General features: G+C 37.5%; 1 protein-coding gene across 5 annotated transcripts; it reads left to right on the forward strand.

Moving 5' to 3' along the window:
* The first annotated feature begins 28,246 nt into the window (after window positions 1-28,246).
* On the forward strand, window positions 28,247-92,071 carry ngf (nerve growth factor). Of its 5 annotated transcripts, none has more exons than XM_031895714.1 (4): window positions 28,247-28,410; window positions 28,659-30,103; window positions 82,267-82,385; window positions 91,222-92,065. In XM_031895714.1, exon 4 carries the CDS (start codon window positions 91,234-91,236, stop codon window positions 91,927-91,929), a length of 696 nt encoding a protein of 231 aa, XP_031751574.1. In that variant the 5' UTR covers window positions 28,247-28,410; window positions 28,659-30,103; window positions 82,267-82,385; window positions 91,222-91,233; the 3' UTR covers window positions 91,930-92,065. The 5 variants fall into 5 exon arrangements, with proteins under 5 accessions (XP_031751574.1, XP_031751575.1, XP_012812367.1 ...); XM_031895715.1 differs by having other exon boundaries at window positions 28,662-30,103; XM_012956913.3 differs by lacking the exon at window positions 28,247-28,410 and having other exon boundaries at window positions 28,619-30,103.
* Window positions 92,072-144,179: the final 52,108 nt, after the last annotated feature.

The following is a 144,179-nucleotide window of genomic DNA, read 5'->3' on the forward strand; positions in this document are numbered from 1 at the left end:
ATGTGCGTAATAGTGTGCGCTAATATCACCTGCTACGAAATAATGCATAAATATATTCCATGCTTTAAAATATTGCTTAAAAATATGTCATCGCTAGATAAATAATGACAATAACATCACCTCTTAATTCAGACAAGTGTCCTTTTAGTGAATTGATCATTAATTCCCAAAATATAAGAAGTGATAATATTTTTAACACGTGCTATAGATATCACTCGTTTTTTCGGCCTTTAGTGAATCGACCCCTCTGTGTCAGAATCCCACACAGATTGACATTGTGCCTGTCAGTCCACTAAAAGGAGGAGGTGGGTGGGAGCAGATCCACTTTCTACTCAGAAGAGAATCAGCCTTGTGTTCCATTAGCCTAAGGGCTGCCATTTTGCACTCCAATATTGCCCTTGATAAAGAAGCCTGATAAATGTTAATAATCACTGGTTATCTTCATATCTCTTCTTGTGCTATTTAAGTATCTTCTGAACAAAGCAGTTTCCCAATACCCACATCATAAGCCTCAAACAAAAGATTCTCTGAGGCCCCATTATGCCTTGAAGAAGAAAAGAAGTCTCATCTTCAGTTGCGGAAAGGCTTTTATTAAATTTTGAATGGTAAAGTTGTGGAATGTACACTCTGGAGATTGTACTAAAAGTACATGTTTACTTGTATTATATTGGTATGTTTGATCTTGGGATCAGACTGACTGCCCTTTAGAGTCAGGAAGGAATGTATTACCCATATGAGGCAAATTAAAAACTGCCTCAGATTTTTTACCTACCAGTTGTCTCTTAAGTAATAATGTCTGGAAGGTAACCCAGCACTTGATAGAATTAACATATATGCACAAAAATACATATAAAGAGTTGAAATAAGAATTCTTAACCCAACATAAATAGAGATCAAAACACATACAAATCATACTACATCATAACACTAATGCACATAAATATTTTCTAGCACATCTGTGCTTACTGACTTTTGTTGTATACATTTCACCTCCATTTTTTTAAAAAAAATAATCAATTGGAGTATCTTTTAATATTGATTTAAAGTACCTGCTGCATTACAACACAGATTTTTAAAGAACAGAAAGTTAACCATTAGACATAGTGGATGTTCCAAGCAGTGGTTTTCTGAGATTTATCAGTTCAAGTCCCCTCTTGGAGGTCCAACCTCGGTTCAGGTTCCCCTATTAAGGTTAGAGAACAAGGAAAATATGAATGTATGAGTAATTCAGTCATGGTTTCAATCATATATAGGATAAATAATAGTGCCCATTTACGGCTTTGAATGCAGCAAAACATCCCATTCGTTACTCCATGCACTCGGCAATGTTGCTTTCTTTCTGCCTCCTGTTACAAACCTGACACAGTCAGGGGGTAGGGTAGAGTAGGGGTAGGCAGAAGACGTACCTGCCTAGGGCACAACAGTGAAGGTGCACGCTGTCTACAAGTTATATTAACTGCACTCCCCCCCCCCCAATGACGCGCAGGGGGAAGCAGTGGTGGGGGCGCAGTGGGTCCTAGGGTGCCCCAGCCGGCTTGGCTCACCTCTGCACACAGTCACACCTATTGATGCAGGGAAAGCCTGGACCAAATGTCACTTTGTAATTAGGTGGTAGTTCCAGGGATTTTACAGTGGCCTGTATCAACAGCCACAGTACACTTGCTCCTAAATAATTGGGCAACACTTCACTCTAATGCCAAATACCTGGAAATTATACCAAGCAGCCTTATAGATTTTTTAGAACATTAAGAATTTAATTTGAATCACATTTTAATTTGATTTTTGTAAAAATGCAAGCACAACTGCATCAATCTTGCTGCACTGGCTATATTTGCATCAGGGGCATTTGCCCCTCTGGGAGGAATTCTACATTGTGTTGGTAGTGGATTTGGCACACTTCCCTTGCGGCGAGTAATTGACCCCTAATAACTTTTCCAGTAAGATATGAAGTTCCATAAGCTGGTACTAATTCAAACTACAAAAAGAGAAATCAACTAGTATTTTCTCTTTAAAACTTGCAAACAAAGCTATGGCTGCAATATGCACCACTATCGCAAACTGGCATTTCTGTTTTAAATGTTAATCTGCAGAGAAACTGGAAAATTGCTGAAAACGTATCATTTTTAAGGAACTTCATTTGGTAACACTCCGTACTGAATTTCCAGTGGAAATTTAACGTGTTTTGTTCCAAGTTAGAGATATCCATTTCTTGTTGCCCAACATTTGCAAACATCTGCACTTCAGCAGTGAGAATGAATTGATGAGTACTGTTTCAGAGACCTACTGCTCCCCAGCAAGCAGCCAAAGAATCTTTCGGAATGAGAGCTAGTTCATTGCACTTGGCTCTGTTATGCTGCTTTTCAGATTTGTGGGATTTTCTTTCATTTATATTCCTTCCTGCTTACATGTAATGATAAACAGAGGCGTGAAGCAACAGAATCACTTCACCTGAATACTCAAACTGTATGCAAAAGGATTTAATTCAGTATGACATATTTAGTTCAACACCCAATGAGCCTTAAAAGTAATATTTGTTTATGACGAGAACATTTACTGTATATGGGATACAAACCCTTTGTAAAAGTGTCTCCCTGTTCCCCCCTAGCTAGTGAGTGTTGTCCATCTTGCTGTAATAACAAAACTATGCAAATGTTCACATTCCAATATAACATTCTAATCATACTTCAACATCAGGAGGGAGGGCATAAACAACCCTGATGGTGCTGAACTGCAGCTCTTTTAAAAACCTTGACAAAATGTTATACTAAAATTTGTAGCCTCCCCACCAAAATGTAAGTAATTTATATCTTATCTACGCTGTTTAGATTATCTTTGAAAACCACACCATTGGGTGGGCACAGTAGAGTGAAAAGCTGAAAGTTAAGCAAAAAGCCGGCTTTTTACTCAGCACATATGCTGGCTTGGGGGCCCCTAAGAAATTAAGAAGGAAGTAGAAGCTTTATGGTGTGGTGCTTGTAAAATATACCCCCAGCGAGTACAAACAGGAGTACCAGCCCAGGGTATCAGGTAAGCTTGTAGAAGCACCAAGTGGAGAACCGAACATTTGGCACCCCCAGTGATTTTAACTTTCTTTGTTTTTTTAAAAAAATACTTACCACCCTCTCTAAAAAAAGATAGGTAGCTGAACTTTTCTACTAGGTCCAGGGAGTGCGAGTGTGACTAAAAGGCACATGATTTCTTAACCACAAACAATTTTGACATCCCCTTTCTCAGAAATGGGTTTGGGTTGCTATCTTAGTTGCCAAATAATTTTGATTGCATTGATGGGGGTGGGATCATGAGGGGTTGGATGATTGAGGTGGTATTGTTGTAAAACAGGTGAAACAGTGAAGTAGAGATGGCAGAACAGGGCCACTTATTGAGGAATTGTGTGAGTTGGGTAGGTTGATAGAGGGGCATGGAGAGATGAGGCCAAAATTATCAGCAAATATGTTATTGATATATTCACACTACCAGCCCCAGCCTTGGCTGATATTTTAAAGGTCAGGTGGCAACCCTAGAAATGGGAAACACCTAAATCACTGATCATCTAAATCACTGATAACTTTAACCTAATAACTTCACAACATGCGTTTCATAAGTACCAATAATTTCTTTTTAAATAACACCATGACAAAATGTCAGTGTAAAGGTCCATTACCATATCAAACCACCCTCACCAGCTGAAACAACTCTTTGGTTTGAAAAGGCTGCAGCAATGCCGTGTCATGGCCCTGTCACTCCACCTCTCCTGCTCAGTGCCTGGCAATGTTCTCTCTAACCTGTGTGCTCATATACACATGTTGATGCCAGTATACACAACAGATTGTGCAGCGCACAAACCAACATTTTGTTTTTATTGTGACATGAGCACACAGTTTTTAGAAATGTGCACACAAAATAATTATTTGGCAAACATGGCTGAGAAGGAATTAGAGGGAACACTGGTGCCTGGGGCCTACGTTCTCCTCCTTGCTAATTCTGCTTGACATACGACTGACATAGCTGTGTTTCTAGAAATTCTTTTCTGATAGTAAATATTTATAAATGGAGTTACCTTGGCAACAGTACTTACAAAGTTACTACTGCTGAAAAAAAAAGTATATTAGTCCAAAACAATTCAGCATTTTATAAAAAAACAAACAAAGAAAAACATTTCTGGGACTTTTCAACCATAGCATAAGCACAGCAAGATATATAAATAAAAAAAGACACAACCGTGTTGTTTCAGGCTTGGAATCTATTCCTTCTCCTAAACCACAATTAGCTTTTTTACTGGATCCATATTCTTTTTGTACTCATATCTATTACTTTAACTCAGTGATCCTCAACCAGTGGCTCAGGGGCAACATGTTGCTCCCCAACCCCTTGGATGTTGCTCTCAGTGCCCCCAAACCAGGTAGTTACTTTTGAATTCCTGACTTGGGGGCAAGAATTGGTTGAATAAAAACAAGATTTACTACCAAATAAAGCCTCCTGTAGCTACCTAATAGCCAATCTTAGCCCTTATTTGGCTCCTCCATGAACTTTTATGATGCTTGTGGTGCTCTCCAAGTCTTTTTACATTTGACTGTGGCTCACGAGTAAGAAAGGTTGGGTCCCTTGCTTTTTTGCAAATTTGGGTTGTGCAAAGCTGTGCATTGCGCACAAATATTCACCAATGACTCATAAATGAGATGGGTGTTTGTGAGTGTGGCTACTGTGTGTGATTGTTGTTCACGAATATAGTGTTGCGAGTAATTTTGCAGTTATAAATTTGAGTAAACTGTTTAGCATATATTTTTATCTGTCATCAAGGTTGTGGCGTAACTCAAACACAGAGTCTGCTATAAATATTTACACTTTGCAATTATGCTACATTTCAAAACCTTTTAACCCTTTTAGTGCCATAGGACGTAGATTCTACGTCCTGGGTAGCAAAGGACCAAAGTGCCACAGGACGTAGAATCTACGTCCTACAGCACTATCAGGTTTACAAGCGCTGCTCTGGCTTTTAAAGCAGCGCAGCGCTTGTAAACCCTTCACAACCCCCTAGGCAACGAGCAGAGAAAGTCATACTCACCGATCCGGTCCCCCGATCGCGTCGCCAGCCAATGACAGCAGTGGACACGCGATGATGACGTGTCCACTGCTGTCCCTTTAAATAGCGCCGCCTACTGTCGGCTCCTCATTCCTGCTGCGCACTTCGGACCTGATGGAGCTCCCCTGCTGCCTTCCTGCCAGATTGGTCGCCCCTGATCGCCTGCCTGCCTTGGGTAAGCTGAACTACAACTCTCTACCACTGTTTATTTTGCTTATTTCTATCTCAACAGTCTAAAATTATTTTTTTTTTTTTTTCAATTTTTTCTTCTATCTTTGTCATTATTACACTTTTGCACACATACACACTTATTTACAACTTTCCCAAGCACACACAGACACTTACACACACACTTACACTTTTTTTTTTTTTTTCTATCTTTCTTTTCTCTTCTTTCTTTCTTTGCTTTCTTTGGCAGTCTTTTTTTTTTACTAAAACTTTATTTCTGATCTTGCTCTATAATTATCTGATTTATTTGGTTGCATTTTAGTGTTTTTTTGGCATTTTCATAATTGATTTCTGTTTTTTTATTATTGTATTGTATTGTAACTTTTTTTATTGCTATTGGGTGCTGAATTTGCAGTGACGTTGGTGGATCCAGGGCTCTGACCACCAATTTCATTGCAATTATTGTTCTTCTGTTGGTTTAGGTGGTTTTATTGGATTTTACTGATTTTATGGTGTTTTATCTTTGCATTGTTCTTTATTGTGTATTTAGTGCCCCAAAAAGGTTGCTTTTGCAGTGACATTGGTGGATCCAGGGCTCTGACCACCGATTTCATTGCAATTATTGTTCTTTGATTGCTTTTAGTGGTTTTATTCCATTTTAACTTCATTTGATTTCAGTTGTTCTAGAAAGGTCCAGAGGTGCTAAGATTGTTCTGGTAGTTTCTATTGCCAAGGGTTAGGCTGATGCCACACATGGCGTAGGGCTGATTTTTTCAGCAAGTGGAAAAACGCTTGCCGAAAATTCAGCCCTACGCCTGCTACTTGTGCCTGCACCCGAATGAATGGAATACGCTCGGGTGCAGGCACATGTAGCCGATATACGCATGAAAACGCGAGACGTTGCATTCTCACGCGTTTTCATGCGTATATCGGCTACATGTGCCTGCACCCGAGCGTATTCCATTCATTCGGGTGCAGGCAAAAAAAAAGGGGTGCATAGAGTGCAGCCCCAATATTATGCATTTTCAGGTTTGGCGGCCATGTACTTATGTGCAACCAGACATAGGTATCGTTTTATTCAGGGGAACTTGCAGATTGATGTTTAGTAAGTTTTTGGTAGTTGCCATGGAAATTTTGGAGAGAAATCTAGGTTTGTATCTGGTTTTTCCTTGATTTCTGACCAAAGCGCTGACTTCTGCAAGGGACTGCGGCCACAATTTTCCATGTAGAAAGAGAACAGTGGTGTCTCTGAATAGCTGAAGGTGTGCACTTTTCGTAAATATATAGATTGTGGGGGTTATTCCACAGGTATGGGGGTGTTTAGACTAAATAACTGCAGGTAGAGCACATAGAGCACAGCCCACCCTTATGCATTGCCCCTGTTTGGGGGCATTTGGTGGCCACGTCTTTATGTGCACCCATACATATGGGGTATCATTTTATTCAGGGGAACTTGCAAATTGAGGTTTAGTAAGTTTTTGGTAGTTGCCATGGAGATTTTGGGGAGAAATCTAGGTTTTTTATCTGGTTCTTCCTTGATTTCTGACCAAAATCTAGGTTTGTATCTGGTTTTTCCTTGATTTCTGACCAAAGCGCTGACTTCTGCAAGGGACTGCAGCCACAATTTTCCATGTAGAAAGAGAAGAGTGGCGTCTCTGAATAGCTGAAGGTGTGCACTTTTCGTAAATATATAGATTGTGGGGGTTATTCCACAGGTAGGGGGGGGTTAACACTGAAAAACTGCAGGTAGTGCACATAGAGCGCAGCCCCCAAAATTTAAACTGAAATTGCCCTTATGCATTTCCCCTGTTTTGGGGCATTTGGTGGCCACGTCTTTATGTGCACCCATACATATGGGGTATCGTTTTATTCAGGGGAACTTGCAGATTGATGGTTAGTAAGTTTTTGGTAGTTGCCATGGAGATTTTGGGGAGAAATCTAGGTTTTTTATCTGGTTTTTCCTTGATTTCTGACCAAAATCTAGGTTTGTATCTGTTTTTTCCTTGATTTCTGACCAAAGCGCTGACTTCTGCAAGGGACTGCAGCCACAATTTTCCATGTAGAAAGAGAAGAGTGGCGTCTCTGAATAGCTGAAGGTGTGCACTTTTCGTAAATATATAGATTTTGGGGGTTATTTCACAGGTAGGGGGGGTTAACACTGAAAAACTGCAGGTAGTGCACAGAGCGCAGCCCCCAAAATTTCAACTGAAATTGCCCTTATGCATTGCCCCTGTTTTGGGGCATTTGGTGGCCACGTCTTTATGTGCACCCATACATATGGGGTATCGTTTTATTCAGGGGAACTTGCAGATTGATGGTTAGTAAGTTTTTGGTAGTTGCCATGGAGATTTTGGGGAGAAATCTAGGTTTGTATCTGGTTTTTCCTTGATTTCTGACCAAAGCGCTGACTTCTGCAAGGGACTGTGGCCACAATTTTCCATGTAGAAAGAGAAGAGTGGTGTCTCTGAATAGCTGAAGGTGTGCACTTTTTGTAAATATATAGTTTGCGGGGGTTATTTCACAGGTATGGGGGTGTTTAGACTAAATAACTGCAGGTAGAGCACATAGAGCACAGCCCACCCTTATGCATTGCCCCTGTTTGGGGGCATTTGGTGGCCACGTCTTTATGTGCACCCATACATATGGGGTATCGTTTTATTCAGGGGAACTTGCAAATTGAGGTTTAGTAAGTTTTTGGTAGTTGCCATGGAGATTTTGGGGAGAAATCTAGGTTTTTTTATCTGGTTTTTCCTTGATTTCTGACCAAAATCTAGGTTTGTATCTGGTTTTTCCTTGATTTCTGACCAAAGCGCTGACTTCTGCAAGGGACTGCGGCCACAATTTTCCATGTAAAAAGAGAAGAGTGGTGTCTCTGAATAGCTGAAGGTGTGCACTTTTTGGAAATATATAGTTTGCGGGGGTTATTTCACAGGTATGGGGGTGTTTAGACTATATAACTGCAGGTAGAGCACATAGAGCACAGCCCCCCCTTATGCATTGCCCCTGTTTTGGGGCATTTGGTGGCCACGTCTTTATGTGCACCCATACATATGGGGTATCGTTTTATTCAGGGGAACTTGCAGATTGATGTTTAGTAAGTTTTTGGTAGTTGCCATGGAGATTTTGGGGAGAAATCTAGGTTTGTATCTGGTTTTTCCTTGATTTCTGACCAAAGCGCTGACTTCTGCAAGGGACTGCAGCCACAATTTTCCATGTAGAAAGAGAAGAGTGGCGTCTCTGAATAGCTGAAGGTGTGCACTTTTCGTAAATATATAGATTGTGGGGGTTATTCCACAGGTAGGGGGGGTTAACACTGAAAAACTGCAGGTAGTGCACATAGAGCGCAGCCCCCAAAATTTCAACTGAAATTGCCCTTATGCATTGCCCCTGTTTTGGGGCATTTGGTGGCCACGTCTTTATGTGCACCCATACATATTGGGTATCGTTTTATTCAGGGGAACTTGCAGATTGATGGTTAGTAAGATTTTGGTAGTTGCCATGGGGATTTTGGGGAGAAATCTAGGTTTGTATCTGGTTTTTCCTTGATTTCTGACCAAAGCGCTGACTTCTGCAAGGGACTGCGGCCACAATTTTCCATGTAGAAAGAGAAGAGTGGTGTCTCTGAATAGCTGAAGGTGTGCACTTTTCGTAAATATATAGATTGTGGGGGTTATCTCACAGGTAGGGGGGGTTAACACTGAAAAACTGCAGGTAGTGCACATAGAGCGCAGCCCCCAAAATTTCAACTGAAATTGCCCTTATGCATTGCCCCTGTTTTGGGGCATTTGGTGGTCACGTCTTTATGTGCACCCATACATATGGGGTATCGTTTTATTCAGGGGAACTTGCAGATTGATGTTTAGTAAGTTTTTGGTAGTTGCCATGGAGATTTTGGGGAGAAATCTAGGTTTGTATCTGGTTTTTCCTTGATTTCTGACCAAAGCGCTGACTTCTGCAAGGGACTGCAGCCACAATTTTCCATGTAGAAAGAGAAGAATGGTGTCTCTGAATAGCTGAAGGTGTGCACTTTTCAGAAATATATAGTTTGTGGGGGTTATTTCACAGGTAGGGGGGGGTAACACTGAAAAACTGCAGGTAGTGCACATAGAGCGCAGCCCCCACATTTTTAGCTGTAATTGCCTTTATGCATTGCCCCTGCTTTGGAGTGTTTGGTGCCCATGTCTTTATGTGCACCCATACATATGGGGCATCATTTTATTCAGGAGAAGTTTGTCTTTCAAATTTGCCTTTGTTAGAAAATTTTTATGAGATTTTTTTTTGTCAAATCCACATTTGATCATGCGTCCAAGTTTACGTTTTAGAAAAAAAAAAAAATGTCAAAAAAAGCTCCAAATTGCACAATGCACTGACGAAAAGTATTTGGCTTTTGAGAGAAAACTACATTGCACCTAGAAACCTGAAGGTCTGTAGTTTCTAAAGATACCAAACATGAGGGGATATTTTAGATTTACATGTAAGTTATGCTGCATCAACTGTTACAAGCGCTTTTCCGCTTTGTTCTGGTGTGATATTGTACTAAGTATTGCTGTAGTTTGGGGGTTACTTCTGGACAGGAACTGTGGGGTACCACCACATATTTGGTATCGTTGGACTTGGGAGTATCAGGGCTTTTACAAACGACAAAAAAAATTGTGTAAAATTAACTTTTCTATGGAAAAAAACCTCAAAATATACAGAAATTTTTCATATTTTTTTTTTTTTTACATATTTCACCCAAAATACACATCATATCTCCAGAAAAGTTATAAAATTTGGTATGTATGTCGAAGCCCAATTAGTGACGAAAAAAACGATATATAATTTCCCTAGTTTCATGGAGGTTTTCCTACCAAAAAACATTGTTAAAGTGAATGAGTACAAAATGCTTAAAAAACGTCTGGCACTGGGGGGAACCGAAATGACGAATTCGGCTGGCACTTAAAGGGTTAAGGACAATCACAGTGCAAATACAAATTTAGTAGTAATGTTAGCACATTAAATACACCAATCTTGTTCAACCTTCTAAGTAAAAACATGCGCAGGGCAAATATGTTCACTGTGCCAGCAACCTAAGGGGTAAAGTACAGAAGGGCCTATTGCTGATATCCAATGTGTGCCAGGCCTCTTTGTGTTGCATGTAATGAGCACTTAGTAAGTGGTGAGGCGTCTAGTAAATATTGAGCTGAACTTCCAGCACTGAAACAGTGTGGAAGCACTTCAGTAAAAGTATGTCTTATTCTGTCTGAACTTACTGTATACAGTTTGCTTGAGTGTTTAGAAGTAATTAGGCAGTCATGGAAGAGAAATTAACATTCTACTGTTTTTGTCTCCATAGAATTTCCAAATATGCTTTAGTACATTTACCAAATATACCGATAACTTTTTACTAAGGCATCACCCAGAATACATGAATTGGTAGAACAAATGTTTCTATAGGATCTTACTAATAAAATGCTGGTATTTTCTGTGTTGGACTGGCCCAGCTGTATACAGTGTCATTTTCAGGGGGGCAAGTAGGTTAGAGTATCATAAGTACTTCTACAAATATTTTGGTGGCAATGACACAAATGTTTAGTGCCAGTTCCATTAATATTGTCCCCAGAACTCATTGCTGGATAGATTCAGTGCCAATTCTAATTATCATGCCTCAGAACACAGGGGGGAATATATAAGGTTCAGGCCCTGGCTACATGCACGGCTGTACTCAATCAGGGACACATACTCAGTCAGGTACACAAACAGACTTACTGAGGCAGACACATATAGGCTTATGAAGGCAATCCCACAAACCAAATTTACTTAGCACTAATACACAAATCCACACACACATACATCAGGCATTATAAGAATGCTAATCAGAAGCCTTCACTGATAATGAACTAAACCACTAATACCTTATTCCAAGTCTGCTGCCTGCTGCCTACTTGCTTGATTCCCCACAATTCAACTCTTGATACAGCTGCACAGGGATTGGATAGTCTGCAGGGTGAATCCCTAACCTATCCAATCCCTGTTCAACTGTTCCAGGAATTGAAACAACAGTTTCTACAGACAGCAGACTTTAAACAGATAATCAGTTCCGGTCAGAAATTCCAGGAGGAATTTGTGGGTCCCTCATGATTATAGTCTATATTATTCAGGTAGATTTGAACACTAAGGGCAGTGATACACAGGAGATTAGTCGCATTGTGACAAATCTTCGTTGTCTCCCCGAAATGCCACCCCACCTGCTAGAATGTAAATTGCCAGTGGGATGGCATATGCGGCGCTGCGATTTGCCGAAGTCGCCAAAGTTGCCTTGAGAGTGCTGTGTGTCATTGCCCTAAATCTTTCATATATGGGAATAAACAAACAGAACACACAGGAGATTACAGCTGCCCGCACAAAACTAGTCGTAAATGTGTTTTTTTAGAAACTGCCATATTGGTTGCTGTGATATCTCTATATTTTAAATGTTTGCTCCAATTGTTTATTTCAAATTGTTTTGAGAAATAGTCAGATATTGAAGAAATACTTCCAAATCCTTTTTCATTGGGTTAGTCAAGTAAAATAAACATTATATTAAGCATTATATTAATCTTGTTTCCTTTAGTGTTAGTAGAAAACAACTACTGTAGGGATAACAGGGAAGACATTGAATTTGCTTTGGTACAGGAACATGCTGCTGCTATCTGCCCACAAATTATCTTCCTTGCTTCACCTGTCAGGTTAGGCCACACAAGATGAGAAACAGTCCCACTGTGTGTCTGCACCCAAGCCAACACAGTGCCTGTCAGTGCAGAGACATGCATAAGTGGACACCACTTGTTTCTTGGCCTGTGCTTATATGCACTTGCCTTAAGACAGGAGAGCAAATTAATGGGGTAGTTCAGTTAGAAATAACCTTTAGCATGTTATGGAACAGTCTTTTCATAATAATATTTCATTTTAAGGTCATTTAACAGCTTTCTTCCTTCCTTTACCTTCCAAGGCAGGACCCACCACACTGCAAATCTCTTAGCTGGAAACCCAATGTTCCGCAGCTCTCTTTGCCAGGCCCTGTTTAGAAGAAATTTTTTAAAAAAAGCAAGTTAAATGAAAAGTTCACATTACCTTTAGTATGTTATAGAATAGCCTGTTCTTAACAACTTTTGTTCATTAAATGTCTCTCTACCAAGCCTGGCCTGGAATTCAAAATAGGCCCTGGCATTCCAAGTGCACAGAGGCCCACACATCCTTTCACCAGCCCACGAAATAGTTTATGGCAGGAGCCTCTCTAGCATCTGCCAGAATCCACAGATTGCCAGTCCGGCCCTGCTCTCTACCTTTGCTTGAAAGTTTTTTTGTCCTTTAGCAGGTCTCTTCCTTTCTTCACCTCTCAAGGCAGGGTCCAACACATTGAAAATCTCCTTCAATCTATATGGTAGGCAATCACAGATCCCACGAGCAGGCAACAGTAGATAAATTCAAAGAAGTTTTATTATAGACAATTAAACCACATAATAGCCTTGAAAATCTCCCAAAAATGTGTCTATTTACAATAAATCAGAAAGATAAGTTTAAGTGGTAAATTCAAAAGTTACATTTTATTTAATATTCTTAAAGAACAAGGAAACCACAAATCACTTTGGGGGGGTTGCCAATATGTTAAGCACCCCAAGTAAATTTGACCACTGAATTTTTTTCTGAACTAGTTTTTTTCAGTTCTTTTAAGAAAAGAAAGAAAATGTTATTTGTCCTTTAGTAGTCCTCTTTCTTTCTTCATCCTAGAACACTGCAAATCTTTTTGCTGGAAACTTGGACGCTCTGCAGCTCTATTTGTCAGCTCCTGTTTAGACTGAATGAAAAAATAGCAAACTAAAAGGCTTTTATACAAGTTACATGTAGTATGTTTCTGAACTAGTGATGAGCATGGATTCACTGCAAATCTCCGCATTTCGCCATTGGCGAATTGTTTTGCAAAACTTCAGTGAAAATTTGTTGCGAAAAAATTTGTTGCATGTCAAAAAAGTTACCATCGTGTCAAATTGGACTCAGCCCCATAAAAATTGGCATGTTCCTGTAAAAATGATCGCGGACACAGAAAAAAAAAATATGCGTGAAAAAAAGTTGCGCATTTAGTGAATTTTCTGCCTTTCCCGAATTTTTCAGCAAAGCAAAATGGGACAGATTCGCTCATCACTATTCAGGACAGTCTATTCGTAACAATTTTGACCATATGAAATTTTTAACATTATTATTATTAACATTTATTTATAAAGCGCCAACATATTCCGCAGCACTGTACAATAAGTTCTGCTGTGCTTTAACTAATAAAAAGATGTAACTTGTTATAATACTGCTGAAGGCTGGGACTTGGAAGCCATGGACCTTTTGTTTAATAATAAATGAAGTTAAACATTATGTCAAGTGGTGGAAGGCTGATATATAACACAGTACAGATATGAAGAGTCAACATTTGGATTGAAAATTCATTTCTCTAGATAAGCCAGCTATAGCTTACATGTGCTGAAGACGGCACCTGCCAAACATATTTTCCATTTTTTAAATAAGATACAATTAAATCATATTTTAAATGTTCCAAGTGTCTGTGTGGGGTGCAACATACAAAAGATGGTCATCCATCAGTAGCCAATCTTATCTCTTAGTTAATGGCCAGGCATTAAGTTACAGCTATACCGAACAGCAGGGGGCTGTTTCCAAGTGCTTCCTAGCATGAACAATGGAAATTGCCATGAGTATGGCACACCCCCTTCTAGATTTCATGAAATCATAAAAGTCTGCTATACTGAAAGAACACTGCAACAACAAAACACCATGTTTGGCATTAGGCTAATGAAAAGAACCATCTAGGGAAACAATTTCATTGTGTGCTTAACATTTCACATAGTAGTAAACTGAAAACTGATCCTGACCACCTAGATATAATACACACATCAGTAAAAGATTTTCTTTTTACCCACCATCTTCAGATGCACAAGGGTGTACAGAATTATAAGCAGTTACAGCCTCTTTAAACTGTTCCTTCATTCAATAGAAATACACATAGCATGTTGCACTGTACATTTCTACTCTACCTAGAGAAAACTTTTAGAAACACATATATAAAAGTACAAATTGGTTCTAATCTCTTAGAAAATATCACCTCTGGTAACATTAGAAATGAACCTTTGAACTGGAAACTCTGCAGTGATTGACAACAGCAATTCTCAACTGTTCTGGCATGGCTTTTTTCATTGAAATAAAAATCGGATGAAACCAAGATATAAGAAATTAGCCTGTCATCTGGTGTTAACACCTGGCAGCACTTGGCCTGTAAAAGTATCAGTGCAAATTCAACAGGAAGTAATTTCTTTTTCATATGAATGTTGATTGATAAATTGCTTTATATTTAAAAGCTCTGATAGAATTACTGTTAAAGTTACAGGTTCTAAACTGCAATGTTGAAGATGTTTAAATATATTAATGGTCCTAATAGTAATTATATTGTTGCAACTAATTTGGACTAATTTAGCTATGTGATAAATATTAATCATCCCAGAATGTGAAGCAAAAAACTAGTTCAGGAAAGAAAGCTGAATAACCTGAACATCATACATAGTAAAATGTAATTGAGAGAAGTAGGTGGTTAAATAAAAGAAACCTCTCACAATATATAAGCACATAAACTTTACTAAATAACAGAATTTATATCACAAAGCAACCCAGTACATGTCTACACACATTAATATACATTAGGGTTGCCACCTCTGCTGGCATTTGCCACCGTGCAGGGATGTCATGGGGGCAGGGAAGAGGTGGAGCCGTGACATCACAGGGTGGAGAAGAGGTGGGGCTGTGACATCACAGGGTGGGGAAAAGGTGGGGCCATGACATCCCTGGGCAGGGCTATGACAATACGCGATGACCGCGTCAATCTCAGTGAGTCCTTCCAAAAACCGGGCTGTTAGGGTCAAAACCCTCATATACATACAGATGAGTAACTACTTAGGTTTTTAAAATGGATAAATTACTTGGATTTGGATTTGTTTAGAAAATGAGGGCTCATTTACTAATAACCAACTGTTTGTAAAAAAATCTATATCTAATCATTATTATTTATGTTCTCTCAGTACCGCATTGTCTTCATAGCTTTTAAAAGATGAAGGTATTAGCAACACTTCAGGCACTAAAGGCAAATACCTGTGTTTACAAAACACAAGTTTACTAAAGTGTAGCTGGGGTTGCATCATTTGTACAAACATGTGTGAGCTTGTACATTTTGTGAAACTATTGTGCTTTGTGTCAGTCATAGACTAGGCGAAGAAAGTGTCCTTAGGTGATAAACAATTCTGTGGAGGAACATGGATAATGTGTATGTGTGTTTGTACATACACACACACTGATATAAATCAGTCCAACAGATGCACACTAGAAAATAGAAGTGGCGAGAAGCCACAAAACACGTTAAGCGTATGGTGTTTTTTAAAGTCTCTGTTTGAGATATGCTTTTAATACTTTCAATAAAAGTGATGTTTTAAACTTATAAAGCATTGGCTCCAGTGCTCCGTAAATTGGATTTTTGGCTGAAGACCTTTGTTCCGGGGCATGATACACATAGCATGGAGTGAGATTTACCAGGCCAATAATGAGTGCTCCCCTCTCTTTTTTGATTTTTATTTACACTAGAAAATAGGTCTGCATCATATCTGAACTTAGCCAAACCCTCCACGAAAGATTCAACAAAACCATTCAATAAAAAACGAAACCTTAAAATTTGAGTTTAAGATTGTTGAATTAAGTTTTCCTGAGCTACATAGAGCCCTGACCCCAACACAAATGAACACCTGTGGGATGAATTGGAATGATGACTACAAGCCAGGCCTGATCACCCAATCAACAACAGAAATCAACCTCACTAATGCTCTTGTTGCTGAATAAAAGGAAATACAATCATCAATGTCCCAAAATATGTTAGAAAGCCTTCCCAGAAGGTTATTATAGCAGCAAGGAAGAACCAACATTATAGTAATCCCATTGATTTGAGAATGAGATTAACAGGAATTAATCACACAGCAGGACTTTTGAAATACTCAAAATGTATTCAACATTTAGGCTTTGTTACCAAGTATTTATTCTTAATACCCACCACCTCCACCATTTTAATTCATAAACAAATACTTCCGCCTCAGAGATATCCTAATTTTGAGCAATGCAGAAACACTTATTACTGTCAGGATGGGAAAAAATGAATTATGAAAAATGAAATATGGTAAATCATATTACTATCAAAATATATCATATATTCTTCCTATAAATGAATAACCACACTCACATTCAAACTGTGAGCTCACCACAAAAAATTCACTCACTTTCTATTAATTCCTACGGGATTTTTTAAAGTGTGTGTATCAAATGGTGAACCCTAACTTTTGCCCATTGTTCAAAAGATCCCACAGGAATGGAGAGTGTGTGAATTTTTCAGTGGTGAGCTCTAATCTTACAGTTTGCTAAATCTACCCCTTAGTGATAGATTTAGATTACTCTTTTTCTACAAGGGCTTTTAATAGTTAACACACATAATAAAAAGAATGAGCAGCACAGGTTTACATAATATATTCAGCATTATTTATTTGGGGTGAATTGGTATATTTAAAAAAAGCCAGAAGACTTTCAAACATATGTGATAAAATTCCAAGAGGAAAAACCCATGAAGATTCCCTAGTTTAAAAAAGTTGGCTAAGAAACATTTCCTTTTGTGTAACTGTTCTTTCTATATTGTTTGCTAATAGAAAGAAACCTAGGATTCCCTTGCCCCTGATCTGTTTAGTATAAAACTATACTTAGTTAAAACTAGGCAGAGGTGATTTAGGCTCCTTGATGGCCTATTGCTCAATTCTTTAAAAAATCTCAAAACATCATTATCATTTCCCCCACATGAACGCACAAATGCACAGTGACAATACAAATAGGTATAAATAAAAAAGGCTGGGTTGATCCATTTTAATAAAGGTTAACTAAACAAATACAATGGTAGCTGCTGTGCAATATATTTCTTTTTCCAAAGTGAACCCGAAGTTGCATAATGGAAGCTTTATAGAAAAATCTGAAATGTTTGTAGGGATTGATACAGTGGCATTTTTTTTAGTGGTCATGTCATTTTATTTATTTTTATTCAAAAAGAGGCATCTGCCTATAATATTTATTATGATTTGGTCAAAAATAAAATGTTTTGTTGGTCATTATCTGTTCATTATATACTTTGATTTAAGCTGCTAAACAGTGATGCGTATGTAAGTAGCGTTGAATTTAATTTAATCAACTCTTACATGGATTCCAAAAGGTACCTACACACAGAGTGCTTTTAATGTGACTTGTGTATCTTAAAATATGATGGCAAAACACCCAAATCTGCCCCACACCCAAATCTGCATAAGAATAGAGTGAAAGCAATTGTGCCAGAACTTTTTAGATGATCGTTACCTGCAAGTATCTCACATGCTGCAGAGTGTATGGGTTTATCATTTCTTTTTATAAGGAGCCAGCCTTTGGGTCATGGGGAGGTTTCAGGAGGTCATTTAAAACTGTCACCTTTATTTTTTTATGTTTGGGCCTTAGAGTGATGTCCCATAGGGAGATTAGTTGCCTTCAGTTAATCTTGGCTACCTCCCCAAACTGCAGAAAACTTTGTGTGACAGAAAAAACAAAGCAACGCATATGCCTTTCCATCGGCAATTCACTTCAACCAGTGGAAACACCTTTTTGGGAGATTAGTCGCCCACAGTTAATCTCGGCTACCGCAGGCGACTAATCTCCCTGAAATGCGTTTCCCCTGGCAATAAAGTGAATCACTGGTGGAAAGGCATACGCGTTGCTTTGCTAATACCTCTGTAAGATATCACCCTTAAACTGTTTATGTTGAGTCCTATGCTTTGGGGACTTTAATTGGTACAGCTCTAACTAAATACAGTAGTTCAAGAATTTTAGCGGTTTCTATTAGGATATGCATCCTCTTTGTTATATCTGTCCCTTTTCTATACTTCACAACCCAAGCTGTGTAAGTGGATAACTGATGGCAACCTCCCCATTAAGATGGACATATTAATATTATTATACAAAACAAAGCTTTATAAGATTATTTGTTTAGCAGATGTTCCATTCATTTAACTAATATTAGGGCGAAGACACACAGGGCCATTAGTCGCCGCCATTTAAACTCACATACGGAGCAGTGGGGAGAGGTCCACGTTGCCCTGTATGTGAGCAACAGTTCTTTGCGGCTTGGGCGGCATGCCACCCCCAAATCTGTGCCGCCCTAGGCCCAGGCCTTTGTAGCCTTGCCACAAATCCGGGCCTGGTTGCAGCATGTGATTAGTTGCTGCTACTTTTTAAAACGTTGTGCCGACTAATCGCCCAGTGTATCTTGACCTTTAAGGTGTGAGTAGCAGGGCCAATACTCCACACACATTGCCAACCTCGTCAAGCAAGCAGATCTTCTCCTGACATGCCCACCTAAGGTGCCAGATATCAGGTTAATTTGATCTTTGGCCCTAGGGCCAAAAGATCAAATTAACCATGGTGGGCACACACACTGCTGGAGTAAGGACCACATCAATGAGCGGTTCCCATTCTAACAGAAAATCAAACCTAACTGATAGAAATTTTATGCCAGATGTCGGTCAGGTTGGCCCGCTAAATCAGTCTGAAGGACCCAAATCTCCCTGGGTTTGGTCACCTTCAGAGAACATACAGAGAAATCACAAATTGGTGCTCATTTACATTTACTAACATAAACATACTATAATGCAGTGATCCCCAACCAGTGGCTCACAAGCAACATGTTGCTCACCAACCCCTTGGATGTTGCTCACCAACCCCTTGGATGTTGCAAAGCAGGTGCTTATTTTTGTATTGCTGGCTTGGAGGCAAATTTTGGTTGCATAAAAAACAGGTGTACTGACAAACTGAACTTTGTGTAGGCTGCCAGTCCACACAGAGGCTACCAAATAGCCAATCATAGTCCTTATTTGGAACCCCCAGTAAAATTTTTCATGTTTTTGTTGCTCCCCAACTCTCTTTATATTTGAATGTGGCTCACAGGTCAAAAAGGTTGGGGATCCCTGCTATAATGAATCCCACACAGAGTATTGGCCCTGCTACTTTTTTCTGCAGACTGAGAGAAGCAGATCCACTCCCTTCCGCAACTCCATTTATCTGCACTGAGAAAACGTGGAAGCAGGTGTTTTGGGGCCAACCTTCACTATGCTCCATGTACCTGCACTCAGGTGGAAGCTTTACTTTTCAGTGCAGATAAAGAGTTGTGGAAGGGAGTGGATCTGGTTCTCTCAGCCTGCATAAAAAAGTTGCAGGGCCAATACTCCGTGTGAGAGCAGTGGAGCCAACACCCCTTGTGCCCGTGACCTTAAGGGCCGGGGGAAAAGGGTATTAAATGTTGCAATCAAACTTGCTTTGCATACTTCTGAAGTGAATGTATATGCCAAACTTTCAGTAGGTTTAGGGGCTTTCTTAATGTAACAACCGTAGTAAATGTATATGTTAAACATTTCACTGGTTCTGGGACTTTATAACAACCAAACTGAATGTATATGCCAAATATATTAGCAATTGTGTTTAAATGGATGCATAATACACTTCACTGATCAGGAGGCCCTGTGTCATGTTTGTTTTAAGCAATATTAAAATTGAAAGCATGTATTACACATGGGACATGCTCTTTTGTTTATTTACAGTCAGCAACAAGTGAATTTATGGATTTCACACTGCAATGATTTCAGGGCTCAAATGCAACAGCTAAGCTGTATGTATGTATTTTACACTTGCTGAAACTTAGCAGCCAAGTTTTGTCTAAATGCAACTGCCAAGTTATATATATATGTTTTATACATTTCCTTAAATATACCACACAACTACCAGGAGGAGAGAACTGCTGTAGCTGATAGACCCATTCTGACCCAAGACTGAATTGGGCTTCATTTAGGTTAAATATGTTTAATTTGTCTTTGTCAATATGGCAATAAGAAGTGATTTGACGTACACATATATATGTATTAAGAATGGTTACTGTGTGCATGATTCCAAGCAATATTTTTGACATAATTGTGACGTGGAACTGAAAATAAAGTGCGGGATATCAAAGACCAAGCTACCATTTAAAATGTATTGCACATTGTTTAAGCTCTGCCTGTTTTACTGAAACAGTAAATAGTACATTTAAATTGGTTGTTCTGCAAATTCCAAAAATACATTTCACCTGTTTATTGACATTTATCTTAGCCTCAAGCAGTACTGAGCTCCTGAGAAATCTGCTTCTCCCATCACTAAATACCTTCAGCTCAGTAAAAAAAAAAAAAGCAGTAGAACATTAGCTTTGTTCATTTCTTGAGGGCGGTATGTAGACGATCATGTTGATGATCTTTTTACTGGCAAAGATTCCATCAATAGGGACAGATGATGTTTTCAAGAGGCAGGGTTTTTTTTTTTTCAATCCCTGTCACTTAAACCAATATGTTACGAATGTTGCAGAATTTAGAACTAAGATAATTGCCACTTACTAAAGGCATTCCACTAAAACCCCTTTTTTTGGCTTGCCTGTATGTGTGCCTTTTTTTGTCTTATGGGATTTTCTAATTTAGAAAGAACGCTGAATATTCTGCAATTTACAAGCCAAAACGTAATCTGCAATGGAATATGCCTCCTTTGTTGAATTATAATTTGATTATTTCTATGTTGGTGTTGCTGCTTCCCCAGCCAGTTTAGCTTAGCAATTTAACTACCCCGTGTGACACATTCAGATGAAATGCCATAATATAAGCTGGCACTGCCTGGTTTAAAACAAAACTTTAGAAGACCACATTTATATTTTTAGTTAAATAGACCTACACTGTACTTACTTAATTCTATTTAGAGAATAATTTTATCCACACAAATGTGAATCTGTTATAACAGTACTTTATAGATACCTCCCATATAGATTGTAAGCTCCACGGGGCAGGGACCTCCATCCTCTTGTGTCTCTGACTCTTAACTTTTTGCAACTGTATCTTGTATTTATTTGTGCTTATTGTAATACTTTGTATTTATCTATTTTAATACCCCTGTTTATATTAATGTATTCTACTGTACAGCGCTGCGTACATAAGTAGCACTTTATAAATAAAGTTATACATACATACATACATATATATATATATATATATATATATATATATACTGTATATATATATATATATAGCTAAACAGCTAAAAACACATAATATTTTTTATGTTTCTGCACTTTGCAATACATTGATTAACACCAAGTTAATCTTAAAATTCTAAAACATTTTCATTTTAGAAACGCTGTACGATGAGGAACAGATTAGGATGTTTCAGTAATGAGAGAATCTGTACAAGTGCATTTTAAAGAATATAACAGCAGATGTTGGGAACAGAAGGCTATCTGATAAACCAATTCAAAGCGAAGGAATATTGTGAGAGGCTTGACGGATGAATGATTCCTTAGAAAAGTGGAAGGGTTCTGTAAAAAGATACAAAAGTCTAGAAACGTACAATATTTGCAGATGTTTCCCCAGAATCAGAAAGAAGGGCAAAAATAATATCTACATTCATATCACTAGCCCTATGGGAAGCATTAATATATAAATGATTACAAAGACTCTGTGTTCTGAAAATGTAGTTTATGTTTTGTGAAACATGGATTCTTCCATGGTGTGTGTTACATAGCTCTAACACAAGCTACTACAAGAAAAGACAAGGAAAAAAAAAAGCTTTCAAAAACTCTTAGCCGGTTTTCCATTGTAGCTCTGTGCTTCCTTCTGACCCTGGTTGTCTGTACAAATATACCAAGAAAAACACAAAAAATACCTTACAAAAGGTACAAACGGAATCAGTAGTCAGACATATAATCCAAATAGAGACTAGTTTTAAGCTTTTCCTTTTATAGCAATGTATTTTATGTAAGTTGGCAAAAGTATTGGTTGAAAGGAGGTGGAATTTTTGGAGATTACGAGTTAAACAAAAGTCTTTTCTTTGCATCTTTACCATTGTTATTGTTGGTCCAAAGCAAGATACAGTTGCACGAGCTGGTTTCAATTATATTATTATTTGTACAAAAGCTACTTCTCTTGGAATTTTCTTGAGACCAGATTGTAGCTCTCAGAGGCCACTTAGAGGATTCCTACAGTTATGCCAATTAGATTCAGTAGATTAATCATGACAAATGAGCAGTATACCAAAGTAGAATATGTGCATATGCATGCAGAAATCAACACTTGTGTGGCTTTATGTGATTTATTTGTGAAATGTCTTACTCTGTAGGTATAATCATAGACATACATGAGACTATTTAGATGGTGGTATTGTCCAACCATAATTTACATAGGCAAACATAGGCAAGCAAACTCTCCCATACAGGCTTTGGATATCTATTTATTCATCTCATGTTTACATATAAAGGTACCCACATTACCCAAAATCTAAATTTCCTACCTGCAGACTACAATTAAATCTTCCAGAATAATGCTACCTTTGGATTAAACCAGCACAATGCCACATAAGGTGCTACAAGTAGCAGCAGACAAAATACCCATATAAGTGTAAAGAGCCATAGGTCACCCCCTATCTTTGTTTAATTATCCTAGTGTATTTTTGGAGCCTAAAATGCTTTTGGTAGTTGATCAGCAATGCTTCTTATTAATGCTAATCAATAGTGGTGATCAAAACCTCACCACGAGAAATTTTTCCAAATGACATAGTGACATAGTAACATAGTAAGTTGGGTTGAAAAAAGATGTTAAACCATAATGCCTATATATAACCTGCCTAACTTCTAGCTGATCCAGAGGAAGGCAAAAAACCCCATCTGAAGCCTCTCTAATTTGCCGCAGAGGGGAAAAAATTCCTTCCTGACTCCAAGATGGCAATCGGACCAGTCCCTGGATCAACTTGTACTAAGAGCTATCTCCCATAACCCTGTATTCCCTCACTTGTACTGAGAACTATCTCCCATAACCCTGTATTCCCTCACTTGCTAAGAATTCATCCAGCCCCTTCTTAAAGTTATATAATATATCAGCCTGCACGACTGATGCTTGCTACAGCAATGATCACTCATAATGACTGACCACTCATAATTCAAAATTCATATTACTTTGTTATTTTAATTTTTTCTACATAAAAAAATGTATATATAGTTGGTAGAGGTTATTGGAACCCCATATTTATTGCGAATGTGTGTATTTCAGAAACAGTCAAATTAGGTCTTGGTTCCTTAAATAGGGTTATAATTAAGATTAGTGTTCAAGGACTGCAGTGGCTAAGGCATTACATTACAGATTAGCATTCCTAGTGTTAGCATTGTGTATCCCTTCTTAAGGCTGACTTGTTCTCCTGAAAGACACCTACTGGGGGGTGAAGAGAGTGCTCAGTGACATTAAGATTGAGATAAGATAGCATTCCTCCAACTTTAGCAACATAGCCTAAAAAAGAGTTTAGTGAAAGTGGTATGCAGGTTGTGGTTGCGACTAGCCTCTAGCAAAATTAGTGAGTATCACTAAAGACAATCAATAGTGAATGCTTCAGGAAACATTCCTTTAGTGATGCTGATTAGTCATAGTGATATGCTTTAGCACCATCTCCATTGCTGCCCATAGGTTGCTGCTGAAAGTTTAGTAAGACAAATAACATAAATAATACAGCAGTGCCTTGAGCAACTTTCCAAAATGTTAGCAGTGATACAATGGGGGTTCCCATTTTGACTTTCTCCTGGCCCAATCCCAACATCCAACCTTGTTAAATTGGTTATGTGATATATTGATCCCAATCATTTCACTACTTGTGTAGATAAGAAACTATTATAGGCATTTTGCTAGTGTTTACGTCTTAAAAGTAAAACGCCTGGTGTTGCTCCGCCCCTTTCTTAAAGGGGTGGTTCACCTCAAGTTAACTTTTCGTATGTTATATATGGCTGCCTATTCCTAGAAACTTTGCAATTTGGTTTTCATTATTTATTTTTCATAGTTCTTGAATTATTTACCATCTTCTTCTTCTTTTCAGATTTCAATTAGGGGTGGGTTTAAGAGGCTATAATTTTATTGGTATTGTTTCTATTTATTTTTTATCTTTCTATTCAGGGCCTCTCATATTCATATTCCCATCTCTCCTTCAAACCACTGCCTGGTTGCTAGGGTAAATAAGACCCTAGCAATAAGATTGCTGTAGAAATACCAAACTAGAAGGCTGCTGGACAAAAAGCTAGATAACTGAAAAACCATACAAAATAAAAAATGAATACCAATTGCAAATGATCTTAGAACATCAATGTATACTACTAAAGGTAAACAACCCCTTGAGTGGATGAAGCCAGGTTGCACTATTGCGCTGTTGATACCAAATAGATAATATATGATGACTTGTAGCTGGCTCAGAAGAGGTTATTATTTCCAATAAAAGAAAGATCGGTCACAATGAAAATGATAAGGCTGGCGCCACACAATGCAAAGCTGAAAAACACTGGTGAAGAACATGTCCTATGTGTCATCAGCTAAAATTCTATTTTAAGAAAGCTATATATTGAAGCTACAAGCTCCCACATTCCACATTAACTTTGTAGGAAATGGAAGATGAATCAAATGATAGAGCAATAGGAGAGAGAAGGATCTATTTTATTATTTCTATTGTATTTATAGTGCTACTATGTCAGTTAGTACTTATGACACGGTTCTGTGACAAAATATTTACACTGAATGCAAGCACAGGGAATGAAGTAGCCTTGGCGATAACAAAAGCATACCAGTCTGTGTGTAGAGATCACTAAAATAATAGGTGTTGAAACTCCATTCCTATCTAGTAAAGTAAAAACACCAGACAGCAGTTCACCCTTGCATGAAGTAATAAACAGAACAGATGTAGTCACAGTCAACATCCCTAGAGCTACAGAAAAACATATCCTAATTCCTGTGTCTCCAGAGAAGAAGCAGCTGTTGGCAAAAGGGGAAAAACTCCAGGCCAAACCCCAAACTTTGGACAAGTGAGTCAGTGTACAAATATCTGAGATGATCTGAAAATGATCATAATGCAATACTTATAAAGTCACTGTAATACATTCATCATTTTTGGTTTCACTAGCGTTCTTTCTTTTTAAAATATGCATCTAATATTACCAATAATATATCCTCGATTTAACTCAGATGCACATTAATATTATGCACAATGGTAGTCTTACATGTTCACTTTTATTCCTTGTTGCTTCAAAAGGCAAGCAAGTAGTTAAATTTGCTCTATACTTTACACACTCCTTATCTTGAGTATGTCAGAATAAGGTCTTCAGTGCTGGGTGGCGTGCATGAAACCAGACAATGATACTATAAATACACAGCGAGAATGAAATCTGCAATAGGTTTTGGCACAAAACACATTGTGGTAATTTTGCATTGAATATACTCCAGAAGGACCAAGGGAGAAAAAGACGCAGGGAAGAGGATAAATTACAGGCTACTGTGAAAATAACGGCTTCTGTTCTAATTGTTTTTTGTCCTTGAACTGTGGGAGCTGATCTGTCTCACTGCTGGCAACAGGTAGGTTTTGTTCATTACTCTGCTCTTTTTAATGTCTTATTGTCCACAAGGGGGCACAAGCATACCAGACTGGAACGCCTAGCTTGCTCTAAGGAGTTGTTTTATCATAGAGAAAACCATTCAGTTTGATCAAAGACACAATGCTATAAATTTATTTTAAACTGTATATCTGTGCTTAAACATAACATTAGATCAGTTTCCAAAGGTCCAATATTCATTTTAAGATGAATATAATATTTACCCCTTAAAAGCATCACATGAACAATTAAGTAACAAAATGTTAGTTGTAAATATTCACATGTGTGACCTTATAGTTTTAGAAAAGTTCACATCTGTAACAAAACATTTTCTAATTTTAGAATTTTAGAATTTAATTTCATTAATAAATATCCAAAAGAGTATATCCGATTATTGACCTGAAAGGGTAAGGCTCAGTTTGATACAGAGTGTTCTTTTCCATTTTTTCTTTTTTCTTGTAGTTTGTACCACCTGTAAATAATGTTCACATTACCCATTATGCTGGCTGATTCAGAGAGTAACTAGCTTTTGGTTGTAATTTTGCTCTGTTTTTCCTATTTATAGCAATGTGTCTTTAATACCATAACAATAAAAAGAAAACTGCCATTTTCCCCCTCATTCTTTGTAAATAGATGGCTTATTAAAAGCTTACTCTAGCTCCGTCTGAGTTTCATTCTGTAAGAGTGAAATTGCACAGAACACTTTGTAAGTTTATACTACTCAATACAGAACAGAAATGCTAAGTTTCCATGAAGGGGCAGAGGGCAGGAAGTACAATTCCTATATAATGCAAATAAAAAGTTCAGAGAATGAAGGAATGTGTATATCTTCCTGACACATTGAAAAGCTCAGAAACACATCTAATGCCAGTAGTAATACTTTCATGTCATTTGTGAAGGCGGCAGGGGAAAATCGTGTCATAGCTTTCAATCATGGCTAATAAATGCTAAACCTATCTACAGGAAGGGCACATTACAAGTCACTGCAGCCTGTATTTATGTAGATATTTAGAAATACATTCAATATTTCCAAAGTAAACATTCACGAGAGGCACATTTTGCATTAATGATGTGTAATTATGTCAAGCTTAAGTACTGTTACCAGTGTTATATCTCATATTTATACTGTTATCATTATTATAAATCACATACATATTATTTGTGACAGGAAGCCGCAGGTCTTGTACATGTTGGTTATTATTCTGAAGGAATGTATGATTCGGTACCCTTGGGTATTTGTCAGGTCAGGGTGATATGCATTTATACAATCTATCCCAAATGTAAACACACACGCAGAAATAAATTACATATGGGTCTATAGAAATTCATGTCTATCTTTATAAGTACTTGCATTGCGCTTAGTGGCATAACTAGAATTTATTGGGCCGTGAAATTATTTTAGGCCCAAGTTACAACATAAGGATTAACTTTCTTACAACTGTATATTAATTACTCGACACTCAGGACTACACTGAGCACTCTACTGTTTTAGATACCACCCCCCCCCCCCCCCAGCAGTTGCAGCGTCTGCTTCCACTATTCTTATGTCCCCTGAAGTGATGTGGTTCAGGGGACGAGATTTAATTTAAACATTTCCTGCTGTATTGTGCACATGAACACTCTTCTTCTATAGCTTTTTTCAATATATAACTTTGCTGCTCACACAATAACATTCATCCACTAGGTCCTATATCTTAACATTAAAACTCTACAGGGGGCTATGAGAGAAGATAGAAGACAAAGAGAAGACATAAGACAGAGACAAAGGTATTGTATGTAAGGCTAAAATGCAACTAGGGAAACCTCCATTTAAGGTAAGAAAAACAAAGTAAGGATGACTTAATTATATGTTTACTGCTTAAAAGTTAATTTAAACAAATACAAAAAAGTCCTGTATGATACCACTGTCTGGCAATGCCTAAGATAGGTGCAGTTGGATTCTTGCGCCTGATGCTACTCCATTGTAGGTGCAATAAATGATGTTGGATGCCACGTGCACAGTGCTATATCAGTACAGGCATGGGACCCGTTATCCAGAATGCTCGGAACCTGGGTTTCTGGATGAGGGGTCTTTCCGTAATTCAGATCTCCTACCTTAAGTCTACTTAAAAAATTATTTAAACAGTAATTAAATCCAATAGGATTGGCTCCAATAAGGATTCATTATATCTTAGTTGGGATCAAGAACAAGCTACTGTTTTATTATTACAGAGAAAAAGGAAATAAGGGATAAGGGGTCCCATACCTGTAATTTCATTTAATCAGGTGTGCCTAATATTGGGAAACGTACTTAATTTTATGACCAAATTGCATTTGACTTCTCCTACCTTTCTCTCCCTTTGCCACTTTATCTCATCCCTTCTATGTTTCTAACTCACATACTCCCCTTAAGATCTGTTGTATTTATGTGGATAACACAACTTTAGGAACAATATATCACTGAGAAAGAAAGCCTTACAGAAGATACCAATACAGTATACTATAATGTTTTCTCTTTCCAAATAGACCTAGCAGCAACTATGGATATAAGATTGATGGGAAGCACTTATGGCTCCGCTTTTCTGAACCTGGTCTTGAGAAGTTTTTGTAAAGGGTGCGTCTTGATGCTTTGGAATATAAACAAACAAGAAATGATACTTCTTATACTCCTTTATATACTATGTGTAAATGGCCACTGCAATTACATTATCTACAGTTTCTCATATGAAACAACATTCACCATGTACTTTATACCATATTGGTGCTCATGGAGGTCTTTGGTGCCACTACAGTGTTTTAAGAAACACATATGAAAATGTTACATTCCTTTCCGGTATACAGTGTTTCCTATATTATCTTTAGCAGGATGGGTGAAGCAGTTTCCCCTTCATCGTGCTTTATCATGAAGTGAGGATTGCAAAGGAAACATGTACTTCTGTTTGGGAAATGTGTTGCCATCTATGAAAAGATCTTCTATGAAAAGATTTACAGATACATTTCTCAATGCAAAGAATCTACAGAGACAGAATAACAAGTTAAGTATAGATACATCCAGGCACAGGTTATTCTGCATGGGGAACCTTATTTAACTACATATTCCCATACTGGATAATCTGAAAAAAAATATGACGTCATCTATATACTGTAATGAAACAGTGCTCCCCAGTGGCCAGATGGTAGCAGTTATATATATCCTGCTTATAGCCACACACCCCAGAGCCCTGGAGTATAAATTCTGCCATGTCTGATTGCTATAATGTTTAGTCGTAAAAAAGACTGCCATCTAACCCTATCAAAAAAGGGCAGCAATTATTTCTGCCAACTCTTCTGTATATTTCTACAAAGGAGCTGGTTTGCTCATGGTGATAATGGGCAATTCTACAGGGGTTTTGCACTCCCATCCTGCCCTACTGCAGCTTCAGATACTGAGGACATTGCACACTGACTATCACTACCACCTCCATTATAAAATGTCATACCTCAAGATAGTATTGAGGATGATTATCTATTACTTTTTATTTAATTCTATTAATCATGTAAAATGATTTTTTTCTGGTGATAATTTTTAACTAAATGTTAATGTTTTAATATAAAACCTTTACTCAATATGTAAATTATTATATGATGAGGATTTTAATTCAGTAGGTAATGCCTCACACAGGAAATATTTAATTCTTCTCTTAAAGGAATACCTAAATGTGATATATATTTTTTTTACAACTGAAAAGAGTCACATAACAAAGAGATGATATTGAAAAAATATCTACTTCAGGGGGGCACATTGCCCCCTTTTAAAGTAGAAAAATCCCTTCAAAGGGTTTCAATCAGTCGGTGTGTTGAGCACTTAAAAACACCAGCACAGGCTTGATGGTGATAGGCTGAGGCATAATCCTAGTTTAAACTTTGCCATCGCTCTAGGGGTTATTATCAGCTTTTCCCATGTAGATTAAGAGAGAATCCATTAGAGATTTACATTATGACGGACTAAAGTGATGAGTTTCCATTCTGTAACTAATTCCCTAAACTCTTCTTAAACTGAAATTGAAATTTCACTAGAAGTGCAGCAGAGAGAAGAATGTGAAACACACCTGGTTTCTTTCAGAAAGGCACTAGGACCTAGAGGAAATGTGCTGCCTTATGAGTCAGCCCTAGTACTGGAGCTCCTGAAACCAGTGAATGAGAACAGACATGTGAATGGCTCAGCTGGGTTTCAAAGCATTTTGTGGACTAGGATACAAGAGGCTACAAAATAACTGGTTTAGCCAGGATTTTACCTTCTTGTGATCGACAGACACTCTGCAGCACAGGTAAGCATCTACCTAAACTCTCCTCTATGTAAATACTGACTCTGTTTATTAAACGTAAACTTTGGATTTTGATTACTACAGACGTACTGAAGCGTATAATAAAAGGATGTTTTTTCATGTAGTTTAAGCACCATCTAAACAAAGTGTGTGCTTTAGGGTAACCCCCTTGCAGGTAATTATGGGGCACTCCTAACCCTGCCACGTCTGTCGCAATAACTTCTGTAATAATGGAATTAGACTTACCATTTGAAGACATAAAGTGCCTGTCTTTTGAAAGTAGTGTGCATATTACTGCTGTGGATTTTTACTCTCTCATTTGGAGACAGACTGGGTTTAGGGAAGCAATAAATTAAGAAAGCAGCAGGTGAACCATTGTTATGAAATGAGTTTGATGAAATTGTAAGCTTTGCAAGACACAAGCTTATACCTTTACTGTATGTATTGGGCTCTTTAAGACATTCAGATTAGATCAAATAATATGCGTGGTCCATGACCTACTAGAATGCAAATTGTCTTGAATCAGTTTTTTTTTTTATAATACAACAGGTGGTTGTTTGCTATATCAGATTTTTACATATTTGCTGATTTTTCAATATATGAACTTGTAGAGTAAGTTTCTGGCTCTTGCATATGTTTCCCATGTATAAGGTGCGGAGTGCTAAAATGTGTTCCTGTTACAAGACATGCCTCTCTAGTTAACATAGCATTGAAGACTTTGTCTGATGCTATTACTTGCACTTGGATAGGAGTGTGTGTAGAAGATCATATGGGACAAAAAAAATTAACCATATACAAGCTCACCTTCATGATCTACATTCTACAAATCTTACTTAATGAGCTATAACAGAAAAAAATATTTTGCAGGCATTCCAAGCATGCCATATTAGTATTAAGCGTACAGTAAATCCTCAGTTCTGTTTAACCCCTTGGCTGTTATTAAGCATTTAAGGTCGGTGCGGAACAGACGAGGACTTGCTTGTTGTGACTTGGTTCCTATGCTCCTTAATCTTTGTTGATTGCTAATGTGAAGCCTGCAAAGCTGCCGGATAGTAATGTAACTTCTTATGGGATAAACCTTGGGTGTTTTCACGCATTAAACTGCATTACGTTAAGGCTTGTAGAGTATTAGCCAAAGCCAAGGCTGCCAGATTTCAGCTACATGAAGAGCTCTGTAATTCTTTTATACAGTGTACATTGCAATACCTGACAAAAAAGTGCACACTTTACAACTACCCATTCTCCTTTTAGATTGTAAGCTCTATTGATTAGGGCCCACTTTACCATTTGCATCAGTTACTGGTTGTAAATTTTGCCCTTCTATTGTACAATGCTGCAGAATATGTTGGTGCTTTATAAATACTTGTTAAGAATAAAAACAATAATAATATCTTAGAGTGCAATTCTTAACACCAACATTCTGTTTCTCTTCCACCACCACAAACACAGAATTGTCTGCACATATTTTGATGTGTTGTCTGCATTACTAGAGCCATGCAAGGCAATCATGTTAAACAGATGGTGTATACGAAGCAGATGTGATATTATATTTGTCTTATACTTATTTGTTAGGCATTGAGTAAACAACATGTCCTTTTACCAAGCTTCCACCAGAAATGCTGTAGATATAGTGAATGTTATCTTTGTTGATATTTTACTATCATTTATAATCACTGAATATTGTCTGTTACATTTGTTGATAACAATAATTGCATAGAAACAATTTGGAAAATATCTGTCAAACTGCCAATCATGCCTTCATTGATGTTAGACTTTTCAGATTGCTGTAGGTGCCAAATAAGAGGTGAATTAAGGCAACACGGCAGAGTATTAGGTAGGATTAGATAGAGTTTATCACATCTGTTAACCTTCTCTTTGTACAGATGTGTCTTACATTACCTGCCAGAATATGTATATTTGTAGAATATGTATATTTGTAAAGAATGTTAACTGGAGGGGTGGTGGCTCAGGACAGCTTTATTGGGGTAAGACATGTGACTTTTTTTTTAAAAAAAAGCAGGCAATGATATTGGAAGGACCTGATAGTTTTGCCTACTGTACACTGGGGGCTCAGCTGTTCAGTAACTGGGGACAGTGTTATATCCATAGCTTCCATAGCAATTGTTCTATTGTACACAGCACAAGCCTGGAAACATCAATGTTGTTGATGCCAAAGGCACATATTACTTTTTTTTTATAAATAAAAGTCTGTTGCAGACGAAAGTAACAGAGACAGCTTGAAGGATTGGATTGTTCCCATACTAACCTGGATTCCTTGCCAACTATTATTAACCTCTGTGCAACCATACTACATATATGGCAGTATGAGGTTTATGCTACCTACAATAGAGGTATCTAAAGCACTGTTATATAATGTATAAAATGTACTGTACTTTGTGAAGTCGCTGAAAATGTATACCATAAATTATAGTCATATGGTGAAGATGCCTAGCTATATTTATGCTGTTGACTCCCTTCATAAGTGGTCCTCTCTGCAGCTCCCATCTAGACACCTAAAGCAGCCAAGTCTATCTTTTGACTCTCAGCGCACCACTGCCTGATGGAAAGCAGAGGGAGAAAGGTTGTGCAGTAGGCATAATGGGAGAGCCTAGACGCTGTTTCTTTTCTTAGAGGCTACCTTTAGGAGCAGTAAGAGTAGTCAGGAGTGACCAATGTATTTTAAATCATGCTTGAGGTAAGAGACAAAAATAAACAGTGGATCCAACCCTACAGCATATATTGACATATACTGACACAAACATATATATTTAAATATGAACTATAAGTGTTATAAATAGAACTTATGGTCATATTTTTCCCATACAAATTACAATATCAGTGGTATTACACCTTTGGTAAGAATATTTAGATTTTGGCAGCCTCATTTCTATAACAGTGATTGACGTAAAACGAATAGTTTAGTCTGCCATCAAATGAGGGACAGATTCATTGCATTTAGCTAGTGGCAAACCCCAGCTAAGTAATCTTCCCATATATGGAGGAAGCCCAAAACTCTAGAGTGTAATTTGTCAGTTCCTGTATATTTTAAAGAGGTGGGAGAGGGGGAATGTAATTCTTTGACTTCACTTTACAGTAATTAGTTATGTTCCTTTCCCAGGTCAGGAGGATTTGCATTTATTTAAAACGTGTCCTATGTCAGTGGTTTTACTAAAGCGAACTTCAGAATAATAAATGGCACTGATTTTAAAAGTCAGTGTATTCTTTTATTGGAGATTCTGCTGTAACACATGCTGGCATTATGTTAGTTACACAATGATCTTCAACCTGTGGCTGAACTACAAATCCCAGAAACCCCTAAAAGTTACCTTTCGTTGAGGGATGTTGAGAGCTTTAAAATAACAACAACTGGAGAGCCGTATGCTAAAGTGACCTAAAATACAGTTCTTTTTTTATTGATTTAGACAGCTTAACTGAATGGAATAAATATTTATCTCAATATCTAATCGGAATGAAGGGGTCCATTTTCTGTTAGGCAAAACTATTAATTAATTGCCATCAGTTTCAATGTATTGTGTGTTCTATTTTAAATGCAAGCTTATTATGGCTACTATGGCACATGTAGCTGCAAACACAAGATTACATGCAATTTAAGTCATTTTGCTATTTGCAGAGGTGCCTAGATACACTTATCACATCTGATACCTAGGGGCTGATTTACTAACCCACGAATCCGACCCGAATTGGAAAAGTTCCGACTTGAAAACGAACATTTTGCGACTTTTTCGTATGTTTTGCGATTTTTTCGGCGTCTTTACGAATTTTTCGTTACCAATACGATTTTTGCGTAAAAACGCGAGTTTTTCGTAGCCTTTACGAAAGTTGCGTAAAATCTTGCGATTTTTCCGTAGCGTTAAAACTTACGCGAAAAGTTGCGCCTTTTTCGTAGCGTTAAAACTTAAAAGGTGCGAAGTTTCGCGTAAGTTTTAACGCTACGAAAAAAGCGCAACTTTTTGCGCAAGTTTTAACGCTACGAAAAATCGCAAGATTTTACGCAACTTTCATAATGGCTACGAAAAACTCGCGTTTTTACGCAAAAATCGTATTGGTAACGAAAAATTTGTAAAGACGCCGAAAAAATCGCAAAAAATACGAAAAAATCGCAAAATACCGATCTTTACGAAAAAAACGCAATCGGACTCATTCCGACCCGTTTGTGGGTTAGTAAATCAGCCCCCTAGTGTCGATGCACCAGTTCAGCCTGCTCTGAAGTTTAGCACAGTTGAGTGCAAGGTAGAAAATATAGGCCCTATATTGAGGATGTTACATCCAGGGTTGCCCCTACACATGCGACTGACTTGCCAGCAACATTAATTAAACCCATGCAATGTGTTTATTTTTTATTATACACCGGAGTAGCTTTGAATACTGGCCCCTGGCAATGAGTCTAGCAGAGCATCAATCCACACATGGATTTTGATTGCAGTAGTGGTTTATTTACTTTAAATGATAAATGGTTACTATAAATGGAATAAGCATAATTGGTTTTCCATGTGTACAACCTACAGCAAGTGTACCTTTAGCATTTCTTTGCTTATCTTGTTTGCTCTCTGCCCTTCAATATTCATCATATATCTGAGCTCTTTTTAATTATTATTGCACTGGCAGAGCTTTATTGGCAGGCATGTCATAATAAAGAGACATGGTCCAATTTACCCTAGCCACTGGGTTATTGGTCCACTGTATTTCTACAAGATCATTGCAGGTTTGTGAGTAAGTGTACGGCAGCGGGTAAGGAGCTGAGTAAAATTATGGAAAACTATATGTGCACAGTATTATAAGTTCATATTCCTTGCAGCTGTTGTAAATTGCTCCCTTAACAACCTTTTTGGGGCCTTTTATTTATGTGTTGAGTGTTCCAAAAGTAGGAAAATGTGAATTATTGTGGCAACATATCTGATGATACAAAAGCTTTTAATCTATTATGTGTACTAGTGGTTAGCTCTCTCACAGCCTGAGGGAGAAAGCTAAGGATCGTTGCCATCCAGGGTCGGACTGGGGGGTGCAGGGTCCACCAGGGCTTCCGCCCCAGGGGCCCTGCAGGTGCCCCTCACCACAGGGTCCCCCTTAACCCCCCCCACAGGGTCCCCCATCCAACGTCCTCTCCGAGCGCGCATAAATTTAACGCGTCAGGGGAGGACAGGGGGATCGCCGGTCTGGGCTGCTGGGGCCCACCGGGCGGCCCAGTCCAACCCTGTTGCCATCTCACAGGCCATGATACCAATTACCCATGCTCTCCCACTTTACCATTTTGGAGGTGGAGGGAAAGGTGGGCCCATGGGTGAGGGTGACAGTGCTACTGAACACAGGCCGTGAAACAGGGTAGGAAAACACTTCTCTGAGCAAAGGCAGTGTCACTAATACTAAAAGATGGTGAGTTCATATGGACAACTTTGAAGGCCAGGATAGCTGAACCTTTCTACTGGTATAAAAAGTTTAGTATATAAAGCACAGCTTTTTTAGCCATACTATTTAGGCTCTAGTTCTTCTCTAAACATGATGGCACCACTGCCTCTAAACAGCCCCTAAAATAACATACATTTCTCCCTGCATGCAGGTTTATTTTGTTTCTCTATTACAAGCAGCTGAGCTGCAGCTCTTTTACTAACTTCCTTGTCTAGCATGAAGCTCCACCCCCTTTTGATTTCTGAGCATTTCCTCTCCCTCCAACTATGAAGACTTCAAAGAGGTACCTACTGGGCAAGCTCACTGCCTGTGTTCCAATTAAAATCAATCAGGCATGTACAGTAGGCATCTCATTGAGATCATCATAGTCGGAGAGAGAAGGAGTGCTCAAAAAGCAAAAGGGGACAGAGCTTCACACTTGACAAGCAAGTCAGTAAAAGAGCTGTAGTTGAATTGGCTGTAATAGAGAAATTAAATAAATATAAATTATGAAGATGACACTGAATTTACACTGACAATTGTTTGGGGCCCTTACACCTGATATATGTACTGGTTAGATAAGTATTGCAGTGTTGCAATAATGGCACCTTGCCAATGGTTATTAAGCTAGTAAATACAGTCTAAACTGAAGAGCTGAAGAATTCCACCTCAGCTACCTGTCCTAAAAATGTATAATTGGACAACCAAGTTCAGTAATTCAGATAGACACAGTTGTAATTTTGTTGATATATTGTGGTGACATCAAACAAGGCAGAACATTCAACCTATAGGTCTTATTAACATCCACAAAGACTGCAAGTCCAAGAGTGTCCAAAGTGCCAAGTTTGCATATCAAGACCTTGCTTCCTTAGAGATGAACAATCTGGATTGTAGCCTTTATAAACCCTTACTGAACCTATTGGTTTGATGTCATCGTATTTAGGTTTTGAAATGCCTGAATATATTCAGGTTTATTTTCTTCTCCCAGGCATATACCTTAATGAATAACGTTAGCATATTGAGGTTTTATTTTGTTTGGTTTTTTTTGTGGGGACTCAGGGCTTTGGAGTTTTCATATTACACTGGAAATTATACCAGACAGACTTTAAAAATATTCAGTGCGATTGCACATGATTTGCAAAGAAGCCTGCACACAGTGGCACTAATTTTAGTGAATTGGGCGCAATAGTGGTAGGTGCAGCAGAACTACGTCAAGTGCATTGCCCCATGTAACCTCAATATCGCCTGAATCCTAAAGAAAAAAACTCTGGTGATTGTGTTCAAAATTGCATTTTACTCGCTGTAACCATAGATATGCTCTTATGAGAAGCATTATCTGCTCCTATCAGTATTATTACCCCAGGCATACATTCTAACAGAAAAAAACTTTGGCTTTAGATCTGATAAATTTTTATACACCGTAAAGTCTAGAATTACAGTGTCCTCACACTTAGGGAGCTTACCTTCTGATATTCAGGCAAACATGGAAATCCCTTACAGTTGTGTGAGGAGAGTCTGGGACCTGACATACTACTGGACAGTGCTCCACTTTCTCTAGAATATAGAATGCACCATATGCATAATCAAAACATTGTGTATATTACTAGGACTAGGAGTGTTGTTTTACACTGAGTGAGACAAAGTTACAGGCACAGATTAGGCAAAATTAAGGATTACAAAAGTAGTTGTGGTTGTTACAAATAGTTAACATTCAACGGGTACATCTTGGTCGTTCCATGCCCACTAAAGCTATAGAGTAGAGAAGAATATATTTTCTCAATCCTGTCTTAAACATCCAATAAACAAACTTACTTATAAGGAATAAGAAAAATAATAATATTCAAAAAACAATTAAGAGACAATTGGGGCTGGAAAACCAAAGATGTAGTCATCTGAGAGAAAGAAAAGTATACAATAGATAATATAAGGACTCAGTCTTCAAAGGCCAGTAGATCCCTAGGTGACCATACATCTAGAAAATACTGAGTATTGTTATGTATCCTATCAATCGTTGGTTAAAAAATCTTATTAGAGTGCACCCATAGTCTGATTTCAGTTAAAGTGGGAGGAGTAGGAGTTTTCCACTTGGCTACAATTGATAGAAGGTTGGCTGTAAGAATATGATTGACCAGTGCCAGAGTGCCAGAGTTAGTTTAGTTTGAGTTAGTGCCTGATAGTTTAGGAAAATTGGCCTCTGGAAAAAATTTGATAAGTTGGGGTGTTTTGCCAGGGGCGATGGTATGCAAATTATACAGTTTGAAATAATAATTATAGAAGGTGTCACCAATCAGATCTTGATTATATGTTAATTGTCCTGAAAGGGTTTTTTAATGAGGTTATTCTAGATTGAGTCTCATGTTCCTTAAGTTTCCTTGCAAGAAGTGTGTGTTGTTTGTTCATAGTATTTCTGTCTAGTCCATATGATCGCCATTTCTGTATCTTCATGCTTAAGTACAGAGAGATGCTTCATAACCTCTAGTATTTAAACAAAGAGGCATCCTGAGTGAGTTTTAGAATTTGGGATTCAAGAGTTAGAAGTTGGGTTTGGAGGGTGGTGTATCTGGAGCATGCAGTTCGATAGTAGTTAAGGCTATTATATGTCCCCTAATAGTTGTCTCCTATAATGTTGAAAGGAATTCAACTGAACCTTAAGTCTAAAGTATTCTTTCAAAGCTGTTTCAATCTGCTGAAAAGTATCAGAATCATGTAGGATTGTTTCTTTGAGGAGGGAGTGGGGTTCCCTTGGGGTATCCTAACAAGATCTAAATCAGAGTTATGAGGGGTGGTCAGTGCATGTTATTGGGTGTATTTCACTAGTGATTGTAAGCATGATTGCAATGAAGTAATCTATCTGTGAGTGTGGGCATATTGGGGAAAGGATTTACTCATTTGGTAACCTCAAATCATCTTAATTCCCTCATGCTTAAGATAAGCAGAACTGTTAAGGTAATTATTAAAAATAACCAGATCCTATCGTAATGATGGTCCATGCAGGTAGGGGTCTGTAGGAGACTCCAGACTTTCATAACAGGGGATCCCATGACCAGACATAGGAACTGTCATTCCAGTAAGAAAAAGCCTTAGCAAAAAATTGAAGAGGTGTGTGTCAAGGCCTTCAGCCCAAGTGGGTTTGCATAAGGCTCTGTCTAAGTGTTCACTTATACATCAAAATAAAAAGCTTGTATTCTGATTCATGGCGTGGTTCCTTACATAATGGAGAGGGAGATAGGGTTAACCCTGGTAGGCGAGGGGAGCCTGAGATTTTGGACCACTGTGGGCTTAAAGCGGATTATGAAACTCCACTGAGGTTGCACCCTTACTTTGATAGTAATGGAAGTGGACTATGATGTCACGTGGATGTTTTGTTGGAGGAGGTTTTGGTACAAAGGTGTATGAACAGGTCAGTCACATAATTAGTTCTACCTCTACATTACCTCTAAATTGCAAGTTCTGTCTGCGAGACCTAATCTCCTAAATCTATGCTATCTCCGACTAAGATCCATATTCTCTTGCTCTAAATTGGCCAGCCTTTGCACTATATCATCTGTGAATGTTTCCAGCTTATCAGTGCATTCTCCCAGGTCTGTAAGGTCTTTCTGTATGTGTCTGATTGCGGCAGATATCTGCAGGGAAGGGAAGAGTGCTGAGAGGGCGAGCTAGCATTGCAAAAATTCTCTCCAAGAACTATTAACTAGGGGCAGCCGGGCAGAAGAGGTACATTCCTGGCACCCATTCACCTTTGTGCCCTATACATGACTCTTCTGCTCCCCATAGCTTCAGCCCTAGCCCTCTATACTGTGGTATACTATGCTGTCTGTCTCATTTTAAGAAGTAATTTTTGAAATATAGGACCCATGTAGAGCCCCATCTTCCTGCCTACTGTAACATTCAAACTTTCAAAGATGACCCTGTTCCCATGTACTTGATGAAAATAAGCAGAGCAACCCAGCTAGGTTGACATCTATCATGTCTGACAGGAGCATGTGCAAGGGAATTCTAACTGCCCCTGACTTACAGCATCCAGATTGGTCTGAAATCAGCACCGGGCACTAGAAAGTACTCTCTTTCTGACACAGAAATATTCACTCTGCACAACCTTCCAGATTCTCTAGGCCTGAACTCTGAGCAATGTCCATAGCACTGCAGGTCTCTGTACTGGAACACACTTAGCAGCCCTTTCCTACACTCTGTATTGTTTCCTGCTACTCTGTGGCATGACCCGGTGGGCTAACTTGTATCACTGCTAGCTGGGGACTCAACAACTTATTATTATCACTTGCACCATATATACATTTCATGCACTCATGGAAAAAATGATTATAATATTTTAAAAAATGTAAATTACAAAAATCTGAACATATATGGTTTCTTCTACCCCTTCAAGGCACACCTAACTGCATAGGATTAAAGGATATCCTTGCTTAAGCAAAAGCGAGTTAGTCAGAATAACTTAGCTCTGATAAGTCATGTAATTGTTTCCCATGTGTTTAAGCAAAGATATGCTTAAATCCTAGCTTGTTATTGTAGGTGTGCCTTCAGGGAATGGTTAAAAACCACAATATTCGAAATGGAATTACCATGGAATTTGATACAACTGTCACAGCAATGTTCCAAACTCACCCTAATTTTTTCCCTTGATTCTGAACTTCATATTAGTTTCTAATAAATCAAACACAGATTTGTACACACAGATTCCACAGGGCATTATACAATCCGGCCATAGTATGTATGTATATATATACAGCATCTTTCCTACTATGCTTTAAAACCCAATAAGTGAGATTATTCATTTTCATGCTCAGATCCGCTCCGTGTGTCTGCAATGCATACAGGTCGATGCAGTGCCTGTTAATGGGGCGACACTAGAGCAAGAAGAACTGCAACCAATAAGAAAGGAGCAAGCAAGTTTTTTCTTAATTTTGTTTTCATGGATCGATTTTCTGACCTATCTGACATGATGTAATTACTCTCTTAGCCCAATGCATGTGTACACATCACTTCAACTAAGCCCCCTTATGTCTTTTCATTTAGAAGAACACCACTAGTGATGGGCGAAATGTTTCGCCAGGCATGGATTTGTGGCGAATTTCCGCGTTTCACCATTGGCGGATTGTTTCATGAAATGGATGAAAAAATTTTTGCCGTTTCGCTAATTTTTCGGTGAAGCGAAATGGGACAGATTCGCTCATCACTAACCACCACCATTCACAGGTGCCGTGTGCCATGTTTTTTTTTTACCAACAATGCAGTTATTTCTTACAATGCTCTCCAGTGGGGACGTGTATGATGTGGGCAATGTAAATCTTCTGACACATGCCATGAAAATCATGTCTGCACCCGAATCTGAAGTGAAGTTCTCTGTCAGTTGAGGGTGGCAGTAGCCTTCTCCTGTATCAACTCTGTAGTGCTTAGTGCTTTAATGAGTGGCATATATTTGTATGATGACTTTGTGCAACCAAAACTGCACTGAGTATTTGTAAATAATACCTGATATAGTTGCTTCTGTAGCAATACTACACGTCATATAAATAAGATGTTGCAAAGCCATGCCAACAGTCATTCCAGCTGAAGATGGGCAACGGGAACCACATTGACATAGGAGATAATATATTAGATGTAGAAAGAAGATAAACATGAGTCAAATGCCATTCATAGCTTTCTATAGAACTGTGGAATAAAAAGTGGGGCATTGGCTCTAAACTTGAGTGTATATGTAAAATTCCCACCATAAAGCAAGACTTTTGTTGAGAAAAGATTCCCCCATGCTAATGCAGAAAGTGCCAATAAGTTTTAAAGCTGTAAAGTAAAACATTTGGTTTGAAAACTACACTGCTTTCCTGTAAATGACATTGTTTTCGGTAACAGTAAATATACTTTATATTCTGACAATGGTATTCCTTTCAAGCACCATTCCATAAAAGAAACAGTATTTGAACATTTAGGATGTATAAATCTTGTTCTTCCCCTAAAGCAATGAAATTAGACCATAACTTGCTATCCTGAATGAGATCACAGATAACTGATCTAGATAATTCTCATTTTAAGTTTCCGAAACATGTTTTACGTTTTTGAAGCCAACAGCATTTACCGTACACCAGATGTTATTTTTGCCATCAGCTTTATTAAGTAACAATGTCTTTTGTCCCTATACCAGTTGGGTCTATACCAGATTTCTAGCAGCCAAGGCTAAAATAAGCAAGTTAAAGGTTTAGCCAGCATTCCTGTATGTGGCCTGGTGCAGCACATGTTATGGATTATGACTGTCACACTATTTCAGACGAGGACTTTAAAGCTGGATATTGACTAGGCAAGCATTTAATTTAGGCATAATTGATTTTTACGCTGCAAGTTGCTTTAAAGATGTAATTGTTAGGGGATCTCTTTGGAAATATGCTACCTGTTTAAAAACGATAAATCTTAATATTAACCAAACAAGGCTTGTAACACAGAATATTGCAAGTATGGGAATTTCATTACCAGAAGAAAACATCTGGCATTGATGTTTAAATTCCATAACAATCTATTTACTGATCTTATATGAGTTTAACATACAGTTAACCCTTTTGTTGCGAGGGCCCTTTTTATCTTTCTAAACTGTGTTGATAAAGAACGCAGGGAACATCAGAGATCAAAAGGGAACATGTAGAACCCACAGTGTTGGCACAATAATAGGTTTGTTAAACACGGCAATGGCGCTAGCAATGCGCCCCCTCCGGTTCCACTTAACATTGATGAGGTGAGCACAGAGTGGATGAGGTGGCATAGGGGAAGCTGGATACAATTATTAGTATAAATGCACAGTGTAGATGCTTACCTGATGTGAAAACTACATTTCCTACAAGTCTTTGCTAAACAAAGTGAATAGAGATGGAGAGTAGCAGCCTACCCAGATAATTGGGGGTGGGATGGGAAGAACCAGCCAAGAAGGAAGATTAAAAGGTCTGCTGCTAGTGTAGATTTTGCTAATAACTAGAACCCTGCCAACCTCAGAGGTGGTATCCATCCTAGAAGCCAGCATAGCCACACTAGACTTGAGGTCCCTGCTTTGGAACTATGTAGGCAGCAAGGTAACAAAGCCCAGGATTGAGCAAGTTGATTTATCAGATACATGGTACACCGTCACCTTATAGAGACATTAGGCATCATTTGCAAAGCTGAACAAATTGGGCATTTTTTGTCACTTTTTTGCATTCAGGTGTCTGCAAATTCCTATGGGTCTCTGCACTCAGTTTCAGAGTACAGAAACCTGATGCGTAGTCTTTGGATCAAGTGCTAACTTGATGCATCCCCCTCTGCCCTCTGCTGCTCTGAACTTGCGTGTCATTGTGATGCTGCTCTTTGTACTGAGCACTGGATAATTGATCTCCGAAACAGAGCACAAAGCACAGTGACCAGGTGGACACCAGTGCAGAATAAGCACTAAGGGGTGTACTTTTGCCAGAAGGTAGGGTGTAGAATGTGTACCCTTTGGTTTTTGCCACTAGTTATCAGTGTCTATTCACTGGGATTTCACGGATGTCACCAGGGTGTGTTGTTGGAGCAAACCTATTATTACAAATCCCAGGGCACACCTCAGGTTGGGCTACATCTGTGTATGCATATATAGTAATTCATGTGGGCACATATTGATCATAGAGAATGAAAATTACTTTGATTGATGTTTCTCAAGACATAAAATATGTAAGTCTAGTATATTGCTTTAAAGGTAAGGTACTAATGAAGATAAGGCACAGTACATTGGGCAAAACACTTAATCAGCAATAAAAATAACACATTTACCAATGTGAGTTGGGGGTGTTGGAGTTTAGCAGAAGCAGAGAAATTTACAGTGTTTTTCTAACTGAAGTGATTAATTTCCTTGGGGAAAACAAATTATTAATTTTGGAATGCTCTACATTTTTCTTTAAATTTCAGGCAATACTATATTGGGCCCTATTTTTCAAACAAAATGTTCAGGTTTGACATAGGCAGGATGGAAAGTGACTGCAAGAAGGAAAGGGCATTTTAAGATCTGCAACTCTCCCTACAGAACTGTAGCGGTAGAAATGACCAGTGTGTTTTTTGCACACACATTGTGTGAATGTTTTTCCCTTAGCAAAATGCTGCATCAAAACATCCTTTATACAGATATACCATGTCACATTATTGGCAGTAAGAATCACATGAAAGTGGCAGCACTGGTATTTTCACATGATTCCTACTGACAGAAATGATGGGAGCTCCCTTATCATCCACGTCAGTAAGTTGGGAGAGAGTCAAGTTATTCCCTAACCCTGTCTGTGTTTGTCATTTTTTTCCCTTTTACTGTAAATATGGAACAGCAGACTGCATTAGCAATAGATATCAATAGCAATAAGCACACAAGCATGTATACACTGGTTTAATTGTGCCTAATAAAAAGGATAGGAAGAAAAACTGCACATACACCTTTAAAACTCCCATCAGTACTGTCTCAACAAATGGCCTTTTAACATATATAGAAAGTGTTATGTGTTTAAGTACAAATGTGCATTGTTCTGTTCAGAGATTCCTATGTGAAATGTTTATGTCTGAGACAAAAGGCATCCCATTGGAGTAGGAAGGAATTCAGAAAGTTCTGAATAAGCAAACTGAAATACAGTATCTCCTTTTTTCCAACTCATTACTGATGAAGTACAACATATGTCACCTACAACATAAAATATATCACAAATTAGCATCTAAGCATATAGGCTTTACAAAAAATCTGTCAGCTGGCAAAACTATTACATTTCATCAAGAGGTAGGACTAGCCCCTCAAAGCAATCAATGAGAACAGGGGGTATTTCAGTTTGCTTTACAAAGTGATACAACCTGCATGCCACTTGATTTCATCTTTCCTTCCATTGATGATTAATATAATAATGTGTATGAATAGCAACTAGATCTAATCACTTGTATTTGGCTAATCAGTCAATAAAAATAAACTGCCTGTAATTCTGCCTGAATTCAGATTACATGTCAATGTGAAATGTTTGTCAACCCCAACCCTGACTGTTTCTGAAAGGAACAAAATGTATGTTTTGCCAAGTCATGTTTCCCCAAGTCTTTGGGGAAAGCAGTATTAAATGGTAGAGTCTAAAACCATAAAGCCAGCTCTGCCTATACCTGTGTAAAATGTTTAAACTTGTGTATCTGATTTACAGTTACAGTTTAAAGGAGAACTAAAGCCTAACTAAAGAAGTAGGGCCTGTAATTAGAATTAGTCCTGTAGCATCAGCTTATATGACAGACAAACCTAATTTTCTGCTTGCTAATTTGCAACAACACCTAAATTTAGCTGCTCAGAACCCACTGAGTATGTGCACTGTCCTGGATAGTTTCAACAGAATCCAAGATGGGGAGCTCCTGGGAGAACTGTTAAGACCTATATCATTGCTACTATAAAGATGCTGAAACTTTAAGATAGGAAATGAAAGAAAAACATGTCAGATTTGCTCCTCTCTCTGTAATTATATAAACACAAAATACAAGCATATATACAGTGTACAGAAACACATAGATGCACGCAAACATACACATGTATATAAACATTGACTTGCCTACATACTACATGTAGCAATTGAGATTACTACAGTTCATGATATTTTCCCTTTCCAAGAAGACATTTAAGCCCCTACATTAGGAGACATACCTGTATATTATCCCTTAATCTTGTAGGCAAACAATGAATAATACAGTATATAGTGCAGTTAAACATGAACCTTTTTTGGAGCTCCCTATAAATCCTCTCTAGTCCCTTTCCATGTTTCAAATGAGGGGTGGGTGTGTCCTAATATCCCTGCCAGAGGCATGTTAGGAGGGGAAAACCAATCACAGGCATCAGTTCCCTATCAGGTCCACATAGCTGCTGATTGGTTCTTATCCTAGAGTGCAGCAGGCTGAGTGCTTCTGGCACCCCTGCACAGCTTTGGAAAGGAAGCAGCAGGTAGTGGAACAGATGAGTGGGAGGAGTAGGGTTTTTGCAGAAATTTTTAATAAATTAGTTTGAAACACAACTTTTTAAAGCTTGTTCCTTCTATATTTAAAGGAGTCTAATGCTCTGGCACATTCTTGTTTTTCACACAATGGGGCTAATTCACTATTGGCCGTTAACACTTAAGGCATAGTTTTATGCATTAAAAAAATCGTTAATTAAATACCGATTCATCAGAGTAATTTCGCATGCGTTACTACTCATATCGCATGCGCAATAACCCCAATTATCGCAAAGCATTATTACCATCATTTTGTGGTAATCATCTAATAGAAATAATTCTAACGCATAATTCACAGAAATATTTGAAGCGATAAAAGCATAAAATGTGGCGATAATTACTGTGAAACTTAACCCTCCCAGGAGTAGGCGTTACTAAACAAAATTGCAGCTGGTGATTGTCTGTGGTGACAAGATGGAGTTTGCAGTCTGATTTTTTCTGGAATCTGAAGAAGAGAATCAAGTATGTGATCGCCCTAGAGTCATGCATCCTCCAGTTTTCAAAGTAATAGTAATTTTCAGAACGGTAGTTTTCAGAAAGTAACGGTTACGTGCATAATAATGTGTGCATGGTTTAAAATATCGCTTAAAAATATGTCATTGCAACATAAATAACGTCAATAAAATCGCTTCTTAATTCAGACAAGTGTCTTTTTTGTGAATCGATTGTTAATTCTCAAAATATAAGAAGTGATAATATTTTTAATGCAAAACTCGTTTTTTCGGCATTTAGTGAATTGGCTCCAATATATCTACTATGCAGTCACTGTTTGCATTGCACTAAGCAGAAATTCTGTTCTTAAGGTCTAAAATGGTGGCCTTCTAGTCTTCATTTCAGTATGGAAAGATATCCCCCACTATCTCTCTGAAGTCAGTGTCTTCTAATATATAGCGATTTGCATGAATATACATGCAGAATGTAAGCATTAAACAATGATGATAGTAATACTTTTGTAAAATATTGTATAGCGATGATTGTTGACTTCATAAATGCTATAGCCAAATGTAATAAGCTTAAGGCAATTTCAGTGGTTTTGTATGTCTTTTTAATAATGCATAATTGCGATAAGCCAGCTTAATTGTCTTATTGCGGTAAATACAAAAAACTGCGCTGGGAGTCTCACTTCTGTTTATTTATTTTTTAATTACCTACAGTTATGTTTGTTTTTGTATAATTCACTACTAAATAAAGACTGGTATATTCAGAGGTGACCCAAAGCCTCATTAATTATTTTATACCCAGTGTATTTCTACATCTAAGGCGCAGCGAAAGCATAGGATGGAAAAAATTGCTCCAGACTGTTGAAACCTTGGATATTACAATTTACCCTACAAAATGATACAATCTACATGGCTACATGTGACTTAATTTCAGCTTTTACTCCACGATGATTTATTGATTAATAAAACAAGATCTTTTGTTGCTTTTGCTATTGTGATACTAAAATCTACTATTAGTAGAGATGTTGGTATATATGGTTTGTATAGATAGGTTGGTATACGTCTATATATGTGCATTGGGGAGTTGAACTTGATGGATTCTGATGGTCTTTTTTTTAACCCAACTTAAATGTGTAACTATCTTATGGCAGACTTTTCTGTGCATGTATAAATAGCAAGTAGATCTAAACATCTGTGTGTTGCTCAGAAATTAGAAGGGCAATTTATTCCTTCCTATAAAACTAAGATTTAACTAAGAAATCTCATCAGTTCATTACACACAACAGTGCAGTGCCTATGAAGATTAGCACTTTATAAAACTATTTTAGAAGGCAGAACCTGTGAACATTCAAACATGATAAATCAAATATATGTATTGGACCTGTTATCCAAAATGATCAGGACCTTGGTTTCTCCGGACAAGGGATTTTTCCATAATTTGGATCTTCATACCTTAGGTCTACTTAAAAATCATTTAAACAATAAACCCAATATATCTTAGTTGGGATCAAGTACAAAGTACTGTTTATTATTATAGAGAAAAATGGAATCACTTTTAATAATTTGGATTCCTTGATTAAAATGAAGTTTATGGGAAATGACCTTTCCGTAATTCGGAACTTTCTGAATAACTGGTTTCCAGATAACGGATCCTATACCTGTATTTCTGTTATGCAAAATTTCCAATACTTTTTATGTATCTGTATGTATGGCTTTTTGTAGAAAATACATACTCATTTACTCATAGTTATTTCTAGCGTAATAAAATTAAACCTAAAATTATTCACTACTTTTCTATATCTCTTTTTATCTTTCACACTGTTTTTAAGCAGTATACATAGACTTGTCAGGATACTCATTGCTTCCATATATAATTAAAGGCACAATGTTTACCCAGGTACAGTACCCATAGCAACTAATTAGATATTTGCTTTTAAACAGGTGCCCAGCAAATGCTACCTGCTGATTAGTTGCTATAGTTGACCTCTAGCAACCATGACATCTTTAATTACAGAGCATTGCTCTTTAAATTTCTGCTATTAAATTGTTTGGTGTGATCTACTCCTGTACATAAAATAAGGGGGGAAAACAGCGGCTAAAATCTATTTCACATGCATTCTTAATTACTGTGTGTTCAGAGCTGCAGTATAGGTTCCCATGAACAGCAGCCATAGGCAATGAAATATCTTTCCACCCACATTAAAACCTTCCCTACAAGCCAAGAATTGTCTGTCTACAAGCATTCTCAATTACATAAATGCATGTAAATCTACATTTATATACTGTTACTTGTATATGCAACACTGTATTTTTAGAATATAGTAACAGTAAAGAGGGAAAACACTCTTGCAGTGAATAAATATTAACAGTTAAACAAAATCAAGTGCCAAATCTTAAAGGGCACTTATCACCCCTATAGTGTTTCCCCCACCAAAGGTGCAGCCTAATAGAGCCTGTTTGGGGAAAACATTTGTTTTGTTTTGTTTTTAAAAAAAAACCTCCCTCTGCCAGTGCTGGACTTCCCGGTGCAGGTAGCCATGTTGGTTGGCGTGCATGCTCATACTATGTGTATGAGCCTGACGTAGGAGCGGTGAATGTAAATCACCCTCCTACATCACACACATGACTCGCTCATTATACACATGCGTGTGCCCCAAAATGGCCACACCTGGGGCTCCCTCTTGGGGAGCGGGTAGCGGGTAGCCCAGCACTGGTAGCAGCAGTTTAAAAAAAACCCAAAAAACTATTGTTTCCCTATCTGGAGTGTGGGCTCTATTAGCCCGCACCTCTGGTGGGGGAAACAATATAGGGGTGATAGGTTCCCTTTAAGTGACACAGAGGGAAGGGTGTCCCTCAGCTGTAGAGCTTGCAATTTAAGTGGAATTTCCATTGCACACTATTGTGTGAATACTGGAAATATTGACTGCTATAGGCCCCTCTGCTCATACAGATGCCAAAATGGGCCATTGATCAGCCTGACTATGGAAAGACAGCCTGATCCATGATGGGGAGCTCCTGTGACAACTTTTAAGGTTTAATTCATTGCTGCTATAGAGATGCTGAAACTTTAGACTGATGCATTAAGTTTAGTATATAAAATTTGGCATTTCTAGCCATATTCATTTTTAGGGTTTAGTTACCCTTTCAATGAGTCTGCAACATGTATAACATGGAAAAACCATTTAAGCTTCTTGTCATTATCTAAATTGCCTATATAGGTTTAATAGTTTTCTCATGCAGATTTTTTGCTTCCCCATAGAAATAGAACAGGAAATCTATCATTCTTCATCTACAAATAGCAGGCAATAATCTCCCTGTGTGACATAAACTTAGATAGATACATGATCATGTGCATTTTCTTAATCAATTTTAGTATGCGTGGCTTCTCTGGCTTTTCCTTTAAAGCTTTAATAGCAAAAGGTAGTAAAACCAGCTTATTTATAATAAAACAATATTGTAATCTAGGATCTTATGGGCTATGATGAGTTGTTGAAGCCTATAGCAATGAATTGTGCCTGGTCACAAAAAAGACCCATCATTTTCAAAGAATACATCTTATTGCAAATGCAAATGTATTTCCTTTATTCCGGCTAATTTCAAAAGCATATTCAGTCCCTCTTTAATAACCTAAACTCTTGGTAATAATGCTACTGTACAAACAATTCACAAAAAGGGGCTATGTAGTAACACTGGCAATCCAACATATAGGCCAATAAATAATACCTGTTGATTGGTTGCAATGGTTTACTAGAACTAGGGATGCACCGAATGTGCTATTTTTAGATTCTGACGAATCCCAAATCCTTCATAAAAGATTTAATTGATACCGAACCAATCTGAATCCTAATTTGCATGTCTAAATTAGGACACGGAAGGGTTAAAGATAACCACGCAAACACCAACCCAAATACAAAAAACAGTAAGTGAGTCAATAAGATGGCCCAGTAATACAATGGGAGATAAATAAATAAAGTTTAATTAAACCCAAAAGTACTGCCCGTTGACCCGGGTGTGCATACCCCAGGTCCTTCACCATAATCAGCCACGGCCAACTTGCAATAATCTATCAAAATGTTGAAAAAAGACAACTCACCAACGCCGGAATTTGGTCCGGGTGCCCAAAGCCCCGAACCCGTAGCCCAAGGGAGCAAACTCGAATTTTCTTGTAGAACAGCTTCAAAGCACCACAGACAGCCAAACGTATCGTAAAAGCACAAACTTTATTCACATCTTCTTAAAACCCAAGATGCCTGATGCGTTTCGGAAAGATAACCACGGGCATAGTGTTTAGAGAAAATTTTTCAACTTCCGTGTATATGTGACAAAAAGTCACGTGATTTTAAAGATTTGGATTCGGTTCGGCTAGGAGTGTGGATTCGGCCAAATCCTGCTATAAAAGGCTGAATCTTGGCCGAACCCAAACTGAATTCTGGATTTGGTGCATTCCTAAATAGAACAAAGAAACATTTTGGTTTGGATTGTTTATTGGAACGTGACCTCTTAATTTCTGCATTTCCCTTAAATGCAGAATATTAACTAGACAGTCAACAATTTGAAATGTAAAATTAGATTCTTGGATTCTTTTGCCCCCTTATGTCTCTGTTATTCTAATACTTCAGGTGTGGGTCAGATACAAATAATTTTGTTTTGGATTTTTTTTTTATGGCCAATGGAAATTGCAGCTCTCAGCTAGTGGGTACAGGGTACAGGGTAAACTCCTCCTGCCTCACCCTTAACCCATCTTTAATTTTTCAGAAATATTTAGACTGACGACAGCAATTATAATAAATACGATCATCTATTTTGAACAAACTAGGATTTGTTGTTTGTTTAGACTGGTCTGTAGGAGACTAAAATACTTATGTCTTTGAACATTTCAAAGTAGAAAATACAATGATTTAGCATGTCTGCATGCTTTCCCCTAGTTTGGAGTGGTTTTCTTCCCAGTGCTCAAGTTTTTTCACATTCCAAAATCATAAAGGCATGCTGAATTAGTTTCTGTGGCCCTAATATGTTTGTGTGATTGCAATACACAGATCAAGTTGTACATTGTCTGTAAGTCTCTCTTTAATAATAAATATCAATTATATGAGAAATAAAGAATAGTAGGTGAGATATTACATGATATGGAACTCTTTGGTTACCTATTTCAAAAGAAATAAATGCATATATGCAATAATTCCTCATGTAGCACTTCTACATTATAGTTTTTCCCTGGGTGACACTGTGTACAGACACATCACTCTGCTTCTTTTAGTTTAATGAATAGAGCTTGTTCCTTTGTTTTAATTAAGAACTATTTATGGTTTTTATTATTTCTGGCACTAAAGAAGAAAATTAAACCAGTCTCACTTCCTGGTTCTAAAGAGCAGAGAAGTAGCTGATAAAACTAATAGCCAGTCCACTGGGGAGCCTCTTTGTAATAAGCTTCTCAGAGGCTATAGTTTAGTTTAGTTGTTTGTTCAAAAGCAGATAGTTTGCACTGAACAAAATCCTATTTATTTATTGCTTTTTCAACAAAGGTGTTTTTAGGTATACAGTGTCATTACACCTGGTTTTACAAAAAGTTCCTTCTCCACCTGCAGTTACTTCCCAATTATTTGAATGGCAGGCAGTTGTGCTGCTAGGCAGGGTCCTTTAGGAATGCTTACTCCTTGTTCCCAAGTTATCCCTGCCAGACAGCACCAGTGTCTTTTATTCAAATGAAAGAAAAGTAGCTACAGGCTCCAAGGGTATTTTGACCTTTGCAATTTCCCCTGAGAAGAATAAGTTGATCCAAATGCTGTATGTGAAATGAGTCTTATACCTGTCAGTTCCAATAAAGTAATACAGGAGATGCGGTGCCTAGGACTCATTAGAAACAGAGGTATGATAGTGATCTTCATATTCTTCAACATGCATTTTCATTTTAACTAAAGAACCACTGAAATGAAGAATGCACCAATATGTGCAGATTTGTAAACTACCATTTTAGATAAATTGAGATTTAGATGTTTAATATTATATAGTGAATAATGTACTGTAATTGTACAGTAAATTATTCACTATACACATGTTTTACTGAGTCATCTGACAGAAATGACATAACAAGCACCAAATAAAACTGATGACATTACTAAGCACTCTTTATAAGGATAATTTGCATGATATTAATGGCTCTTGTGTATTATAATAAAATACCTGACGTGACCTAGTTCCATTTGGTTTCTCACATTAATGTTGGACCATTATAAGGTACCATTGCCCCATTCTGACATAATCATGGGAAACATAGCAGATGACTGATATTTTTTATTTTTGAATATCACGCATCTTGGCGCACACATTTTTGTCAGTTAGGCCCATTAGTTTGTTTTGCTGAAATAGTGGCTTAGGCAAATTGGTATCATTGCTTGGTATTAATTAGCAGCAATATTTATATCGAGTGCTCAGTATCATTAGTGCTCAGTAAATTTGTCAGAAAACTTGTGACAAACAGAAAAAAAGTTTCATTAACAACCCTGGTAAAAAATGTGGTCATACACATACTGGTATGGGATCTACAATATGGAATGCTTGGGACCTGGGTTTTTTCCTGCAATTGGGAACTCCATAACTTAAGTGTTAAGGATATTATCATTATGGATTCATGCAGCGTTGTTATTAAGTACTGTACAAGGTACTATTTTATTACTACAGAGAAAACGCAATAAATAATAATGAAAAAAAAAATAGATTAAAATGCTGAAAATGGAGTTAATAAGAGACGACCTTGCCATAATTTGGAGCTATCTTGATAATGGGTTTCCACATAAGAGATCTGATACCTGTATAAATAAACTGTATGAAATTGTTTTAGATGACTTACACATGTATTCTGGCCCAGTCAACATCTTTGCTTTATGGATATCAGTCAGTGGATCATTAAAGGAGAAGTTATATTGGTACAGGTTTAGGACCTGTTATCTAAAATGCTCAGGACCTGGGGTTTTCCCATATAAGGGATCTTTTTTAATTTGGATCCCCATACCTTAAGTCTACTAAAAAAATCATGTAAACATTAAATTAACTCAACAGGATTGTTTTGCCTCTAATAAGTTTTCATTATATCTTAGTTGAAGTCAAGAACAAGGTTTTATTATTATTATTATTATTATTATTATTATTTTTGAGAAAACAGATTTCATACCTGTACTTTTATTTTGAAAGTGACAATAACATGCTTCAATGTGTTACTGTCAAATCTGCTATTTTGATCTTAACATTGCTCTTTGTGTACTGTACAGACTTTCCCACCACCAAGAATATGTACAGCCGCTGGGGGGTTCCAAGTGTTTGCATCCCTTGTAGTCTCTTACATCAGACCCCAACCCAGCACCTGTCGTCTTCAAAAAATGCACCACCCTCAAGTACTTTTCTTCTCAGTGCCACACCACCATACTTTTCCAGTGCCCAAACATCCACTGAACTTGCACATATGGAGCACAGTGCAGTATGGCATTGTGGCGCTAAGAAGAAAAGTGTAGGAATATATTCCAAAGATTATTGCCCTTGCAGGCTTTATGCTTTTGAAAATAAAGAGCATTTATCTTGGTGCTGCTCAGACTGGCTAGATGTACAGTTTTGTTGTTTTCTATTCTGTATGTGAGTATTAGAACAAAAGGGAGGACGTGAACAAGAGTGAAATATAGGGAGTGGAAAAAGAAACAATTTTAAATGAAAAGTAAATACTAATTAACTGTAATAATCAATGTTCTGACACAAAATACATAGCAAACAGCAACTGACCAACCTTTTTTCTTATTGCACGCCATGGAATTCACACATGTCTGAATCCCAAAATAGCATTTTAGCACCCATCAACAAATGTATTATCCATAATGGTATGTTTTATGCCTTCCTTGCGTGACTTGGCCTTATTAATTCCAGATAATGCGCCTGGATATAAAGCCTATGCTTGTAGGAAGATGAGCATCCTTGCAATGAATAGAACTCTTTGTGAAACAGAAATTTTCAAATTATAATGTATAGCTTTTTTAATGTAGGAAAATAAGCCTTATTTGGTGGGGATTTTTATGTTTTAAGTTAATTGCTTTCTTGATGTTTCTAAAATATCCAATGAATATAAAGCATGGTTTTGACATAAGGGCAGACATAAAGAGCAAAGAGAGAAGGAAATTATTACTTATATCTCTCGCAAGCAAGCTAGCTACTGTATCTGTGCATCTTCTGCTACAAATACATGTGCTGAATTCAGTACATTTGTTTTTTAAACTGGGATTTGGATTTTGGGCTGATGGCACATAGAGTGTTTTGCTAAGGGGGTCCTGTTAAGCAGAACCAAAGCAATTCAGACACCCTTCTGCACAGGCAGTCATTAACATTTAATCGAATAGGAAGTGCTGTGTGGTGCACATATAAATGCGTAGTCCGGAACAATGAATTGTTCATTCCCTATAGCTAGTTATATGCATTGGTGCCATAGTGAATGGTGTTTGTATGGAAGAGCATTCAGATGGCTTTGGTTCTCTCCACGAGTACCATGGCACTTGGTTTGCAATGCACCATGTGAAGGTTCTCTAGCAGTTGTTTAACAAAAGCCATGTTTTATTACTGCAGAAAAATTACAAGTCAGATGCAATAGTTCCTGGTGATGGGTAGCAGGTGCTCAGCCCAGAGTTTAGGGCAGTGATTCCCAACCAGCGGCTCTCAGTGGCCTCAAAGCAGGTGTTTATTTTTGAATTCCTGGCTTGGAGGCAAATTTTGGTTGCATAAAAAACAGGTGTACTGCCAATCAGAATCCCCTGTAGGCTGCCAGTCCTTATAGGGGCTACCAAATAACCAATCACAGACCTTATTTTGCACCCCCAGGTACAATTTTCATGCTTGTGTTGTCCCCAACTCTTTTTACATTTGAATGTGGCTCACAGGTAAAAAAGGTTGGGGACTGCTGGTTTAGAGAATTACATGGCAGTATCCAAAAGTTAAATTTCCCCCCAAAAAATATACTTGCTGCTAAGCAGTAGGCTTGCCTGGAGATGGTACCATTTGAGTTAGAACCCTTCTTCCTCAATAATAAGAAAATGATTCCAAATAAATTAATTATTTCATTATATAAAATCTATTGTCAAAAATGCAGCTCCATATTGTGAATGCCATTGAAATGAAGCATATTCTTTCAAAATCTTTTCACACAACTATCAAATATTCTATTGCCCAAACATGTTGACATTTAAAACTTTAATACATTAAGTTAATAGTGTCAGTTCAATTTTAAAGTTAGATTAAAGGACATGTCAACCCCAAAAATAATGTTTTGCCTAATAAAAGAAAACGTAATTCTAAGAAACTTTGCAATATACAATAATTACAAATTTGTAAATGATTTTTGAGTTATTTGTATATATAATTGCTATTAAAAGCAGTGTCTGCCTGTCCTTTTCTATTCTCTGCCCTGGTGGCTCTGGTGTATAAAACCATGTAACGCCATCTGATAGACAGACCTGCCTTACTGGAGAAGCCTGGCACTTGCAACATTGCTTAAAAGGTAACAACCAGGAGTTCAGCAAATGCTGCTTTCTATAGCAATTACATTTACAAATAGCTTTTAAAGCACTAATCATTACTGGACAGGGTGCACAATGATATTGGAAAGTTGCTTAGAATTATGTTTTCTTTTATTAGGCAAAAAATTATTTTTTGGGTTGACGTGTCCTTTAATATAGAATAAAAATGTAATAAAAGTTTAGTTGCCTTTATGCTGCACTATAACATGTATTAAAATATGTACCCTGTAGAGCTGTACATGTCAAGAAATTTTATTTCACTGTAGCCCCCACCCTTTACCTTTAAATAGGAAAAGGCCACCAGGCGGAGATTATGCTGAAAGCTAGACTCACACTATGAGAAAAGGAAAATACCAGAAACAAAAATACCATTTACTGTACATTTAAGTATTATCATCCTGTCTTATTTATTTCATATTCTCATTCCTTCCATTTTATTCTCCTTTCCCCCTCTCTTTCTTCCTTTCTATTTTGTATTTACTTCCCTTCCCTACATTCCTACATGCAGCTTTTTTGTGTAATGCCAAACGCTCAAGCCATTTGTCATGTCTGTGTTGAATTCAAGACTACACTGGCTTGAACTGAAATCTTGTGAAACATATATAGTGATAAATATTAATCCTAACCATATAATTTTGTCATATTGTGGGAAAACCTGGTGGGCCCCACCTCACCGGTCATGTTGGTGGGTGGGCTAGATTGCTATCAAGCGGTAACCAGTGGGGGGTATGTATGTATATCTTTATTTATAAAGCGCTACTTATGTACGCAGCTCTGTACAGTAGAATACATTAATACAAACAGGGGGTTATTAAGATAATAGATAAATACAAAGTATTACAATAAAGACAAATAAATAAAAGATACAGTTGCAATAAGAGTCAAAGACACAAGAGGATGGAGATCCCTGCCCCGTAGAGCTTACAATCTATATGGGAGGGTAACTTACAGACACAAATAGGCAAATATAAGTGCTGTATGTCACAGTGGGTGACATTACAATATAAGTGCTATTTCCCAGATCAGGTGCTGGGTGAGTGCTCCAAAAGGTAGTCTTTAAGTTTAGTTTTAAAAAGACTGGGGGAGGATTCTCTCCGGAGGAAATCAGGTGGGCCTCTGATTTATTTCTTCCCATGAGCTTCAAATATACACCAGTCCGACACTGTGCGCATGTTCCTAGTCAAAATCATAGCTTAATACATTTAGAGACCCCAAATAAAGGAAAGCATTGTGGTTTGGTAGTTTGGAGTAGAAAGCCATATTTACCCATTTTGGATTCCTCATGTGTCCTCATGTTGGCCTTGGAGTCTGAAGTACAGTATGCTGATTTCTGTTGTGTTGCTTTGAAATTTTGGAAGTCAGAAATCTCCATAAAACTATACATATTTGGTATTGACACACTCACAAAACATATATCCCTATATTTTACAAAATATAATTTTCTTTATTTTCGTTATATAAATTTCGTCACAGAAGTGGAATTACATGGAAATTTGAAAAAAAATTAAAACCGCCGGTGGTTGTCCTGAAAAAATGATGTATAGTTTTCCTAGACAAAAATTCCCCTACAAGAAATGCCCCTAAAGGGAAATGACTAGCAAAATAAATGCAAAATCCTACTGGCAAATTCATCATTACAAAGCTCATGTATATGTGGGACTTGGTTTAATGGCAGGCCGAAAGATTTAATAAGAGCTAAAGACAAGTTTGTAAAGTGTCATATAAGGAAAAAGAAAAAAAATGTCTTTTTAAAAGACAAATTTATAAAAGTGGAGGTAGAAGTGAGTAAGGTATAAAATTCAACAAATCTATCTCTACTTTTATTTTGTTTCAATATCACCACTGTTGTAAATTCCCCGCTAAGAGTTGCTGCTCAGCAGCTCTATGCCCCTTGCTTGCTCTAAACCAATTATGCCTACTACTGATTGGCATGGACCATGGCAGGACTGGAACTGTTTGGGTGACCTAGACGAGAAATACAGACGCGAGTTTTGCGTAAGCCATGCCAAGGTAATAATTTCGGAAATGTAGGCGCAGTGAAGTGTAATAGATGAGGGGTGTGGTTGCAAAGCTGAGTCCCTTTGTTTTAGCTGCTGTGTAATAACTCATGTAAAAGCCAGCAGAACATTACCTAACATACTGACCTGATTTGTGTAGATTGCTGGCAGAGAGGGGACCCTGGTTCACTGCTTTGACTGAGCTCAGTCAGTTTGGGGGGAATTTTACAGTAGGACCTCCAGTGAACTTGGCTACTTCTGGGGATCTGTGTGAATGGCGGAGAGTAGGGCCTCCATCAGGGGAGGTTAAATGGCACTGCTGTGCCGGGCCTGGTGAATTCTTCTTGTGAAGGGGGCCCAGCCACGTTGCAAATGTTACACAAAAACTTTTGTAACCTAGAAACTTGCGTATCAAATCAAGTAAAATACAATACAGAGAAGCATGAGTGTGCAGGCAGGGGCAAACTCCACTGACCACCAATGAATTAAAAACTTGAGGTAAATTCCACTGCCGCCCAATGAACTGACTGACTTATTAGCACATTAACTATTTTATTAACTATTTGTATGGACTGTTTATTATAGAATAGTGTCAGCAATTTATATTGGGATCTATTTACTGAATTATATAGTTTAAGTAACCTTGTACAAAAACTCATGTAACTTACATCAAGTAACGACAGCACAGAGCAGGGGAAGGAGTGTAAGGTTTAAACTTTGGGCAAACTCCACAGCCACCCAATGAACTGACTCTTAATTAGAACATTAATTAATAGATCTCTTTATATGACCTGCTTATTATAGAGTAACATCAGCTGTTTATATTGCACACACAAGGGGCATGGGCAAAATTTTAGTACTGCGTGCTTGTGTTTATGGGAGGCCCATATAAATAACTTGTACGAGGCCCCAAATTTCTGATGTCGGCCCTGGCAGAGAGTGAAGGTGCTAGGTGTGGCAAAGCAAACAAATAGATATTAATACTTATATGTAAAGGAACATTAACACCAAAAAATAAGAGCTTTAAAGTAATAAACATATATGCACTGTTGCCCTGCACTGGTAAAACTGGTGTGTTTGCTACAGTAACACTACTATAATTTATATAAAAAGCTGCTGTGTAGCCACGGGGGCAGCCATTCAAGCTGGAAAAAGGGAGAAAAGGCACAGGTTACATAGCAGATAACAGATTAGTTCTGTAGAATACAATAGTGTTTTATCTGTTATCTGCTATGTGCCTGTGCCTTTTCTCCTTTGAATGGCTGCCTCCATGGCTACATAGCAGCTTATTTATATAAATTATAGTAGACTTTCTGAAGTAAACACACAACTTTTACCAGTGCAGGGCAGCAGCACATTATATTTTAGTTAGTTTTATACACTTTCATTTTTTGGTGTTACTGTTCCTTTAAGATTGATAGAGGCCAATTACACAATTTGAAAAGCCTGATTGGCAGTCACCTACCAAAGATGTAAAAGGATTTACTTGTTGGGTGAACATACCCAGTAAGCAGTTTGATTTTCTATGCACAGCCCAAATAACTTCATCTTAGATAAATACCCCTACCTGAGTAAAAAAGAGTCTATACACACATTAACTTGTGTAAAGCGATACTTACCAATTTTGCAGCATTAAAAGATTCAAGTATCAGATTAAATGCCCAAAGTGGTATGCCCAACATAATACAAGCTTGTAGTGATAGACTAAGATGCGTTTTTTAATGCAGTTTTAAAAAAAATGTTTTTAACAATACGTAATAAAATCCAGTGGCCAGTCTGCGCAGTTCTCTCCCCTCTCCTTCTCCCCCCTCCCACCAGAATGCTAAGAACTCCCTCCCCCCTCCCTTAGGAATGTGTGATCTGAGTTACCAATGGCTAGACTGCAGACAGGAAGCTACTTAAAATGGCAGCTGCTGCCTTAAGCAAACAGAGAAAGCTTCTAAAACTGTTTACTCAGGTATGGTAATGGTTTCTGCAGAATAATTATATTGTTCTAGGTGTCACTAGTGTGGCAAATCTATTGGCAGTAAAATGCCAAAATGACTTTCCTTCTCCTTTAAGAATACAAGGAGCCCCTGATAATTTAGCTGGAGAGGAGTAAGTAGACCGAATTTCTCTAAATAGGTACTAAGGGTATTTAACGGTACAGTGTAATACGTCATTTTTAGTGATGAGCAAATCTGTCCCGTTTTACTTCGCCAATAAACAGTGAAAAATTTGCGAAACAGCGAAAATGTCCCACGGAAAAAAAATTGCTGCCCGCGACTATTCTTTTGACGCCTGTGACTATTCTTGCAACAATTTTGGCCACACGACTATTCTTTTCATGCCCCCGACTATTCTTGCGTCAGTTTTTGGATGTGCGACTATTCTTGCGACGTGTGACTAATCTTTTGACGCCCGTGACTATTCATGCGACAATTTTTTTGACGCACAGTGAATTTTTCCACTGGAAACAACCCGCCCGTGGCGAAACGTGGAAATTCGCCGCAAATCCATGCCTGGCGAAATATTTCGCCCATCACTAGTCATTTTACTTTTTGATACCTTTTGACCCCAAGAGGCCCCTCTGGTTCAGATTCAAATGACTTTTTTTGCCCTACCCTCAAACAGGCCCTGAAGGTTGGAAGACTCACTTTTTATGTATTGTGCCACCAATACAAACACAGAGGCAAACCCTGTCCCCAATGCGCTATCCTATTCAGTAATAATTATGTGAATAGCAACACTAACCACTTTTTAACTGGAAGAGTTAAAACAAAGTACTAAACAAAGCTTTGATAATTGGGCTTTGGCCAGAATATCTTGGAGAGTATTTCATCTGAACTGCCATTATCAATATTAGTAGATTTTGTGCTCTTACCACAAAATATGTCTGTATAAAGGGCGCCTTCTTTAAGGATAAATCCTTTCATTTTTACTAAAAAGGGCCAAGAATAAAAGACTTCTTTGTGCTATTCTTTACAAAGGGTCAGCACTGCTTCCAAAACCAACATATTTCTTTTCTTTAGTTTTTGTAGAAAAGGCTATAGGTATGTAGTGTAGTTCTTTCTGAAATGACTTTATAGACAGAACAATCAGGTGTAAAAATATTTAATATATAGACAAAAACCTTTATATAGAAAAGGGTAAATATACCAGTTGAACCAAATAGGTAATATTATCCTCAGATAGCTAATTTATACAAAGCAGTGTAAACAAGTTACTGGGAGGTGCAGGGGGCAGGAAATGAGACACGGCCAGCTCTGTGTTTATGGGGCAAAGTTAGGTCTTAGCACTCTGAAATGGAGTGCACCTGTGGCAATTCTGCTACTAGAATGGCAAGGCGCAAAGTGCAAAAAATATGACCCGTAGGTAGAAAATAACCCCTGTTAGAAATGTGGTTTTGCACAATTTTTAATACAAATATGGCCAATGAATGATTGTAAAATCTTTATACCATTGGTGTCGGCTGTTGCATCTGATCAGGTAGATTTGAAAATTTGGTCAAATGGGTTCAAATATATGTGAATATCTGCATGGGAAGTTAGAACAATAGTGGCAAGGGATCATGTTTAGTGATGAGCGAATCTGTCGCGCAAAAATGTCACGTGTCTAAAAAAATTGTCGTTCATGGCTATTCTTTTATCGCACGGCTTTTCTTTTGTCGCCCGCAGCTATTCTTTTGTCGCCTGCAGCTATTCTTTTGACGCCCGTGACTATTCTTTTTTGACACGCAACTATTCTTTTGACACGGGCGACAATTTTTGGACACGTGGCGAATTTGTCTGCAGCTAATTTTTTCATCTGTTTAATTTTTCATCTGCAACATTTCGCCCATCACTAATCATGTTCCATGTTACTTACTGATGTCTGTCCATGTATGTGTGGTCTCAGTTAGTAAATGTTAATTGATGTCACAAAATGTATCCATTTCTCTATTCTTAAGGGAAAAGTGAAGATCTATTTAACTATGTAGAAATCATACTTGGGGGGTATGACAAAATACATGGGCCAAACCAACAATTTGCAAGTGTCTCTATGGGAGCAAGATACAGTTAAGAGCCTCTTACAATTAATGTATACTGATAAATAGTAATGAGCGCACAAAAAGTCGCGGTCATGTCAAAATGGGCGCTGATAACAAAAAAAGACGCGGGCGACAAAAAAATCGTGCAACAAACACGTTTCACGGATTTATCGCCATTTTGCGAATTCTGCTGCAAAGTGAAATAGGACTGATTCGCTCATCACTACTGCTAAATATACTGCATATAACTGACAAGTTTCCTTGTATTTAACCCCCTTCTAGTTTATCTCCCAAAAAACATAAACTACGTACTACATACAAACTACTACTGTATACAAAATGGCATATTTAGACAAATATGAAATTAAATTCCACATTACGTTAGGAAACATTAATTATGGGGAAGGTGGTTTCAGGTAATCAATCTAACACACAAATTATATGCATTAGTGGGTTCTGGAAATGTTTAGGCAATCATTTGTCTTCTATGTAAATAAATCAGCTCTAGAGATTACCTAAAGGGAGACCACACTTTTTTTTTGTCATCTGAACTTAAAAATAAATATATAAAATAAATGGTTGGATCGGCAGACATGAATAGGCAATAAAATATCCTGAATAGTGTTGATAGAATGCCCCAAAATGAAGGCTTAAGTATCAATCTGTCTGATTCAATTTTCTAATTTGAATAAACTTGCATTTTAAAAAATTTGAATGTTTGCTTATTTATTAATATGGAAAACTCCCTCGCATAAAAAACACGAATACTTCAAATTTGTGCTTACAAACTCAGCAAAATCTCAAATTGAAAATATGGCTTGACTTTGCCTAGTCAAACTCCAATTGACTTCTATAGAAGTTTTTAGATGCCAAAGTTTTTTCATTTGCATTTTTGGGTTTCTTGCACTTCGAAAATATCAGACATTTCAGTTTTTGATGCAAGATTCAAATTTTGCGAGTTTTAGCGCTAAAAAAACTTGAATTGTAGAATAAAATCAAACTGGACCATTGATAAATAACCCTCTATATATTATCAATCCAGCATGACTCCATTTATATTAAAGGGCATGTCAACCCCAACACTATTTTTTCTCCTAATAAAAGAGAACATAATTCTAAGAAACTTTCACATTATCAAGAAATATTAGTGCTTTTAAAGTTATGTGTAAATGTAATTCCTTTATTAGGCAAAAAAACATTTGTTGGGTTGACGTGTAATGATATAAAGAATGTAAAACAACAAAATGTACACATTGGCCAATACATCTTTTAATGTACCTTAAAATAATGCTTAAAATATAGAAACCTCATATAATTATTATATTTTGGACAGAGATCAAAGTATACTATTCCCTCTCTGCAGGAAAGCTATAATGGAGGACACAAGGCTGTCTAGGAAGTCACAGATGGACCCCAGACATTTTTTTTCTCTTGTTGATTTCTTATGGTGCCCTGCATCTGTGTTTATGTGTGAGAAAATCCTTAATGTGCTGCAGCTCAAAGCAAAGCTCCAGCAAACAAAAAAAGGCTATGGTTTTGGTTTCCATGTTAAGAGCAAGTCCAATTACATTTTTTCAGTAAATATATATCTTAATGTATGAACTATTGAAATTAAAGGTAATTTAATAATCATCAAATGGTAGCTTTCTGTTGGGCTACTGCAAAAAATTTGTGGGCAGTCCTGCCTAGACATAGGTTGGTATTAAAAAAACAGTTTCTAAAAAAGACAATGGGACGCCCTGTTATATAAACTAATTATTGTTGTCACAAATGAGTTGTGAGATTAATATATATTTATACACTTTTGCTGCAAAAAAATACACTTCACATGCATTCATCATGGTAGCACTACCAATTGTAGATGTTCCAGACATATGAGACAATATAATTTCTAGGATATAATTAAGAAACAACTGCCCATACGCTACATAGCATTAAACATCTATTTAGAGCCTAGCAGATTTTAATATCTATGCATAGTAATTAGCCCTTAGTTTTGAAAACATACCACAGTGATATTAGTGTCTAAATATATATATATGTCAGGATTAAAGGAGAAGTAGAAACTAAGTAAGCTTTATCAGAAAGGTCTATGTAAATACAGCCATAAGCACTCACAGAAACAATGCACTGAGTCCTCTATCAAAAGAAATACAGGATTTCTTGTCTCCTTTTGGTAAACATGTTCTTCGGTATCTGACTTCCTCTCTCAGAAAAAATCCTTCGTTCTCGGGGCCAGAGTCTTTGCAGCTCTCTCCTGCTCCCCCCTCCCATAAGAATTAATAAAACTCACTCCTCCCACCCTTAGGAATGTGTAATCTGAGCTATAACGGCTAAGCTACAAGCAGAAAGCTATGAAGACCAAGCTAAAATGGCAGCTGCAAACTTAAACAGAGAAAGCTTTTAGGGCTGTTTACTCAGGTATAGTAAAGCTTTCTGCAGAATAAATATAGCATTCTAGGTGGCACTAATGTGGCGAATCTATTGGCAGTAAAATGCAAAAAAAAATCACTATGACAGTTTGAATAACATTGGATGCAATAGTTGCTTTACACTTCCCAGCACAATTCATGCATTGTCTTTCTAACCTTTCCTCAGTAAGTCACCACAAGGCTATACAGCTCATTATATACTAGTTTAGCTGGCTTCTTCTCGATTTTTCCCCTCGCCTTCAAAAGATGACTACATAACAAAAATTACATTTGACACCTTGGCCTGAAGCAAAATATAAGCCATATTATTATGACAAACATTTACATATTTTTCCAAGCATCTAAAATATGTTTTACAAAGTCTGCTTTAGAAACAATGTCTGTTGAATATATTATAAAGTTTACTAGTTTAGTAATGTAAAGTAGATTTATTATTATTTCCTTTAGGGTTTTTATGTTACAGAAATTTTCATTTTGACATTTTTCCTGCATGTCAAGTTAAAATATAGCAATTTTAACAGTGTAACATCAAAAGTTCCCACGGTCTGAAAAGGCCTAAGCTTTGTATGTTTGTAATACTGTGGTTGTGCTACAACTGAACTGAATGCATGCAAGTCATTGTGGCCTCACCAGTTCATGGCTAGTGGCAAGTAGAAGTTGAAAGCATAACCTAATAATACCTAATCATTTTGATCAACCACTATACTTAACATATATCTATGAGAAAATGTTACACATAAGTAATATCTTACTAAATAATCAGCATCACTCAATGTGTATTTTTCTGTAAATGCCAACAAATGTAATTGTATTTCATTGTGACACTATTACTATAATTAGTGGCTACTTAAGACATATGTCATATAACAACAACTTAAAGCCTGCACACCTCTCCCTTCTGCCTAAACTCCCTCATTTTGTTTTTGGGCCTGGTTCCTTTCTTCCTGCAAGGTCCTATAATACAGGATTAGCAGGCTGTACATAATAGTAGGCAAAGGGTGATGCATTTATAAACTAGGAAAAAGGCTAGAATCTAGCAGGAATCAATATAGGGGGAAGAGACTAGATTAGATTTACCAGCGAAATCAGATACAGACAGGGAAATTGTGGAGGCAATAAAGTTAAGAACAAGCCTAAAGGTCCCCATACACGGTAAGATCCGCTCGCTTGGCGAGATCGCCAAGCGAGCGGATCTTTCCCCGATATCCCCACCTACGGGTGGGCGATATTAGGGAACTTGAAGTTAAAAAAAAAAATAATCCGAACGACCGGATTATGTAGGCAGCAATGGGGCAGTCGATTCGGGGACCGCATCAATGAGCCGATGCGGCCCCCGATCCGACTGGATTTTCTAACCTGGCCGATCGATATCTGGCCAATTTCAGGCCAGATATCGGTCGGCCAGCCCGCTCGTTTCTGCCCCTACACGGGCATATAAGCTGCCGAGTCGGTCCAAGGGACCGATATCAGCAGCTTCTATCGGCCCGTGTATGGGGGCCTTTAGACAGAGTATATATATGGAGACTATTAGAGCACTGAAGGACCTTCACAGAAATGGCTAATAGAACCTAGATACAACCTTCCAGATACAAACAGTGAATATGTGTAGGAAATAAGGTTTAGAACAAGCCTAAGACAGGGTCAATATATGGAGTCTATTGGAAAGGGACCTGCAGAAAAGTGTCTAGTACCTAGAACCTGGAGAGCAACCATGCAAACCTCTAAAGAAAATACATGATGAGTATGAATTCCAGTTAGCATCAAGGGAGTCGAGTGCTGAGAAGAACAGTTCTTAAGTACAGCAGGGTGTAGGTTTAGACCACTCATTGGCAGGGCACAGATGTACATGCGATACATGCATTTCTGGAAGTACATTTCATGGCTGACCAACTCAAGGTCACAGGTCAGGTTTTACAATGACCCTCAGTCAGGGACACTGATTCTTTTGAGTGCCTTGGGGGATAAAAGCTAGAAATGGCAGGCATATTTACCCATGAAGTGATTGTTTGATTGTTTTTATGCTGGAAAGCATAGATTTTTTTAGCAGCAGCTTGCTACATTTTTAGAAAAAAATACCACATGTTTCTTTGCAGGAAATGAAAACTTATCTTGGTTAAAATTAATTTGCAAAAAGCTTTTATTGTGGAAACACGTTTATTTTTGAAAATACATGTATATCAGCACATGGGTGGAGTAAGCAACTCAAAAAACCATGTAGGTCATCAGAAAAATAAGTTAGAAACTAAAAAAATGTATTGAATCAACATCTCTATTACCTTTATTGTTGTCTCAATTAAGTTCTTTTTTTGTTTTTTAACAAGTAAGTCCTGCCTGTGTAAGCCTGCATTCTTAATTGCTTTATGTAAATGTCATAGATGATGTCAGAAGGAAAATGGCCACAAAGTGAAAGCTGCTAATTGTTTTAGGAAAATGTGATGGTGCTGGCAAACAGAGGGGTTTAGGGTTTACATGTCCTTTTAGGTGATGAAATTTCTTTACAATTCTTGGCATGCATCCAACTACTACTGGTCAATAGTCATTGATTAAAAAATGGTTTGTCTACATATCAAACATTTAAATACAAAGAAAGATGCTTTGTTAAGGGACTGTTCCTCTCTTTGATGTTTGCTCTGCCAGAAATGGGAAGACTATTACATTTGCTTGAGTAGTGCAACTAAGCCATCAAGCTCTGTAATATGATATAAAGTAAAATGCTAGACAGTAATGCATAAGCAGAGAGCTCTGTAAAATTAGCATTGGTATAAGAGAGCAAGTTGCTATATTTCTTGCTTTGGCTAAAACAATTTTTAACCTTATCTCTCCATTGCAATGGCAGCAGCTTAACTTCTTAAGAATAACAAATAGTGCTATTGTTATTTTTGTTAATTTGGGAGAAAAGAGCTCCAACTCACTCTATGAATATAATTATGCCATTAATGAATGCAATGGATAAATGTATGAACATGTAGCAAATCCCATTTATGTCTTTTTTGTCTTTTTAACAACAATTTGTAAATTGTGTTCTGCTTTTAAAGCTTATAAAGGGTACTTTTTCGTTTACACACCAGTCATTTCCGTTTTTTTTCTCCCACTAGTTTTTGCATTCTCTGGGTAGCAAAAGCTATTTACGTGAGCAAAGTGCAATTTTGACCGCCATTGCCGTACTTTTGCCAAGTTTGTTCCCAGAATTTGTCATGTGGAACTGAGGGAACCCTGGACCTAGTCCAGAGGTGGCGGTAGCTCCAAAGTCCCTCTGTGTCAATAGGTGCAGTGCGCTTTATTTAAAATGGGAGGTAGGAAGGACTGAGCGGTACTGAGCACAACTATATGGATGCGCAAAGAACACATTTTCCAGATTTGATCAATTAGCAAACCTTCAACAAAAGATCTGACTAAATTCCAAAACAAATCACAAATCTAACAGAGCATATTTCAAGGGAGAAAATGAGTTCATGGGGATTTATAAAAATTCAAATATGAGAACGTTTTAGGGTATTTTTTAAAATAAACATTTTGTTTTGTTTTTTACCAAAACTCAAATGTTTGCTTATTTATTGAAAAAAAAATTGATTAAATAAAAAATGTGGCCAAATCCCAAACCAAATCCAGAATTTGCTGCAGCCCTAACTGGCAATGTAATAGAATTACTAAACATACCAAAAATCCAGTAAAAAAAATCAAAGTGTTACACTAGTCACACTGGACAAATAAACACATTTTATGGCGAAAAAATACTCAATACAGTAAATCAAAGTAAAAAAAGTGTGTGATTACATGTGGTAATAATGATGAGGTGTTTCTAGTTTAAGAATCCCAGAGGCTTATACTTCAAATTTCAAAGCCCTTAAAAAAACAATTTATCATGTATATAATGTATATTACATGCAGACATGATTCTTAGTTTCTGGGTGACTGGTTAAGCTAAAACAGAGCTTATATTCTGAGAAAGAAGGAAAGTTAGAGCTGACAATCCATCTGTATTTTACTTTTTTTTTTTCAGTGCTGCAACAACAGTCCTCAGAAGTATCTCAGTTATTTGCTTTGCCTCAGTTGGTCACCATATGTGCTCAAAGGGATCAAAATATTTGTAAACACCCTACACAATTATTAATACTTGTCAATCCCAAGAGACAGCGTTTAGAAAAGGGTCATTGTCAGCAAACTGAGTGGCTTGTTTATTCTTATAATTATCTGGGTACTGCTTTGCTTTTGTATTTACTCTTCAAGTTTCTGTAGCTAAGGCCCAGAATCCCATGGGGCAAATAACATTTAGAATTCCAGCAAATAATAAGTAGGAAAAAGTAGCAATAAAAAGTAGCAATTAAATTAGGAGATGAACCGTGATCTGAATATATTTTGCAATTAAACTAAAATAATCTTGTGTGGCCTCTGTCCTGTTTTCTACCTGCTATGTCTAGGTGAAATGGGCTGTAATGCCAATTAGAAATTGAATGGGATGAGAATCCAGAATGCTCAGGACATGGGGTTTTCCAGATAAAGGGTCTTTCTGTAATTTGTTTCTCCTGAAATCTACTAAAAAATGATTTAAATAAACCCAATAGGATTGTTTTGCCTCCAATAAGGATTAATTATATCTTAGTTGGAATCAAGTACAAGGTACTGTTTTATTATTAAAGAGAAAAAGGAAATCATTTTTAAAAGTCTGAATTATATAATTAAAATAAAGTCTATGGAAGACGGCCTTCCTCTAATTCAGAACTTTCTGGATTACGAGTTTCTGGATAACGGATACCTGTATCTGAAAATTGCTTTTATTGTCCCTTTTAAACCATTGCAAGTTTATTTACAGGTACAGTATTTATTTATTTATTTATTACTTAACTAGGATCTTTTATTTCTGCTGCCACTCATTGTGACTTTGATATATATTCTCTATTGTGCAGCAGGCAAGAAATTATTTTGTTCAATTAAAAAAGCTGTTAAAAACCATGTATTATTTTGTACCTTATTATTTTATAATGCTCAGTTCTGCATGCTACGCATTAGTACATTCTTTGATATTATAATTATTTATTTAGTGGTACAGAACAGGAACATGCCATGACAAGCTGTTTTAATGTCACATAACTAGGGCTGGGCACTTTCTCAGCTAGTGTTGAATCACTTGTTTATCCAGTCTGGCCACTTGCCTGATTAGAAAAATATGTTTAAAACAACAGTTTGGAAAATGCTGTTGCTTTAAACTAAAGTATGATAATACAATCCATATGGAAAAGTAACATCAAACTCAACCTGCTCAAATGAATGCCACTTTCCCACTCAAACACTAGAGGGAGCTACACTGCTGACCATTATGCGAAACCCAATTGGTCTGATTTATTAAGTTTGGGTCTATTACCAAGTGGTAATAAAAATCTGCTTAAAAGTAAATACACACACACACGCTGATTTATCAATGTTTGAAATCATTTTTTTCCCACAATTGATATTTTTTGTTGCACTCATGAATTTGACTCAGGGTTTAAACATTAGCTAATTATTAAGCACAAAAAACGTGAATGTGAAACGTATACATCTAAAAGTTTGTGAGTTCATGTAGACGTTAATGAGAGTTGACCTAGCAGAATGTAACTGATTTTTTTATTTCGAGTTTTTCAGATTGTTGGAGAGGTGAGTAGATGAGTAGAATGCAAATTTGCTGCGTTCACTTTTTTTTTACTTTTTAAAGGACATGTAAACCCACCTAAAAAAATGTAATCTCTTTGAAATATTTAAATACCTGCCACTTCTGTTATTCAAAGGTTAATAGTAAGTCTGTAACATCACCTTAATCACTTCCTTCTCCTCCTCCAGCCAGCTCAGCCCTCTATCTTAGGAATTGGCTTTGGCTTTCGGGCGCTGAGCATGCTCAGTTCTTCTCAACTCAGGTTACATAATATACTCTCCAGTCTAGCATCCAATGAAGAAATGAAACTGCTGGTTTCCAAAGAAACTCTGCTCTAGCTGTGCACTCTGCTGGAAAAACATTCTCACCAAATTATTGCACAGTATCTGGAGGATACTTGCCATAACTAAAGTTGTTATTCATTACATATATGTAACTCAGACTCAGTGATAGTAGAGATAAGGTCACAAATAGACACGCATCTTCTAGCCACTTCCCTTGAATAAGAATGAATCATCCATTGATCTCTTTTTAGTTCCAGTCACATATTATCAAAAAGGACAACATTCAGTCAGACAGCTCCAGGCTGATTTGGCAGCACTGTAGGAAGTGAATGACGCATGCATTCTACTCTATTCTATAGTCTTCACCCATAGCCTTTTTTGCTTAGTTCAGTAATTTGAAGTAGCCATTCTTGGAGAATCTAACAAGCCCAGATATACCTTTTTTAAGGGAAAAGAAGACATACAGTGGCTCATTTACAAGATTGGAGTATTTAATGTGCTCACATAATTGCGTATTTTAATTTGCCCTGCAATCATTCCACTAGTGTTGTGGCATAACTGAAATGCAGAGTATGTACATAAGTTTGCACTGCGCTACATTTTTAAATGACACTGTGTTCAAGTTTTGGTGACAAAGAAAAATTTATGCTGAAAAATTTGAACAATTGTGAGTTTATACTGACAAAATTTAAGCTTTAAAGGAAAATTATCCTCTCAGAATGAATACTTAACCTACAGATAGTTAATATCATATTAATATATAATTACATAAATATCAGTAAATATTGCCATTTTACATCTTTTCCCTTGATCCACCATTTTATGATGATCTGTTTGCCCCCTCAGAGATCAACTGACAGGAAATAAGGCAGCTCTAACAGGAAGAATTGTAAGAGTAAACGACAGAACTCTGGGGTGTGTTTAACTAAGGTTGTAGATAAATATCACTGGTGATGTTGCCCATAGCAACCAATCAGCAATTAAATTTGAACAGTCACCTTTAAGTTATGGTGGCCAAGCGAGCAGATCTTCTCCCAATATCCCCACCTACGGGTGGGCGATATCGGGCAAATTTAGGCTAATTCGATCATCTGGCCCTGGGGCCAAACGATCAGATTATAACGATCCGACTAAATCTTTTAACCTGCCCGAACGATATCTGCCCAATTTCAGGACAGATATCGGCTGGGCAGGTCCGTCGTTTCTGCCCCTACATGGGCCGATAAGCTGCTGAATCAGTCTAAGGGACCGATATCGGCAGCTACAATCGGCCCATATATGGCCACCTTTAGAATTCAAAAGCAAAGATCTGATTGGTTGCTATGGGCATCATCACTGGTGAATGGTATCTCCAATCTTAGTAAACATGCCCCTTGGACCATTAATTGACTCATGTGACCTAACATGATCGTACAATCCCAGGTGAAGATCCTATATTTTTATGAAAATGGTTTACTTAGCTGAGCAGGGTTTTACATATGGGCCGTGTTATGTAATATATTTTTATAGAGACCTACATTGTTCGGGGGTATAATTCTCCTTTAATAAATGAACCCCACTGTGCGTCGCCTATTGTATAAGCACTTCAACCACCAAGAAATTCCAGTCAAAATGGCTAAGCTCTCAGCCCATTGGAGGGTTATATTATTTGTGAAATCTGACATACTCTATTCCTAGAATTATATCACAATGATGCAACCAATAATAGTTCTTCTCTAGGCTCTTTAATTGTTTTGCGCCAAACAGTGAAAATCTGTACTTATAAGGAGAGGCAGGATGCAAGCTATTGCACTTGTAAAAAAGTATTAGTAATTCTTTTTCATTTTCCTGTCTGTCTTGACATGTCTTTGTGGCTTAAGTTTCTTTCACTGAATTTCCCACATGAAAAAAATATCTATGCTAAGTTTTAGAAGGCAATTATCTGTGCTGTAATTGATTCCAAAGTACCTTTGCTTTATGTAAAGGAATCATTAACACTCTGCCAATACCCTCATTAAATAGTGCCAGTTGTATATGTTTGGATTCCAGGTATTCACTAATTGTAAAGAGATTTAACTGGGTAGCGCCAAACATCATTTTCATCTGCAATCACACAACTGCAAGGGTAAATAAGAAAGATATTTTAGGCATTTGCGTGCAATTAAGGTGTATCTGTTCTGACACAATCTCACATTCTACTGGTCATCGTCAGTTTTTATGTGTTTTTTTTTATCTCCTAGGCGAAAACTGCATTTATTAATGTGAGTAAAAAAATGTTGGTATCATATTATCCATACTTGAAGCATTATAAGTTTAACACTTAAAGTGAGAGCTAATGTAAATAATCATTATAAATCATACAAATGCAAGTTTCTGTCCATGCTATTTTTCAATGAAAAATAGTAAAATTTAGTTTTTCTAGGCCAGTGCAGTGCTGCATGGGGCAAGGCAAAAAAACCTACTTAGCACTATTCTTATACTAGAATATAAAATGGGCAATTCTGGGCAAGACACCTGGCCAATTAGTCTAGATAAATGAAGATTCTCATTCATCCAGGTCATGATATACAGTATCTAGTAGAGTTAATTCTATTGGTTACTGTATAGTCTATTATTATTATTAACATTTATTTATAAAGCACCAACATATTCCACAGCGCTGTACAATAAGTCTAGTTAAGACTCCTGGAGGACAGCTGACATCTAAGAAATAGAGAAAATGGTATGAGGCGACTAACAAACAAGGTAACATGGTTTCCATCTTGGCCCACCTCACTTCTGCTCTATACTTACTTCTTGCTCTAGGGAGCAAGTAAATGTGCAAAAGAATCTAATCTGTGGGCCAGTGTGCTTGCAGCGCTACGATTTTCTCCATTCTACAGGGGAACAGTCAGTTATGATTTATGCAGCTTGGGAAAGTGTCTGGGGGCCAGTGTAATAGTTATAAAACATTCATACCATCAAAATAGATTTGAATTTAATTGATTTATGGACCCTGTGCAGCTATAAGACATTTTATAGCTCTCCCTCCATGAGAGATACAACTGTTAATGTCTATATCTGGGGTTTTATGCTTAATTTTCACCCCCATCCTGTACTAAATGTTTTACATGGTATTAAAATATAAGACTTGGGAGAGTCATGCCTTATACCTTTTTTGCCATTTACCTTTAAGCCATGGACCCTAGGCTCTATCCCCACTCTGTGTATTCAACCAAATGGGTCTTTTTGGCCTCACATCACGTTTTCACCCCCCCCCCCCAAACTTGAATATGGTCTACCCCATCTGTATAAATTGGGATTAACCTTGAGGTAGTGCTACATTTTCCAAAGCACTTTTAACTTAAAGATAGGCAGCTAGTTTTTGTAGGGTTCCTTATTCGTTCCTTCTTCACTACAGGGACAGGGGCTCTGCTGCCTTGAGGTCAGAAACTCACCTCACCCTGCATAGTTACCAGGGCAGTCAAAAAGCTACACCTCAAAAGCCAAAAATTGAATTGGAATGTTGTCTCATCTAGTGCAAAAAGCACTATTGTGATACATGTGATCAACCTGCTTGAATGACAAAAAAGAATGGAGGGGCGGCAATGACTAGGTCACCTCAGGGTGGCACACAGCCCTGAAATGCCCCTGTACATTGAACATGCTAGAGACAGCTGACAGCTGAATCACAATAAAATACAGTGGAGGACTGTGAAATGGTGAAAAAGGTGAATTTGTAATTGTGACAAATATTAGGCTAGTGCCTAGGTTGTTTTCACTTTTTCAGAGTGCTCTAGGTTTCCTCTAGGTACCCTAGTTTGCACTCACACTCCAAAACATATAGGCAAATTAATTGGCTCCCTATAAAATTGACCCTCAGTGGGTGGCTGTGATAGGGATGCTGGATTGTAAGCTCCACTACATCAGGTAACCAATTAAAATCGCATTGGTAACTAAAAAGTCGCGATAATTTCCGAAAAAATCGCAAAATACCAATCATTACGAAAAAAATGCAATCGGACGCATTCGGCCCGTTCGTGGGTTAGTAAATGTGCCCCTAAAAGTATGTTTTTGGCAGCTTTTTTTTGCTTATGTTTTATTCCATATATCCAAGAAATACTGTAGAAATAGGTAGTGACTATGGCCATCAGTGGTGTAGCAAAACAGGTTATTGGAGAAATAAAGAAAACCAGCTGTGCTGTGTAATAGCAAATAAGCCCCATGGTATGCTTTGTTGGAACCCTTTGTGGCATTGCTGTACATTCTGTGCCATGCTATGCTGGATTTCCAAGCCTCTCTGCCTTGTTTCACTCTGATACTTTCCCTTTCTTTACTTAGCAGCAAGGGTAAAACTCTCGGTTATTTGATCTTTTCCAATACACTGAGAAACAATGGATGCTCGCTATAGATAAAACCCTACATTGATTGCTCATGTTACATCCTGGAAACCCTATTTGTTTATTTGTCAAAGGAAATCAATGCTTTTGTTTTCTTTGTTTATTTGTTTTATACTATTTTCCTTTAAGACTTTAGAGTAATAACTTGCAACTAAGGATGAATTAACAATGGAAACTGCAACCTTTACTGTTAAAAAAGTGCTTATCTTCCATTATTTTTACCTTAATAGGTCTGCGAGCCCATGTTCTGTACAAATAATTTTTCAATCAATGGAAGATAAATTGCTTTTATGAGTAAAATATATTATAGTCATCAAGAATGAAAAAGTGCAGTCTGTCAAGACTTGGGTTAGGTGCCCAGACATGATTAAAATTTGACATTGTATTAAGAAATGGTTCAAACCACTTTAAGAAGCTCAGAAGTCAGAAGTAAGCATTAGGACAAGGGTATGAGCTCAGTTTAAATCTCCATTATTCATTCCATTCCATTTAGGCATGTAAGGATCACTTGTGCAAAGTGCTATTTCAGACATAATTTGCTATTTTAAAAAAAATCATTTTAGCTTAGTGGCAGCCACATGACAGTTGCACTCAATGCATTAAACCAAATGCAAATGCACATGCAGGCGGTAGCACATTACATGCAAGTTGAGGTTAACGTTTACCGAGTTGGGATCGAGTTATTTCCAGTGCTTTGCGTTAAATGATATTAGCATGTGATTATTTTGGAGCAAGTCTGCTGCTCCCATTGACGTAACCCGATGTGAGAACCGTGGAATTACCGTCAGGGTGGTGTTAGCTTCAGGGTCCCACAGCATCAATAGTCACATTATAGGAATTCTCATATGCGTTTTGTACCGAAAAGGGTACTTAGTCATAGCCTATGACTAAGTACCCTTTTTGGTACGAAACACGTAAGGCTTTTTTGGCATTATGTGTATGGATATAATAAACTGAAATGTTTTTACTTTGATATTGAGCTGCTTTGAAACTTTTTTCAGAGTACCAGAGTGCCTGCCTGGTTTCCCCTATGTGAATTTCTATATTGGCTCCCCAAGCTAAAGGTCTGGGGCATGAGCACTCGGACCCATCACTATTAGGGGTAAGACTTCAACCTCAATTACTTGAACTGTGGGTTCTGCATTTTTTGAGCCTTATCAATAGTCACACACAATGCAATAGAAGAAGCATGATGGATGCAATAGTGCACAGTTATACAGAAGTAGCATGTTGGGATGCAAGTAGTTTTAATGAACTGTGTCAATAAGTGCAACATTTGTGTCCATTTCCGTGCAACTGCACTTTTTCCTGTGTTTGTAAATAAGTCCTCTGTTCTCCAGATTGCAAGAAAAACAGGAAAATAAACTCTAGCACAGTTTACATATCCTTTATTTTGCTGTGATCACGGTATCCAACTTGGACTTACTAGCCTGTAACTTGCAGAATTAGATATGTAAGTGACATTGATTTACAGGGCTTATATGTTTTTTTTGGCAAGATATTGTTGTACTGTACATGGCAAGCTATTTGCAAGAGGATTTGTAAGTATCTATGCATTTATATAAAGGGTGTGATTTGAATTAGTAATGAATTCACTGCGGGGCAAAGATCTGAAAATAATAACTGCTTCATACTTTATTAATTAGGAGATCATAGCAAAATTGTTTCTTTTGGAAAACATCAGGATGTGATCAGTGCAGGTTTGGTAAACTTACCCCAAAGTCCCAACTGACTGAGAAACCCTTAAGAAACAACATATTCCCATACACATTTTCTTTTGTAATTAGGTCCAAATGCATTAAAAACACTTAACCAGAAACACTGTTTTGCTTATGAATCAGCTGCTGTTTGAAACATGCCTTGCTTGCAACTCTTTGTACAAATGAGTGGAAGTGTTTCACTAATTCCCATGGTGCAGCGGGCGACCCTGGACCATAATCTAAAGGCTTTCTGCTTCAATTACACCCGCTTAATTTCTCTTGCATAAACCACAGGGCATGTTGTTGCTATTAAAATATAATCCTTAAGTGGGAATAAAACCAAATCTTTAACAAGTTAATTTGTTATGCTTCGAATCGTGCCTCCACTCTTCTATGGAAACTAGCTCTAACAAATATATGCATATATTAGCAGCTGTCTGTACTACTTAAGGGCACTACCGTGTTAAAACCAAGCTCCATTTTTGTTACTGAAAACAATGTGTAATGTACCATGGGAAACAACTGATTTAGTTACATTTTGAATAATGTAGAGATGCATTCAGGGGCGTAACTAGCCACACCCTGCACCCTGGCCCCCAGCAGGGCACCTCCCCTCCAGACTTGCACTTCCCAGAAATATTTCCCTGTCCTGCCTCCCGCAAAATGCCTCCAGCAGGCTCAGAGGGGGTGGTATTTAAATGCCAGATTTGGTTTGGGATTTGAAAATCTGAGCTTTTTTTGGCAGTTTTCAAATTTATCTGACTTGAAATGCCAGCCCTATCAAATCTAAACCAATACAATCACATGATTTTAGACCACATGACTACAGAAGTTGGAGATTTAGCATGTAGATTTTTCTACCCAGGGATTTTGTTAATTTAAAATGCAAATTAGGATTCAGATTTGGTTCAGTATTTGGTCAAATGTTTCATGGAAGATTCAGTATTCAGCCAAATACAAAAAAAGTGGATTTGGTGCCCCCCATAAAGGGCAGGCAGAGTATGGCATACACAGGTAGCATAAGGCAGGCAGAGTATGGCACAAACAGGCAGCATAAGGCAGGCAGAGTATGACACACACAGGCAGCAAAGGGCAGGCAGAGTATGGCACACACAGGTAGCATAGGGCAGGCAGAGTATGGCACACACAGGCAGCAAAGGGCAGGCAGAGTATGGCACGCACAGGCAGCATAAGACAGGCAGAGTATGGCACACAGGCAGCATAAGGCAGGGAGAACATGGCACACATAGGCATATACACATATACACATAGGAAACCTATCATGACTACGCAGGTAACTGATCATGACCACTCCAAGATGAACAGTTTGTACTGCAGTACATACAGTGACACAATGCCAGCACTGCTCCTACAGTCTGTCTGAGGTGTAAACAGGTGAACAATAGGGGATCCTACAGTCTAAGGTTCTATATGTGTGAACAATACAAGGGTTTACAGCCTGAATCTGAGGTGTGAACAATGCAGGGGCCAGTGAATTTTTGTACTGGTACCATTTAAAGCTTACACAAAATTAAGTAGTCACAGCAGCCAGACAGGTGTGGGGTGAGACATTGGGGGACGCAGGCCATCAGTTGGACAGCACTGCTACTGGACAATCTGGTCTTCTTTTTCCAGGGCATATACTCAATATCCTTATTAGTTTAATGTACTTTCCTGCTCAGCTTTTCCTAGCTTTTCAGGCAGAATTAGATTGAGTCCGATTCTAAATGAATTCAGTCAGAATCATTATCTGTCATAATAAATCCCAGCACGATTATAGATCAATTTTAATTTAACTGATCCACTATGAGGGTTGATAAATCAGCCCCCTAACACAGAAGTTAGGTAGGCTTTATATGGAGCCTGAACTTGACTGCAGCTTTTTGTTCTTTTTTTCAACCTCAGCTATTGTGTACAGTTTTTATACAATCGATTATAGGAGACTTCAAGGAATATTTATACATACAGAAATTTGGTATAAAATTGGTTGCATATCTATAATGCTCCTATGGGTAAAAGACATGCAGATGCACCTTTTTAAAAAATGTTATGCCAGAGTTATTATTTATATCTTCTTAAAACTCACTTTTCATGATAAAACATGGGATCACATTACACTAGCAATGCCACTTCTTCTGTCTCTGAGGAAGTAGCATTCTGCCAATGTGTTAGACATTTTTGCATTGCTAGTGTGATGCGATCCCAGTGTCGGACTGGCCCACTAGGATACCAGGAAAACTCCCGGTGGGCCCAGGTGTCAGTGGACCCTCCTCCTCCTGGCCATGGCCTTCATGGCCATTCCCTATTTCTGATTGGGAAAAAATAGGAGAAATAGATAGAAGAATAGATGCTGGCAAGTAAATAAAAGAGACTAGGAGAATAAAGAGGTTGGGTGAGGAAAGGAGGAAAAATAGTTTGGAAATTGGACCTAGGGTCTAAGGTTTTCTGGTGGGCCCCTCGGGTCCCAGTTCGACACTGTGCGATCCCACATTTTATCCTGAATAAAGTGAGCTTGTAGGAAGAACCATCCATCTCTACATATTCTTTCATTTGCATCTGCAACACTTATTGAGGCCGATTCACTAAAGGTCGATAAAGCATGCGATAATTAATTCACCGAAGTCATTTTGCATGCGTTAAGATGCATATCGCAATGCGTTATTTACCTCGCATTACGCAAATTCTCACATACAAATAATACTAACGCATGATTCACAAACACATATGAAGCGTTAAACGCGCTAAATATTGCATTAGTCTGTGCGAAGATTAACACCTACTTGGGGCAGGCGGTACTTAAAGAAAATTGTGTTTGTGAGCTTTTGACAACCTAACATGTACTTTGCAGTGGGATTTTTTCAAGTATGTGTTGGCCCCAGAGCGATGCATCCTCCAGTTTTCAGGGAAATGGTCATTTTCAGAACAGTAGTTTTCTGAAAGTAATGGCTACGTGCGTAAAATCGCGCGCTAATATAGAACGTCGCAAAATATATCACGCGCAGCAGGAAATACGCAAGAAAAACGTTCATTGCAAGTTAAATAACGCAAAGAACATTGCTTCTTAATTATGATGCCTGTCCTTATAGTGAATCGAGCGTCACAAAAAATAAGAAGCAATAAAATTTTTAACACATGCTATAAATAGTGCTTGTTTTATCAACCTTTAGTGAATCGTCCCCATTGTGTTATACCAGAATTTACTATTATTATATAATACCTGAATAGATTTTGCAGAGTCCATTGAGATCAGTGGAACAAACCACTATCGTATTTGCATAAAAAACTACAATTATTACTCCATTCGAGTAGGCTACTTTACTCACTATGGAAGGTTTCTACGCACAATTACTACAGTGTTACAGAGCTTTATATGTTTACATGGTAAACTGAATTGGATAGAACTGTAACCAGAAGATAAAGGGCCCCAATATAAAAATATTTTAGGTTCTATAAAACATGAGAAATTTTTCAAACTGTATTTTGGTCTGTGCCTCACTGGTCCCCATATCTCTTGGTCTAACCTCCCAGCATTCACAGGTCCTTCTTCCTCTATAGATATTGTATAGGGACTGTATTGTAAGAGATTGTATTTCTGTGTCCGTTTTAGAAAACTTTACTGAAATACCATTAAGGCTAGTGACCTGAGTGCAGACATACAGAGCAAGCAAAGATAAATAAAAATGCTCACTGCATGTTCACTATACACTGTTCAGCTGTTGTACTGTGTTTAATGTATATTGGGCATGTTAATTAACACTGGGGAACCACCTCCTTCTGGAACCTTCTGCGCCAAGGAGATTCCCTGTGCCACACTGTCACCTACTGACTGGAATCAGCAATTGCATTAATCACATTTAACCATAAAACACAGAAATTGATAACCCTTCTTACAAGTACAGGTATTTGCACCCTGAATCCTATTACATAATTTTCTACTTATGGTGCTTATTCCTTCCTTTTCCTCAAATCACTTTTAAGTCCTAAAGCTTAGAAGGATTACGAAATAAATCCTTATTTGTAAAGGTGTGGATTTAGCCACTTTGATAGTTTGTTTTGTACAGAAAATGCTCCAGTGTGTGATTAAAAAAGGTGGAATATGGGGGGGGGGGGGAATTTATGTGTGACAATATACAGGTATAGGACCCATTATCCGGAATGCTCGGGCCAAGGGTATTCCGGATAAGGGGTCTTTCCGTAATTTAAATCTCCATACCTTAGGTCTACTAAGAAAATCAATAAAACATTCATTAAACCCAATAGGATTGTTTTGCCTCCAATAAGGATTATTTATATCTTAGTTGGGATCAATTACAAGGTACTGTTCTATTACTAAGGAGAAAAAGGAAATCAGTTTTACAATTCTGAATTATTTGATTAAAATGGGATCTATGGGAGATGGGCTTGCCGTAATTCAGAGCTTTCTGGATAACAGGTTTTCAGATAAGGGATCCCATACCTGTTTATTATTATTATTAGCAATAAGCATAATTATTTTAAGAAAACAATAATTTAAACATAGAATACTTTGCAAGTTTTGCTTTTAATGTGCATCTGTTGGTGTTCTTCCTCCTATGCTGCATTTTGTATATAGGAAAAAGCACAGCACTTTTTTTTTACAGATTGTAACAGATTTTTCTGTAATGGGCAGTATAAGATATACTGTACAATTAGTTTCAGGCCAAAGAAAAAATGCTGTTAGTTTATCGTGTTTGTATGTCTCCTTTCCTCCCTTATGATAATTATGGTGCAAGAACCTTGGTGATGAAAGGTTTAAAGAATAATTCAGTTTCATACAGATCAATAGGTTCTGGTCGCCAAGAATATTTCCAGAAATATTAGAAAGCCTCAGTATGGTTAAAAGATTCTGATGTTTGGTAATGGGATGAGACACAGCAAGTATTCTGGCAGTGAGCAGCTCCAAGAAAAACAAGAGTGCGATTTTATACTATTTCCTTTGGCTGCGGGGCAGAAACAAACTTGTCACCATCAATTATTGGAGTGTAATTCATTTAGTTAGGATTACAATCCATCATCAATAAGCAAAACGTAGCGTAATAGCAAACAAATATCTTAAGTGGAATATATCATCCAAAATTTATAAAAAGTTTTGATTTATATAGCCATTTTCTGCCTTGGAACTTTAATTCTGTTGTGCTGCAGTTAAATCAGCCATCTTTGGGAGTATTAGTATGTAGGCACAATGTTAAGTTGGTGAGCCAGGGACCATTTAGCAATATTACCCCTATATGTAATAAAAGGCACTAAGCTTGCCAAGGAGCAGTAACCCATAGCAATAAGATGTTTACTATTAAACAGGTGATCAGTAAGTTCTACTTGCTGATTGGTTGCTATGGGTTACTGCTTCTGGGCAAACTTGGTGCCTTATATTACATAACCCCAATTATGTTTAGCAATACTGATTTACAAACAGTGAAGCATGTCCAGATATGCAGTAATCTAACCAGACACAAACCTATGTACAAATATATACAGTAAGGAGGCCATACATTAAACTCTCTGGCTTCTTATTTTAATCATGGCAGATGATTAGTGATGAGCAAATTTTTTATATATTCTGCATTTCGCCATTGGCAAATTGTTTCACAAAACTGGCACAAAAGTTTGCCACAACAAAAATTCAGTGGGTGAGAAAAAAGTCATGTAAAAAAAGTTGCACATGTCAAAAAAAATCATGCGGTTAACGCATTTCGCATTTTTAGCTGTTTCGCACATTTTTTAGCAGTTTCACAAATTTTATTTTTCGCTCATCACTACAGATGATAAAAGAGCTTCCATTGAAGATAGAAAAAGAGGGAAAAAAGGAACTGATAGAACTGATAGAACTGAGGAATCTAGAATCTGGGACATTTTGCAAAAAATGGTTTGGAGTAAATGGGAAGGTGGCATTACAATGTAGCTAAGGTGTTTTCAGCTCTGGAAAATGTATGTGTAAAAGTACGCAGTGCTATACAGCAATAGCCTATATATTGCCCTACTTTGTTAGAGAAGCTCCTTTCCTTAATGCTGCAACTGTTCTCCATAAAAAAAATGGTTCCCATGTTGCTAATTTTTTCCAAAAACAGTACCTGGACAGCTCTGTAGATAGATAAAGAAAGGGCTTACATCCTATTGTTGGATGTAAATTCAACAGACTGAATTTCAAAATTGTAAAATTGTAGGTTGGGATGAATTTCAAACTATACCAAGCAAAAAAAAGTTTGTTCATCCCTAGTCATCATCACTCAGTAAAAAAAAACCATGATAAATCAGCTTCTAAATATAAAACATGTCAATAGTTTTTTTTGAACAGTCATATTATTTATAAAGCCGTCTTTTTCATGACTAATACTGAAAACAAATTCTTCTTTTACCAACAGCAAAGCTCCATCTGGACTGCACTACGTACAGATGGTATGCTGGGCCTCAACTCAGCTCAGCGTTTGACCGCAATAAAGGCCTCTATAACAGAGCAGCTTTCCATTCTGTACAACCAAAGGTATGCTGTACTATGCAAGAGGATTTGAGATAAATCTATTGAATGCATGATCACTCCTCACCAATATAGGATTTGTTTTATTTACATATCTAATAAACATTTTGGGACAAATATAACTGGTACTTTTCACTACTCCAATAACAAAAGGCCACTAATGATTTTTTGGTTGTTATGGCTTACAGGTTTGAGATGTACTGTGTTAGTAGTTTATTCTATTGGAAACAGGAGTTTATATTAAACTTTAAAAGCTTTCTAAGCAATTTGGCCTCTCCTTCAGGTACATCACATAATTTATTTATTGTACCTTTTATTTATATATCATACAATTACTGCATTAAATATGCTATGATTAATGCTAGCTTAGCTAGAGTCATTTTGAAAAGTAAGCAATTACAAACATGTCTGCTTGGTAGAAATAATGATAAAGGATTAATAAAGAGCAACATATTAGAGATGATATTGTTTGGAAGAAAGGTCAGCTGGTCCCCCTTATATGTAAAGGCAAAGGTTATGAAGTCAGTCACCTCCTGTCACTATCATTGCCACTGGGTTGACTCTTTGCAAACAGATATTATTGTTGACTTGAACCAAAACAGTTGAAATTTCCAAACTTGTTTGATCTACAAAATGACTGATATTGATACTATGGGAATGTCAATTATGATCATTTCCTGGGCCAACACATATTGAAAATTGTACAGATACTTATCTCATGACAATATCTCGACATGTCTAGCCAAGCAGGACCTACGATGACTGGAAAAGACATCCTTCTACTTTGGTTATAGGCCATTTAGTCAACTGGGCTTGTTTTACATCCTAAATAATATTTCTTCTTGTACAGTCAAGCTGATGATGAGGATGGTGGCAGATGATAAAGCTCCTCTGTAACACTATAATTGCATTATCTGTAAGCCTGCTGATTTATCTTACCAATGATCTCTTCTGCAAGATGTTTGCTCTCTACAGTATGCTTTATTATTCTCTTTACCAACCAAGCAATCTTACAACCGTTTGACTTTTGAATGATCATATCTCTGTACATACTTCATGCCCAACTTTACTCAATTAGTACAACAATGCACCTGTATGTTAGAAGAGAAGGGCTACAACTTTTCTAATTGAGAAGTGCATTAACATTGTAAATATGTATTATTAAAATGTTTTTCAAGACATATTAACTTTCAGACAAATCATAGTGTGAGGTCTGTTCTAGATTATAGAGCTGCGTGTCACTAGCATTTCAAGCAGTAAAACACTTTTAAGAAGTGTTTGATGTGGAATTTAAACTGTCCATGTTCAGGTTTTCTGGCCTCAGTAATAGCTTCCTCATGAAAAGTAGGTCAGCTGGTAATATAAAAAAGTATATTGTGTCTGAGCCATCTGAAATATATTACCATGGCAAGAGACATTATGAGCTAGTGTTTATATTTAACTGTGTTTTTAAAAAAGTAAGGAAAATATACAACTGGTTTGCTTTGTTGGGAAAATTATTACAATGTATAAATGAATAATTTTAGGGGTCTGCAGGAAAGAGATTTTCAAATTAATTAAATTTTAGGGTTTGTATTTTGACAAAGTTATTTTACTTTTTCCTGTTTGAGTTTTTTTACATTTCACATAATTCAAATTAAGGGGAAAGCTGAAATGAACAGCATGTTGTGAGTAATAGAATGCACTGATATGTAGAAATATGGTGGCAAGATGCTTCAAGTGGTAATTTAAACCTGTGCACAGATGGATCATCGTTTAATCCCTTGCCCCTTCCATTTTACGTCTCTTTCAATCAGCACATTTAGCTTAAGGAGGGATAATGAGTTCTGTGTAATGAGTTCTTCTATTGCCCTCCATACTATGGTGTTTAAAGCAGAATAGATACGGAATTCATTATATGGAGAGGGGATAACCAGGAACAGAACTGACTGAAGGCAAAACAAAACCTTTTTTGAAAGCACTTCCTGCAGATAACCCAAGACAAAGTTTTATTTTTACTGAAACAACAGACATAACACATGTATAGCACAAGTCATATGTATTGAGTTCTTGCTGAACATAGGTGTAAATTGCCCTTACACTTAAGAAACTAAAAGGGGTACCTAACATACCAATGTGATTTGCTTATCTAGTATGCTTAACCTAACTAAAAGCTCATTGAGGCGATAGCTAACAAGATAATGTTTGAACCCACCTTAACTGCTAGTATAAAAAAGGAACTTACATTATTGTTATTGATAACACCCTGGGACATTGGGGGCCAGTTATACTCTCTGCCCCATATTTAGATGCCAGCTTATAAGAAATAGTGATGCTATACAAATAAGCAAATTGAACCTTTGGCTAAACTGGTGCTATAAAAAACCTTTTAGGGCCATGCCAAGTCCATAGGCCTAAATTTAGCCAGTTCTACAGGCCAGGCCCAGCCTAGCAATCTGTGGGTTCTGGCAAATGCCAGAGAGGCTGCTGTATGATCCAGTAGACAGTCACTAGTTATTGGGCTGTAAGGACCTCTGTTTCAAAAAAATGAAAACTCAAAAGTAAAACTTCGGCATTTAAAAGCTTGTGAGTTTTTGTAGAAGTCAATGGGAGTTGTCCTAGGCAAAGTCAAGCCATATTTTCAGTTCAAGATTTCCAAGTTGTATTCGAGTTTGTAAATTCACCAATTCAAGGTATTCAAGTTTTTCTATTGAAATGAGTTTTGTGACTGAATTTGATTTTATTCAAATCAGAAAACACTCTCAAATTCAAAAACTCCAAAATTGAAAAATAAGCCTATAAATGTAATATTATTATCTATAGAAGATTACAGGTATGGGTCTGTTATTCAAATAACTTTAAAATACATGAATAACATTTGCCACAGATTCCTATTTTAAGAGACTGACTTGCCCTTTGCGAGTAGTAATTCATTTAATTGTACTCTTAGTTAACTAACTTAGCATAACTCTATATTGATGGCAAAAATATGCTCTTTATATGTTTACATGAATGGTTTAGTATCAAGCAAAATATCTATTGTTAAAAAAGGAGATATTTTACTTTACAGCTCCATTATATTCCCTGCACAAGGTGTGTATCACACATAGCTGATCACGTCTGATGGTTTTAATAAATTATCAATAAAGCATTGACCCTTAAAACCCTGCTGGAATGAATTGATTTCTTCACATTGCCTTAATAAAGTAGTAATAATTGAAAAGAATAGTGTATTTAAAATATACAAGCCATAGGGAAAACATCAGTTTTTATTACTTAAATTTAAACCACCCAAACCTGTAACTCATCAGTCAAGTTATGAAACAAGTTTTGTCAGGAATAAAAAACAAATTGTGACTAAAGAATTAATAATGAGTGTGTGCACCATAGAAAATCAATCTAATGAATTGCCAAATAGATAAAATATAAAAAGTTGTATTTTCCCTAGAGGAGATACTGTAATATCTAAAGATGTGCTACTGAATAAAGAAAAGCTGAATGTAGCTAACTGCCTTTGGACTATGACCAGCTATTTGAAGCATTGTAGAAATAGGTCTCATTGCTGTATGCACTGGGGATCATTTGGAGAGTGTAAGCTTGATGGACTTTTGCTTTTTTTAATCCACATTAACTGTGTAAGTACTCTATACTATCCTTTTAATAAAAAAAAATATCAACATTTGTAGCTAGCAACAAGTTGCATCTACATTCCTACTCTGGTGAGGAAAACCCACACAAGCACAAGGAGAACATCTAAACTTCTTGCAGATACTGTTCTGGCTGAGACTGAACCTAGGACCCCAGCACCACAAGGTCATGATTTTAACCATTACACCACTATGCTGAACAATGACATTTTAACATTATTAAAGGAGAAGGAAGGCATTTTGGCATTTTATTGCCAATAGATTAGCCACAGTAGTGCAAACTAGAACACTATATTTATTCTGTAGAAAGCCTTACCATACCTGAGATAACAGCCCTAGAAGCTCCCTTTCTTTGTTTAAGCAGCTGCCATTTTAGCTTGGTCTCAGTAACTTCTGTGCTACTGTTAGCTCAGATTAGAGCAGAGAGGGGAGGGGAGAGAGAGCAGAGATGGGAGGGGAGAGAGAGCAGAGACGGGAGGGGGAGAGAAGAGAAAGAGGAGGGGGAGAGAGCAAAAGGGAGGGGGAGAAAAAGCTGCACAGACTTATGGCGTGAAGGATTTTTCTGAGAGATGTCGAGTCTGATACCGAAGAACATGTTTTGAACATTTTGAACATTCTTTTGATTGAGGCAGTGTTTTTGTGAGTGTTTATGGCTGTATTTACATAGACCTTTCTGATAGATCATAATTAGTTTTCCTTGTCCTTTAATAACATAAAATAAAATTTAGTTGATTCCTTCTCTGGAAAATACAAAGAAAGGGAAGCCAACAACATGCCCCTCTTGTATGTTGCACTGCCCCTCTTGTATATGGCACTGCCCCTCTTGTATGTGGCACTGCCCCTCTTGTATATGGCACTGCCCCTTTTGTATATGGCACTGCCCCTCTTGTATATAGCACTGCCCCTGAATACACAGAAAAGCAGAATTCTTTGAACTCCATTCAGTAGTGGGTGCGATTTAAAGGCGTCAGGGTGCTTTGTGGACAAAAAACAAGGCACTTTCCACCTTGTCCTCCCATTGTAAAAGAGACATAAATTGTTGATTCACATCCTCAGAACACTAGTCATTGTTCCATGCAGACATAAACAATCAAGCTGGATTATGTCCCTGGTATTAGATAAGGATGAATCACAGCATTTGTTGTCATGTAATTGTAATAAAACCAGCTTGGCCTTGAATCTGTTTTGATTCAACAGTTTGGTGACTAATTACATTGCAATGTTTTATAGAAACGTCAGTAGAGCAGATTTGAAAGCATTAAATCATTTCTTTAACTGTTCTGGAATAAAATATATGCACACTATTAGATACTAAGCTTTATTTTACTATTATCCTATTAAGGTTGTTGAAACAACAGCAGTTATTGTGTTTCAGCCTCAGGAGAATTGAAGACAAATTTTGTCTCTGGATCTTGGCTTAATGACTACAGAGCAGTCTGCAGTGGATCTAATCAATGTGAGCATGACAGCCTTCATGCAGCATAGTTCCAACACAAACAATGCTCACTAGTTTCAGCATTCTGAAAAAAACACATTTCATATATAAAATTGTATACAATCTTTTCACTGCTTTGGTTATTTTCAACTATAAAAAACCAACTACAGTTCATATTTGACTTTTTGGCGCTTTTAGGTAGTGGTGCTTGACAATACCAGAATAAATGCATTTACCATTCAGTGTATAGGAAGTGACTTCAGGCAAGGAAAGGCACACTGACCAGCATAAATGTTCCTGAGAAGGGTGTGTTAGGTTTCATACAAACAAGAAAAATAGTGAATAATGGCAATAAATATTAATTAGCAGGGAATACTAAAATACTAAAACCACATTTTTTTTCCTCATCCATGAATAATGACAGAACTTATTCAGTTTAAAAGCTTAAACTGAACTATTGTAGTCATATATTTTCTCTACATTGTTACTCTACATTGCAAACCATTAAACATTGTTTTAGACCCAAGGGAGATTATATATATATATTTTATATATAAAAGTATCTATTCAAATACAGAGAAATAGTGAGAAGCTGTAAATGGAGGGTAGACAAAGAAGCTATAGAGATTCATGTATTCTGTTACTGCACTAAAAGGAGACATATAACCAGTTTTGTAGGCAATAATGAATAATATATGGCATATGGCACTAGTTTCACTCTGAGGAAAAAAAATCACTATTATTTTTAAAAACGGTCCCCTTAATTGAGAAAAGGGGTGGGCGTATTGAAATGGTCCCTGCCAGAAGCAAAGTAAGAGGGGGAGAGCCAATCACAGCCCTGTAGTCACACAAGCAATGATAGGCTTCAGTTCCCTATCAGGTCAGTCAATCCTACAGTTGGTATCCTACAATACAGTGTACTGAGTGCCACCGGCACACCTGCACAGCCTGGGAAAGGAGGCAGCAGGAAGTGAAACATATGGGCAGGACAAGTAGGGTTTTTGGAGAAATTTTCATGAAATAGAACATTTTTTTAGCATATTCCTTTTATATTTAAAAGAGTATAAATCACTGGCATATTCTTGTTTTTTTTACACATTATGTGCCCTTTAAAATATTTCATGTTCCCTTGTAATTTAATATGTTTTGGTTGGCAGAAAATATAAGATTTGATTTTGTTGTTGGCGTGGCCCTGTTTATTGAACGTGGCATATATACTACCTTATACAAAAAACAATTGTTTGCACAGGGTAGGAATGGCAGCTCTTAAAAGCCCAAGTTCCTCAGTTTCCAAGCACAGTAATGGTAATATCTAAATAAAACAAGAGAACACACACAGATGAAATGCAGATGAAATGTCTCATAGTATACATATAATTGACATTCAATGACTGGAATATAGTGGATTGTTTATCATCACCAGCCAATAATAGGAACAGTGTTAAAAAGTCCCCTAATGTCTGGGTACTAACTAGCAGCTGAATGGAATTAATCTCAAACATCACCCACATCTTATATAGACATGTCAGCAGCAATCTCATGTAGGGAAGCAAAAAACACTACATACAGTGAGGAACATAAGTATTTGAACACCCTGCGATTTTGCAAGTTCTCCCCCTTAGAAATCATGGAGGGGTCTGAAATTCACATTGTAGGTGCATTCCCACTGTGAGAGACAGCATTTAAAAAAAATTCAGGAAATCACTATATGATTTTTAAAGAATTTATTTGTATTACACTGCTGCACATAAGTATGTGAACACCTGAGAAAATCAGTGTTAATATTTGGTATAAAAGCCTTTGTTTGCAATTACAGAGGTCAAACGTTTCCTGTAGTTCTTGACCAGGTTTGCACACACTGCAACAGGAATTTTGTCCCACTCCTCCACACAGATCTCCTCTAGATCTCCTCTAGATCTGCCTCTGATATGCCTCTTACAAAGCCACTCCTTGGTTATCCTGGCTGTGTGCTTCGGGTCATTGTCATGTTGGAAGACCCAACCACAACCCATCTTCAATGCTCTGACTGAGGGAAGGAGGTTGTTGCTCAAAATCTCACAATACATGGCCCCATTCATCCTCTCCTTTATAGAGTGTAGTCGTCCTGTCCCCTTTGCAGAAAAGCACCCCCAAAGCATGATGTTACCACCCCCATACTTCACAGTAGGGATGGTGTTCTTGGGATGCAACTCATCCTTATGTTTCCTCCAAACACGGCCATCATGACCACATGACTTTCTTCCATGCCTCCTCTGGATCATCTAGATGGTCATTGGCAAACTTCAGACGGGCCTGGGCATGTGATGACTTGAGCAGGGGAACCTTCCGTGCAATGCATGATTAGAAATCATGACGGTGTAGTGTTCTACCAACAGTGACCTTTGAGTCAGTCATCTTTAGCCTCCTTTTTCTAACAATTGCTCCAGCAGATGATCTATTTTCACCAAGCTGCTTGGCAATTGCCCCGTAACCATTTCCAGCCTTGTGGAGGTCCACAATTTTGTCTCTGGTGTCTTTTGACAGCATTTTGGTCTTGCCCATGGTAGTAGTTGGAGTCTGACAGACTGTGGTTGGACAGGTGTCTTTAAAGAGCTCAGACAGGTGCTACTAATTTAGATTAATGAGTGGAATAGAGGTGGACTATTTAAAGGCAGAGTAACAGGTCTTTGAGAGCCAGAATTCTTGCTGATTGCCAGGTGTTCAAATACTTATGTGCAGCAGTGCAATACAAATAAATTCTTTAAAAATCATACAATGGGATTTCCTGAATTTTTCTTTTTTAAATGCAGTCTCTCACAGTGGGAATGCACCTACAATGTGAATTTCAGAACCCTCCATGATTTCTAAGTAGGAGAACTTTCAAAATCACAAGGTGTTCAAATACTTATGTTCCTCACTGTAGTGTAATATGTTTTAATGAACAATAACAATACATAAAAAAGCCAAAATGACTAATTAAAAACGACTTTGTTAAACTTGTGAAATAAAAAAACTTCCTATAATTCTTTTTATTAAAGATCTGTACCTGTACTACAATCCGCTACTTGCTGAGTCATTCCACTGTGTGTTCCTTTGCACAGGAGTTTCTGGACCTGATAAGCTTACTAAAAATGCAAATATCTCAAAAAACTGCTACAAACAGAAGATTTCTGTAAATTGCAAATATGCTCACAAAAGTTTACATCAATTCATTTTTTGGGTTTAGGTTCCTCTGAAGAATCCCTAGTCTACACTGTGCAAAAAGTTAAATGTAATGTTAACTTGCTATTTACATTGTAAAAAAAAAAAAATACCAATGGGCACAATTTTCTGATTATACCCATGTTATTAACTATTATATAACTATAATGTTACACGAAAACCTACTTTGTAGGATCTTATAATCTATTTCTCATTTATTCATAACTAGACTGCTGTAAATCTATATGCGCTTTATCACGGTGTTATTGTGAATTTTCTATGTATCTGCATTTGCGTTTGTGTGTTTCCCTTTGTCCTGTCGCAGTTATGGTTCTCTTTGTGCTTTACCTATCTGTTTTCTTGTGGTGCTGAATTTTTATTGCCATTTAGTTTTATATGAAGCATTTCTTTGCAGTTTAAGAGTTATTCAGATATAGAGGAATAATGGATTATGTAACCAAGCAGAATATTTGCATCTTTATAATTCTGTTACTCTACCTTACAGTTCTTTACTTAAAAATTATATAAAGCAGATGTTTTGTTGTTAAAATCTTAATGTAGTATAAAATATTTTATCTTTTGTTTTTTGTTTTTTTTCTAGGTGGATAGAGTAATGTCCATGTTGTACTACACTTTGTTTATAGCAATTCTCATCAGCGTACAGGCTGCACCAAAGACCAAAGACCATGCCCCAGCAAGGTCTTCAGCAAAATCCCGCATTCCTCATCACACACATCGAACTAAGTCTCTTCACCATCACCATGGAAAACTAGAGGCAAAGGAGCCTTCGTACTTTCACAATGTCACAGTGGACCCTAAACTTTTTAGAAAAAGGAAATTTCGATCTCCACGAGTTTTGTTTAGTACTCAACCTCCTCCATTGTCCGAGGACATACGAAATTTGCAATACTTGGACGATGAGGAATCTCTTAACAAAACCATCCGGTCTAAGAGGACAGTGCATCCGGTTCTTCACCGAGGGGAGTACTCTGTATGTGACAGCGTCAGTATGTGGGTTGGGGAAAAGACTACAGCCACCGACATCAAGGGCAAGGAGGTGACTGTGTTGGGAGAAGTAAATATAAACAATAGTGTTTTCAAACAGTACTTTTTTGAGACCAAATGCAGGGACCCAAAGCCAGTTTCAAGCGGATGCCGTGGGATTGATGCAAAGCATTGGAACTCTTATTGTACCACCACGCACACCTTTGTCAAAGCATTAACAATGGAAGGGAAGCAAGCAGCATGGAGATTCATACGGATTGATACAGCATGTGTCTGTGTGCTAAGCAGGAAAGGTCGAACCTAAGTGAAAACATTCTTGCCATCCCATCTTCTCCCCACCCCTACCTCAGCCTGTAAATTATTTTAAATTATATGGACTGCATGGTATATTTATAGTTTATACTGCAAAAAGAGAGACATTATTTATTAATAAACAATTTTTAAAATTCTGTGTTTGTGATTTTTCAAGCTTAGTTTTCTTTAAATAAAGGGAATCTGCATTTTTTATTTTGTAGATACAGGTATTGCCTGGTATAGCCTACTAAAAAATTATTTAAATATTAATTAAACCCAATAGGATTGTTCTATCTCCAATAAGGATTAATGATAGTGATATCTTAGTTAAGATCAAGTGCAATGAAGTGCATTGAGTCTATGGCAGAAGACCTTCCTGTAATTTGGAGCTATCTGGATAACGGGTTTCTGGATAACAGATTCCATACCTTATATTAGGGTTGCACCGAATTCGGATTCGGTTCGGGATTTGGCAAATCCTGGTGTTTTTTTCGGTTTGGGCTGGATCTGCGGTCCCGGCCGAACCAAATCCTAATTAGCATATGCTAATTAGAATTACGAAAGGGTTAAATGGGCAGTGAGAAAAAATCTTCGTTTCGGGATATGCCCCTATCCTGCTGGGTTGGTTCAGAGGTTCGGCCAAAACCCAAAAAGTGGGTTTGGTGCATCCCTACCTTATATACTGTGTAGATATATATAAATATATATATATATATATATATATATATATATATGGACAGAGAGCCGCACACAGTGTGTGGCTCTATGTCCATATATTTCTTTTTTAGCCAGCACCTAAGGCATTTGAATTTCTATAGGGTGTGCTCCACTCTTCCTTGTATATATATATATATATATATTATGTATATATATATATATATATCATACTAACTTAAGAGGCTAACCTATAAAGGGAACCAAACATTTTTTATTGGAAATACTTTAACAATAAGATATTTTTACTATAAGTGCAATTCCCATGTAGATGGAGCAAGCTTATCTAAAGCAGCAGAATGGTGTGCTCTGTGCACCAGATTTGTCAAATAAAGTTTGCTCCATCTATAGTTTTTTTGCTTGTTTATATATACTATATTACATATGGACCCAAGTGTAGGAATTTTTCTTTAGGGGTTCTCCTGCTTAAGTCAGTATTTACGTATTAATCACTACCTCATTGACTTATATTGAGGCGTCTAAGCTGGAATAATAATAGCTACAAGTAAGTACATCCTGGAACCCAGTGGAGCTACTTCATATACTGCACAAATTTAATTGGGAAACCATTACCTATTATATACCATATTTCCTTAAATAGTATTTATGTAGAGTTTAAAATATCATATAAAATATTAATAAAAATATAGAAAAGTACTGTATCAATGCACTGAATCCAGCATTTGTTTTATACAGTTGGATGCAGAATCTTACACAACAGGATCAAGACAATGCTAAACTGAATCCAAACCCTAACTTATGTATTTGATTATCAACAAAACTACATTATCTCTAACTTGCAGATGTAGCCTTCAACTAACCAATCATTTCATTTGCCCAACTCCAGAACATTATTACATTTATTTGAAGGGATGACACTGGATATTATGAATAAACAGTTTAAACCTTTAACTGCCAAAGATGTAGAGTCTATGTTACTATAGGGCCAGAAACAACGATTTTACATTTCTACATTCCACCCAAATGAATGGTAAAAGTGTGTTGCGGTGCCAATCCCCAGCAGTCAGAGGGTTAATCTATTTATTTGTCTGCAAGTATGATAGCATAACGAGTGTTTACAAATGTATTTGATTAAGTTGAGAAATTAATATTGTATTTTATAAATATTGTATTCAAACATAAAATTGTTTCTTCATTAGTACAAAAGGGAAGTGAAAAAATAACCGTAGGGGGGGAAAAACATGAAAGCTGTGCAATTGGTCTAATATGGCTTCACTGTAGAAAAACATTGTGTTATTTTATTTGTTACAATAAGTATGTTAATTATATTTTAAAAGAAAAGAACATTTGTTTAATTCAGTTGATTCTACACTTTTCAGGGCTTTAAGGGCTATTATACAATTGCTAGGCACAACACTAGGTGAAAAAAATGGATGCCAGTTAAAATGCTATACACAAGCACTTGCACCTACTTGTGTTCATCTGTATTAGTATCATGCCCCAGTTTGCTATTTGTGCCTACCTTGGTGAGTGTTAGGCACCCCCCAGGGAAATAGATAGCTTTTCTATGGGTTGGAGCTCCAGCAAACTGTACTAGATCATGGAAAAGCTGCCTAAGCATTGCACCAGCACCTACACTTGTGGCACCCTCTATTGGGTGTATGGAGGGTGCCACATTGGAATTATGGAAAATGCTGCACTGTGTGGAAGAAGGACAATTATCAATATGTAGCAATATACACCATGTGCTGCATTCATAAATGAGCCCCACTGTTTAAGCTTTAAAAATAATCATTGATCTTGAGCAAGAAGGCCACAGATGTAATCAACATTATGCTGTAAACCTGATGTATCGGTATTCATTTTTACATTATTTGGCATTTATCTAAATTCTGGTGTCCAACTAACTTGTGCTAAATTTTAACCAAGGTTGCAGGAGTGTGATGCATCCACTACCCAAAATACTATCCCTGGGTCTACCTCTAGTATAGTCTTTAATTTAAGTATCCTCAGCCCATGCCATGTATCCAACCAGAAAATATTTTCTTAGTGGGATTGATACTGAGGAACATGAGATGAAGATCAGATTTACAAACAGAGGTATGTATATGCAAAGGAATTCTATTTAATACTGATACTGCAAACATAACTTAGGGCAATGACACAAAGGGTACATTTACATTACCCTCACTTAGCAAGCACTTGTGCCCCAGGGTAAGCATCACTCTGCTCTTCATGCCAGAGTGAAAATCTGGACAAAGAAACATAATACAGTGTCTGGAGGTGCAGCCAAGCCCATAGGGCGGGTGGTAAGGACAAGACCCATTGTGGGGCTGTATCTCCTGCTGCTCCCTTAAATGCACGTCTGAATATAAATTGAATACAGCGCAGACTTTATTGGTAAGGGTTTAGGATGATTCAGAAATCAGTGTTTTGCAGCCACTGTGTAGCACTTGACATTGCAGCATGTATTAAACCAAATAAATATAAAAATAATGTATTCTATAACTAATAAAATATGTATTACGGATACCATGCTACCTATCTTTCAGCTGTATCCTGATTCATCTCAGATGCCTTTCCAGTGATAGATAATCCTGTTGGCACTTTCATTTACACTATGATGGATTTCAAGGTGGATCTGTAAATAATAGCATGCCAAATGTCTGTGATTAGACTGGTTTGGGCTCAGAAGCTGATGATTTCAATTCTGGTGTCAGATTTCCTGAATGTCTACAGTTCTCCTGTACATGGCACAAAAAGTTGAGATTATTTTACAAAATGAACATAAAACATTTCAAAGATGAGTCCTCAAACAAAAGAATTTGAACTACAGATGAACGCAAAGCAGCCTGCGAGTCCCACTCATTTCAGTGGATAATTTTTACATTGTGTCAGAGTAGATCATCTGTCTTGTCAATATCACATGCTCATTTGTACATGAAACATTGTGAATTCTGTTCTTACTCATAGCTTGAAATCAGCACACGTATCTATATTGGTAACACCACCCTTATCATCTCATACCTCATACCTAAATGCCCTTAAAGCAGAAAGAAACATTAAATCAGTGGAGGGTGCCAAGAGTTAGGTACCCCAGTGAGTGTAATCACCTGATACCCCGGGATGGCCTGTTAGCAGAAAACTGCCCTGGCCTGCGGTATTTTTGCAGAGGTTCAGTGATTTAAACTTTAGTTCTCCTTTAACATTGCCTGGAATCATTTAACCAATGCACACACATCATAAGGAAAGCACATTTATTATTATAAGAAGCCTGTCTTTAGAATATTATTTATAAACAGAATGTAAGACACTGTTTTTCAAGGGACAAACAGCTTTTTTGTTTATAGTATGCGTGCATTTAATTTTTCATGGAACGAATCAGTGGCAAATTTAGACCCAGCGTTGCCACTGGACCTAAACACGCCCCTATATCGTTTGCATGACATCACTTCCACAAAGCCTGCAACCCCCCTCCCCCCCCCCATTTTTTTTAAAATAAAAAAAATATAGGCACCATATTATAAATATAATCATAGAACACATTACACATGAGACACAGAAAATGACTTTTGATTATACAGTGCATAATATAATGCAAAGCATGGTTTATAAAGAGTTTTATGTGAACATTTATTTTAAAACATTCCATTTACTAAGGTGTGATAGACAGTGATAATGACTTACACCAGAAAAAAGCAAGAGCAGGTTTAATAAAGTATGAGCACTTCTGTCATTATGAATTTTCTGGCGCATATATATATATATGATTGTTTATTATGGCATTCATGCTAGGTAAGTCGTCTCGCAAGGTTAACTAAAGATTATCACTAGAATTAATGCAAAATATAGACAAAATTGTCATCAGTTTTCATTGCCACCCAGATAGAGGTGTTATGTTAAACAAACTCAGAAACTGTATAGTGGGAAAAATGTAAAGTCAGTTCATGAGCAGTGAAAATTAGTGATTGATAGAATGATACTGATAAATGTCTTATTAATGAATTATTTAAGAATAATTAATATAATGTAAAAATAATTGATTTCTGACATTGCTAATATATCATTATTTGTGACATAATATATATTGTTTTATAAAAACTATTCATTAGTTAGGCCAAAAGATTTATAGCAGATTTTGTAGTTAACCTAAATGAGCGCCAAAAACTCACAACTTGCCAGAAATAACGCTGAAACCAACTGCTACACTTGTATAAATAACGCCACTTATCGCAAGACAAATTTGTCTCATCACACTTTAGTAAACATGGGAGCGGCATTAATTTAGTTCCAAGAATTTTCACAGTGATAATGAGCAATGGGTTATAGACAATTTATATGAACTTCAGTAAACGGACACCCAGATCCCTTACATCAAATCCCTTGGCTTTAAGTGTTAAAATATATGCCTGACTTTACTTTCCGAGGAAAATAAAAGTCAAGTATAATTGATGTGACAAGTTAGCTTAAAGGAACAGTAACACCAAAAGGTTATTTATATAAACAGCTTATTTATATGAACAATAGTGAATCTGAATACACAGCTTTTACCAGCGTAGGGCAACAGTGCATTATATTGTAATTACTTTAATACACTTTTATTCAGTTTGAATTGAGAGATAACCCCAAATGTTTTTGCAGACATTTCAGTTGTTTTTATGAAGATTGCAAGCAGACCATTAAGGGGGGATTTTATTAAAAGTAAATGTTTTTGATTCAGGGTTTTTGGAACTGAAAACCTGAATTTGTTGCAGAAAAAAACCTACAACTTTTCCATGATTTATTATGTGACAAAACCATGACAATTCCAAAAGCTAAAATACGCCATATGGAAGATCTTTCTTTGCTTTCGGTTTTAGAGGTTTTTGTATTGTGGCTTTCGTGCAACAATACAAAAAAGTCACGGTTTTCTTGACTTTTCCAGAATTTTTTTTCAATTCGTGTTTTTTCAGTTTAGATCTTTTTATATATGACTGCCATTCATAGAAACGAGTTTATTCATAGATTCTAAAAACGATATAACTGAAAAAAAGTTCTAGTCGAATGGATACTGTAAGATGTAGCAATAAATGTGAAATTTCCATTTCTTAACAAACAGAAAGAAGCTTAATATAGAATACTATAAAACATATTAAATTACATATTAGTAGCAAATGTGACATTAAATTAAGGGGTAACTGTGTGCCCTGTAAGCAATGTGCATGGGTCATGTACTTTGCTTACATATTGTCTTATGTGCAAAAAAGATTGTTCCCTACCAAGCGGTAACTTGCCATTATTTTGAAACATCATATACTTCTACTACATTTTGTTAATTTGCTTGCCTGTGCTTAAAGCTGGTTGATGCCAGGGCTTGGTTTAGAGACATAGGAAGCGATATCTCTATACAGTATTTCCCTGCTGTAGGCAGGATAGCTGGCTTACTCTCTTTACATTTTGAGTAGCGAACAGGACAGTTTTATGAGATTTCATAATATTATATGGTCTGCAGCACACAGAATGTTTAAACTGAGAAGTGTTATAAGATTTTATAAGGTTATATGGTCTGTACCACATAAACAGTTCAATGTATTTAAGTACTGTATGTGATCAAATAATATCTTTTTGGTGCAGACATGCAACATATCACTAAACTCATCTTACACTTGCTTGCCCCATAGTAGAGACAATAATATTTGTCAGTAAAAGCAAGATTAAAACTAGATTAAGCAATTACAAGAAGGCAACATGTGCAAAAACTGCTGTCAGTATTCAGGAATATGAATCAACACAGTAATTATTTCATTATATTGGGTTGAACACTTAAAGCTTAATTTAGTAAACAAATGCAAATGGCAAACAATCAGCACAATTTGCAATTTTTTTTAACCCATAATGTAACACTATTTTCAGGAATTCCAGCATATCTGCATCCTGCACAAACAAGTGTTAATTGTTAATCAAATTACAGGAGGAACAAACTTTTAAACCATTTAATGAATTATGGACTCGGATTCAGATTGCACTAAGCAAGGAGCAGAATGTGGATTTCACCTACAAATTCTCAAGTTGTATGTGATCCGACTGGCACAACATTAGGGGCATATTTATTATAGTGTGTAATCCAACTTCAATGGTGATGTTACCCATAGCAACCAATCAGATATTTGCTTTTGTTTTCTAAGTTGTAGGTGACTGTTGAAAACATCACCAGTGATGTTGGCTTGCACACTATAATTAATATACCTCTCAGTGTCTTTAAGTGCAACTCACAAAGGGAAACCTGTACAGCCAAGCCATGACAGGAGTAACATACATGCTCCCTTGTGCCCAGGAGTTCTGGCTTCTGCTCATTGCACCACAGGCACAAAAGTAAGAACAAACTGGTGCAGGATCAGTTAATAAGGATGGTTCAAACCTTTGGTGAATAGTAATTTTGCACTGATTTTTCCATACTCCTAATAAGTCAATAAGTGTAAGTTTCTGGTAAAAGCATTTGATAAAACTGTCATTGTGAAAGTCATTTAGAATTAATCCTCTATGTTTTAGAGAACACAATTAGTCAGCCATTTAAGGAATGGCAAAGCTTACCATTCCATTAAAGTGTTGTTTAAGTGTATTACACACTTGCTTTGTGGGCCACTGTAAGCAGTGAATGTCTTTTTGATGCCACATATGAATTTTTTATGTTCCAATTACTGGAAGCCTGAAGCAAAGGCAACCCTTATCATCTGAGTTTATGGTAGTAAGGTTAGGAATGGGGATTGCACACAATATTAAACAAAAATTCAGACACACACATAAAAAAAAACATAACATTGCCAGTATTTTTTAGTCATTGCATATTTCACAAGATCAAGAGAATGACACTAATATCAAATTACTTGCCCAAGGATTTCTTAACCTATTGACCTGAAGTGAGATTAACCCATGGAAATAGGAGACATTGTATCAGGGTAAACAAACAAACATTCCACATCAATTTTCTTCAACTGCCTTTTTTTTATAGGTGCTGACAAAAGGACAACCCTGCAGACTCACGGGAGATTTTAGATGAAGAGGGTAATTGCTGCCTGGGTATCCCTATATAGTAACTTAACTGATTGATCTATTGGTTTTCATTAAATCACTGTTGAATCAACTGCATGTTTGGTACTGGTTCTCAATAATCTGTAATATCTTATTTTGAGAATTCCAAATTCCATTGTCTATTTTAGCTTTTAGAAGATGATGCTGGGTAGTGATCAAACCAGTATGTGTCCATTTTACCCTACAACAGGGGCAATCCTTGTATGGGGACCTACCAATTCATGATTACATGGATTGAGGGATTTCCTCATTTTTGCAACTTTAGATGTTTGAAGTATTCTTTATACCTGAATTCCCCATACAATGCCAAGGAACTCCTGACACAATATGTAACAATTGTTTAAAAAAAGTCCTAATGGATACCACCTTCATGCATCAGTAAGTAGTAGCTTTTCGTAGCTTAAAAATGTAATTTTAATTTTGGTTAATGATAATTTTCCTTGGAGAGGCATTAACGAACAGCAAGTTTGCTATGCTTCAGTTGTAACAGCAATATCTTTTGCTTCCATATCCCTAAAAAAAACAAAAATATGAATATTCAATATGACAGAATGCTTTGATTGTTTGACCTTCTTTAACCACCAAATATATTTGTGAAAATTGTGATAAAACAAACTTACTGTAAATAAAATGTTAGATCAGTAATGTATGAGATAATGTTACAGTCAATGTAACAGGCAATTGTACAGTTAAATGAAGTTAACAGGAAATATGGTAATAGGTACAAAGTATACTCATTGTCTAGTAGTACTGGTCAAATATTATTTGCTACAATACATGGAACAAACATTCCACCTTCAAACAGAATCTACCAAACATTCTATTCAATGTAACTATAGAGGAAGCAGACCCAGTGGTTGTGGGGACAGCTGGGGGGAGGGACAGGGGGGCCTGGACTGCAGGGTCTGCTTTCTCTATAGTTAAAAAAATCCCCCTTACTGACCCACTCTCCTAGCTGGACACAAGCAGTGGGGAGTGGGAATGCAAGCGGGTGGTGGTGAGGGGGGTGGGATAAAAAGTCTTTGCAGGCATTCCAGGCCCCTCTAAATATATTTTCATTTGCTAACTGAGTAGTTAAAGAGAAACTAATACATATAGATGAGGGGGATGAGGCCCAGCTATTGTTGCAAATGGAGGAGGCTTCAAAACTGGGTCAAGTTGTTGTTATGGCGGACTTTAATTATCCGGACATTGACTGGAGTAATGGGGTGGCTAAGTCAGAAAAAGCTAGTAGGTTTGTAAATATGCTAAATGACAACTTTTTATTTCAGGCGGTTCAAGAACCCACTAGGAATGACGCTATTTTGGACCTGGTGATTTCTAATAATAATGAACTCATCTCTAACATTTGTGTGGGTGAGCATTTGGGGAACAGTGATCACAACATGGTCTCCTTTGAGATAATGCTGCAGAGACAGCGCTATAAGGGAGTAACTAATACGCTTAATTTTAAATGTGCAGACTTTGCCAGTATAAGGGCATCTCTGCAAGGTGTCAACTGGGAAAGGCTTTTCATGGGGTTAGACACAGAAGGAAAATGGAACATCTTTAAAACATTGCTTTGTAGGTATACACAACAGTATATCCCCCTTGTAAGCAAGGAGAGGCATCGCAAAGCAAAACCTTTATGGCTGAATAAAAGTGTTATTGTAGAGGTTGGTAAGAAAAAACGTGCTTTTAGGGCATTCAAGTTAGCTGGGACAGCAGAAACTTTCATCAGGTACAAGGAAGCAAATAAAGCAGCAAAAAAGCTATCAGGCAAGCTAAAATAGAAATGGAAAGGGATATTGCTGCTAGGAGTAAAAAGAATCCTAAATTATTTTTTAATTATGTGAATAGTAAAAAAATGAAGCAAGAAGGGGTGGGAACTTTATTATCACGGGGGGGTAAGTTGGTTGATGAGAACGGGGAAAAAGCTGAAATTTTGAACTCTTATTTTTCATCTGTCTATACATCTGAGGAGCCAGATAATGAAGGCTTCCCTTGTAATATGCCCAGTTCTAGTAATTTAGCTACTGGCGCATGGGTCACTCGGGAGGAAATTCAAAAGAGACTTGAACATGTAAAGGTAAACAAAGGTCCAGGGCCGGATGGGATTCATCCCAGGGTATTATATGAGCTGAGCGCTGTGATTGCCAAACCTCTTCACATAATTTTTCAGGATTCATTGAGGTCTGGCATGGTGCCAAGAGACTGGCGGATTGCTAATGTGGTGCCGTTATTTAAAAAGGGATCCCGTTCTCAGCCTGAAAACTATAGGCCTGTTAGTCTGACATCAGTAGTAGGAAAACTTTTGGAAGGGGTAATAAGGGATAGGGTACTTGAATACATTGCAGTTCACAATACTATTAGTTTGTGCCAGCATGGTTTTATGCGTAACAGATCTTGCCAGACTAATTTAGTCGCCTTTTATGAGGAGGTGAGCAGGAACCTTGATGCTGGAATGGCAGTTGATGTCATCTACTTGGACTTTGCTAAAGCGTTTGATACAGTACCTCACAGAAGGTTAATGATCAAATTAAGGAATATTGGCCTAGAACATAATATTTGTAATTGGATAGAGAACTGGCTGAAGGATAGAGTACAAAGAGTGGTTGTAAATGGAACATTTTCTAATTGGACCAGTGTGGTTAGTGGAGTACCGCAGGGGTCAGTCCTTGGGCCTTTGCTTTTTAACTTGTTTATTAATGACCTGGAGGTGGGCATAGACAGTACTGTTTCTATTTTTGCTGATGACACTAAATTGTGCAAAACTATAAGTTCCATGCAGGATGCTGCTGCTTTGCAGAGCGATTTGACAAAATTAGATAACTGGGCAGCAAACTGGAAAATGAGGTTCAATGTTGATAAGTGCAAAGTTATGCACTTTGGTAGAAATAATATAAACGCAAACTATCTACTGAATGGTAGTGTGTTGGGGGTTTCCTTAATGGAGAAGGATCTAGGGGTTTTTGTTGATAACAAGTTGTCTAATGCCAGGCAGTGTCATTCTGTGGCTACTAAAGCAAATAAAGTGCTGTCTTGTATAAAAAAGGGCATTGACTCAAGGGATGAGAACATAATTTTGCCCCTTTATAGGTCCCTGGTAAGGCCTCACCTTGAGTATGCGGTGCAGTTTTGGGCTCCAGTCCTTAAGAAGGATATTAATGAGCTGGAGAGAGTGCAGAGACGCGCAACTAAACTGGTAAAGGGGATGGAAGATTTAAACTATGAGGTGAGACTGTCGAGGTTGGGGTTGTTTTCTCTGGAAAAGAGGCGCTTGCGAGGGGACATGATTACTCTGTACAAGTACATTAGAGGGGATTATAGGCAGTTGGGGGATGTTCTTTTTTCCCATAAAAACAATCAACGCACCAGAGGTCACCCCTTTAGATTAGAGGAAAGGAGCTTCCATTTGAAGCAGCGTAGGTGGTTTTTCACGGTGAGGGCAGTGAGGTTATGGAATGCCCTTCCTAGTGATGTGGTAATGGCAGATTCTGTAAATGCCTTTAAGAGGGGCCTGGATGAGTTCTTGATCAATCAGAATATCCAAGGCTATTGTGATACTAATATCTACAGTTAGTACTAGTGGTTGTATTTATAGTTTATGTATGTGAGTGTATAGATTGGTAGGTGTGGGTTGGGTGTGCTGGGTTTACTTGGATGGGTTGAACTTGATGGACACTGGTCTTTTTTCAACCCTATGTAACTATGTAACTAACTAACTATGTAATACAATTGGTTGCTAAAACATTTTGAAACCACTTATATAATCAATTCTTGATCCATGCACATTTCTTTGTGTGTTGAAATTAAAGGAGAACTATACCCCCTGGCGCAAAAAGCACCCTTAACTATCATTGTCTAGACCCCCCTCACGTCTCCCTTATCACATAGTTTTTAAGTTTAAACTCTGTCGCTATCAGTAACTGCTAGCTAAAAATGCAGAGTAGCACAGCAGCGTACCTGGCCGAAATCTTCTTACCAACTAAAGACTCTTCGGGTCTCACCGCCGATACAAACCTGCTTGCGCATGAGCAGTTGGAGGTAGCAGGAAATCAGCTACAACCGCGCATGTGCAAGCAGGTTAGGTTTCGGCGGTGATACCCGAAGTGTCTCCAGTCAGTCGGCCAGGTACGCTGCTGTGATTCTCGTCATTTGTAAGTAGCGCTTAGCAATAGGGACAGAGTTTAAACTTAAAAACTAAGCGATAAGGGAGAGGTGAGGGGGGTCTAGGCAGGGATAGTTTAGGGTGCTTTTTGCGGGGTATAGTTCTCCTTTAAGGACTCTCACTCCATCATTTAGGGGGTCAAAACACTTCATTTGACTCACCTGCTTGGCAAGTAGGTGGAGATAGTGATGAGCGAATCTGTACTGTTTCACATCACCAAAAATTTGGCGAAACTGTGAAGAAGTTTGCAAAATGCCGTAAAAATTAGTAAAACATGAAAATGACGCGCATCAAAAATAATTTGCCATGTATAAAAAAAAAACTGTTGCGATTGCCAAAAAAATTCTGTGCACAAATTTTTTTGACGCGTGTAAATTTTTTGACGCGAGCGACAAAAATTAGACATACATAATTAAAAAATAATTGAAAAACTTAACTGCACATTTTTTAGACTATTATTGTCTCTGACCTACAAAGTTAGCTAGTTAGATGTGAACATCCCTAAGCATAAGAAGTAAACAAGACACCAGAACAATCTTAAATTTAATTGATTCCAGCATATTTAGTACAGGATAAGTAACTATGCTTATATTGTACTAAATAAGCTAGAATCAATTAAATTTAAGATTTTTCTTAAATGTTTTTTTTTATCCTGGAACTGATCTATTCACTTAAATAAGAAAGGAATAGAGAGAATGAAAACTTTCAAAAACACCTAGAATTATTCACGCTGTTTCTATAAAACATATCAGGGCCCATTAAGTATCCTGTAACACCAGCTGCCCATTTTGCACTGCTTTGATGTTTTAGAGTCAATGATAAATGTACTGAACTATGCTGGCCTTCTGCTGTTAGAACTTTTATGCCCATAACATTAAGGATTGTCTTTTGTTAGGTTTAAACCCATTCTGTGCAATTTACAGATTAGAATTTGTCTTATGTCTTATGTGTGATGACATTAGAAGTATAGGGAACGGCTGTAAAACTGAACCCATTTCCGGTTTTGTCTGAAGTCAGACTTGGCTTCAGATGCCTCAGATGGAATCCAGAAACTAGAGGACCTATGGCACTGGGACCAGCCAGATCTTAGAACAAGTGCGCCATGTACATGGCAGTTTTCGGCAGTGACCAGCAGTCAGTGAGAGTGCTCTACAGACCTGCAAGCACTTCAGCAGGTGCCCCACCTTGGCATGTGCTGGGGTGGAACAGCTCCTACCCTTACATTTGGTACACCCCTTGGTCTTACCTGGGTGTTACAAAGCTGTCCACAAGCTGCTCAGAGCCAAGGATGTCTTGGAGTCTATTCCTGGACACTTTTGAGCTGGCCAACAAGCACAAGGACATCATATACTTCATATGGGCATGAAAAAGGGTAGACCAAAGTCCTTTTGCCTAAAGATTCCACCTAGGTACCACATGTTTTATGGTAGTATTTTGCACCAGAAAAAAAGGCAACAGCATCATTAAATTTTTATTTTTTTTTTGCTCCGGGTAAAAAGTTCCATTAACGTGTGAATTTTCCCTCGCTTTTGCGAAATTTTTGGCAAAGCAAAACAGGCCATTTTCGCTCATCTTTAGTCGATTAACTGTCTTCTCCTTCTGCCACTGTTACTCTGAAAAACTATAGAGGTGAGAAGAATAAAATGAAATGTTGCTCCCCAACTCCTTGGATGTTGCTCCCAGTGGCCTAAAAGAAGGTGCTCATTTATCAATTCCTTACTTGGAGGCAAGCTTTGGTTGCATAGAACCCAGTTGTATTGTCAAACAAAGCCTCATTTAGGCTGCCAATCCACATAGGGGATACCAAATAGCCAAACTTAGCCCTTATTAGGCACCATCATGAACTTTTATGATGCTTGTGTTGCTCCCCAAGTCTTTTTACATTTGAGTGTGGCTCACGGGTAAAAAAGGTTGAGGATCCCCGTTATAGTGCAATAAATAGCATATATCATGAGTATTTTAAATTTAAATTAAACTATAGGCAGATGGCAGAAGCCCTATTTATTCAGATCTTGATAAATATAGTGTAGGTTTATAAGAACCCTCTACTCAGTGTGGTAATAATTCTGCATCTGGGGTAAGTGTATTTATGTGAGTTATGTGTGAGTTGTATTAGGACAGTTTAACATGTATATACATGCTCATATACTACTTTGTTTAGAACTGTTTAAGTATTTATTAGCATCTTTTGTGAAACAATAAATAAGTACTTATTTTTCATATTCAATAAAATGACTAAAATGAAACAAACTAAAACGACATGACAGCTATTTGACGGAAGGAAATGGTGAAAATGCCTGCAAAATGATGCATACATTGTGATGGTCTCCAATGGGAAGAAATCGATTTTCTGGTTATTCATGAGAGACTAGTCTTCAAACCTATGTCTTGAAGTAATTTCATGCGCTGTATTGAAATAGTTACACATAAAACACCAAGCAATAAATCTTCATGTTGGGACCAAATTCAATGCCCTGCGTCATGTTATCTTTTTACAGCCATCTCATATTCTTCTCTAACACAAAACATGCATAGTTTGGCAAACAACATCATAAGGCTTTTGTTATTGGAAATTGCTTAATTTCTACCTAAGATTCTCATTTATTTATTACTATGTATTGGCACAATCCTTTATTATGAGACTCTAGGGATAGGGCAGCGGAGTCAAAAGGAGGCCTTAGTTATAGCTAACTCACATCAAGCGAAGACTATTTATGTATTGCAAACAATACTAGATGATTTGGATAGCAGAGGAAGACTTTGTAGCATTTGTATAACGGACCTAGAAGGGTTACCAGAGGAAAAAAAAAATCAGGACTCAAGTCATGCAGCTCTGCTACCTTGCATATAATATAGTTTAGATGGAGTCCAGAGGACTCCCTAGCAAAAACCTGAGGTGTATTACTTCGCTGGTTAACTTCCCGGCTATTGGCTTACATAAAAATTTTAATTACCTGAGAAAGGAGCTGGTAGCACCCTAGTGATGTTGTTTAAAATGGGTTTGTTGTCAATAGTTTTTTAAAGATGTGGGAAATTGGAAAATATTTATATATCATATTAACTTGCATGGTTGTAGCTCCATTTTGGACACAGATGAAAAATAAATGATACAATGATAGGATTTCAGGTGAATATACATTTTTTTGACACAATAACTATAATAACTACCTTGGAGGGATACTTACCTTTATCCAGCTTCCCAGACACCTCTAGTTTTGATTATTGTCCACAAATGCGCAGTAGAGTAACACTGGCAACTTTACTGTGCATGCGCGATTGTCAAGAGCCAAGTTATTCCATGGGTGGGTCCAATATTCTCCTTGAGCAATGGTACAGGGGAAAAGCTTATTTCAGGGGGCAGGTGCCTAACATTTTGGCACCCCTCACCATGAAATAGGCTTAAGGTGTCCTTCAATCGACATTTGTCCTATTTATAGCAAAATTAAAAATAAACTTAGTTAATTGTAATACTGGTGTTTAGGCAGCCATCTCAGTGCATTGTGCCTCAGTTTGAGCTTTCAGATAACCTATTGTTTCTCCTATTCCCATGTAACCGGAGGTATCCCAAGCCTGACTTGGATTTTTAAGGCTGAAGACATGCAGAGCTACTTAGTAGCAGCTACTAAAAGCCAGAAAATACCCTGCCATAGACAATACTGAGAATTGCCTCTGCTAAAACACACAAAGAGACAATTATCAGTTAAAGATCAGCATTGTCTATTTTAGTAGCCACGACAAGTAGCTGCTTCTAGTAGCTCTGTGTGTCTTCACCCTTACTATTGAGTGCTATTCTGATATCTACTGGGAGCTGCTATCTTGTTACCTTCCCATTGTTTTGCTGATTGGCTGCTGATGGGGAAAGGGAGGGGGGTGATATCACTCCAACTTGCAGCTCAGCAGTAAAGTGTGACTGAAGTTTATCAGAGCCACAGGTCACATGGCACCCTGGGAAATGAAGAATATGGCTAGCCCTATGAGAAATTTCAAAATTAAATATAAAAAATGTGTTTGTGTCTTTGAAAATGGATTTCAATGCAGGATTCTTCTGGACAAGCTCTATTAACTGATCAGGCTCAGTGCCAATGCTCTTCTCACTCTACATCCCTTCTGCAAACTCATCCAGGATGTCACAGCGCTAAAAATATACAAACATATATACATATAAAACTCAACCTCTATAGAAATGAGTTCATTGTATTTGCGCCATGAGTTTCACTTACAGTCAACAACATCACATCTCACTCGGCCATACTGTCTAGAAGTTATTTTTGACTTCAATCTGTCTTTTATACCCAAAATACAAAGCCTTGCAAAAACCTGTCACTTACTTTAGATACAACCAAGACACTTATTAATCTCTAGTCTAAACTACTGCAGCTTACTCCTTATATTGCTATGGGTTACTGCACCCGCGCAGTGTGGCTGGACTATCTCCTCTGTATTATAATACAAAGGTATCTGTTGGTTAAGAATTTATTCTGGAGGTATAGTTTTGCTTTAAGTAAATTACTTATAAAACAAATGTACAATTTACAATGTACAAATAATGTACCAATATTTCTAATAATTTATATATAATTGAGCTACAACATTTATTGAATAAGACTGATGTTTTTTTCTTATTTGGATCAGAGAAATTGTAATCCTTGTACCGTGGAAATGCGAAAAACATCCCTAAAAAGTAGGGCTGATCTGCAACTGTTTTGCACTTAAATACAAAAATGATTATTTAGCCAAGCAATGCCAGTCATCTGGAAAGCTCTTCTAAAGTCTCATGTTTAAGAGGTTTGCCAAACAACATTTAACTATTATAAGCTGTTCCCTGATAGATATAAATAAAAATTCAGCTAAGAACAAGTGTAAACAACAGATGAATGCAGTCAATTATTCTATAGTGGAGGGGTACAGATGAAAAAATAATCTGTAAAAGCAAATTAAAGACGAACCGCGAAAGACAACAACCAACAGATGATGTAATGCTAGCATATATGTATTCCCTTGGTTAGCATGGGGACTCTTATCAGTCAGCTGGAGGGACGTCAGTATTCAAAATGTCTTTCAATCTGAGATAATCATACATACAAATGAGGTCATGTAATAAAAACGTACTACTGTGTGGGTGCAATAACCCTAACAACATATCAGCAGGTAGCATTTAATGGCCACCTGTTTAAAAGCACATCTTAGTGGTTGCTATGGGTAACTGTACCTGGGCAAACTTAGGGCCTATTATACACTTCTTCTCCAGGTCTGGCTGTGGTTTGCACTTTGCTCTGGATAGAGGGTGGGAGAAGGGGTGCATGGATAGGGGTGGGAGGAGTGGACATCTGGATAGGGCTTTGGGAGGAGGAGCACCTACGTGCCACCCCATATCTACCCCTCTTAAATACAGTGATGTCAAACACAAACAGCATTGAACTCAAGGGTTAGCTGCAGGTCTCTGCACTCTGAAATCGGTTCTGCAAAAGAGGAAGACAAAGTGGTATAGGGGTGCACTGCTCCTGTTTCTAGCATTTTGCATTTTGATTTAGAGGCTGTAAACAAACCCAATAGTCTTGATTTTAATTATTTCTCAGACTTATAATGTTAATAAGCAGTGTAGGACTCACATACAATGAGGGGCCTTGACGTGGCACGTGAGCTTATATATTTTGGCCAAAGTGTGGTACAAACACCTCATTTTTTGTAAAATTTATTTTTATAGGAAAACTGAGCGCTGGCAATCTTTCTCTTTCTTTTTGTGTAGCAATAATGGCTTTTTATCGTTTATAGCAGCTGGTCAACACCCTTGTGCCAGCGCTCAGTCTAAAGTTGCCATTGAACAGGTGTTAAGCCCAGGTGTCTTTTGCATGCCATGTCTGTCTAGATTTTTTTTCTAATTTACAGCTTTTACCCCATAAGTAAATGACATACTTACTTACACACTGAGCTGCCCTGAAAATGAAACCTAAGTAAATTTGCTTGGCAGATTATTTCTGAGCACCTTTGCAAAACCTGGAATTTAGCTCTGGGTGACTGGGTCGTTGCATGTCAACGAAAATAGCAGATATTTACAAATACACATCAGTCTGATGCTAATGAATGGAAGCATATTTTTTTCTTTTTCTTTGCCATCTGCTAGTTCACACATCAGCCAACAGTTTCTCATATCTTTTATTTAACAAACATCCAGTTAATTTTTCATTCATGTTTGTAAAGATTTCACTTACCCACAAGCTATTTACACCGTACAAAGAGGCGTATTGCTCCATATTGCGGATTATATCCGAGTCAGAATTAGTGTGTTTTGAACTTCACAGAAGGCACTAAGAGGAAATTAAATGACACTGTGCACCTTCATTTATTTTCTTAGTTTTGTTCTATGTTTGGGTCAATATAATGAGAACTGTAAAATAATGCAAATAATATAAACAGAATTAGGCTTAAAACGATTTCTAGAATATTAATACATGCAATAAGTATTAGCAGCACTTTTTTAAATATTCTGTCTGGGGTTTCCAAAGAGCAGTATGTGTAAACTACCCAGACAATCCTGATCTACAGTATATCCATTGGTGGATTACCATTAGCGTAGGTGGGTGCCCCAAGCCCTTGGTTTCCGGGGTACCCAGTGGTGTTGATAGAGGCAGATGGGGGGGTGTACTTAGGACAGGTTGGGCCCAGGTAGGATCGGGAAAGGAAATGGGGCACCACCCAGGGCCTTTCTGGAAGTTTGTCCACCACTGTCTGTATCTATGAACAATGGACATCAGCCAGATTGGTGTTCAGACAGGTTTGAACATTTCATCTCTTGATGTACCTTTTCTGCTAGTGTATGCAGCATTTATGATTGTTCAGATACCATATGGGATTGGCCTGTATTAGTAATGGTGGTGCAGTTACTCAACCAATCAAATGAAATTCAAGTTCAGCTTTATATAATATATTATTTATAAGTCAAGCTGTGTGTCCGCACTCTAAACCAGTTTAAAAGATGGGTGCTGAAGTCAAAATATATAAATACCTATAAACAGGACTAGCACACCATTTTACAGCAATTCTTCTATTTATTCCTTCACCGTGCGTTCCAACGTTTCGGCCCCTCCTGGGACCTTTATCAAGCTGTGCTGGTCCTGTTTATAGGTATAGATAGATAGATAGATTGATAGATAGATATTCTGTTGTTTTCTCCTGACGAAGGTCTCTGTGGGGGACAGAAACGTGAGTTCCTTTTTTTTTAATTAAACAATGTAATTTTGTATTTAAAAATCTTGTGAATGCTGACATTTTTTCTCTTTTACATATTGCACCCAGGTGTTATAATTTTTGTCAGTGGTGTGCATCTCACACTCTCTCTCTCTCTCTCTCTCTGTCTCTCTCTGTATATTTATTTATATATACCTGTATATGAAATATCTTTTCTTTGTCAGTAACAGGAGCCATAGAATCGAACAGAGAAGCATCAGAAGACATCCTGTCAGCTGTAATTTTACCTATTGCCACTCTGTCCTACACTCATAGAGACAGAACATCAGGGGGCAGATTTATAAAAGTACAATTTTCATACCTTTAAAAAGCGTGATACAAAAAAACCGTATTAAATACAATTTTTTTAAAGTACTAAAAAATGTGCATCTTAAAATACAAAAAATCCCATCTTATCGTATAAGGTCTGAAAAGTAAGATTTTTCGTATCTGAACGATTGTAAACTGCAGGAAAACCTTTCTGACTTTGATCCTTCTGTGCATGATTTTGGAAGCCTCCCATAGGGCTCAATGGCACTCTGCAGCTCCAACCCGGCCCAAGGAAAGTCTCCCATAGGGCTCAATGGCACTCTGCAGCTCCAACCTGGCCCAAGGAAAGTCTCCCATAGGGCTCAATGGCACTCTGCAGCTCCAACCCGGCCCAAGGAAAGTCTCCCATAGGGCTCAATGGCACTCTGCAGCTCCAACCCGGCCCAAGGAAAGTCTCCCATAGGGCTCAATGGCACTCTGCAGCTCCAACCTGGCCCAAGGAAAGTCTCCCATAGGGCTCAATGGCACTCTGCAGCTCCAACCTGGCCCAAGGAAAGTCTCCCATAGGGCTCAATGGCACTCTGCAGCTCCAACCTGGCCCAAGGAAAGTCTCCCATAGGGCTCAATGGCACTCTGCAGCTCCAACCCGGCCCAAGGAAAGTCTCCCATAGGGCTCAATGGCACTCTGCAGCTCCAACCTGGCCCAAGGAAAGTCTCCCATAGGGCTCAATGGCACTCTGCAGCTCCAACCTGGCCCAAGGAAAGTCTCCCATAGGGCTCAATGGCACTCTGCAGCTCCAACCTGGCCCAAGGAAAGTCTCCCATAGGGCTCAATGGCACTCTGCAGCTCCAACCCGGCCCAAGGAAAGTCTCCCATAGGGCTCAATGGCACTCTGCAGCTCCAACCCGGCCCAAGGAAAGTCTCCCATAGGGCTCAATGGCACTCTGCAGCTCCAACCTGGCCCAAGGAAAGTCTCCCATAGGACTCAATGGCACTCTGCAGCTCCAACCTGGCCCAAGGAAAGTCTCCCATAGGGCTCAATGGCACTCTGCAGCTCCAACCTGGCCCAAGGAAAGTCTCCCATAGGACTCAATGGCACTCTGCAGCTCCAACCTGGCCTAAGGAAAGTCTCCCATAGGGCTCAATGGCACTCTGCAGCTCCAACCTGACCCAAGGAAAGTCTCCCATAGGACTCAATGGCACTCTGCAGCTCCAACCTGGCCCAAGGAAAATCTCCCATAGGGCTCAATGGCACTCTGCAGCTCCAACCGGCCCAAGGAAAGTCTCCCATAGGGCTCAATGGCACTCTGCAGCTCCAACCTGGCCCAAGGAAAGTCTCCCATAGGGCTCAATGGCACTCTGCAGCTCCAACCTGGCCCAAGGAAAGTCACGATACCGAAGCTTGAATGAATCCGAAACTTTCTTACTCGGCGCGCCAATACGATTTTGTTGTGCTTTTTTGTTGCGCTTTTTGTCACAAATGTATGAAAAAGTTGCAGAAAAAACGCAAAAGTTGTAACCTTTAAAAAAAATACAAATTTTTTGTATTCGGACCTGTCGTACTTATGAATGTGCCCCCAGGTGTCACTATTGTTACACAGTCATGATATTAGCTATTCATGACACTGCTAATATCATGAAAACTAAGACAATAAATAAATAAATGTAAATTGTATAGATCCCTTTTAATGGTTGATTGTCTGATACTAGGGATTACATTTATTGTAGATCATAACAAATTAGTAACTTCAGAAGTTGGAAAAAAAACATTGTAGATCTTACCATTATGGGAGAGATTCTTTTTCTGATAATCAAGGTATTTAGTAGTGCCATGAGGATTTAATCTTCCTTTTAGAAAAACTATAAAAAGTTGCTAGAATAGTCTATCATAATAAGTCCCTGCATCAGAGAAAGGATTAAGAGGTTTGTAGGCTAAAGTCCTAGAAAAAACTATATTATGTTTCCATAGAAATGCCAAGGGTGTTGGTAAGATTCATACAGTTCAGCCTCTAATATTTGGAAGACAGAATATACAATTATCTTAAAAAATGCACACACCAGCTTCTTTATGAATAGTACATAATTCTCATGTTAAAGCTTGTTCCATCTGCTCTGGCTTCTTCCAGCTAAGGTTCTATCCTATTATTATAAGTGTTATTATATATCAATTATATCCCACATTTATCAGATTGAAGCCTTTAGGAAATGAACAAATACTAAAGCAACCGATGAACCAGCAGGGTGAACAAGCTCCTAAACATTCACACCTCTGACACTGAACTGATTTGCTTCCTTTTACATAATGAAACATTCTGCAGAGGGGGATTATACGTATTATTGCTGATTATTTTGAAAACACACTACATAGTTACAGAGGTTCAACCCTCTCAAATCATTTTTGCCAAAAAACAAGTCATCAATAACTAAAGCTGTCTCAATTCAGTCATAGAAATGGGGGAAAAAGTCCCACTGTCCCACCTTCTAAAAGTCAGTTCAACACTCTCTTGAAACCACCATCTAATTTTACTATAATGTGTATGAGCAGGTCTAACAAGATACAAGAAACCCTTCAGAAATCCAGATCCAGATAACAGTATGATGGTGGTGATATAGAATCAACCCCTTGTTGATTTTTTCCAAGAAGGAGTACCTTTCCTAGGCAATAACTACACTGGGTTGTGCCTAATGTACAGGCATCCCCAAATGACTTAAATCGAAGTGTCAGTGTATGCCATAATCTGCCATAATTAAGACAAATTATAAGGGTGGCTGAACACTGAATCGTGATTTAAAAACCCATGATCCGTTTTTAATTATACAAACAAAATATAACTAAACCATTTCTAAAAAGTTTGATATTTTAATTTAAAAGATACCTATATTTTTTCTGGTCGGAATTTCGGGATAGTTAGCCACATAAATATTATAACTAAGATTTCACTGAAACTTTTAAGGTTAACCTCTTCATATTCTCCAAAAACCTATTCACAACTGTTAGATAGTTAATGAACATAGAATATTCATAGAATAAATACAAATGGGTGGTTCAGTTAACCAGCAAAATCTATTAGAGGATAAATAATCTCCCATGCCAGGGGTGTGACAGAGAGAGGTGGCAGAGAGGAGCAGTGAAAGCAGCAACAGAGTTTGGAAGCAAGGAGTATGTTGTTGTTGGAAGTTGCTATGGGGAAGGTGTTGATGGGAGTGTAGTTGTTTTTATATTTTTGAATTGCCAGAGATTGCCAGTGTCCTGTGTGAGATGTTGTGATAATATGAAAAATTGTTGATATAAAACCCAAAGGCTGAGGAAGCAATGGTATTTCTATGAATGTTGACACCAAGAACAGATGGTAACAAACACTCCTTTCTCTTCATGTAATTTCCCATTATTTGCTAGCAAATAGCATGGGGAACAGTCTCAGAAAGTTATATTTCATAGTAGTATGGGGAAACATAAAAACAAAGGAGGGTGGAACTAATCAAAAGTCAAAAATAAAGTATGTATTTATCATGTTATTGTTAGTGCTAGACACAATTACATTTTATTTCACTACCTTTTAAAAACATTGGAACAAAGAAAATAGTAATTGTGGCATGCCCAAAAGTTTGGCACCGTTCCATTTGCCCAGTGATAAACACTGTTTTTGCAAGTAGATGATATACTGTATGTCTGCAATGCTGAGAGATGAATGAGATACGAGGTGGATAACATGGGTCTTGAACAATGAATAGGGAGTGTCAAGTTTTGAAATATGGCAAATATAATCTCCTTTCTTGGTTAACACCGTTCTAGTGACATTCTTTAAAGCATTTGTTGTTGCAAAATATATTGTATCACTTACACCCTAATTTTATGGCTTGCATGCTTTCTCTGTGTAAGAAGATAACCTAGCAGTAAGAAATGATTTAGTGTGAACAATCAAAGATCATAAGCATGACATCTGACAGTATTCATCATTAAATGGCCATACCCTGTATTTTAAGTTTCAAGCTCCAGACAGAAAGTACAAGTTTTATGTCAAAGGATAAAATTGCACACCCTGAGAATATCTGCAAATGCCATTCCCATTTACTCTCCATCTATGAAATTGTTTTCTTTTTTTTTTTTTGTCAGTATTTTCAGCTGAGTGGAATTTTTCATCACTGTGTTTATTCCTAATGCTATTTCTTGCAAGAATAAATCTTTACTAATTAAAAAAGTATTCCTTCTTTTAATAGTTCCAGATACATGAGTTAAATAGATTAAATTGTTAAATCAGTACTTTATTTAGGCTTCTGTGCACTGAAAGCAATTGCGCAAATTCTTTTGATGATAGACGGCACCAGATATAGATGTGATTTGGATCTTTATAAAGCTAGATGGCAGTTAGTTTGATAGATTCAAATACCTAAGGCTAGCAGATAATGTAAAACATTTATCAAATCCAGCTATAATATAAATGTCATCGTTTTGCTATCAATACAACAATTTATCGGAAGAGTGGTTTTTCAACTGATATAGTCAATTTAGCCTACAATAAATGTGCATCAGACTTGAAACATAACTGCTTTTATGCGGTGTTTCAGAAGACAAATAATTGTTATTGTTGGGTCCGGTTCCAAAATGGCATAATTGGTATCAGGCTTGCCTGGAGATTAAATCTCAACAGTGAATGTACATATGCACCACACACGGGACAGAAAGGCTAAGAATGTGAGTCAATTCCCAAAGTATTTGCTAAAAATATTTACTGAACATACCATCCGGCATATCTGCTCCTCTAGACAAAACTGTTGCTTCATGTTTAAATAGCCAATGCCTGCTCCCAGCTATGGTTTATTTCTAACTATTCTAAAAAACAGTAGTTTGGTATATACACCATTGCTGTATAAGGTGTGTGTGTGGGGGGGGGGGGGGTTAGGTATTCTTAACTACTAAAATTATAAATTTGATTCTGTTATTTGCAGATTCACGAAAGCATATTTTGTGGGGGGGGGGGGGGTTTCTGGACTGTATTTCACACTCATATATGGACAAGTTTTATCCAAATTTTGGTCTACAATGGTAACTGCATATTCTTTTCTACCATAGCACAGCAATGTGCACCAAGACAAAGATCTAGAAATGTAGGCACCTATAGGTTTACTTAATAAGGAATACACATGATTGTTCACAGGACATCAGCATGATCGTAGTTATATATTTAAGTAGAGTCTTACCCCTGATAGTAGTGGGTCCAGGTGCTCATGCCCCAGACCTTCAGCTTAGGGAGCCATATAGGAATATACAGGAACAAACAACAGGCAGGCACATCTGGTATCCAAAAAATGTGAATGAAGTCTTGTATTCTTAATAAAAATTAATGTTTTATTCAATCCAAATAAAACAATAACAGCAGTAGCCTTACGCGTTTCGTACCTAGAGGGTACTTAGTCATAGGCTGCCGTTCTAGACTTCATTCACATTTTTTGGATACCAGATGTGCCTGCCTGTTGTTTGTTCCTGTATATACCTATAGGTTTACATCAAGAAAACCAGAACCATGAATAACCCTGAGTAACACACACTTTTTAAAATCCCTAAGATCGAAGCTGAAACATGCTGCAGAAATCAGTTACTTTCTTATCTAGTGGGAAGTTTTGCCCCTTTAGAACTGTGCGTATTTTCTGTGATTTTTTCCGTTAATCTCCGCAACTTTTTCATGCTTTGTGACAAAATCGGATTTGTCGCAACGACTATGAAAGTTTCGGAATTCATTTAAGCTTCAGTATCGTTACTTTCTTTGGGCCAGGTTGGAGCTGCAGAGTGCCATTGAGTCCTATGGAAAGCTTCCCAAATCATGCATTGAAGTTTCAAAAAGTCAGAAAGGGTTTAGTGCCGTTAAAAATCGTTGGGATATGAAAATTTTGTGACTTTTGGATCGCCAATACGTTTACGATCGTTTCAATATGAAAATGTTGTAATTTTGATCCGAAAGTTCCAAAATTTTCGTAATGAGACAAAAATAATTTTCTCGACATTTTCGATCATCAGTAGTGATGGGCGAAATGTTTCGGCAGGCATGGATTCACAGTGAATTTCTGTGTTTCGCCATTGGTGGATTGTTTCGCGAAACAGATGAAAAAATTCACTGTGAGTCCAAAAATTGACACCCGTGTCAAAAGAATAGTCGGGCGTCAAAATAAATAGTCGTAAGTGTCAAAAGAATAGTCATGCGTCAAAATAAATAGTTGCAGACGTCAAAAGAATAGTTGTGGGCAACAATTTATTTTTTTTTGGCACGCAACATTTTCGCCGTTTCACGAATCTTTTGAAAGATTCACGAATTTTTCGGCGAAGCGAAACAGGACAGAGTCGCTCATCACTAATCATCAGAAATGATCGTATTTCGTGATTCGGATTCGTACATTGATTAATGGGCCCCTAAGCCTTCATCTATGGACTGGAAGTCAGTTAAAGTGGTGGTTCACCTTTCAGTTAAATTTTAGTATGTTATAGAATGGCCATTTCTAAGCAACTTTTCAATTTGCCTTCATTATTTATTTTTTATAGTTTGAAAATTATTTTCCTTCTTTTTACGGCTCTTTCCAGCTTTTAAATGGGGGTCACTGACCCCAGCAGCCAAAAAACTAATGCTCTGTGAGGCTACAATTTTATTGTTATGGTTACTTTTGTCTGTGTCTTTCTGTTCAGACCCTCTCCTATTTATTTCAGTCTCTCATTTAAACAACTCTTTGAAGAAGTCAAATAATTAAAAAAACAATAATAAAAAATGAAGACCAATTGCAAATTCTTAGAATATTACTCTCTACAGTATACTAAAAGTTAACTCAAAGGTGAACAACCCCTTTAAAGAGCTGTCTACAGAGCATGCCAGATTGATTTCAATTGGAGCATGAGGCAGGAAGCATGCACTGGGGGCGGACCTTCATGCTAGATATGGAATTAAATTATTTCTGTAGAATTTTTCACCTGGAATCTTAAAATGGACATCAGACTCAATGTTGGGAGATAGGTATGCCATTTAGGAAGCTGTTCAGAGTCTTTTAAATGATTTTAAAAAGGATTACTTACCCTTTAATTAACTTATCTTAGCTAATGCTGTTTTGTGCAAAGCATATTCCATAGTTCTACAAACTTGATTAATCTCTTAGGTAATTACTACATGTAAGTGTCTGTTGATATGATAAATATTACGTAAATATAATACAGATGTGTGCTGTTTTCATGATGTGGACTTATCCTTGATGGATAAAAGAACTTTGATCTGTTTTATGCATTTAATCTGTTTTCATTTTATGTTCTCTTTACTTTGTTATAGTTTTGTACTAATTACTAGTGATGAGTAAATCTGTCCTGTTTCACTTCAGGGAGAAATTTGCGAAACTGCTGAAAAATTCATGAAGCGGCAAAAAAATTTGCCAAATGTGGCTATTCGATTACTTTTTTGGAATGTGCAAAAATTTTTATGTAACTGCTGCTTTTTTGGCGCAACCATAACGTTTTTGATGCAACAGCTACTTATTTTTTCTGCAGTTTTGCAAAAAGAATCTGGAGAAATGTAGGAATTCACAGTGAATATATGCCCGGTGAAAAAATTTGGTAATGTCTACTTATAACTTACACAATGGTCAAATAACATTGTCACATATCATTTGGGTTGAAAGCTGAAGTAGATTTGGAGATTTAAAGTAAGCTGGAGCTAACCTAGAGAGTCACACGGCAGAGATTAAATGTCAGAGCCAGCAAGGAGAAGTCATGGGCTGTCTGGCTTAGAAATGTACAGGGAAGTATGCATTTAAGGGCTCTGGCACACGGGGAGACTAGTCACCCGCGACAAATCTCCCTTGTTGCCTTGAGAGGAAACTTCCGCGATTTCGGGGAAATTACTGCGCCACGTATGACATCCCACCAGTGATTTACACTGTCGCCGGTGGGATGGCATTTCGGGGAGATTTGTCGCGAACGACTAGTCTCCCCATGTGCCAGAGCCCTAAGGTGCATGATTTGGGCTGCAGGATGATGCCTAGTTAATGGTTAGTATACCGCTCAGCCAGATAATTAGGAGGCAGCTAAGAGTTGAACTACCTATACAGTTAACAGGGTTGTGCACCCTTACCTGGTGGTTCTTGCTGTTCCCAGTATTTGTAAGGATGCACCAAAGGAGAACCAAAGGGCCAGTGGATCCTAAAACAAAGAGAGAGAGAGAGTATCAAGGACCCTGAGACAAAGAGAGACAGTGCCAAGGGGCCTGAGCTTGATAGAGGGTCTGTGACTGGGTCTGAAAGGGTCTGTGACTGTGCCTGGAGAAAGGCAATGTTTGGGAGAGTGCAGCAGACTTGGAAGTAGGCTGTGAGTCCAGGCTTACAGAAAGGTAATCTGTGGGAGATGCCATTTGAAGATAAGCACCTTATTGATGTGTTATTGTTTTTCTTTTTTTCAGTTAAATAAAGTAAAGAAACCTGCATAAGAAACCTGCTTGCCTACCAGCTAATCTTCCTCAGCCTCCAGAGCTTCTGTACTCCAGGATAGCACTTATGTAGGGCAAAGAGATTGTTAAAGCGTGGCCAGACAGAGGTCAGGAGATAAAGTAAAGGCCAATAAAGTGCTACTGGAACAGAAGTGGGAATAGTGGCAAGTAAAGCAAATTTTGCTCCTGACATTTTTATTTCCATAAAATACCCTGTAGGCTAAACTTCTCCTGGCACATCATGAGAATTGCTAATCAGAGCAATGAGTATTCATGTCACAAGCTTGGGAAATGTATTCATCTATACAAAGCCATTGCAAATATTAGAAGATTTCAGACTGTGACCTGCCATCAGAATCCATGTAAACTGAAATTACAATTGTTTTATGTGAAAAAGTAGCAGAATACAGCAAACCATTCCACAGAGAGAACAGCCCCAATAATCTTGTTTTTCTTATAAATGTTGAAAGTTTTGACAAGTGTTCCCAAAAATGCTACGTTTGGCATGGCCATAGCTAATAGAGTGTACCAGTGCCAGTTTTGCACGAAGTTTTAAAAAGTTGAAGATTTATTTTGTAAAAAGCATTGTATTTAGGTCCTGGAACAGACACTGAACGATTTACAAGTTTGAACGAATATATTTGTTATTTTTGGAACAAAGATCATGGAGCGCTTTCTAGTTTCTGTAGTGATTATTCTGGCATGGCTGCCTGTATCTTTAGCAAAAAAAATTCCACACACACACAAATTATATATACATATAAACAAGAGCTATGGGGAAACAATATATATATATCCCCATAAACAGTGGTTAGTTATATTATCAATTATCATTGGTGCTTAATGAGAGTTATACTTGTGTACTTTTATAAGATCATGGAACACTTTGTTCCACTTATAACAAATTATAATATAGTCTATATAATATATATATGTTTCTTAAGAAGCTAAATAAACTGCAATCCCCAGAGGGCAATTGATACAAACAGATTTCCTTAATGCAGCCTTAATAAGTGATATGTAAACAAGTGAAGGAGCCACAAAAGGCAGACCACCTACTGAATGACACATCATCCCCAGAGCTGATTGCCGTCTGCCTCTGCTATTTTTTCACCATAGTTCTTTGGTAACATCTGTGTTTAGAAGACATATTTCAGTGTTAATTACTCCAAAACAATGATATTTGAGGGCAAAAGCTCCAATCCTTGATCTGACAGGCAGTTTATTCAAACCCTATGCTCTCTTCTCGGTTTGCACATGCATAGCCAGCTCTCTTATCACTTTGATTACAAGTGTTTACTTTTTAATGCTTCTCTTTGACAACTTGTTTGGGTTAGTGAAATAGTTCATATTCCCATGCCACAAAGTCCTGTGGCCTTATCAGAGTAAAAGCTGCCAAGTATGGACATCACAATATCTAAATATACACCCATATTCCTTATTGACAATGAATATATGTACATGGCTTTTTACTCCATGATAAAATAGGAAAGACATGTCAGCAGACTAGCATTCCAATTATAGTATTATATATGGCCTTTAATGTGTGCAAGGTATTAAATCTAATTTCAGGGTAGGAACTTTCACAAGGATTGTTTCAAAATATTAGAAAATAAAGCCATAAGAGACAATGTAGCAATTGTAAAGATCACAGCACACTTAAAAGTCAGTTTAAACCTTTGCACTTTATGGGACATATGACATTATCATATTAGTGAAACAGATGCGACTGCAACTTTTTTGATGCAACTGCAAATTTTTTGATGTGACCTTTTTTGGATGAATTTTCTGCAGCAAAAATGTGCGGCTGTTTCACAGAAAAATTCAACCGATGGTGAAATGTTGAATTTTGCTGCTAATCCATGCCCGGTGAAAAAAATTGCTCATCACTAGTGATGAGCGAATCTTTTAGCCAGGCATGGATTTGCAGTGAATTTGCGCATTTCGCCATTGCCGAATTGTTTTGGGAAACTTCAGTGAAAATTCTTCGCAGAAAATTTTGTTGCGCAGAAATTTTTTTTGTTGTGCGTCAAAAAGGGCGTTGTTGCATCAAAAATGGCGTGGTTGCGTCAAAAAAGGCGCAGTTGCGTCAAAACCTGCAGGTGACAAAAAAATAGACGTGGGTGACAAAAAAATAGATGCGGGTGACAAAAAAGACGCAGGCGACAAAAAAATCGTGGAACAAATGCATTTCTCAAATTTTTCGCCGTTTCGCAAATTTTATGGCAAAGCGAAACAGGACAGATTTGCTCATCACTACTCATCACTAATAATGAGTGCAGAGGACCTCTTGTTTTTGTCTGTATGAATTTTGTGGTTGCAGCATCTTTGAACCCCTGTGGAATGGTTTAAAATGTAGTGGTGAGCACAGCTTTGCCTTTTTGTTATATCTTCAATTTGATTTGAACTCCAGTAAATGAATGAGATCTGACAGTAAACAATTTTTTTTCCATTCTACATTCTTCTGTCCCATTATCAAACAAATAAAATGATCAGCGCCCTCGAGTTCAGAAAAACACCACTGTTTTATATTTTAAACATTTTTGGAATCAACTGTATATATTTAGAGAGCCAAAAGTCCAAAATATAAGATTCACTGATAGCTCAACAATGACAAAATAAGCAAGAAATGCATTTGTAACAAGCTTTCAGACTCACTATGGGATATGGTGAGCCAAGGTTTCTCAATATCCATCCTTTAAGTATCCCTAATTGCCAGGGCTGGTTCCAGGCATTCCTTCCTTGCTACTTCTCCACCCTTCTTCCTTAATTTGTTTTACCTTTACCAGCCCAGGGGAGGATAATAATCATAGCTTCTCATCTCGTCATTCTTGCCAAATGCATAACTACAGGTCATTAGTGCAGATGTGTTTTAAAAGGAGGCATATAGCTTTATCATTCTTTATATGGCTTGTAGTAAATAATATGACTGGTTGAGAAGTGCTATATTTAATAGATTCCGGTACACTTTCCAAATAAGAAGATATTTCATACACAACATCCTGCAGTACAATCATAAAAATGCCCCAGAAGACAGACTGAGATGCAGAATGTCTTGGTCATTACATCAGTTTACTCTGAAACTAAGGAAACACTGGCTAATTTGCCTGACTGATGTGCTCCCTCAATTAACACAGAATGTTACTTTTTCGGATTTTTTGTTTGTTTACTTATATGGCACATGCCAAGATCACATCACAGGGCAGCATTTTTAGGTTCACAGTGTATGGTGGGGGCCCTATGCATGCTAAATGTACCTATTCCTATAGTATTATTATTTTTCATGTTAATTATTATTTTTTTTACATCAAACTAACCACCTCAGAATCTTCTGGATTTCACATTCTTGGCTTGCTTTAAAGCAAGACAGTTACTTCTGACAATATACTTGTAGTAGAGTATATACCAGAGAAACACGTAGAGCAGCAAGATGCAAAGAGTTAGCAGCACTGACTGGGGGACGAAGAAGTTTTTTGAGGGTTGTATTCAGTTCTGTGCTTTATAGTGATGAGCGAATCTGTCCTATTCTGCTTTGAAAAATGTGTGAAACGGCGTAAAACTTGTGAAACACAGGTGTCTTGCATCTTTTTTAACATGACTGCACCTTTTTTGAAACTACAGTGCCTATTTTGACATGACTGCACCTTCTTTGAAACTACAGTGCCTATTTTGACATGACTGCACCTTTTTTGAAACTACAGTGCCTATTTTGACATGACTGCTTCTTTTTTTACACAATCGCACCTTTTTTGGTGCAACCACAAATTTTCACTGTGAATTTGCACAGAAGTTTAACTGCGAAATGCAGAATTTCGCTGCGAATCCATGTCTGGCGAAAAAATTCGCTCATCACTAGTGTTTTGTCTTCCATCTTTACTTTTCCTTGTGGCAACATAAACAGTAATGGAATGGTACTCCTGGTGCCTATTTTTTAATGATAGTGTAGAATGCGGCTGTTTTTTGAGAATATGAAGTGCTCTAAATACAATAATACATTATTGCTGCAAAAGTGTATTCTCTAACACAACTCACAAAATTAAAATTATAACACAAATTAAAAATTATCCAGAGCATTGGTTACATTTTATTTACTTATTTCAATCAAACTTGGGCAATCCATTTTCTGGGCAACATCAACAAAATACAAATTAGAAATTATAACAGTGTTTGAAGTATGTTTTTAAAGGTGTTTTTTTAACAAGTTGGGTTTTTTGCAAGATGGGAAAAAGCTAGAACAATACTATTTTATGTGATCTGATGCCTCACTAGTTCATAGATTAGCCTGGAATTTAAATGGCAGATAAAATAACTAGTTATTCCAAAATAATATTGAAAGAACTCATTTTTTATACAAATTGGCACAGAAAAGGCAACTTTGCAATACACAGTAGCTGGTTTGGCATAGTCTGGAATTAATCATAAACTATTCTACGTCTCAATTCTCCTCAGTCTTCCAAATCATTTGCTTGCTTGGATAAACTGAATATAGTTTAAATACCAGTACAGTATGTTTGTCAAAACAAAGGGAAAGAGCTCTTTATGGTCTACGCTCTGTTGCTAAACTAACTGACCACCTTGTAGAAGGATTCGACTACCATATTTATCTGGCAACGGTACTGGGAAATATTTTGGGTTGGTTTTTGGATCCCTTACTTCATCCATAATGTTGAATTTGTGTGGGCTTCTGCCAAAGTGAACCGATGCAGTGCTCTTTCATCTACCAGTTGAGAAAACTTCCTTTCTGTTGTCTGCTATTTAAGCACTGGATGTTTGGCTATAGCTTGTATGCTGTAAGCAGTAAACTATATAACAGAAAAGCACACAAAAAATACATCAGGGGGCCCTGTCTTAATGAAAGGGGTAGCTCACTTTAAATTGACTTTTAGTATGATGTAGACTAGGTCTGTCCAACTGGAGGCCCTCCAAAGGATTTTTATAGCCCCAGTCTGTTCAAAGCCTCCATAGACTTCACTGTACAACATCATAATTTCAATTTAATTCATCCCTCCACCACACTATATGACCAATAATCAGCCCAGTATATGCAATAAGTTGGACAGACTAATGTAGACAGTGATACTCTGATGTAATTTGCAATTATTCTTAAGTTTTTATTTTTTTGTGTTCTTTAATTACGTTCCAGTATGAATTTCAGTAGCTATCTGGTTGCTACGGTTGAATTTATCATAGCAGCCAGGCAGTGGTTTATAAGAAGGACTAGAATATAAGCAGGAGAAAGCCTGAATAGAAAGATCTGTAATAAAAAGTAACAGTAACATTAAACCTGTTGCCTCACAAAGCAATAGTTTTTTCTTGCTGCTGGGGTTGGTGACCCCCATTTTAAAGCTGAGAAAAAGACAGAATGTACCCTGGGTCAGTATCCCCCTTTATTAAAAAGTGTCAACTATGGGTTGAAAGAGCACAGCCCCCATTTTCTTGCTTGCTCCTAGCGTCCCATGGAGTAGTCAGTTAAGGACAAATAGGCTACTGTCCAGTGATTTTTCCTTTTTTTTAGCTTTTTTAAATATTATTTGCTCTTATTTTATAATGTATTAAGTGATATAACAGGGCTCTACATTTCAGTCTATAAAAAATACCTCCCCCAGCCTATGCTGAAATTTTGCTTATCTAGAGTCTATAAAAATAAAGTCTAACTCTAAGGCCAAATAACAAAATCTATAGTCATTAGTTCAGTCAATAACCAAAAAACACACCACTTCTAACAAATATACATCTCATCCATTTAGTGTTTTGCTCGTCTTAACTCTAAACATATATAATATATATAGGTGAAGACATGATAAATTATTAGTAGCTGAGGAACGAAATGGCACGGCATCATACTTTGAGACTGTGTTTATACTTAGTGTCAGCTTTGCCATACATCTAAAACTGTTTCCTATTCAACAGCTTGTCCATGTGAAAAAGTTAAAGTTAAATGCTTCCTACAAAACTAACACAAAACATCTGTTTTAGATGTGTGGATTTATCCAGGAAATTGAAATTTTCGGGAAAACTACTGTTTTTATTTGTACTTTTGTGGGGGGGACATTGTATAGCTTTTCTGTTTTTGTCTTTATCTTTCATTACTATGGTTTTCTTGGCCTTTTTTTTTTACAGCATTTTAGGAACATCTCAAGTAACTGCATCTGCTGTCAGTACTCCAGCTTAGATACATAAGCATAACACCTCCAAATCAGAAGAAGAGACAGGGGAAGGGTAGTGGTGAGTGAATCTGTACTGTTTCACCAGTGAAACTTTGAAACAATGTGCAAAACGGTGAAAAAATAGCGAAACGTGAAAATGCAGAGCATAAAAAAATTGTTGCAGATGTAAAACAAATGGCGTGTCATTCATGCAACTTTTTGGTGCAAATTTTTGTGCCGATTTCATGAAAAAAATTGGCAATAGCAAAATGCAGAAATTTGCCAAGCATACATGCCTGGCGAAATGTTTCAATTATCACTAGTGAAGAGACAGAGCAATCAATGAGGTTTCTTGATACGCATCAAATCAAGTAGTTATATAAATGTTTCTCTTTATTATATACACTCCATACACTCAACTCTAGTTTTTATCATGTTAAATTTCTCCTCCTAGCCTTTCTTCTGTATAGGAAGGAGTCGGGCTAGGATCGATCGTCGCATAGTGGATTCTGCTTCTTCTGCATCGCCATATTGCCCTATTTCAAATGACCGGAAGCCAAGTTTTAGCAGGTATTTTCTAATAAAGCATTCAAAATAATAAATGGTGTGCAGGATAGGGCAATTATTGGTGCAGGGTAGAATAGATTTTTTACTTAAACAATTTTAGTGTTACTTTTCCTTTAAAGGGGTGGTTCATCTTTGAGTAAACTTAATATGTTCTAGAATGCCCTATTCCTGGCAACTTTGCATTTTGTCTCCATTATTTATTCTTTATAGTTTTTGAATTATTTGCCTTCCTCTTCTTTATATTTCCAATTTTCAAATCTGTCACTGAACCTGGCAGCTTATATAAAAACTATAAGCTTACAGTTGTATTATTACCATTACTTTTTATTCCTTATCCTTCTACTCAGGCCCCATTCTATTCATATTCCAGTCTCTTATTGAAACCAATGTCTGGTTGCTAAGGCAAGTAAGACTCCACACTGAAATCTGGTAAACAAAAAGCTAAACAAATAAAAAACAACAAAAATAATAGAAATAATGAAAAATAAAAGCCAATTGCAGATTGTCTCAGAATTTCACTCTTTACATGATAATAAAAGTTAATTTAAAGGTAAGCAACCCCTTTAATAAATATGTCAATGGTCCTTCAGTTAAACCCAATGTTTTGGTACAGTTTTATTGTGCTCTGTTGCTTCAGCGTTGACTATACTGTATTTGGGAAAAGAATGTCCAATGCCAAACCTAATTCTGTTTATAAGGAATACAGTTGTGCACAGTGCATAATTAGTTCTTTCTATGTAGAGTGCCTACAGTGAAACTGGAGGAAATGCCCATCACAAAGGACTAGGACTCATTTTGTTTTTATGTTATGGACGCATCCTGTTTGAGTGGTAACTGACTAGTGAGCTTAGTACCCTATAAGTATCCTAACAAGCAGAGGTAACAAAGAGGAGGATGTGCTGGGATAAAGTATGCTTAATGTAGAGTATGAGAAATAGGAAATAAGGCATAACATACATGCCCCAGAGGTCTGAGTTTTTAACAGGGTAGTCAATAATTTAAAGACACCAGAAATCAAACTGAGTAAATGAATCTACCTTACACGTGGCAAACATGGAGTAGCTTTGGTTTACCTATTCACCCCATTAAGCTCAAGAAATAAAAAAAATAAAAAAAAATTTTGTGATTATACCAATAGGTAAAAGGTTTGTTCAGCACAAGCCCTAGAAAGCTCTGAAATGCTTAATGAGAGCACGGAGAGACTGTGGAGCCAAGTAACTATGCAATTCCCTCGGTGCATTAAAAGGGTTAACTCACACAAGCTCTGTTCCTGCGAAAATGCCTTCCTCTCCCCTCCTCTTCCCAGCATCGCACGCGCTGCACTACCCCTCCTTTTGCCGTTGTGTCCGAAGCCGCATCTCCCTCCCTCCCTGTTTCAGGCACATTTGCCTTATGACATTTAAGTTCTGTCAGCTACATATACAGTATATAAATTTCAAAAAAGCACTGTTTATTCATATTGTTAAAAAAAAAAAAATGTGTTAATATTTTGTCACAGCGAATGGCGGGTGATAGTCCTTGGCCATTTAATCAGTGGTGCTATTTGATGTCTTCTACATGCCCACTGCATACGCAATGGCTATATAGTTTGTTAAATGTTTGGTAAAGGTAAAATGCATGGCAAGGACTATCAATGATGTATCCTATAATAAAGCTGTGGCCGAACTCCACCCCACATAACTGTGTCTGTGTGTCCTCTTTGTCAGACGAGTACATTGAGGTAAGGTAGGAAGGGAGGGAATAAGTCTCCACAGTTGTTCACTGCACTCGTGTAGAACAAGGGGGTATCCTGTGCCTTTTAGAAACAGAAGCAAAGTGAGAGAGTTGTCACCAAGTGGGAGAATAAGAAAATCTTCCAATTATCAAAGCAAATGTTGGCAGAAATGTTCCAGACACGTAGTGGCAGATTTACTAAAACTCAAATTTATTTTTAAATTTATTTAGTTTTATTTGTTTGAAACCATGCATAGGCTCATTTCCACGAATGTCAGACATATCAAAAAAATCCAAAGTGAAAAAGCACAAGCGGGAAAAAGTAACAGAAAAGTTGTTACTTTTACAACTTTTTTCCCCCGCAACTTTTTTGGGGTTTTTGACTTTTTCCGCTTCAAAAAACCCAACCCCAAATGTCCCTCCTTAAAAACTCATGCTGCCAAGGACCCATTTGTTAATTTTACCAGCTATCTGATTGCTAGGGTCTTAATCACCCTAGCAACCAGACAGCGGTTTGCATGAGAGATAGTGATGAGCGAATCTGTCCCATTTCGCCAAAAAATTAGCAAAACTTTGGCAAAATTTGTGAAACGCAGGAAATGTTGTGCGTCAAAAAGAATTGTTGCGTGCATCAAAAAAATTGTTGACACATGCAACTTTTTTTTGGCTTGTGGCAAATATTTTGTCAACACTAATAAGAGATGGAGATATGATTAGTAGAGGCCCTGCATAGAAAGATAAGTAGTAAAAAGTAACAATAATAATACAACTGCAGCCTTGCAGAGCAATAGCCTCTGGCTGCTGGGGTCAGTGGCCCCCATTTGAAAGCTGAAAAGTGGCAGCAGAGAAAGGCAAATAACTAAAAAACTAAATAATGGAAACTAATTGCAAAGTTACTATTCCATTAAAATGGAATAGTCACGATAATATCGTATTGGCAATCCGAAAGTCCCAAAATTTTCATACCGAACGATCGTAAACAGCGGGAAAACCTTTCCGACTTTGATCGTTCTGTGCATGATTTGGGAAGCCTCCCATAGGGCTCAATGGCACTCTGCAGCTCCAACCTGGCCCAAGGAAAGTCTCCCATAGGGCTCAATGGCACTCTGCAGCTCCAACCCGGCCCAAGGAAAGTCTCCCATAGGGCTCAATGGCACTCTGCAGCTCCAACCTGGCCCAAGGAAAGTCTCCCATAGGGCTCAATGGCACTCTGCAGCTCCAACCCGGCCCAAGGAAAGTCTCCCATAGGGCTCAATGGCACTCTGCAGCTCCAACCTGGCCCAAGGAAAGTCTCCCATAGGGCTCAATGGCACTCTGCAGCTCCAACCCGGCCCAAGGAAAGTCTCCCATAGGGCTCAATGGCACTCTGCAGCTCCAACCTGGCCCAAGGAAAGTCTCCCATAGGGCTCAATGGCACTCTGCAGCTCCAACCTGGCCCAAGGAAAGTCATGATACCGAAGCTTGAATGAATCCGAAACTTTCATACTCGGCACGACAATACGATTTTGTCCCACAAATTTTTACGCAAAGTACGAAAAAGTCGCGCAAGTTACAAAACTGACGCAGAAAATATGCTCAATAAGAAAAACTCAGATTTGGACAGATCGTGCATTAATAAATGTGCCCCTAAAGGTTAACTTAAAGATGAATCACCCCTAAATAACCAAGCATAAGCTGCTAGAAATTCAGCAAGTTCTAGACACGTGCGTGCAGTATCAGAACAGATTTGCATTGCCTTCCTACAGTGCTGAGCATCATTTTAGTAATCAGCGTGCAAGCATTCGAAAATCTCCTGTCTTATATCCAATGCTTTGATCATCAATGTGGTTTTAATTGCACTCTACTTTGTTTCCTTTAATTGTGCTGGAGAGGCTCATTTCATAAATTCTCTGAAGTGATTCCCTATGTTAATGCTTTCCAACTCCTTGAACCAAAAATAAATCAACAACATAGAGTAATGACAAGCAAACTATGGCAAAAGTCTCCAGAAGAAACTGGATTTCTTTTATTGTTTTACAGCAAATATTAATAATGAAATACATGTATAACATCTGCCCTTTAACCCTTACATTGCCACTGACTGGAATGCTTTATGGCTGGCAAATTTATACTATGTTTTGGGTAAGAGCATTAAGACCATTAAATGAATGAATATAGAAACAACAAAATGCCGCACATAAAACTTAATGATATCACTTTATCAGTGAATAAGTGAATTGGAAGTCTGGCACTCGGCAACAATGTCACTGAGCCAGCACAGCTCCATGAAACCTGTGCCTGTACACCTAGAACTTACACATGCTCTAGACTCCAGGTTCCAGGGAATCCTGAGTGTTATGACAAGGCTCCTTTGGTGTAAAACACAAACCGTTAAAGCTCGCTGACGCCAATAATTCAGCCAGTAGGCGCTCCTGACTTGTTCCTGCTTTAAACCCAGGTCTTCTTTGCCTTACCTGAACCTGCCTGTTTGTTTCCCAACCAGACTCCTCCTTGGTCCCTACTTCAGCACTAAGATGAGTGGTAGATAAGTATAGGTTGTGTGTGCTTGTGTTTACTTGGTTGAACTTGATCTGGTCTTTTTTCAACCCTATGTAACTATATGAGTGGCATTAGAAATCCCATTGTGGTGGTCATTTTCTTTATTGGCCATTTACTTTATGGCCACTGGTCATGACAATATCAATCATGATAAAAAGGGCACAGTTGCGTAAGAAAGGGGTGCGAACACGTCAAGAGTGTTCGCTCCCAAGTGTGGGCGACAAAAAAAAAGACACGGGCGACAAAAAAGATGCAGGTGAAAAAAAAATCGCTTGACAAAAGCGTTTTGCAAATTTTTTGCCGTTTCACAAATTTTCTTGACGTTTCACAAATTTTGGGGGGAAAAAAAGGGACAGATTCGCTCATCACTAATAAGCACTGAATTTAGCCCACAAAAACACTATGCATAAATCAACTGCAAAAAACTAACAATGTTTTAAGGCTTTTCCAGCTATTGTGCCCTCGTGCCACTGCTTCCATCATACATATTTAGACACAAGTGGGTTGATTTTTTTGCGTTAAAATTGACGCGAAAAAAAAACCACGCGATTCACTAAAGTATTATCGCATGCATTAAGTCGCATATTGCGTGCGAAAAATTAGACGTGAAAAATTTTTAACGCATGCTATAAATAGCGCTCGTTTAAACGCACTTTAGTGAATCAATCCTAAATATTTTATTTATCCTATACTGTCGCAACACTGTGCCACAATGGAATTACTATTTCAACATGTCATTTCCTAGAACTACCGTATGTAATATGGCTACTAAAAAGGTAAGTAGATAAAAGAAAAGTGAAAAGAGAATTCACTAGACTAGGAATAAATCCAGTAAAGGCAATGGATTCCATGACTTCTCTAATCCTACGGCAGGGGCACCTTGGTCCTCAGTATTGGTTAATTATTTATTTAAGGTTTAACTTTTGAACAGTTGAACTTTTCTGTCAAACTGTTTTTAAGAGAATTCCTATAATCAGATGCCCATATCAGCAGTTGCGTAATTCTTTTATGTTGTTCATGAGAAGATTTCAGCCAAAATAAGTAATGCTTTGCCTATTAGATTATTTTATCTGGATCTATATTTTATGCACCAAAATAGTGTGTATGTGATATAACTGAAGAACCCTAAGCTGGTATTTATTTGTAGTACTGTGAGTCTCCGATCCAAATGCCTAAAGCGTTGGATAATAAACGTTAACTCAGCAACACTGAATTAAGAAAAAAAAAATATCTCCTGGTTCATATTTAGTTGAAGCAATTCTGAACATTTGTGTTTATTAAGATACATTATATTTGGTTTACAGGACATGTCAACCCAAAAAATGTTTTTTTGTCTGAAAAAAGAAAATATTCTATGCAACTTTCCAATATGAATTTATATACAGTAAATTGTTTTAGTGCTTTAAAAGTTATTTGAAAGGTAATTGCTGTGACTTCAATTGCCTATTTATGGCTATGTTCAGACCTGAGGGTGTATAAATATACAATCGGTCATTGTGGTTTCTCCTGTTGGTGTAAGTTTTTAAGTGTTGGTGTACATGTTTACTACGGGGAAATGTTAACTTGCCTTTGACAGTACTTTGCCAAAAAGTGGCAGAAAAAGAGGCATCACTAGGACACATAGTGGAACATTATAATGGAGGGCTGCAATCCACTTTAATAAAGTTAGAAGATGTTACCTTTTTTTGACCTTTTTTTATGTGGCAGTTAAATAAATTGTAAAAATCATTGTACTTATTAAAAAATATATATTTTTACTTGAATTCACAAAATGAAAATCAATCAAATATTCACAAATCCGCTTGTCACTGGCTAAACTCCCCCAGGTGGATCTACAGCCTGAATTACAATAATAGCTGTATGTACATCTGTCTTCTTGCTCATTTCACTGCCTATTCACTACTTAGGGTCACATTTATCAAAGTACGATTGAGTCCGAATAAAAAATTTTTAAGTTTTCAAACTGTGCGTAATTTTTGCAACTTTTTTGTTAATTTGCACAACGTTTTCGTACTTTGCGACAATTTGCACAACAATTTGTGCGACAAGATCGTATTTGTTCGAAAGTTCAAAAGTTTTGGATTCATTCAAGCTTCAGTATTGTGACTTTCCTTGGGCCAGGTTGGAGCTGCAGAGTGCCATTGAGCCCTATGGGAGACTTTCCTTGGGCCAGGTTGGAGCTGCAGAGTGCCATTGAGTCCTATGGGAGGCTTCCAAAATCATGCACAGAAGGATCAAAGTCAGAAAGTTTTTCCCGCTGTTTATGATCGTTTGGATACGAACATTTTGTGACTTTCGGAACGCCATTACGATATTATCATGACTATTACGATTTTTTCCAAAGCATTTTCGTGACATCATCAGAAATTATCACATTTTAATCCAAATTTTTCCCATTTCGTGCTTCGAATTTGTACTTTGATGAATGTGTCCCATAGTATGCATACAACCTAACCAACCATCATCTTGTCTGTCTGCTTCCTATGAAACTACAGCCCTGCACTTTGATACAACTCACTGCCCTAATGCTTTGTGTAAGGCCACAAGCAAACTGTGTACCTTTGCTCTTCTCTTTGTAATGAGCTCAAGAGCAAACATTTGTGTTTTTCTATCCCCATTTTATACTGAATCCAGTTGCATATTACATAAATACAGAAATAACTGAATGCAGAAAGTATGAAGTGGGGAGGTGTTTGAATCCTTAATTAGGGTTTTGTATGGTAGAGTTTGGGTTTCCTCTAATATTAGGCAACATCTTTGGATTAGGATGTCACATTTTGCAGTTGTACTTTGTACTTTCTTCTTCAAACATTTTCTAAATTATATTGCATGATACACAAATCCAGGGCATGCTTGTTCATAGACTATAACACATGGGCAACACCATACCTATGAAAATGTAAAAGAGGGGTAGTGTATTTGAGCATAAAAAGGTGTAAAACAAATTCCCTCTTGAACTGTCTTGAACTAGTAGTAGTAGTTGTAGCAGTAGTAGTAATATATGCATTTATAAAATTCCAGCATATTCATCAGCATTGTATAATAAATGGGTGCACACATTAAACATCAAATAGACTAGTCCCTTTTTCAAAAAGTTCTAATTGTTGAAAAGATATTAAACCCTTTCCCAAAATGTTCAGCAAAATGACTTTAAAGAGATAATAATTTCACAGTTCACAATATAAAAATAAAAAACTCATACTTTTAAATATATGTATTCTGCATATACAATTGGACTTTACACTGAGAAATAGAGAAGTTGACTTTAAACCTTTCCAATTCTAACAAGGAGCCATTCTTCTCTCAATGAATTATTATTTTTTTTCTTTAGTTTCCTAGGGAGTTCATGGTAAAAGACACACAACCCACTGACTTTTCTGAATTAAGATCCTTTTAACACTTAATCGTAGTTTGTTGATAACTTTATGGTTGGCTAGTCAGGCAAAAGAAAATCAAATATTAATATCCACTCAAAAGCAGTCTATCATTCTAAAAAGGAGAACTCAGGAGGTAATTCTCCTGATTCCAATGACTCACAGCATAGCAGAGTGAAGAAAACTATAGTAAAACATCAACAGAAGTCAGGTTCTCACAAAGGAAAGTTGTAGAAATGCATAGCATAATATTTTAAATATTTTTTTAAAACATTAGAAATTTGGGGATTATTTCCCAAAGTTTTTTAAATCTGATCCTTACCATATGGATATTATATAAAAGCTTGGGTCAGATGCAATTCCTATCCTGACTATGTAATGGTTTCACATACATCAATGACATCCTATATATTATTCTTTTATTATCTTTCATCGTCACCATCATCATAATTTATTTATATAGTGACAGTGAGTGACAGCAAGTTATACGGAGCTTTTCAGTCATTTATAATGACCCCCCATCTTCCCGTGACGGCATTGCACATGCGCACACATGGGGGAGGTGGGCTGCCCCTGACAGGTGGAAATGTGTGCTCTTTATTTCAAATGTTTTTATCATTCAAGTCAGATTTATATATGGTTTTTGAGCTATTATGAAATACATTTTTCTTGCTATTGATATATTGGAGTGTATTCCTGGAACTTTTGCAGTATCTGCACTTTTGGGTAATAAAAGTCAATTGTCATGCATCTTCTAGAGCTGAAAACTAGCCATATTAACTCTTGTTTTCCTTGTTTTTACACCCATAGAGCATCCAACATTAGGCACCAATTGTGCTGTGTTGCACCTTGTATTACATTGATGCCATGAACCACCCTCATATACGACCCTTAAATGGCAAGTTGCTTCTGACAGAATAGCTCTGTGGTTTTCAAGCTTTGGTTGGCAAAATGCTCTCTGAATTTATAACTCGGGCCTTCAGAGTCACCATTATTTAGCGCTGCATGATAGAAGTTTTGTAACTTGCTATTGTATTGAGTATTGCAAGAAAAACAGCGGTTGAGCAATACATGAAGGAGGTGATCTATAGCTTGGTTCCCTGACTAGGTATATTACAGGTTTCTATGCATTTGACTAACTATTCATACAGCCCAGTGGTTCACAAGTATTTTTAAGAGGTTGTGAGTAAAGTGTGTTGAGATTAAGGGAGGCAGTTATTTACATTGGGATTTTCATGGCTTTATAGTTATTTGCAACCAAGACTAAACTTATTTTCACTAATGATGAGCAAATCTGTCCTTTTTTGCTTGTGAAACTGAAAAAAATTGTGAAACACAGCTATCGTGCAACTTTTAGTTTACGCACACCCCACTTTGCAGTTATTTATTTGTAAAAAATGTTTGGAATCATGTATGATTTTCGTTCCACTTCTCACATGTACACCACTTTGTATTGGTCTTTCACGTGGAATTCCAATAAAATTGATTCATGTTTGTGGCTGTAATGTGACAAAATGTGGAAAAGTTCAAGGGGGCCGAATACTATTGCAAGCCACTGTATATATGTAATTTATAACCATATTGACATTGACGTATGGATTTAGTTCTATCTGTAAAATTTCTATACAGAACCATACCAGCTAATTTTTTTATTTCTTCAGATTGCCAGTTTTTTCACACTCATGTTGGCATGGATTTTCGTTGGTGCCATTGCAGGTGACTGCACTAATGGAAAGTTTATATTATTAGCAATTTATTGATGTATTGTTAAATTAAATTATGATCAATTAATATCTGTAATTAGTGATGAGTGAATTTTTTCACCAGGTATGAATTTGCATCAAATTTCTGCATTTCGGCATTGCTGAATTGCTTTGCGAAAATTCTCTGAAAATTTGCTGCGGAAAAATTCAGGGCACATCAAAAAAAGTAACAGTTGCGTCCAATTGGGCACGGTTTTGTCAAAATAGGTGTGGTCGCGTAAGAAAAAGACGCAGGGGAATAAAACAGTCATGCAACAAGTGCGTTAATTGGACTTTTTGCCATTTCGCTAACTTTTTTGTTGTTTCATGGGACAGATTCACTCATTACCAACTTAATTAGGTATTTTCATATTATTTTAGATGAATTCACTAATAGTAGATGTATTCTTTCACAATGGATTTACTCATTTTGGATGTTCATGTAAAAAAACATTTCACCTACAAAAAAATTCTAGTGTTTTTACACATAATGGGCCATATTCAATTCAGTGAGAAAAACGCTTATCACATGAAAACTCATAGACGAGATTAAATTTGAGATGCAATTTAATTCAGAAAAACTTATCTCATGGTTTATTATGTGAAAATTAAATTTTCAGTTTTCCTATGGGAAAAAACTAAAACTAAATTAGGAGAAACATTTTTTCTCCTCAACCATGAGATAACTTTTTCTCATTGAATTGATTCTGGGCAAATGCCTCTTTCTAGGTGGAGACAGAAAAAATTCTCAATTAAATTGAGTGATCACATTTCAGTAAACTAACTCTTTTTTAGAAATCAAGGGTAGGAAAAAAATCACAATCAAGGGGGAAAAAATGGATCTAGAAATAAAACTCCAAAATGCAACCACAAAAAATTAAAAATTCAAGTCTATTGCAGATGTCCTTTTGACAATTAATGCCTGGATATCGTGAGATATCAATTACATCTTGAACTGCATGTGGAAAAGTTAATCCCCCAAACAGTCATTCAAATAAATATGAACATTCCTTCCAAAGCAGTAGATCATGTTATAAGGATACTTGAAATAGGAACTCAGTGGGTTACAGAACTGATGTTGACGGCTTAATGACTACCATAGTGAACAAATACACAAGTAAATGATTAATAGCAATCAGTCTTCAGAGAATGAAATAAAAACATAACATGATTACAAACAAAAATAAATGTATTGATCTCTCTGACCATATTAAAGATATGAAGTCTTTTCAAATGTCTAAAAAAGCAATTGCAATTAAAACCAGGACTCCAATATCTGAAATAACCAGCTGGTGTATTATGGTCTGGCATTAAGGTTATATATAACAAGTACAATACTGCTGCACTTATTGTACTTCTGGATGATGATATATGGCTTTTTTTCAACAGACAATTATCACAAACATCATATGATTTTTCCCTTTAGCACAAATTTGTTATCAGGTTATCAGTACCATAAACATATATTTAAGGAGAAGCTCACCCTAAAATTAACTTTAGGTATTGTGTAGACAGCAGAATTCCTGTATTCCCTCACTTGTACTGAGAGCTATCTCCCATACCCCTGTATTCCCTCACTTGTACTGAGAGCTATCTCCCCTACCCCTGTATTCCCTCACTTGTACTGAGAGCTATCTCCCATAACCCTGTATTCCCTCACTTGTACTGAGAGCTATCTCCCCTACCCCTGTATTCCCTCACTTGTACTGAGAGCTATCTCCCATAACCCTGTATTCCCTCACTTGTACTGAGAGCTATCTCCCCTACCCCTGTATTCCCTCACTTGTACTGAGAGCTATCTCCCCTACCCCTGTATTCCCTCACTTGTACTGAGAGCTATCTCCCATACCCCTGTATTCCCTCACTTGTACTGAGAACTATCTCCCATAACCCTGTATTCCCTCACTTGTACTGAGAGCTATCTCCCCTACCCCTGTATTCCCTCACTTGTACTGAGAGCTATCTCCCCTACCCCTGTATTCCCTCACTTGTACTGAGAGCTATCTCCCATACCCCTGTATTCCCTCACTTGTACTGAGAGCTATCTCCCATAACCCTGTATTCCCTCACTTGTACTGAGAGCTATCTCCCATAACCCTGTATTCCTTCACTTGTACTGAGAGCTATCTCCCATAACCCTGTATTCCCTCACTTGTACTGAGAGCTATCTCCCATAACCCTGTATTCCCTCACTTGTACTGAGAGCTATCTCCCATACCCCTGTATTCCCTCACTTGTACTGAGAGCTATCTCCCATAACCCTGTATTCCCTCACTTGTACTGAGAGCTATCTCCCATAACCCTGTATTCCCTCACTTGTACTGAGAGCTATCTCCCATACCCCTGTATTCCCTCACTTGTACTGAGAGCTATCCCCCATACCCCTGTATTCCCTCACTTGTACTGAGAGCTATCTCCCATAACCCTGTATTCCCTCACTTGTACTGAGAGCTATCTCCCATAACCCTGTATTCCCTCACTTGTACTAAGAGCTATCTCCCATAACCCTGTATTCCCTCACTTGTACTGAGAGCTATCTCCCATAACCCTGTATTCCCTCACTTGTACTGAGAGCTATCCCCCATACCCCTGTATTCCCTCACTTGTACTGAGAGCTATCTCCCATAACCCTGTATTCCCTCACTTGTACTGAGAGCTATCTCCCATAACCCTGTATTCCCTCACTTGTACTCAGAGCTATCTCCCATAACCCTGTATTCCCTCACTTGTACTGAGAGCTATCTCCCATAACCCTGTATTCCCTCACTTGTACTCAGAGCTATCTCCCATAACCCTGTATTCCCTCACTTGTACTAAGAACTATCTCCCATAACCCTGTATTCCCTCACTTGTACTGAGAGCTATCTCCCATAACCCTGTATTCCCTCACTTGTACTGAGAGCTGTCTCCCATAACCCTGTATTCCCTCACTTGCTAAAAAACAATCAAACCCCTTCTTGAAGCTATATAACGTATCAGCCAGTATGTCTGGTCCAGGGAGGGAATTGCACAACTTATACAAGATAAAGAATGAAAGCAAATTCAATAGTTGCTTGGAATAGAATAGGAATTTAGGGGGGAAGTTGTTTTATTTAAATTTCTATTTTTTTTAACTAAAATCTTAAATGTGCCCTTTAATGACAATGAAAAGATCAACTTCACTTTTAAGAAAAATTAACAGAAAAGCTTTAGTCAAAAGATACTAAACTACATTTTTAGAAATTATTTACAGATGAGCAGGTGGTAACCTGTACCACCAATGCCTCTACTCTTTCCTGCTATTTACAGCACTTATTCTAGCGGTATAACAAATTAAATTAGAAATCCAAAATTGCTCCAATATGGTTTGTAGACTAATGTAAAATTTTCCTAACAATCATTTATTACCAGGGCCCTAAGGGCTCTGGCACACGGGGGAGATTAGTCGCCCGCGATTAACTCCCTGTTCGCGGGCGACTAATCTCCCCGAGTTGCCTACCCCTGCCATCCCACCGGCGAACATGTAAGTCGCCGGCGGGATGGCAGACGCGGCGGGGCGATTTGCGGAAATCGCCGAAAAAGCCTCGCGAGTCTTTTTCGGCGATTTGCGCGAAATCGCGCCGCCGCGTCTGCCATCCCGCCGGCGACTTACATGTTCGCCGGTGGGATGGCAGGGGTAGGCAACTCGGGGAGATTAGTCGCCCGCGAACAGGGAGTTAATCGCGGGTGACTAATCTCCCCCGTGTGCCAGAGCCCTAAGTGTTTACACTGACTACAGTCCAAGATTCAGCTTGGAACAAGACCAAGCAATCTCCTTGGAGGGAAGTGATAAACCTTCCCATTGTGGTTTTGTGGTTTCCTCAGTCCTCTATCAGAAAGTGTGGGAGCTGCCCTTCTTGTTTTTATTAACCTTCATGTGTGATGATAAATGTTCCTTCCCTCCAAAATATCTTTACGCTACATAAACATATTTAGGCCTGTGTTCTAATGTCAACTGGAATCATTATGCATCAGTATAAAGTTAAATATTTCATCCTGAGTAATATCAGTGCTGATTCATTCTGTATCTCTTTTCCTATGTTTCATAATGCACAAAGGGAGAAGAAAACTAACACAGTAGGAGATTTGCTGAATGTAGAAAAGTACATTTTTCATTAGCTTTTGTGGTAATTGTTCTACGAATGGTATATGTTTCCTTAAACTTAATTCCACATGGCACAAAAATACACATTGCAGAAGTCTTCGGGTTACACTTGTCAAATTTTCCATTAAAACAGGTTTTCTCTCTGTTAGAATCTTTATGTCAAATATTTCAGCTCAGAATGAGGGTAAAAAAGTTGCTGAACCCCAAGAAATAATGCGTGTTTTGCTAAATTCTAACCCACCCTGTACAAACCTAAAATTAATACATCTGAACAATCTATATCGGATAACCAAACCAACCTCCCCTTTTCAAAATTTGACCATCAACTCCTCTCCTTAGCAACAAAACCCCTGGTCCTAATGGGCTACCACCTGGCTGAATCCAAAAATAGTGGATTCTGTGCATCCCTGCTTCCATTAACCTCAGGTATCTATAACCCATGATAATCCTGGCTCTAGAATTGTGGTTTCATTAGGCTCAACCAAGGCCTTTGATACCGTAGAACGGGCCTTACTCTCGGAAACACTCAAAGCCTTTTGCTTTTGTCCTAAAATTCTGTTGGGTACAACTTCTGTATAAAGCCCCTAAGGCACAAATTTGAGTAAACAACCTTACTTTACCACCCTTTAACTTGCATAGAGAAACAGGGCTGCTCGCTTTCTCCACTACTTTTTGCAATGGCAAATGAGCCCCTGACAATAGCCATCCACAAATCCACAGATATTACTGGGCTTAAATTCAAAACTGCAGAAGAGCAGATAGCCCTTTAAGCGGACGACATAGTGATGAGCGAAACTGTCCCGTTTTGCTTCATTGAAAAATTCTTGAAACTATGGAAAGATTAGCAAAAATTTGATAAACGTGAGTGCCGCACATCTTTTTTTTTTTATGCGTGACTTTTTTGACCCACATATCTCCCTGCAAATGCTCCTGAGAGATGTACAGGAATTTGGTACCTACTGTGGTTTACAGGTACATTTGGGATAAATCAAAAATAATGCCTATTGATCCCATAGCTATTCCACTAAGGCCTGCTAATATCCCACTGGCCATGGCCAATAAAATCAAATAACTAGGTGTTAACACCTCTCCAGCATATTTCCAATTTCTGGAGCTAAACCTTGACCTTAATCTGTTTAAAATTATATTTCTCCCGAAGTTTCCCTATCTTTACTTCTATCATAATTGCCGTAATCCAACCCCAAAGTCTCTTTTCCTCAAAGTTAATTCTCTCCACCTTCCTTTGGGCAGGAAAGCAACTGAGATTCTCCTGGAGATCCCTTACTGCCCCCTTAGATCATTGTGGCCTTGATCTCCATGATCTTAACCACTATTATTTAGTCGCCCAGTTATCCCACCTGCACTTCTAGTTTGTTCTGGAGGCAGAAGATCCAATATGCTTTTATTATTATTATTATTATTTATATAGAGCCATCAATTCACGCAGCGCTTTACAGAATAAAGGGGTACAAAAGTTAACATGTTCATATAGACGATTCACAAAAATGGTTTACAGTTGTAGGCAATTGATTCTAGGATCCTTAGAATCCCGTGCCCATTGCTCTTTGTGCAAACTTAGAAACTCAAATCCCTTTCCTTCTGTACTAGGGAATTAGGGAAACCGGACAGGATTCTATTACATTTGGGAATGGCTAGGGGAAGAAGCTGCTTGTTAGTTGGTGGACCTAAGAATACCCATTTTAAAAATCCTCGCTGCCCTTTAACAATGGAGAGTTTGCTACCTTGAATGAATATTTCCTATATGTTTGTACATTTGAACAGACTTTCTTACTCGCTTGTTCATATAAATTATACTTGATACATTTAATCTCCCTGACTCTCAAATGTAAGGGGCTGCTGTCAGCATCCAAACGTGCAGATTGCATAATGGCCACTATACAGTGCTGATGGTTATATTGCTTTATTCAAACTGAGGTTTAATTGTTTTGATGTCTAGGGTTTTATGAAATCAGCTTCATATTCTATCAGAGATTATTATTTAGAGGGAATCCAGACAAAGACAAAAGGAAGACAGTAATCACTAACAACTCTACACCTCCTTGGGATTAACCTGTGAAGAATGTGTCTGTTGGCATTCAAAAACTACTGTATCTCATAATGAAGAGCAGTATCCACAAACGCACAATAATCATTCATTTGTAATGCACTGCCTATTTTCAAGGAACATTTATAAATTATAGCAGTCCCATGGTACAGTAATACTCATAAACATCAATCAACCAAAGACAGATCTCCCTTCTCTTGAAGCTGCGCCACATATTTAAGGCAGACAGTTAACCCAGTAAATATATAAACCATGTGTCCAACAAATGCAGGGTCAGCTGGCCTACCTACCAGATCTCCAGGTGGGCCATATTGGGGACTAGTCTAGGAAAATAAATCAGTTTATCCGTATTTTGACCTTGGATATAAAAACCTGCACCATTTGTAAATATCTATATCTAATTGTTGTAGCGACCCAATGTAAGGCTGAACATATGTCCTTTTGGGATGGAAACAAAATGATTCACCTGTTCCCAATATGGCATTTACCCTTGAACAATAGCCATAAGCATAATTTGTTGTTAAAACAAACATCAAATTCTCTGTTTTTTTTTTTACTTACTCTCAGAATCTATTTCTATAACAGTGTATAAGAACATCACGTACTACTTCATTGAGAACCATTAACAATAACAATTACAGCATGGAAGCTTCAATGAACACTAACAAATGAAACCCCCTTTATTTACTCTAGTAAACAGATTTTATTGATCAAACACATTACATGACTTGTTCCATGTGTTGGTCTTAGGATAAAACACACGCACGTCATTCTTAACAAACCTTTCAACGAATACAGTATTTGGTGCATTAACTAAAACCAAACTTCATTCATCCTCTCAACATTCTTAAAGAGTAACATCACATGAATCTATACATCAGATGAACACATTTGTATTTGAACACACTGATAGGATGGTAAAATATGGTCTGAATGGAAAACCGATTACATGGGGTTTCCATCTCTTCTGAATGAGCCATTCATGTTTATATAACATTAGTGGGAGTGAGAGAAAGAGTAAAGAGACAGGAGAAAGAGCTGCTGTGACATGGAGGGTGACTCACTCAGCCTGGGGGTGCAGTAGAGGAATACTGTATAAACTGACTGTGAGAAATATGGACTTGGAGCATAGTGTTTTATGAAGAGAGGAGGAGATAAACTTGACAAGTAAAGGGTTAGGTAAAGGTAATAGAGAAGTGAAGAAAAGAGGCAGCAAGAGAGAACACTTGGAAGACAGGCGGCATGCAATGATTTTCAGACTTTTTGGGCTAAGTCCTCCTGTTGAGCAAACATTTGGTGAGGGGCCCATTACCAGTGCTGGGTCAAGCCAGACAGGCAACCAAGCTGGCCCCCTTGCTCCACTCCCAACCCCCAGTGGGAGTGCGTATGCGTGCACATGGCGACAGGGTTTGGGTAGGAGAGGAGAACAAGCAGTGAAGGAACGTGGAGATGCAGGAAGGACTGGGAGCATCACTTGGACTGGAGTGCTTGGACTAGGGGTAGGCAGAAATAAGGTATGTGCCAAGCACCCCTCCAGCATTGCGCCCTAGGCATGTGCCTCTTCTGCCTACCCCTATTAGAGGCCCTGCCTCTTACCTCCAGGCACACATACATATAGAGGGGATTTATTAACATTTGAATTTTCATGGTTTTAAAAACATGACTACACCCATTTCCATGAACGTCAGTCATTTAGCAAAAAAAATTCCAATGTAAAAAGCATGAACGAAAAAAATTTGCGGAAAAAAATGTGAAAATCTCAACTTTTTCTATTTCAAAAATCCAAAAATAGGAAAAAAAGCTCCAGCAGATTAACTGCAAAACATTTATTATGGGTAGTGGTAACACGACATGTTTCGGGTTAATACCCTTTATCAAGTGTACAAAGACCATAACCATGTGATCTCATTTAAAGCCAAATTGACCTATGACCCACCAAGCACACAGCATTTCAGGAAACTTTCTTAAAGTGATAGTATAATAAGTTAACAAGTTAAACATAAGTGAAGGGTCATTATATAATATACCTTGTGTAAAAAATGCTATAGTTAAATATGGTAATGTTTCATTATACATTAACATTAAAGTGATAGTGCAGCAATTAGCATAAATAATGCCACAATGTGCATAGATTTGTTTAGGTTTGTTAAAATA

The sequence above is a fragment of the Xenopus tropicalis genome, chromosome 2, assembly GCF_000004195.4.
Source record: "Xenopus tropicalis strain Nigerian chromosome 2, UCB_Xtro_10.0, whole genome shotgun sequence".
Taxonomy (NCBI): domain Eukaryota; kingdom Metazoa; phylum Chordata; class Amphibia; order Anura; family Pipidae; genus Xenopus; species Xenopus tropicalis.

Excerpts from the sequence above, each read along its gene's own strand:
- ngf (XM_031895714.1), top strand. The coding sequence starts at position 91,234 with ATGTCCATGTTGTACTACACTTTGTTTATAGCAATTCTCATCAGCGTA.